We start from the raw sequence: 144,179 nt of genomic DNA on the forward strand, positions 1-144,179 counted from the left end.
CTGATTTCCTTAAGAATGGATAGGTTTGATATTCTTGCAGTCCATGGAACTCTCAAGAGTCTCCTCCAGCACCACAATTCAAAAGCATCAATTCTTTAGCAATCAGCCTTCTTTATGGTCCAGCTCTCACTTCCATACATCACTACTGGGAAAACCATAGCTTTAACTATATGGACCTTTGTCGGCAAGGTGATATCTCTGCTTTTTAAGATGCTGTCTAGGTTTGTCATTGCTTTTCTCCCAAGAAGCAGGTGTCTTTTATTTTCGTGACTGCTGTCACCATCGGCAGTGATCATGGAACCCATGATCATGATATCTCATGATCTGAGAAGGCCCCTCAGGAGTTACCTCATGATGTCTTCCCTTGGTTTTAATTGAAGCATGGGCACCTGAGAGGGCCACAGAACACCGACTACTTGCTGGATGGTTTGTAGAATTAAAGAAAGGACACCCCCAACTCACTCCCCCAGCTTCCACAAAGAAAATTAAGTACACACACAAAAAGCCCCACCCCATCCATAAAATGGAAGAACTGCTCTCAGTAGATGGGAAGGAACCACTATTCTGCCCTCCTGGTAGGTGAGTTGCTGCTGCTTACCAGGAGGGAGAGTGGTGGGGAGGTTGGTGTTGTGCAAAAGCACTGGCAGGAGTAATGAGTTCGTTCTGCTGGTGCATTTTCACCTTGCCAATGTTCCTGCGACCTTGCCTCTCCCCCTTCTGGTAAGCAAAGATAGGGAGGGAAGCAAGTGGAATGGCTCCACCCAATCCGGCAAGCCACTCCTGCTTGCTCTGCTTCAGAATCCTAAACTGTAGGAACCTTGCTCCTTTTGGAATATGATCACTCTAATTTTGCAACAGGCAGACTCACCATAGCACTATGAATAATTACTAGTTACAAGCTATCTCAGATGACAAACCAAGACACCCATTATAACCTTGGGGAGTAATTTAGCTCCAAGGTGACCTGACCTCAAGAAGGCTGCTATAGCAGATGGAAAAGCCCAGAGAAATACGGATATTTCCCTAACCTTTGTAAGATTGTTCTAATACTTAACCTATCATAAACTCTAACAAATGTAATATTTTAAAAATGTGAAACCTTTGCTAGGGAGCGAGAACTTCATGGAAGCAGAAAAGCATGCTCACGGATAGTACAGGAACATGAACAGTTTAGCCTGCAGCCTCCTTGAAGGAAAGAATATATTATGCTCCTCTGTGGAATGTTCAGGGGAGAAGATGTTACAAGGGTTTCCCCCCATTATACTATTTCCTGGGATCCTTCCCCCCCCCCCCACATGGGAAGTAGTTTATCAGAAACGCCAGCCAAGGTTCTTCAAGCTTTTGCAGAAATAAACAAAGAAGCAATGTTTTCCCCACAATAGGAGTAAAACTGTAATTGTCGGGCACTCACCAGACAAAAAGTCTTTCTTGAGGCACAAGCAGGAAAGGGAGGCAGAACAGGAAGCAGAATAGTATATCCAAGAACAACCTAGGTAAAGGAGGACAATGTCGGCAGCTCTTCAAGAACAAAAACAGCCCAGCAAAAGGATTGTCTATATGGAAAATCTGGAGCACTACAACAGTTCATACAGCAGTTAGTTTGCTTTCTGAGAGTACTTTGATTGTGAGAAGTAGCTGCTCAGGCAATGGAATTGCAGAAAAATAAGACCTCTTCTCCTGCCATCACACTTCCTGTGTAATGGGCTCCTTGGAGGAGGAAGGGTGGGATATAAATTTGATAAATAAAAAATGTGCATGCTTATTCCTAGTTGGAGGCCATCTCCCTGTAGGGAAATTGCTCAGAACTGGAAAAAAGAGAAAACACCAACAAAAGACAAATGGATTTTAAAGATAATGAACTATGCAGAGCTGGTTAAACTAACAGTAAAAATAAGAAACCAACATGACAGACTATTCATGGAAGAATGGAAGCCCTTTTTGAAATATCTGGAAAAATGTCATAATCAGATGAAATCACGAGCAGGATTTGAAATATGAGCAGCGGTGGAAAATTGATAATATATGAAATAGAATAATATGTCTTAGGTGAAACATTTATTAGAATGAAGTACGTAAATGGGATGGGATTAAGAACAGCATAGGGGGGAGAGATGGGAAGTCAAAGTTTAAAGAGAAATGTATAACAAATTTAGAATCTTGAATACTTTTATAATGTAATAAAAATTTGACAAAAAGGGAAACAGAAAATGCTCAAGTGAAGTACTAGGAAGGGCATTATATTGTGGCTGTGTGGTGTGCTGCAAACAGTTGTCTCTTGGCTGCTTTAGCAGAATGAGTGCTTACAGGTTGCTAGCCTTCATGGGTGGGCATCCTGACACTCATCTCATCAGGAGTGCCAACTGGGCCCCACAACCATGGGTGCCCAGGGTTGTGGGTGCCATGCACCCTGGCACCAAAATTTGTGGGTGCCCAGCCCTTCCATGGGGAATTTTGGGGATGCCCGGGCACCCAGAGCCCCAGGGAGTTGGCACCTATGTCTCAATGTGCGGGTTGTACTAACAGTATTGCCAGCATTTCCCAGAGTTTGTTTGTTTAAGTAAGAGAAAGTCAAAGACGGGAGCAGACTGAGAAAGGGGGGAAATAAAATTAAAATGAGACAAACATGCTGAAAAATTTACATGGTGGGGCCCATACCACAGGTTGGGTTTGAAGTGTGCCCTTGATTTGAAAAGGTTGATGATTATTGGCTAAGGGCACCGTTTCCGCTGTTCATTACCAGAAAGGCTCATTTTTCTTTTGCTCGAAGGGTATTACTAGGTCTTATTATCTTTTGCCTAACCGGTTTAAATTCACAACGAGAAGAAACTTGGAGGGCAGCCTGGATATGCACAGGAGACTTGCTGGGCATACAATGACGCTATGCAAACAGCAGCTTGAAACACAGGTTATTAGTGAGTGAGGACAGAGGACTTTGACCTGGAGTCAGGAGGGGGAAGCCAGTTCCAGAAAGCAGGGGAACGGTGGCCAAAAACAATCTCGGAGAGCAACAGTGGTATAGTCAGCACCTTAGGAGGTGAATCTTGGTCCAAAGGCAAGCACAGCAGGTGAGATGGAAGGAAATGCAGAAACTGGTAGTGTGTGTGTTTTTAGACAGCTTGACTTTGAAGGAAGCAGTAATTTATGTGCAATCATGAGGAAAGCAGTGAAAAGCCTCTGCTGGAAACAAGAAAATTGGGACATTTTCATTGCCAGTCAATCTGCTGCTTTAAAAAGCAGCACTTCGCATTCCTTTGGGAGCTGTGAAGTTCTGCTCCAAAAGAAACAAAAGCCCAAACAAGTTTTACAGACCAATATTTGCCTGATATCTCTCTTTTAAAAAAAACCCAAAAACACCAAGGCTTTCGTTTTCATTAAATTTATAACATTAAAAGCCTTTCAATTGAAACTTTTATATGGCAGTGAAGAAGATGGATATGGTTTGAATGAGTAGGATTGCACTGGAAAGCAATGTTTTGTACTGTACGCTACTAGCATGGCCAGAAGTGGTAGCTAGAACAAGGTTGATGAAACTGTGGCCATCCAGAGGTTGTTAGACCACAAATCCCATAATCCCTGACCACTGGTACTGGCTGTCGCTGATGGAGGTTGTGGTTCAACAACATCTGGAGAGCGAGAAGTTCTCCACTCCTCAATGTAGGATGGGCCTGGGTGATCTGGGGAGCCTTCTGCCTGGGGAGCCTTCTACCACCTTATCCCTCTAGCCAATTAATTTTTGACCTTGAACTGTAATAATATATCTTGTTGGCCTGTATAGGAGATGAAGAGATGGGTTGGTGGTTGTAGAGAAGCTGGAATGTATCCTATTATACAAAGGTAAGAGTCATAACCATTGTTCCCCCTACTCTTGCCTCTGGCCCTGCTCATCACTGGCATGTGGCCCCCAGAAGGTGAGGGAATATGTCATTCAGAGTTCCTGCCAGTTCTGGGCTCTGCACATATCAATTTGTTCAGATGTACGTAAACAAGCCATGTGCCATTGTGACCCTACTGCTCTTTCCCTCCTCCTCTCTTGCTGAACCACAATAAGCTAAGAAGGCTTCAATTAACCACAGTTTCCTGTTGTATCCAACCAGGAACAATGGTTACTGGCTTCGGAGCAGGTCAGGATTTTAATCAAAGCATGGATTAATATTTTGCTTTTTCTGAACTTGGTATCTATCATTTCCTGGTTTGGATGTAATAGAAAACAATATTATTCATTGTTTTTATTTTATTATAGTATTCTAATTGAAGATTTCTGGAATTCCTGGAATTCAAGGAAGGGAGGAAGGGTGCTTGCAGAACCAAGGGTAATTCATATACAGTGGTACCTCGGTTTATGAACACAATTGGTTCCGGAAGTCTGTTCATAAACTGAAGCGTTCATAAACTGAAGCGAACTTTCCCATTGAAAGTAATGGAAAGTGGATTAATCCGTTCCAGACGGGTCCGCGGAGTACTTAAACTGAAGCGTTCATAAACTGAAGCATGGGTGTAATTGGTTCCGGAAGTCTGTTCATAAACTGAAGCGTTCATAAACTGAAGCGAACTTTCCCATTGAAAGTAATGGAAAATGAATTAATCCGTTCCAGATGGGTCCACGGTGTTCATAAACCGAAAATTCATAAACCGAGGTGTTCATAAACCGAGGTTCCACTGTATTGGTTTAGTAAGACAAGTATTTTGAACTCAACCATCACTTTTAGTAATAATTACTCTTGTGTGGAATTATGAACAACTTATCTTATCAAGCCACATGCACTCAGGGTACGTCCTATTATAAGTTTTATGGAAAATAATGATTACCTTGATTTCTGCATGCCGTTTTCCTGTCCAAATGTGGCTCTGAACTGTTGAGTTTCTTATATTGTGAATATTCTAATTAATTATTTTATTGTTTGTCTCTTGAAATTCAGTACATATGTGATGCTGTTTTGCATTCATGGGAAAGATTGAGTAGTTGTAAAAAAAGAGACCTGCTTGTCTATCTGATGCTTGTCTCTGTAGTAATGTGTCACTAACTCTACTTTAGCTTCTTGCTTCCTCATTTGCAAAGGTGACTTCGTGTTCCTTGGAGGGTCCATTCAGTGTTGGCAAGGGCACAGCTAATAGACTCTCCGGTGTCCTGGGACGCCCTTGACCCATTCCGTCAACACCATTCTGTAGAGGATTATGGAAGACAACCAGGAGACAGATGTCACATTTTACCCTTTGTTCATGCAATTTCCTTTGCCCTCTTTTATCGTGAGTGCTGATGACAAGATGCGTTATTACGTGTTGAATAACCAGGGCTGTAGCTACTTGGTGAGATAATGCAAAATAAAACAAATAGCAGCTATAGAATTGCAAAGCCAAATTTTCCAAAATTGTTAGAAGCATTTTCTGCATGTAGTGGAGACCTACCAGGAGTCTCTCACAGAAGCCTCTGTTACATATATCTTCAGAAAGGGGGAATTCACAAACTTAAACTGTTCAGGTTTGATCTGGTAAAGAATCATCAGCTGTATTTATTTAAGTACTGAATTGCAACTCTATTTATTTTTAGGATATTCTCTTACTGAAAAGCATAGCTGGAGCATAGCTAAACAATTGCCGTCAACTGCAAGTGTGTTGTTTGGGTGATGTATTGCGAACCTCAGTGATGAATAATATTTATTTTTCAAAGCAAGTCACAACATTGCTTAGAAAAGCTAAGTTTTCATACACTACTTTAAAGGGGAATAATAATAATAATAATAATTTATTATTTATACCCCACCGATATGGCTGTGTTTCCCTAGCCACTCTGTGCGGCTTCCAGCAGAATATTAAAATAAAATGATTCATCAAATATTAAAAGCTTCCCTAAACAGGGCTGCCTTCAGATGTCTTCTAAAAGTAAGATAGTTGCTTATTCCTTTGACATCTGATGGGAGGGCGTTCCACAGGGTGGGCACCACTACCGAGAAGACCCTCTGCCTGGTTCCCTGTAATTTCACTTCTCACAGTGAGGGAACCACCAGAAGGCCCTTGGAGCTGGACCTCAATGTCCGGGCAGAACAATAGGGGTGGAGACGCTCCTTCAGGTATACTGGGCCGAGGCCATAGCTGTCAACCCTCCCTTTTTTGTGAGAAACTCCCTTATTCCAAGCCACAGCTATCAGCCTTCCCCCTTTTTTGCTGGAAATTCCCTTATTCCAGTGCCATTTCCCGCTGCTATCCTGGATTGTTAGATATACCGACTGTCCCCGGGACAGGTGAGGCTGCTGCTGATCCCTTATTTTGACAGCTATGGTCAAGGCCATTTAGGGATTTAAAGGTCAACAGCAAAACTTTGAATTGTGCCCGGAAATATACTGGGAGCCAATGTAAAAAAAAAAGTGATGGTTTGTGTTAACCTCTCCCTCATTTGCAGGCTGAGGTGCAGTAAGCCTGAGATCACCGGGGGGGGGCAGGGTGTGTGGAAAACAGCAACAAATGACACAACAAAAGCTTGGGACCAAAATGGACACAACTTTATTGATTACAGATAGCAGTAGGCTTTGGCATAGGCACTGGGTATGTATCCTGAATCAATCAACAATTGTTGGGTTAGGGATACCCCCGTGATGCAAATCAAATACTGGTGATCCCTCTGGAATGCCATTTGGGGAGTTCTGTGGCCCATTAGCCTATTTTATTCCTCCCTTCCACCTGGTTGTCAATTTTTGCCCTCTCAGTCTTTCAACATACCATACCATTGGATTATTATTATGCTGCTGCTGCTGCTGCTGTCTATAGTAGTACATGTTCTTTTACCTCAGGTTGTTTCCCTGCAGAATTTTATCTTCATTCCTTGTGGTTACCTCGAGTCTTCCAATACCACTTTCTTGTGCATAGGTGCTGTGGTTGTGGCTACATAAGCACAAGCCCAGGAAGGCTCTAATGGATCTCAATATATACATATGTTGCATATGACAGCCCCTTGTTGTCTGTGGGACTCAACTCTGTTGTTGAGTGAGCTGATTATCCCTTTCTAAGGATACCTTTCCCCACTGCAGCTCGACCGTCCCTCAAGCTATTTGCCTTGTTCTAAGAACACACCCTGGGAACATATCTTATTCCCCCAAGTCATGCTCTGTAACTAATGGGCTGTTTGAAATGTGCTGTGTCCTCCTGCCTGTCGAGTCCTGTTAATTGAAACAGAATGGGGAAAATTGAGGTTGTTTTTTTTAAAAAAAGTGGTTCAATTCAGCCAAGACGGCAAGAAACAGACTCTCCATTTGCCTCCCTCCCAAGTGATTTTAGACAGAACCTTTTCAACGGCGTGGTTCTACTTCAAATGATAGATCTCCTGACAGAAGAGGACCTCTCATATCAAACTCACGTGTAGAGTCAGTCCTCCTGATTCAGGACTCCTACTGAACAAGGGGCAGTAAGGAACACAAAGTCCTGGAGTGTCTTCATATATTCTCCTTCATTAGGATAACCTAGCAAGCCAGATAATGGCTATAAAAGTAAGCAAGCAAGCAAATATAAATATGGCATTGCCCTACACATAAGTAGCACAGGCTTCTGAAAGTTGGACTTTGGTGTGTTTAGTAACTCAGGGAACCCTAGCATACTTGTTTTCTGGGTTGTAAGCAGACACATTTATAAATATTTCCCATAGTCAGGATTTTAATTACTGAGTGACTTGGTGAAGCACAACCTTGACTGAAAATGATATGAAAGATAAGAACCCGCAAATAAAATACTGATCAGATGTAAGCGTGGTTGGCTCGCAAAACTTTTAGAGCTATTTTTTCATTTTATGGAACTTTTAATGTACGAAGTGCTACTACAGAGTTCAGAATTTGTCTTCCTGCCTGACCAGGTCTAGCTTGCTTGTAGAACAAGGGTAGCCAATATGGTTTCCTCCAGGTGTTGTTGGACTACTTCCTCCATTTATACTGTAAACTTCCCTGTGATCCTTAGAGGAAGGGCAGCATATAAATTTTATTTAAAACAAACAAACAAACAAACAAACAATGTCCCCCTGACTGTTGGCCATAATTACTCAGGTTGATGGGAGCTGAGGGTCCAACAACATCATAAGGATACCATGTTGGCTACCCCTGACGAAGAGAAATTGAGTCCAAAGTAAAACCTGGCTAGGAAATCTTGCCAGATGTTGGTATGCGAAAACTGCAGTAAACACGGGCCTTTTCTATGGTGGCTCCCTATCTGCCCAGCCCCACCTGGCTGCATCATTCCATGGCCTTAGGTCCCAGGTGAAAACATTCCTTTTTTACCCAAGCCTTCAGACATTAAATAATCTATGGAATGTTAAATGTGTTATGTGGGGACCTAATATTAGCATTATCTTAATATTATTATGCTCAGTATTTTTTTCAGGGGTACTCAAGAGTACGCAGTACCAACACCTCTTTTTTGTTAAAAAGTATGACATTTACTGTCACATCTTCATAGTGAGCACCTATTTTTCTAGGGGGTGGGGAGCACAGATTATGTTGCATAAATTATGTTCTTAGTGTTATACATCACCACTGGGTATTAGGATAAAGGCAGTATATAACCCAAATAAATAATAATACATCAGGGTGACCACTTTTATATAACCAAAAAAGCTGATGGAGGTTGACATAGTTTTGCATAGCATTTGCACCAGCTTATAGGTATAGATTGAAATGTAGAAACAATGACTGTATTTTGAAATGCATCTCACCATAGTGAGGAAGACTATGTTGACCCATGTGAGAGCTCAGTCTATAGTCCAAATGCTTATTGTTATTGATAAACTCCAAGGCCCCCTGCTGCTCTCCCTTCTTAGTGTTCTGGATCTTTAAGCCAGACCTGAACTTGACAGCCCTTCCAATGGAGGCTTCCTTCAAAGAGAGAACTGTCCCGTATCCTGCTCTCTCCACCCATGGCAGCCAATATGCACATAGATGCTCACACAGAGATGTGAGATGTGGACATGCTGTTCTTCAAAATGTACACATTTACTTTTCTACCCCAGTGCAATAAATTTGTGCTCCTTCACAGGTACAATTCCAAAAGCATTTCCCCAGGGAAAAAAAAAGAACCCTACATTCCAGTGGCACATAGATCCTCTTCATTCCTACACAGGCAACCTGCTTTCCCTTTCAGATATTCCAGAAATAATGGGAGTGGGGTAAGTGGAAGAAAATAATAGGCATCTAATAAAACATAGAGGAGGGGGAGGAAACCATAGGGCTTGAATGAGTGAATTTAATGTGTGCATGGGGTCCTATTTGTCCAGTTTCTCAGGGGCCCTGTAGGTGTAGCCACAGCCATGATGGAAATCATCTGTGTCTAGTTTTACATGGTTTCCATCTGAAACCAGGCCAAACTCCCTCCTTTCAGCTGAGCTTCATGGAGCGTTCTGGGCTTTGTTCAAACATGGAATTCAAACAAAACGCAGAGGAGGAACGTGGCATTTTATTTTATTTTATTTTATTTAAAAACACAGTGGTTTTCATAAGACCTTTGCAAATGGAACCCATTAAGCTTTGCGCAGGGTAACCGGCTCGCTAGTGTTGATATTCTTAATGTAGCATAGAAAGTGCGAGTGGGAGGCTACCAGCACATGAGAGAATGAGACGGGCGATGACACTTGCTTCTCCCCACTCCCTGACCTGCTTATTCTTCCAGCTAGGATGAGCACAAGCAACAGTCTCCATCTCCCTTCTTTCAAAAACTACTCCAGAACTTGTCTTCCCCTCAGTGTTTCCACCCCCTTCTCTTTCACACATATGGCTCTGCTTTCCACACCGACCAGAATGTCCTTCCGCATCAAAGGGACCCCTCTTGAGAATACACAATTACAGGGACTGGTGTGTGCACGTGCGCCTATATATAATGGAACACTTCTTGACAAAGCAACCTTTCCTTAAAGCGCACAGAGGTTTTGTTTATCATTCTGCACCACCACCGTGAGTAAGATAAATACTAGAAATCAGCAAAATATTACAGGAGGGATAACAGACACTGACAAATGACAAAAGTCTCATTCAATTACAAATGGGTGAAACAAACTTCTGAAACAGAGCCTCAACAACAACAACAACAACAACAACAACAACAACAACAACAACAACAGTGTGTGCATGCATGCGGGTGAGAGTCTTCCTTTTGCTCAAGCAAAGGCTCCTTTCGGCATCAAAATGAGTGCAGTGGCAGACAGGTTATACATAAACGCCTCTGGCAGTGGAGATGACACCGGCATAAGCAACATTTGGGAAGGAAAACAAATGGCATCATCAACAGGAATGAGGAGAAATTTCAATTTGCAATATGCTTGGTGCGTGTTTGTGTGAATAAGTAATAATTTCCCAATGTGGGATCATTGACGTATTGGGGCGGGGGGTGCACCAGTCTTTTTGTGTGTGATTTATCACATTTTATGCTCTTTCTCACCAATGCGTTGGGCTCACCCACTGTGTAAACAAAAAGAGAGAAAGAATGAGGAAATGATCCCGTATGCTAGTCCTGCAGCTGAGACTCACAGAATGGTGAGATGACTAGCCTCTCAGCTACTGTCCCTCATGGTTTGCTAGATTTAGGAAAGAAAATATCCTACAGTTGCCCACAAGAATTTCTAACTGTAGAAGTAAAAGCTTTGCTGAAGTCATTTCTGGTTCCAGTCACAGCCTTCAGCTTATAGGGCGGGAGCTCAGAGCGTAGACAGAAGCTGCAAAATCTGCAGGAAGACGTTGCCATCAACATCGGAAAAGCAGCACAGATGGGTCCTGCATGAGGTGGGCTATTGGATAATGGACTACAGCTGGTAGTCCTCTTATTGGCCTAGATACCAGGTCCTGTACTGGCATCCACCGAGGCTATGGAGGCTTATGGCTCAAAACACCATTAAGGCAGTTATTGGTGCAAGGTGTTGTGCTTTACTGGATGCTAGTCCATGAAACAGCATTCAAGCAGTTAACCACAGTATCTGCGTTGTAATACTTCATTGTGAAAGAACCAGGAACTGTGTCAGGAGATGCCGGTTCTGCAAGATTAGGTGCTATATTGCGGCAGAAAGGTTGACCTCTGGTGTATGCTTCCAAAGCACTGTTAGCTACCCTACAGGGCTATGCTGAGATTGGGACAGAATAAAGGGAAGCTGATGTACTGTTAGGGCTGAATGCACACATTTCTGCCAATTCATTTATAGAAAAATGGTGAAACAAGCCACAGGACATTGGAGACTTTAAAAAGTGGGGGGATGAAATTCTTTATATAAAGCACCTCCATTACAGTAGCAAAGGATGGCTTCAGTGTGTAGAGAAATATCACAAGTGTCACTTAGACCCCAACAAGTGTTGCTCCTGTACGCATGATCCTAGACTCATATGGATGAGGACACGAACATGAAAAGAAACACAACAACAACCTGTTAAACCACAAAATGGCTGCCAGGGAGACCTCAGAGAAGGTTTTGCCAGTGACCAAGAGGCAGAAAATCTATTAAGAAAAGAAATCTATTAAGAAAAGATAAGAAAATATATTAGATACAATCTTTTAGATATCTATTAGATAAGAATCTTTTCTGTAAGAGGAAGTATTTAATGACAATTTAGAAACCACAGTGATCCATGAGTGGAAGGAGACAATTCTGGGGAATGTTGTGAGGCCCAACTGGCTCAGGGCTGGGTTGGCAGTTGATGTCAGATGAGCAGGAGAATGGGGGATACCTTCAGTGACAAGCGGTCCAAGAGGGAGGATAGCAGTCTTCCCTTTGTCTTTAGAGGCCAGGGAAGGGCCCCCCCCTGCTGGTTCCCTGTCCTGCCCCATCCATGGAGTGGATCCATCTCCTAGCATTGGCAGAAAGCCTCACCCAGCCAGATGAGGAGGCTGGACAGCTAGATGAGGAAAAGCAAGCAGGGCTGACCTGTACCCCATCATCGATAACTCAGCCCTGCCTCCACTGTTGGCAACAGACCCACACCCCTCAGAGAAGCACGTGCTTCCAGTTGCATCAGTCTCATTGGGAGAGTCTCACCAAGTAATGCCTTGACCAGTTGCCAAGACATCTGTGCAGCTTTCATCTGGTCTCAGATCCCTGGCACTTGAACTTTCTAGGTGTGCCTTTGGCCATCAGTACCTGTAGCCTGACTTGAACTATTGCAAGTCTCCAATAACGTTTTATTTCTTACGCTCTGGGATGGGAGCCAGGACAGGGAACAGAAGCGTAGAGCTGAAACCTGAGGCAGCAGCCATTTTGAGATTGGGGACTCAGCTATGCAGCTGCAAATAGAACGTTTTAAGTGGGTTGTAAAGCGCAATATACAAATGTGACACTGGGTGGCAATGGTGAGCTATGGCAAATTCAATATATATTTCAAAACGTTTATTTAAAAAGCATTTTTAAATATATGTATGTAGATTCCACCTGGCTATACTGTGAGTTGCACAGCGTCAGGTACAGTTTATTTTCCCACACTTCATTCTCTTGTGGCATCATTTTACAAAACTTGCAGTTGAAAATATGTAGTTTCCAGATTGTGGCGTTGGAATCACTAGAGGAACACAGAGGGAGATGTGAGCTCCTTGCTTACCACTTCTGAAAGCACGTCCGGATTGGTCAGCAAGCAGATTTCTAACTCGCCCATCTTTCAGGCCGGCATGTTCAACACATGCTTAACATTGTTTCATATTTCTATATTTCTCAGAGGAGCTGTGCAGTGTAATGTAAGAGATCCGATTCACCTCACTGTAAATGAGCAAGAGGGAAAACCACAGAAGGCCCAGGTTGGCCTTAAATATTTTGCCATGATGATCACTGCTTAAAGCTTTTCTGTGATGATACATTCACCAAATGTGATTGGTTACTTATTTCCAATAAAATCTCTATGGGGAAACAACGTAACCACGTTTTCTCACCCTGTTATGATATATGGCGTTGAAGATAACATGTCAACACTTCTGAGGGCTCGGGGAAAATGTGGAGGATGAAGCTGAAAATAGCTGGAGGGGGGGGGAGTTACAAAGTGTTGCACAGTACCCAGTCGTATATGAATGCACGATTACCGTTGACGTGTTTGGAAAAGGTGATGACATTTGGACTTGGAATGGAAACCAGAGATATCCCTCCCTGCACACACCAATTTCCAGTCTGGTAAAGGAATGAGGAAAGGCACAAGTACCAGCTACTGTGTGAAAACCACAATTTAGGCAGCACATAAATCTAAACTCTTCCACTTTTCCACCCTGCTTTGCACTCCTTGGACTGATAAGAAAGCAAAACAACTGTTTGTTGTTCTAGAGGTGCTCTCTCCAGCTGGCATGTTCAGGTGGGCAGTGTGCAGCAGCATTATTCCGTCCACCTTCCAGGGATGAAAAATAAATAAATCTCTCCCCCCCCCTTTTTTTGCAGCCTGAGGTTTGAAGGATAGGCACACATACGTAAATCAGCAGATGTTAAAAAGGAAGCATCAGAAGCCTGGAATTAGCAGGTGTTAAAACAGAAATTGTTAATCATTTTTAAAGTCCTGCTGGCTTAGCTTCCAGTTGCCACTTGAAAAAGCAAAAAACATTTAGGCTAAAACTGCAGTCCTAAACACACTTACTAGGGAGTAAGCCCAGCTGAACATAGTGAAACTTACCTCTGCTTAAAATAATTGTATATGATGGTGCTGTAAAACTTTTGGGGTTGGCTCTAGACTGGCAAAGGCAAGCTATACATGTATGTTCCAAAGCTGGTTTGACATCCAGGATTTCAGCCAGGCAGAATAATTCTAACCCTGGTTGAGCAACTGTGGGGCATGACAAAGTGGTGTAGCCCCCACGCCCCACCCACCACAGCCCTGCTGGTCATGTTGGCTGAGGTTGAAGGAAAGGAGTGGGCGAAACCTGCTCAGTGAAGCTGAAACAGCTTTTCGGCTGGGATGGAACCCAGAGCCATCAAGTGATGGAAGTGGGATCAGCTTAGGATCCAGTCATTCCCAGTCTGGCTCAGCCCCATCTCGCTCGCAGAAAGCTCTGTTACTTCTGCTTTCCCACGCTTTCAACGGGAACAGACAGCTCCACCCTGGGAGAGTGAAGCTTGTGCCACACTGCAAATGGAGTGCACTGCAGTGGCAGAGGCGGCTCTCGGGGAGCGTGACTGGTGCAGTCACACTGGGTGGAGAACAGGCTCCACCAAAATTACTCCAATGGAAGGTGAGAGGCAGGGGAAAGGATTTTGGCCTTGCAGAGGGCGCCACTGAAATTTGAGGCACCAATGTCTGCCACGGGCAGTTGTTTGGGCTGGTTGGAGTTGGATTGATGACCCATCCACCCCACCCCCCGTGAAGCAGTTGCATTCCTGTTACTTGCACTTAAACCCCACTGAAATCAATAGCCATAACTAACTTGTCCCATTCATATCACGAGGACACAAGTGCAAATGATTTAGGTGGCAATCCTAAAACCCACTTTCTAGGGAGCATGTCCCATTGAATTTAATAGGCCTAGCCTCTCAGTAGACATAGTTAGGATTTCACTGTTAGCCTGGATCCAACCCTTTGACCTCACTTTGTGAATTGCAAATAAATACAGGTTCGATTCATATATATTTTTAATCATCAGTGCAATCCTATTATACAGTAATCCACACTGAGTTCAGTATATATTATTGTCACCCTCGTAGCACCTGAAGTCTTATCATTGACTTCAACATCGTATGGTTTGTAGCCAATGTACCAGTAACAGACATGGCAGAATTTGCAGGAAGGTGCAGTTTGCGTGAACAGATAGGGTTCTCCACCCCCCCATTTAACCCCCCCTCCATAATTCTTCATAGTTTTAACAACCTGCTGCTCTCATTGTAATGGTGCTGGTTGCTTCCTCATGAGTAATCCGCTGCAAACTCTGTGGCTGGTTTTTACAGAGTTTTATACATATGTTCAAGACAGAGCAACAAAAAGCATGACCGTTCTATCCTGAATCAGAATCCGGAAGCACCGCCCTTCATGACTTCCGCCAACAGAACACGCTGGGCATTCGGAATCTCCTCCTCTCTGCATGCCTCTTTTCACCCCTCCGCTTTTGGGATGATGGGGCTGGTGGAGAACCCTCCCCACTAGAACTGCCCAGCTGGGGAGCTGGTGCTGTCTCTTTTGGCACCTCCCCCTCCTGAGCGCTCTGGTCTGACCCTCCAACGCTTCCCTCTGGGAACCTTCCCCTCTCAGCATCTTCAAGGTTCTGCACCGCTTCCTGAGGGTCAGCACCACCTCCTGCGGACTGATCTGAAGCACCGCCATCCTGGGCTCCTACTGCATCAGAGAGCCCCTGTCCCCACGTCCTGGACTCTCCACTGACCCCTGGTGGTCCCCTGACACTCATATTATTTTACTTTGGTAAAGCAGGAGTTAGATGCCGCCATGAGTGAAGGAGTTAACTCCTCTCTTAAAAAAAAAAAGTGGTGGCTGTTATTGCTGAGACCTCATACAGTATGAGTCCCTTCCATCCCTTTAGATTTGCTTGCCAGAAATCTTCGCAAAGAATTCCAGAAAGTTAGTGAGCTGTGAACCCCCCTCCCCACTCTCCATTGCCCACCCTAACCCCCATACTGTCAATCCTTAATCAAGCTGTGCTTCTTCAACTGTTTACCCACTTGATATTCTAGGACTTTCTCCATACCGTCTATCCAGCTAACGGGTCTCTGGTTTCCTGTTATGTCTCCAGGCTCTTTTTAAATAACTTTGTTATGTTCACCACTTTCCAGTCCCCAAGGGTCTCTTCTAAGTTAAATGAACTTGTGAATATCTGCTAATTTCTTGCTTGCTGTCCTCCTCTTCCTTTAACATGTTTGGATATTTGTATGCCCTTGATTTTTAAGAGTCTGTAACCATTTTAATAGCTTTTCGAATTACACTTTACCTTCTTTAGAAATGTGGCCGTTATTTAAGCAAACGTTCTCTTTGGGATAAAGGAAACACAAAACAAAGGTTGCATTGTCCTTTTGTTTGCACCTCCTTTTTGCTGTTGCTTTCTTTCTTATATAATTTCTTATATAATTGTGCAAAGCAGAGTAGTCAAAGTTGTTGTTGTTTAGTCGTGTCCAAGTCTTCGTGACCCCATGGACCAGAGCACGCCAGGCACTCCTGTCTTGCACTGCCTCCCGCAGTTTGGTCAGACTCATGTTCGTAGCTTCAAGAACACTGTCCAACCATCTCGTCCTCTGTCGTCCCCTTCTCCCAGTGCCCTCCATCTTTCCCAACATCAGGGTCTTTTCCAGGGAGTCTTCTCTTCTCATGAGGTGGCCAAAGTATTGGAGCCTCAGCTTCAGGATCTGTCCTTCCAGTGAGCACTCAGGGCTGATTTCCTTCAGAATGGATAGGTTTGATCTTCTTGCAGTCCATGAGACTCTCAAGAGTCTCCTCCAGTACCATAATTCAAAAACATCAATTCTTCGGCGATCAGCCTTCTTTATGGTCCAGCTCTCACTTCCATACATCACTACTGGGAAAACCATAGCTTTAACTTTACAGACTTTTGTTGGCAAGGTAATGTCTCTGCTTTTTAAAATGCTGTCTAGGTTTGTCATCGCTTTTCTCCCAAGAAGCAGGTGTCTTTTAATTTCGTGACTACTGTCACCATCTGCAGTGATCATGGAACCCAAGAAAGAAAAATCTCTCACTACCTCCAGTTGCTACCAAATTTCACCTAAAGAGAAACTGGAGGTGGATCAGTCTGAAATGAAATAATACTTTTAAGGGTGGAGGATTTTCTCAGAGTAGTCAAAATACTACTCTCTGAATGTTGGTCTACAACTCCCATCATCCTTGAACATTGGTCATGCTGTCTGGAGCTGGTGATGGAAGTTGTAGCCTAACATTGCTGCTATCTTTGGTGTGAAGTCATGGTGTAGCCCACAGGAAGCCATGGATTTGTCTTATATCAGCCATGGATTCATTGGGAGTCCATGGCTAAGAAAATCAACAAAGATATGTGATACCTCTGAGAAAATCCTCCACCCTTAAAAGTATTATTTCATTTCAGACTGATCCACCTCCAGTTTCTCTTTAGGTGAAATTTGGTGGCAACTGGAAGAATAATTATGCTGCTAATCTTATCACGGTTCTGAAGTTCCTTTAAAGACCTTCATCTTATAAAAATTGTGACAATCATGATTATTATTATTGATTATTGATTATTATTATTGATTAGATTAATATACCAACTTTCATCATAAGATCTCAGGGCAGTTCACAGAATAAAATACAGGATAAAAACAAGTATATAATTAAAAACAAAACAGCAAAAACATACCCCCCCCCTTCCCACAGACACATTGAAAAGGCTGTAGAATATAACTCAGCCAAAGGCCTGGTTGAAGAGGAATGTTTTCACCTGGTGCCTAAAAGTTATATAATGAAGGTGCCAGGTGAACCTGAGGAGAGTATTCCACAAATGGGGAGCCACCACAGAGAAGGCCCATTCTCGTGTTGCTACCCTCCGGACCTCTCATGGAGGAGGCACACGAAGATGATCTCAGGGTCTGGGATGGTTTATAAGGGGAGAGATGATCCTTCAGGTTTTGCAGTCCTGAGCCATCTTGAGAGAGAGAACACATTAAAGGTGATATATAGATTAACAACAACAAGAACAACAACAATTCCATAGTTAGATATTATCTACAGCATTGGTGGCTATCACATGGCCCTCTAGGTGTTGCTGGGCTCTTTTCAGTTCCAGCCAGCACACAGCAAATAGTTAGGGATTAGTAGTCTAGCAGCATGTGGAGGACTATGGTTTGGACTGTGGTTTATATCCCCACTTCTGAAGCACTTGATGGTCTTTTATTTTTATGTTCTATTTTATACTCGTTGAAGTTGCATTTCTGTTTTTTAAGAAAATCTAATCCTCTAGTTCTCACTCCTCTTTTTAAAACCCCATTCAACCATTTGTTCTATTTTCTGAATGGAAGTTTTGTTTCCACTTGGGCCTTATTTTAATGTTTGCTGTGAGTTGTCTGTTGTTTTTTAACACAAAGTATTTTGTTTTACTTTCTTGGTTCCCCCACAGGGCCAGACAGAGCACATTTTGTCCGAAGTTATGCCTCCCCTGCTCTGCAAAAAGTACCATTCAACAATATCAGTTAAGAACAAAGAAGTTGGCAGGGTGCGAGCAACATAGGAAAAAAGTTGGGGAGAAATTGCCTGTCGTCAATGGAGGCACAAAGTGGTATAGTGCGTTGCCTTTCTCCTCAGTCCCAATACAAAGGAAGAATATAATATTTGCTGTTGTTAAGGCTCCAGAAATCTTAACAATCATTGATTGCTCAAGAAAGCTGTTTCTCACATCCATTAGAAATAACCTCAGATTATCTTCGGTGACTTTGCAGCCTTCAGTGTTTCCCCACCAACAGTACCTTCACATTGACTTTCACTTTGCTCTTTAGAGGCTGAAAAGAAGCAGTTCTGCTGTGACTGTTATTTTCTATAACATCATTAATGGTGTGTGACGGTATGTAAGTGTGTATGAGAGAGAGTCGGAAGGGGAGCAAGAAAGAAACTGTGAAAGAGGATATTGCACAGCCGTTCAGCACCCGAGTTTCAGCAAGCACTGTTCTTCCTCAAACTTGGCATAAACAATTTCCCGTTTCCCCTCTGAATCCAGTTGTACAGAGGAGCAAGCTAGTTCCTCTCAAAAGTTTCACCACTCTGGCACTCTCTATTAATAGCTGTGCGAAGCCCCAACCCACAGTGCTTATGGGGATGTGAGGAGAATTGAAACAGGGACACCAACCATGTTGCTAAAGTGTAGGGCCTTCTAAAAATTGACCAGTCCACATTTAATATCTTTATTATAATTATTATAATTTAAAGAAATAACAACAGTGGACTGGTCAAATTTTAGAATGTCGTTATACATTCTCTGGGAAGCTCAGATTTCTCTCCCCTTAAGTAGCAACACTTTAAGCCAATTTGTAATGTACCAAAAGAATATTTTCATTAAGGTGAAGGATGGGGCCAGAATGACTCCAGTCACTGGAACCAGTGAAATAGTCAGTCAAAAGAGTTTCAGATTATGTTCACTTTTCAGTTGCCACACCAGAGGTAAATTACTGTTTCAGGAATGGATTCGAAGCCCATTATAATCTCCCAAAAGCCCTGTCAATGCTCGTGTCTTGTGTCTTAATTTCTGTAGTACAGGGCACCAGCTAATTAGACAGTTATTGATTTTGTTTATAGATGGTGCATTTGGTTGGCCTCAATCCCCAACCCTGATCTTTTAAGCTAATGATTCCAGTGCACATGCATGTGGGATTGATTGATGGTTTGTGTACAAAACTCTAGATGTTTATTCCTTCCAGTTTCATTAATCTTGGTTCAGATCCTAGGACTAACTCCGGAATGGTCTATAAGCCTATTGGTTGTGTCACAGTCTTAGGAGAAAACAGCTCTTGGCTATGTCTGGCAAAGTGCATGTCCCCCTCCTTAATCCTCTAATTGTTGTCCCAACATGCAGCTAAAAGGATTTTTTCTAAAGCTCTTTGAGAAAATCACCTTGCCATTTTTTACATACTTTCTATCTTGCGAACTTTTGGGCGACTTTTTTCTTGATCTCTATCTTTCCAGAGAGTGGGGTTGTCAGTGTGGTGAATGTTGCCCTTCTCTTTAAAAGATATGCCTAGTCTGTAATAGAAACACCCTTCCCTGAGTGCAGGGCTATGCTGAGTTATGCTGAGCTGTTGATCTGCTGTTCACAAACAAATACAGCTGTTTCCCCGACTCCTCCCACTTGCTGGTATTAGGCCCATTTCAAGGTTTCCACACACAATCAGTACCCTTCCCAGACCAATGGGATCATACATTTGACTCACTGGGCTTTGTGGTCCCTACAGTCTTACTGCAGGCATACAACCCCATCACCCTATGTGCTCCCCTTACCCCAGAAAACTTTCTTTCCCACACAGCAGCTGCACTAACTGTGAAAATTCAGATTCCCAACCGCATGATTACAATTTCTAACTGAATGTTAGAGAGTATTCACAGGCATCAGCCTATTTAAGCCATTTGCTAAACATCTCCATGCAAAACTCAGCTGAGGTTCTCTTTATCGAAATGGGGAACAACCATGTGCAGGATTATATATACGCAGTCAAGGACAGGTGGAAAAATTTGAACTGCAGAGCAAGACAATGGTGTGTTTTGTGTGTGGGGCACGCACACGCACATGCGAATGAATAAGCTAGATAAAGATCACGAGCTGTAGGAGGATAGCTTATGAACAACAGAAAGGTGAAAATTCTTGAATAAGATGAATTATTCAGGCTAAGCATACACTGTCTGATTAGAGTTTGCGATTCTATTTGAAATCCTCATGGATTTTTCTATGGGAAAATTTGATGGATTTTTTTTTTGTCCCTTGGTTTCTTCTTTGTAAAGGAGAGAAGTGGATATAAACTCCTGTCTGTTGCACGTATATTCCCTGCTTTAGTGATCTCCCCAGATCTGTCGGGTACATGTTTTCGTGGACCTGTTCCATTTTAAAATCATGGTGTAATGTGGTTCCTAAAGAGGAGCTTGTGATAACCATTAGGGTGAGCTAGACTCTTGGTCGGTCCCCATGTCCATTCTCCTCCTTCGTTTGTACACACAGCCACAATCACCGGGATGTTCAGTTCAGAGCTTTTATTGGGGATTAAGTGTAAATGCACTCTCTCCAAGTTACCCCAGTAATGCCAGAGATACATCTCCCTGGGCATTACAGCAAATTTCCCATGTTAGGGTTTTCGACAATCCTCCTGCCGCCAATAGTCAGTCCGTGGTTCCACTCAAGAGCACTTTGGTATCCAGTAAATACAGCCCAGCGTACCTACGGGACCGCCTCTCCCTGTATGCCCTGCAGAGGACATTAAGGTCCACAAATAATAACATACTGGAGATCCCGAGTCACAAGGTGGTTAGACTGGCCTCGACCAGGACCAGGGCCTTCTCAGTACTAGCCCCGACCTAGTGGAACGCTCTCTCTCAGGAGACTAGGTCCCAGTGGGAGTTGTCATCTTTTCGTAGGGCCTGCAAGACGGAGCTGTTCTGCTTGGCCTTTGGACTGACTCAGTCTGACCCCGGTGTTACCCTCCCCTAAGGCTTTATCCTACAGATATTTAAATGAGGTTGCACTTGTAGATTCCTAATTTTAAAATTGAATTTTAACATTGTATTTAATCTGCATTTTAATTGGATTGTTTCTTTTATGCTTGCTTTGATATTCTTGTTGTTAGCCGCCCTGAGCCCGGACTTGACTGGGAAGGGCGGGGTATAAATAAAGTTGTTGTTGTTGTTGTTGTTGTTGTTGTTGTTGTTGTTGTTGTTATTTGTCTGCCAACTTTACTTTTGACTTTCCTGGTGCCAGCATGCAAAAGGAAAAGAACTTACTACTCTTCCCTTCCAGCACTGTCGTACCTCTGGAAGCGGGGTGTTGAAGCAAAAGAACCTCCTGAATAGTGCTTTCCCCCTTCTGGGACATATTTAGGCATGACCTGCAACTTACAAGTCCCCCTCTCCCGATTCCTACAGCCTCTTTCCATTCATCTTCTCTCCTGTATGCTCTCCTCAGAATTAAGTCACGTTGACTTCAATGAGTTTTATCCCCAGGTAAGTATGCATAGGGTTTCAGGCCTTCTGTGTTGAAAACACCTTGCATGAATCATCTCAGCACTCCTTTCAAGAGCAATATTTTCAGCAGCCCCTTCTTACAGTTGGGATGCTGGTAAACTGAGGTTGAGGGATAATGGCTTGGTGAAGGCCAATTCATAGCTGAGGTTAATCAACAACTGCAAAATTCACAGCCACTCCACTACTTCTGTTTATGCTTAAAAGCTTCTGAAGATACAAAAGAGATACATTTAGGGTCATCGGCTTGACCCTGAAACTCTTACTTCTTTTCATGGTTTCTTTTCTAATACTGAACAAATTTCACTCAAACCAGAATACGCGTTTCAATATTTGCCTACAACCTGACCGTGTTTCTAAATTTATGATATGAGAAAATCAGGGCCACGTTTTGTAGTGCTTAACTAGACGGGCTTTGTGAAAGGGATTGTGTCGCCTGAGGCGGGCGGAAAGGACTGAGGGGTCCATCTTCATATCCGGACATTCTGGGCAAGATGGCCAGAAGAACCCCATTCTGTCCCTATGGTGGCTAGAAAGGCTTCTAAACCTTGAATTGCTTTTGGAACTTTAAAATGTTTTCTAGCTTCAAAAAGCCTTATCTGGTTCCACAGCAAACCACAGCAGTGGCACCGGCATTCTCTTGGTCACCTTACTCGGAATTCCAAGCTCTGAAGAAGGACCCTCTCTGTCTTTTCTCAGAGCAAAGCAAAGTAAGGCAGGGAGAAGCTAGAGGCAATGGCAGAGGGTCTCGCCTCGGCAGGAGAACAATAATGAGGTTGGTGGAGGGTGTGGAGAGGTGCCAATTTTTAAAAAAATATTTCTAACCTGCCTTATCATTTAGGCACAGGGTAGCTGCCAATATGCAAATATGTTCCTCTAAAATGTGCGTATATATATATATATATATATATATATATATATATATATATATATTGTGCTAAATACCTAGACCCATATTTATCTAATAACTGCCTTGTGAATATATATAAAACAGACCCGAAAACAGATTCAGGGGTAAATTGGGAAAGGGAGATTCATTTCACCACTACAGTCGTACCTTGGTTTTTGAACAGCTTAGTTCTCAAACGTTTTGGCTCCCGAACACCGCAAACCTGGAAGTGATTGTTGCAGTTTGCGAACTATTTTTGGAAGCCGATCGTCTGACAGTGCTTCCGTGGCTTCTGATTGGCTTCAGGAGCTTCCTGCAGCCAATCAGAAGCCACGTTTTGGTTTCCGAACATTTTGGAAGTCAAATGGACTTCTGGAACAGATTCCATTCCATTTCCAAGGTATGACTTTATAAAGCATGGGTTGGCAAACTAAGGCCTGCGGACTTGATCAGGTCCAATTGCCCTCTGGATCTGGCCGGTGGATGGCCGTGGAATCGCCGCTTGGATCAGCGTGGTCATTCGGGCTGCACCAATTTTTTTGCATTTTGGGGGGCGCCGTTCCCCCCCTCCCTCTCACACACCACAGCGGAGGCGCCTCCTCCCACCCTCCTCCTGGCTTCTCCCCGTCCTGTGGAGGAAGGGAGCTGGGCTTTGATTTGTGCCAGCCAATCCGAAGCCTCACTGCCCACGTGCTGAGACACGGTCCAGACTCGCTGCCTGCTCACTGCTCTCTCCATCCATGGCCGCACTGTGGGCATCATGACAGGCATATTGTGGGGCTTCAGCTGGAGTTTGGCGTGCTTGCTGGACCCGTGCCTGGTGACTGGGAAAGCTGGCCCAGAAAGGAAAGCCGCCAGTGGCGCCAGCGGCTCCCAACCGCAGGCAGAGCGGCAGAGAAGGTAAGAAAGCAGGGGGAGGGACTGGTGGAGAGAGAGAAGCCCCCCTCTGCCACGTGTGTGCGTGCATGTGCGCAGTCCGGTCCGCCACAAGGTCTGTGGGGCAGTGAACCGGCCCCCTCCTTTAAAAGTTGGCTGACCCCTGGTATAAAGTTTGGAACCCCCCCCCCAATGTTAGTGCTCTCCAGTAAACACCTTTTGAAAAATGTAAATGTTACATTCACACTGTTCAGGAAGGCTTGCCAGTTTTATCCCTGCTTCCAAAGTATTTCAAAGTAATATTTTATCCCTGCTTCCAAAGTATTTCATCAGGTATTTCAATAATTGAAGCGGTTGTGTGCACTAAAACAAACAATTGATAGTTTCCCCCAACTATTTCCCTACATACTGTGAAATCATTTATCGAATAGTGGAGTTTGATTATCAAACTTACTTTGCACTCTTTTGTTGTAGTCAACAAGAATGCAGACCAGAGAGGTGGGAGACATATTATTCTGGGTTTGTTCAAGTGTAAATGAAATCAGCTAAAAGCAAGTGAATGATAGCCCTGCACTATTTAACCTCCTGGAAAGAGCTCAATAAAAGCAAAGCACCAATACTATACTTAAAGTAATTTTTTAAAAAATAATAATGAGTTCAAATAACCGCTTCTAATGTGAACTCCAGTCCATTGTTAATATAGAAAGCAAGTAGCACAAAAGACATTTTTAAGAGCTTGAACTATTATATTGAAACTGACACGTATCCAGAGTCATGTTGTAATTTAGAGCCCCTGCATTATTTTCAAAGTGCATTCAGAGCACCTGTGCTTGTGGAAGGTTTGGTACATGTGGATAGTATCATGAAAAGGATATTGGCCCATTTCTATGACCCTTTTTTCAATTTTATTTTATTAAGTTTCAACATTTTTAACATATACAATCAAAACAAAGTTTCATCTTTTCTCTTATTTTTGTCAAGTTCCTGCCCCTTATTTGCAAATGGAGGACTTATGAAGCTAAAGTAGGGAGATAACCATAAAGAATCAAGGCCATCAAAGAATGAATATTTGTTCAGACACTGACAAAAAAAACCTCAATACTTTTTGAGCCACAGATGACCTATCCTCTGGTGTCCTGCGTACATCTAGTATGCAGCCTAAACTCAAAGTAATAAAAGACGCAGCTTTCTGTGTGTATAGTTGGGTGTTGTTGTTGTTGTTTTGCTTTTTTACTGTAGTACAGTGGTACCTCAGTTTACGAACTTAATCCATTCCGGAAGTACGTTCTTAAACTGAAACCATTTTTAAACCGAGGTGCGCTTTCCCTAATGAGGCCTCCCGCCACCGGTGCCCTTCCACCTTTCGGATTCCATTCTTAGACCGAGGTAAAGTTCGCAAACCGGGACACTACTTCCGGTTTTGCAGAGTTCGTATACCGAATCGTTCGTAAACAGGACTGTTTTTAAACCGAGGTACCACTGTGTTTTAATATCTGAATGCCTTCAAGAACAAACTCATCCATTTATTCACCATTCCTTGTTTCCAGTTGAGCCATCATTCTAAGTCCCATTCTCTTCTTTGTACTTCAGAGTGAATATGCAATAGTTCTCCAAAACCAGTGGCACATGTGGTAGGATTTTGCACTGTGAGGAAAGCCAACACAGAGTGTGGGTTCATTGGCCTTGCACTTTATGCCCCTACACAGAAGAGAGAGCTGCATAGTGGGGAAAGTTACATAACTTAGACCCTCATATGAAAGAGCATTCTCGAGCATAATTCTCAGAAGAAACCAGTATGTTTTCGCCAATTAATTTATAAGGTGGCACCATGAGAACACCTGCTGTTGGGCTCTTATTTTCACAAAGCAACAAATTCCTGCCCTGTAAAGGATTGGAAAAAAATCCTTAACAGCATCCCCAAACCCTTGCCATTTTATAAATAGACATGCCAATGCCAGCACTAGTTATGGTAATGTTAATATACCAATATTTATGAGTACCCCCCCTCAAAAACAACAACAACCCTTTGCATGGCATGCCCTGGCAGCGATCCTAGATTGCTGAGATGTCTGTGAGGTTTTTACACTACCAATATATTATTTTTTGAATGAAAAAAACCTCATATTCTGAGAAATCTGCTGCCTTAAAAGTCCTAGAATTTGATTTAAGTCTATTGAACTATTTTCAAGTGCTGTAAATCATTTGTGTGTGTGTTTGTATGCTCATTTACCTTTGCATTCTCTTTTGAGCCACTGGCAGTGAAGCTGACGAATGAGAATCAAATGGAGTGTGCTAAGTGGTCGTGCCGTAGGCTTTCATCTGCCCACCTTCTGCCTTGTGATTTATCTCGGCAATACATCACCCGCCTTATTTTTGCCTTTGCTTATTTTATTTAGTGTTGTCACAAATAATATCAATTGACCATCCACCATGAGTACTAAGCAGTAGTAAATTAGCGAAATAAACTGAATCTACAGAACTCATCTGTCCCCAAATTTGATTAGAGCCACTTGTACTGCACCAAGTCATTTACTACAGATGAACCTCATTTATTACACAAGCAGCTTCATGGGTTCGCTGCAGTGTACGGTAAATTGTTATGCATAGTATTTGCTGAGATTTTAATGAAACACTTAAAAGTGACTCTTTTATATCTCAATCACTAGGGGTATTTTATGCTTCTGAAATGGTTATTTCCAGTTACCCTGTCACTTTGGTCTGAATCATTACATTGAGCCTAGCCATCCATTTCAGAAGGATCACTCGGTTTCTGAAAAATGAGGGAATGGCGAAAAATCTTAAGCGCTTATGGGCTTGAAAACCATCATCCTTCATGGTCGCGAAGATGCATTTCATCCTTCCTTATCATCCTTCCTTGCCATCATTAGGAGATCTATTTTTGTACCATAAAGGTTGTCTCGAGATACTAGCATTTAATTCATTCTCTAATCAAAACATTTCAATCTGTGGGCCACCAAACCTAAGGAACATCTTCCCCTCAATCGGGCTTACCATACCCTTGTTTGGGGCTTGAAGAACCATCCATCTTTTTCTGGTAGAAAGGCAGAGAGAAACATAAAGAAATAAACCACCTATGAAAAGTAATTTATAAAACTATTCGTTTCAGCTGGCGAAAGCTAATGTGGTAATAATACTGCTTTTTAATGGCACATAGAACAACTGATGTGGATTGAGACTTATGTCCTTGCCAGTGAAATTGAAACAGAGGTTAAAAATGGCTCAAAGGAACTTTTTTGCGACGTGTTTGCTGTGTGTGTGTGTGTGTGTGTGTGTGTGTGTAAACCATCAAGATTCATGGGGGGGGGGGAGTAGTGAGCATGGCCAGAATACACAATGATAAATTCATTAACAAAGGAACCAGTGGACAGAGGCGTAGCAAGCCCAGGTGGTGCCCGGTGTGGATAGTTTTTTTGTTACCCCCTCCCCATGTGGCTCTGGCTCTGGTGAAAAGTGATAAACATGAATTGCAAAAAAAAAACCCTAGAGCTTACAGAACAAAACTGACTTCAGATATGAAATCAGCATTGAAAGAACATATAAGAACAGTTGAAAAATCTCATGCAACAGGGGGGGAAAAGTTCCTCAGTGGGGGGCGCCGAGTGTCACCCCCCCTCCAGGGTGGCACCCGGGGCGACCCACCCCCATCGCCCCCCTTGCTACGCCACTGCCAGTGGAGTAGTACAGGACAAATAAGAAAGTTGGAATGATAAAGGCTATGCCATGGAAATATTTCATTTATTTAGTTAATTTATATACCAGGAATCCCCAAACCCAACAAAAAGGCATTGATACATCAAAATTCACATTCAGAACCAAATGACACTACTATTGACGATGCATTCTGGGTTGATGAAACATGATGAGCACGCTACAGTACTTTGGACTGCCTCCTTTTATACCAGCTAGCACATAAACTTATATCTGAATTGTTCTTAAAAGCAAAGCCAGAGCTTTCAGACACCACTTGTTTCCCCCCTTATGAGAAGCGACTTGAGACCCACAATGCCTTCTGTTAAAGTAAAATCACTCATTGTATTTTAAGGAACTGGAATGCTACCACTAAACAGATGTTGAGTCAAACAGGAATGGCTTTAGCAGATCCCATTGTCTTAATTTTGTGGTAAGAAATGGCAGCATTTCCCACTCTGCTTCTCCCTGTTGTGCGCCATCACCTTTTGTTTTGTTTTGTTTTTTGTTTTGGCACATCTGCATTTAATAGTAGAGTTTCGACTAATGAAAAAATAAGCGATTTCCATTTTAGGGTTTGTAATATACATTAGGGGTAAGGGGGAATTAGCTGTATGTCCAACGGTGTGGGCTAACGTGCAAGGAGGAAATCTGTTTTAGCTCACAAAGTGGTGCAAAGAGCATCAGCAAATGGATCACAAAGCTGCCTGGGTCAAGCTATGCTATGCTGCCTGCCTGCTTGCCTGGAGAGCCCTGCCTAACATCAAGTACCTTACCATGAGTGGTTAAGGAATAATAATGCACACCTAGGGTGCTACATTAAAAGCACAGTTTTCTTTACTATGGTAAGCCTTGCTGCCATTAGCATAACACCCCGGAGGCAACCCTGATTCAGCCTTTGGATCACAACAAGATGGAGGTCAAGGAAGTGCCATTTAACTTTAAATCCTGACTTAAACCTGTAGTATTTTACACACACACACACACACACACACACACACACACACACACAATCAGATGTTTTTTCCATGAGTCGCATAAAATGATTTTACTTTAAATGATTTTGCGATAGGGAAAACCAACAAGAACAGTGCATTGTAGGCCACTATAATGGTCCTAGCAGAGCCTGAAGCAGCTCCCTCGCATCATTGGGGAAACCACATAGTACTGAAACGATGCTCTCTATGTTTTCTTTCTTTCATGCAGGCAAAAATGGGGGGTAGGTATAAAGTGTCCGGGTCTGCTAGAGCTTATAGGGTAGACCCTTTTTTTGTGGGGGAGGTTTGTGAGGTGATATACCCACAAGCTGCAGTAGAAAATACAGTGGTACCTCTGCTTACGAATTTGATGCGTTCCGAATGCACATGCGTAAGTCGAATCCCATGGGAATGCATTGGGAGAAAAAATTCGTAAGTCGAAGCAACCCTATCTAAAAATTTGTAAGTAGAAAAAAATCCTATCTAAACCGCATCCAAGAGGGTGGACGGAGCTCCGCTCGTAAGTAGAAGCATTCGTAAGTAGAAACATCCATAAGTAGAGTTATTCGTAAGTAGAGGTACCACTGAATTGGGTTTGGAAGTGAATGTGGGTGGCTGAGCAGGAATGCAAATTTTGGTCTCCCATTTCCAAACCCAAGACTGTGCCCACGACAAGACATATCAGGGGCATGGTGGGAAGTTTAAAGGAAAGGGTGGTGGCACTCCAACTCTGAAATAGGCTTATCTGACTCCCAGTTTTACAACATTTCATAATCAGGCAAATACTTTTTATGGTTCCAGTGTTTTAGTGTGGTTTGTGCCTTATGTGTGCTGTTATCAACTTGATTCTTTTAGTCACCTGCTGTTGTTTTTTAAGTTTGTTTTAATTCTCTTGCAACACATAGCAAGGCACTATGAGACACTGGACAGGGAGCTCAAGAGACTTGGGGCACAGGTATTATTTCCATCGCTCCTTCCTGCTGCTGAAGGTCATGGCCCAACACACCTGGAGTCCTGTGTCCAGTTCTGAACACCACAATTTAAGAAGGATGTTGACAAGCTGAAACGTGTGCAGAGGAGGGCAGCTAAGATGATCAAGGGTCTGGAAATTATGCCTTATGAGGTGCGCTTGAGCGGCAGGGTATGTTTAGCCTGGAAAAGAGGAGACTGAGAGGAGGATAGCCATCTTCAAATATCTCAAAGGCTGTCACATGGAAGAGGGAGCAGGCTTGTTTACTCCTGCTCTGGAGGGTAGGACTCGAACCAATAGCTTCAAGTTGCAAGAAAGGAGATTCCGACTAAACATTCAGAAAAACTTTCTGACAGTAAAAGCAGTTCAAAAGTGGAACTGTCTCCCACGAGAGGTGGTTTTTAAACAGAGGTTGGATGGCCATCTGTCATGGATGTTTTACCTGAGATTCCGGCATTGCAGAGGGTTGGACTAGATGATTTGGGGTCCCTTCCAACTCTAAGATTCTATGATTCTACACAGGGATGCCTCAAGCATGTTGGTGCGGAGATTGCTCCGGCGCCCCCTGCTGGCCTGGCGCCCCGCGCCACCCAGCCTACCCCTAGAGCCGGCCCTGGTTCTACAGGCTTTTTTGTACACTGATGACTTGATTGAATGGTGGTGTGTATGTGTTCTCAATCATTAATTACCACATAGAATGACTTGTTCATTTTTCTGCAGAACAATTAAAAAAGACTACCGTAAAGTGCAAATCATTGGTGGTTACATATATATAAACTGAAAGTTATCTTTCAAGAAACTAGCTCCATAGAATATGCTACAACTATCAACACCATTCTTTTGTGATGTAATTGGACCACATGCACACAAGCATAGGCCATACAAGTTACTGTAATTACTTGGGAAAGTTACAAAGAAAACCTGGCTTAAAGAATGAGTCCAAAGGCTTGAAAATCCTTCAGAAAGTTTTCAGAAGCCGTGATTTACTTGGGGCTGTGGGGCTTGTTTCAAATATATTAGAAGACATATCAGGTCAGGTTGCCTTGATCATGTCATGAGTGATGACTGAGGCTGTGATATAACCTGACATTATTATAAATTTTCAGAAACACGTCTCACTGATCTGTGCCTGTCTTTTGGGTGATTTATAATAGTGTAGTCTCCTCTAGTTTGGGTTAAAGTTTAATTGATGGAAATTTTGACAGACATGCCTTTATTTAAAGAGTTTGCTTTTAAACTCTTCATTTGACTATAGAATCCCTCTTCACTCAAAATTTCGGATAGGAGCTTCAGGATCTAAAACAGTGGAATTTCAAAGTCTCCCAGTTCTGATTTCATATTTCTCCAAACGTGCATAGAGTGGATTTCCTTCATTTATCACAAAAGGATGGTTCCAGTACCATGTGCGCGTTTGATTTTCATTCATTTATTTATTTAGGCTTTTCGTGGATGGGAAACAGACCCACATTCAGCTCATATTGTGAAATTAAAAGCCTGTGAAGCATGTGAGATGGGGGGCGGGCAGAGAAAACACCACATACCATGCCACGATACACACCCTCCCCCTTGAGTTGCATTCTTTCTGCTTGTCCTTTTCAACACATGTGGTAATGGTCACTTATCTGACTACCTGTGGATATGGAAATGCATTTGAAATTATGAAAAACCCTCTATTCCATGATAATGGCAACAAAACCTTGACATTTCTGACCTTAGCAGCGGGTTACAAACTATTTGTGTTCTCTTCCATTAACAATTTTACCCCTTCTGACACATCTATTTAGTTCTGTTTGAGAGAAAAATCACATTAGGGTGGCCAAAAACCATAAATGAAGACTATCTTCTCCCAAGCAATCTGAATATGTTTACGTATTTATGAGTCACCTGCTGGGTATCTGAGGTGACTATCAATTTAGAAATGGCCCAGTAATAATATTGAGATTCCCTATATGAACATCAAAACATTGTACCAAAGAGAGCTATGAGCTGGAAGGATATTTCAGCCCTGCTTTGGAGACTTTTTTAAGAAAGGGTGACTCTCTGGGTCTTTGGTGCTGATTGTGGATGAGAAATATGTGTGGTTCAGTATGCCGTTAATCACTTTACCCCCTCCACGTTGCAACAATGTAGACCATTTTAATTCAGAGACGCCAGTCATTTACAACACAATAAGTGCCAAAATTAAAAACATTCTTTATACATAATCTGTACACATTTTTGAAGAAAAGGGAAATTGTTGTTTCAGTGACTACCAGATGGTTTATGTAACCCCCCCCCCCCCGGGGTAAGCTCTGCCAGGGACACCTGCAGAGTAATTTAGTTTGGTGGGAAGAAAAAACTGCTCAATGCAATTATTAATATAGTCGGTAAAATACGTATGTATTTTCACCAAACATTAATTATATTAGCAATATACAGAACAATACGAATGAAAACATGCAAACAAACAAACAAGCAAGAATTGAAGGCTCCTTCTTGTCAAAGAATTCCAAAAGGCTTCAACCAGATTTAATGCTTGAGAATGTTTATGCTCAGAGTATTTGCGTGGACAGGCAGAGTCCCCCCAGCCCCAGGCGACCCCTGAGCGGAATAATGACTCAAGACAACGTGCTATGGGATTAAATTTGGCCACAGCTTTATTAAGTTTCAGATGTAGGGAGACCTTGGCTCAGGCATTGGGTGTTTAACCTTCCCAGTCCCCAGCTGGGGATCTGGGAGACATCAGGGTTATCCAGAATGTGTGGGGATTGGGCTAGCTCTGGAGAACTTATGTTCAAGCAGAGAGCCCGCCTCCCATTTCACCGCCATTGGAGGGGAGAGCAATGACAACCTCTCGGCATATGGCCAATGCCTTCCCCAAGACCCCTTTAACGGGGAACCCTGGTATCACTGCCGCAAAGGGGGCGTGAGTCACCGCTTCACACACACACACCATTTAGGAAGATAGGTATGCAGGCGCTGCTATGTCAGGACCGCTGTTGAAGGGCCGGAAAGGAACTTTCCTGCATTGGCAGATTTTGCCTTTCCCGTAGCAATACGTCACAACTTTGGCTGTTACAGGCTTTTGGCAGAAACCCTCCCCATTTTATCTTGTGAGGTATCTTAGTGTTAGAGACCATGTCTGACCCAAAAAGCATCCCACTGTGTTTCAAGGCTGAGTGGGGATTCGAACCCTGGCCATCCTGATCCTAGTCTAGTTTGACCAGAGCACCACACAGGTCTGCCCAGCACATTAATCACTACACCACCCCCATCGTTCTGCCCGGACGCTGAGGTCCAGCGCCGAGGGCCTTCTGGTGGTTCCCTCATTGCGAGAAGCGAAGTTTCAGGGAACCAGGCAGAGGGCCTTCTCGGTAGTGGCGCCTACCCTGTGGAATACCCTCCCACCAGATGTCAAAGAAATAAACAACTATCTGACTTTTAGAAGACATCTGTTTAGGGAAGTTTTTAATGTTTGAAGTTTTGTTCTGTTTTTAATGCTCTGTTGAAAGCCACCCAGAGTGGCTGGGGAAATTATAAATGATAAATTATTATTATTATTAGTCAATCAGACTCCCTATGTGCTAATCATAGTTGTGTTGCTGATTCCCCCCCCCTTTCTTTTTGGTACATTATTCATACTCTTCCCCCCCCCAATCTATACCACAAGAGTGGAAGGTAAACTTTAAAAGGCACCCTTGACAATAAAGGCAGCTTTTAGTACTGCTGTATTTAGTAGTTTTGCAGTGTAGACGGCAATCTAGGGTGAAATTACTCCTGATGCTGGTTTAGTAAATTCAAAGCTTTCCAAAAGGAACACAATTTCTATCTTGCTTTGTTTGTTTAATCTATTGGACACAAATTAATACCGTGTTTCTCCTAAAATAAGACACGTCTTATATTTATTTTTCTTGCAAAAAAACACACCACGGCTTATTTTCAGGGGATGTCTTATATTTTTTATATTTTTTATTAAGCTCTGTCGGGGCTCGGCACAGCGCGCTACTGCTTTTGCCGGCTCCCGCTCAGTTCAGTCGGCAGGGCTCGGCAGTTCAGGGGTCGGCAGGGTGCACGCGCCGCTGGCTTTGCCGGCTCCCGCTCTGTCCGGGGCTTGGCAGGGTGCGCGCGCTACTGCTTTTGCCGGCTCCCGCTCAGTTCAGTCGGCAGGGCTCGGCAGTTCAGGGGTCCGCAGGGCGCGCGCGCCGCTGGCTTTGCAGGCTCCCGCTCTGTCGGGGCTTGGCAGGGCGCACGCGCTACTGCTTTTGCCGGCTCAGGGGTTGGCAGGACGCGCACGCCGCTGGCTTTGCCGGCTCCCGCTCTGTCGGGGCTTGGCAGGGCGCACGCGCTACTGCTTTTGCCTGCTCCCGCTCAGTTCAGTCGGCAGGGCTCGGCAGTTCAGGGGTCCGCAGGGCGCGCACGCCGCTGGCTTTGCAGGCTCCCGCTCTGTCGGGGCTTGGCAGGGCGCGCGCGCTACTGCTTTTGCCGGCTCAGGGGTTGGCAGGACGCGCACGTCGCTGGCTTTGCCGGCTCCCGCTCTGTCGGGGCTTGGCAGGGCGCGTGCGCTACTGCTTTTGCCTGCTCCCGCTCAGTTCAGTCGGCAGGGCTCGGCAGTTCAGGGGTCCGCAGGGCGCGCGCGCCGCTGGCTTTGCCGGCTCCCGCTCTGTCGGGGCTTGGCAGGGCGCGCGCGCTACTGCTTTTGCCGGCTGCCGCTCAGTTCAGTCGGCAGGGCTCGGCAGTTCAGGGCTCGGCAGGGCGCGCGCGCTGCTGCCTTTGCCGGCTGCCGCTCAGTTCAGTCGGCAGGGTTCGGCAGTTCAGGGCTCGGCAGGGCGCGCGCGCTGCTGCCTTTGCCGGCTCCCGCTGGGTCAGGGCTCAGCAAAGTGCGCACTGCTGCCCTTGCCGGTCCCGCTGGGTCAGGGCTTGGCGCGGCGCGAGCTGCGGATCGCGCAGGGTCCTGCTGGGTCGAGGCTCTGTGCGGCGCATGCTGCAGCTTCTCCCGGCTCCCGGTCCGTCTGTGCTCCATGTGGCGCACGTTGCACATCCGCTTCCTGACAGGAAAGGCATCTCCCTTTCCCTGTTCCTTACAGAAGCGCCATCCAGACCTGCTCCAGCACGGTAGGGTACCGGTACCCCAACACGTCTTATTTTGGGGGGATGTCTTATATTTTTTTGCCTTTAAAAATCGTGCCATGTCTTATTTTTTAGGCCCGTCTTATTTTGGGAGAAACACGGTAACTGTTCTAATCTACAAGCATATCTGAAACAATGTAGTAAATGTATAAGCATTATACAACTAAACTATCCAGACATTGTATACTCAAATAAATATACTGGAAGTTCTCCTGTTTGTTTCTAGCCACTAAAGAAGACTGCGTTCACCAAGCATATAAGATGGGGGTGGGGGGTGGGAGAGGTTTTAGGATGTTTTCATCCCAGAAAGTCTATAAACCTTTTTGTTTCCAATCAGACATGGATGGTGGTGACCAAAAGTCCTCTCCCAATGTACAATAGACGTTATATTTACATTATTATGTATCCAATTTCTCCTTCTTCAACATAATTGTAAACCTGATTTCTTTTACTGTGTAATTAGCCATAAACAACCCAGAGACAGTGAATCCTGTCTGAAGCCATTTTTGCAATGGTTTGGGTTTTCCTTCTTCTCATTCCCAGAATCTAATGTTTTGTTTATAAAGCAGGATCATGCAAAGGTTTTTTTGTTTTTGTTTTTTTAAGGGTTTGCAAAAGGTGTTTTTTGATCCTGCCCTTTGCTACATCTTTGTAGCTTAAGTGATTTGCTTCTGTCAAACTACATCTGGTCTGGATTCTGGCGGTTCCCTCACTGCGAGAAGTGAGGTTACAGGGAACCAGGCAGGGGCCCTTATTAGTAATCACACCCTCCCAGTGGAATGCTAGTGGAATGCCCCCTCGTCAGAAGTCAAGGAAATAAACAACTATCTGACTTTTAGGGCAGCCCTGTTTAGGGAAGTTTTATTCTTTTTTTAATGTTCTGTTGAAAGCCGTCCAGTGTGGCTGAGGAAACCCAGCCATATGGGCAGGGTTTAAATTATTATTATTATTAATAATAATTATTATTATCATGGTCACACCCACAGCATACATATAAAACAGAAGGCTTGCCCCAAAGATTCCCGAGAACCAGAATTTGCTTAGGGAGACAACAAACTACGAGATCCAAACCTTGGACAATCTACATGTTGTAGACTGGCCAAATCTTCATCTTTGCAACTATACTCCACCCAGAAAAGGTTCCTCAAGTTGAGCTCACTCTTTGTTCACTAACTATCCTGAATATGGAAAGGGAAATCTGTGCTGATATGTTACATCTGCTCTTGAGGTTGGGGAAAAGCAGCAAGCACCCCAAGGGCCCTGAGCAGGGCTCTCAACACTCCAAGCCAAAACAAGCCATGAGAAAGGAGAAATATAAAATCCAGGTGTCAGGAAGCAAGAAAAACCTGGCAAAGGATGGAGAGGTGACAAAGCCAATCAGGGAGTGAAAGGGTGGTTAATTAATAATAATATTATTAATAATAAATATGCAATCTGAGAATTATAGCTACTCCTGCTGTCAACCTAGAAAGGACAACAAGCAGTCAGAGAGTGTGCACCATGTTCAGAAAGCAATGCAAAGATTCGGGAAGACCGTAAGCGTGCCCACCTGCAAATCTTCTAAGCAGCCTGCTGGGTTGTTTCCTTCAGGCTTGCAAAGCTGTCCTTTTGGGGTTTTCTCCACCACCCCTTGCCCAAACCTTTTGTACTTTGATTAATACTTGCTTATTTCTGGTAAAGTACTAAGGATCATGATGCAATAAAGATGGCATTTACTGCCATCTGCCTTGACAGTCTTTGAATAGAAAATGTGAGAGGTGAAAGGTTTACTGGTGGGGCTTATTGCCTCGAGCATACAGATGGAAGAAGAGGAATTAACCGTGGTACACACACTACAACTGAGTGGGAAGAAGGGAACTCCCCCCCCCTCCTTCCTCTCTTCTTCCTAGTCAGACTTCCTGCCAAAACAGGTTTGTTTGAAAAGCAAAACAGAGCAAATTTCAGGCAGCTACTTTCCATGCTGACTCTTTTTGCAAAGCCACTTCACCAAATTAGCAGCGACATTGCAGTAGCAGAATCAAATGCCACCTCTCACTCTTGGGCTACTATAATGCATGGTACAAGAAAAGCAGAGGCAGTAGAATAATAGAATCGTAGAGTTGAAAGGGGCCCTGAGGGTCATCTAGTCCAAGCCCCTGTAATGCAGGAATCTTCACTAAAGCATCTGTGACAGACGTCAATTCAATCTCTGCTTAAAATCCTCAGTGAATCTTCATTCTGCCTGAGTATAGAACCTCACATTTGTTCCTATGGAAATTCATGTTGTTAAGTTTGGGCCCAGTTTTCCAATCTGTTAAGGTCGTCTTGAATCCCAAATCTATCTTCTGCAGCATTCGCTACATCTCTCAGTTTGGTGTCATCTACAAATTCAATCAAACTCATTTATAAAGTCATTGAACAACAGCAAGCTCAGATCAGAAGTCTCCATCACCCCACTTGTCACTTTTTTCCAGTATGATGAGAAACCATGAACTCTTTGGGTTCGGTCAGTCAACCAGCTACAAATACTTGACATTCAGTCCACATTTTACCACCTTCTCTGCAAGAATATCATGGGGAGCTTTGTCAAAAGCCTTGTTGAAATCAATAGCCACTAAGCCCATAGCATTCCCTTGATCCACCAAGTTGGTTACTCTATCAAAAAAAGAAATGAGATTCATCTGGCATGACTTGATTTTGAGAAATTTTGAGAAACCCATGCTGGGTCTTAGTAATAACAGCATCCTTCCTAAGGGCTCACAGACCTTTACAACAGGATGTGAGCAGAGCAGGATTAGGGGTGAGCATAATACACAGGTTTGGTTTTGCCAATACTTCCAATTCTGAAAAACAGGAAGTAGAATGGTTTATGAATGTTTTCAGCACTCTCTTGGTTACAATTTTAAAAGGCAAGGTCCAAATGGAATCATTTTTTTTAAGATTTTGTTTTCTAAATCCATAATTTCCCCCTCACTTTTCAACGTTATGTAACCAATCTGATGGATTGAATCATTTCAATTGCACTGCAGAAATGCATCCTAAAATTGAAAACTGAAATTCTCATTCACACCCATCCATCTGTTAAATTTCTTTCTTTCTTCATTTCAGTATACAATGGTCCAAAATTCAAGATAAAAAGTCTAGACAACTTCCAGAGAATTTGCACTCCAAAGGATCTGAATGCCTTACAGCACAAATGTATCTGAGTCCGTTTTTGTATACACAATTGCTCAGTTGGTCTGATACAAAATAAATAAATAAATAAATAAATAGGCAAGTAAGACTTCTCAAAGTTCATATGAAGGCTGGCTATATGTTCTATATGTACTAGGGTGATGACTTTTTTACAACCTCATTTCCCTGTATCATAATTTGATGAGCTTTCATTAAATATTAGATAAAATCTTACTTTCAAAGAGATCTGATAAAAAAACCTCACGCACAAAATTATTTAAAAAAATTTATTTATCAGGTTTTTGACCATTTTTGAAGTCATTGTAAGCAGATATAAAATTGAACCCAAGCTTTAGAGTCACATATATACAACATTATATAGGGTCATCAAACACACAAGGAAGCTTTTTTTAGCTGCAGTAACAGTATAGACACCGCTAGAGGTCGATGTTTTGCTACCTCTCCAGTAGGTTCTTTTCCCAGCATGTCCGGCAGGGTCTGCTGGCTGAGTTTTGAGGTCCCAAAAAGGGGCTTTTACCTTGTGCCGGTGTGACATTTGTATACCCTATGTTGCTAAGAACACTCCCCATTGTGGAATGTGGTGTTGTGTCCAAATTCGATACAAAATATACATAGACTTGTTAATACAATTTTATGAAATGGTAAAACGGCATAAAAATAAAAACGGTTTGTGCGTAACCTTTTTAATATTTCAATGGAATATACCTCATTTTAGTCATTAATAGGCAAAAGTTCATCCATTTGTGCTACAGGAAATAATTTTTGAGAGAAAAAATGAAAAGTCATCACCCTAATATTATGTACCCAATTCTGTTTGGAGCATCAGCATTGCATTGGCAGCATCCTTCTACGTTAAGATAATATTGTCTGCATAGAGGTTGATGAAGTGTTCTGCACTCCCTCAATGGAATCCTCATATATGGGGTTTTACTCTTAAAGTTTCCACTAGAGGTTCCAGGAAGAGGGAGAGAGAAAAGGGAAAGGGACATAGGGGGAACCCTTGATTGGTGCCCTGTTCAGTAATAATGGGCAAAGTATCCATATTGTTTGTTCATACGAATGCATCCTTTTTAAAATATAATTTTGAGACCACCATGTTGAGATATCTCGTTGACTACCCCGACTCTCGCTACAGATACGTTTGATTGCAGAATTCCACGTATGGTTTCTGACCTTCACAGATGCAACTTTCAAACAGCAATTTCTGCACATACTTCAGCCACTGCGGACAAAGCAATCTATTGTGGGTAGCTGCTCCCATAACTGGGTCACTTGTCACATTATCCAAGCCAATGAGTCCCCACCGAAAAATTGTGGCTCATTATATAGAGATGGTTCTTGAATGTCTCAGCTACCTTCATAAGAAAACTATGGGGCAAAACACTCACTAGTCACCACCAGAGTGAATAAGGAGTATATCTTGCCAACGTCTAGGAGGGTTTTCGGTTTCTCCAGTCTTTTGTACACTTCCTTCTTCAAAGGGTGGGAAACAGCAGGCAAGAGAGTGACCTGCTGCTTTAAGAAGTCTGCAATCCACTGGATCATACTGTGAAGATAAAATAGCCTGTTGGAAGGAAGACACTGCAATGTTCAGCCAGACTCTCTTGCCGTTCAAGTTGTTGACAAAATGCCTACTTTCTAACCTCTAACCCAAGCCCTCGTAAGCAGGTAGCAAAGACAGTTATTAAGTTACCTTGCAAGGAGCAATAGTTTGGAAGCTAGGCCTGCAAGAAGAACTGATAAATGTAGAGTAGAGTAGCCAATTGCCCAGTGTCCAGGATCTGAAATTGGTTTCTCCAAGACATTAGAGGACTAGAATACATGTACCATGAGATGAGAGGTGTGTGAGTAAGCCAGAAAGTGGGTATTCTGCTGCTGCTGCTGCTGCTGCTGCTGTTGTTGAGAAAACTCTATAAAATATTGTATTGCATCTGTAGTATCAGTGGCTCAGGGGAGGAAGGAAACTTCTGGTTCTATAAAGGGAGAAGCCTGTTTGTCTGTTGACACCCTCACTCTTGTTCCAACCCTCCACACCACATACCTCTCCTTTTTGGAGAATTTTCCAATGCTCAGGAGCAGATTTCCCAGGGGTAGTGGCGCAGGCTGCTGTGGAAGGAGTTGAGAAAATGAAGCCAAAACTAAGAAATAATCAAGGAAGGACCCCTCAAAAAGTGAATTAGAACTAACGCAGTTCAGTTTGTGGACTATGGCAGTTCCACTGCTATATGGACACAGAGTTTAATGAAACAGGACAAAAGAAATTTAGGCACATTGATCTTCATGACACAATAGTAAAAGACAGAATACAATATGTATTTCCCAATGCAGAGATTGCACTGCATAAATTTCTAACACTGGTGATTATTCACTGCTGCATGGAACGTGCTTTCTCCCAGCTGAAAATAACAGCTCAGAGAACAACCATGTGCCAAGACGGACTTGATTCACTTTCCATACTGTGCACAGAAGCGAGCGTGCGTCATCGAGTCAATGAACTTATTCGGAATTTTGCACTCAGAAAATCTCGAAAGTGGCTATTTCGATTTCAGCATACATGTAAGTTTTGTGACATTTAAAAAAAATGAAATTTTGTTTTCCGGTTTTGTATTGCTTTTATTTTGAATAACACGATGGAGGATAACCCTATAATCTTTTCAGTGCTTAGGGCCTCTAAGGGTCTTAATTCATCCCTGAGTTCAGATGCATAGAGTAGGCAGGTCTTGTATGTTCTGCATCCACTGTCAGAGACAGTATGCGCCTGAATATGAGTTACTGGGAATCCCAAGTGGGGAAAGTGTTGCTGTGCTCAGGTCCTGCATTCAGGTTTCCCATAGGCAACTGGGTAGCACGGTGAGATCAAGATGATGGACTACAGGAGCCATTGGTCTGATGCAGCAGGCTCATCTCACATTCTACAAACAGCTGCAAAAAACACAGTTAAAGCAGAATTTCAGGGTTTTTGCTATTTGTTCAGTTGCTCAGGGTTGAGGGCTCCCCCGTTTTTCACTGTTTCAAGTAAGGGGGCTGTCATTCTGCATGTGCCCCTAATTTTATTCATTTTCACTAAATATTTTGTATTGACCCATCACAATTTGGGAGGAGTATTGGCAGCCTGGAGCACGTGCAGAGGAGGGCGACTAAGATGGTACGAAGTATGAAGGGCAAGCCTTATGAGGAACGGTTTAGGGAGTTGGGCATGATAAGCCTGGGGAAGAGGAGACTGTGAAGAGATATGACAGCCATCTTCAGCTTTCTGAAGGGCTGCAAAATGGAGGATGGAGCAAGCTTGTTTTCTCCTGCTCTGGATGGAAGGACTCAAACCAATGGCTTCAAGTTACAAGAAAGGAGATTCCGGCTAAACATCAGGAAGAACTTTCTGACACTAAGAGCTGCTTGACAGTGGAACGGTCTCCCTCAGGAGGTTGTGGACTCTCCTTCCTTGGGGGTTTCTAAGCAGAGATTGGATGACCATCTCTCATGCATGAGCTAGTTGTGATTCTTCCATTGCAGAGGGTTGGAATAGATAACCCTCGGGATCCCTTCCAACTCTACAATTCTTTGATTCTACTATCTGTTTAAATCATCTCAAGGTCTTCCTTGAAGTGCCTCCTTACCCCTTGCACACCTCTTTGAAATGTCAAAGGTTGTCCAGTTCTTTCAAACACATGAACGGTTTTCACAAGGAAAGGTATATTCCTATCAAATTAATTTCCTCCATTAAAGGGGACATCTTATTTCTGCATTTTGTTCCTTCAGCAAAAAAATAATCCTCTGCAACCATATAAGTTACAGCATCTTTCCAGCCCCATTGAATGGATGTCATCAAGTGGTCTCTGGCCATTTCCCCCCTTGATTCCAGTTTTCTATTATTGGTTATACTTTTGGAGCAGCTTGAAAATCATATTGACTCACTCTCAAGTGTTTTCCTTATTGCCCCAATGGGTATATATTGATTTCCCCAATCCATCCTGCACAAGCAAAAACCAATTATGCCTTGTCTTGTTTATCATCCCTGATGTTTCATCTGTGATGCTATCAGTAATGTCAACATGATCTAGGGATCAGCTTTATGTTTTGGAGGCAAATATAAAAGGCAATGTGGGAGCAGTTGGGAAGAGTTCAAGGCTAAAAAAGTATTAGAAATCCAGGGGAAAACCCCACAAAAATGTACACTGCAACATTTCAATGTGTCACCTTCTAATCCTCATGGGTAGCTGATAAAACTTTTTTGGAAGAACCCTTTTGCTAAACCAAATCTGTCTGTCTGTCTGTCTGTCTATCTATCTATCTATCTATCTAGCTAGCTAGCTAGCTAGCTAGCTAGCTAGCTAGCTATTTATCTCTCATCTCTCATCTATCTATCTATCTATCTATCTATCTATCTATCTAATCATTCATCTATCTCTCTATCTCTCTATATATCTATTTCATCTATCTATTATCTATCTATCTCTATCATCTTCTATTTATTATTGCATGTGTATTCCTTCTTTTAGCCAACTAACTCAAGGTAGCAGATCTGGTGCCCAGAGGACTCCATTTTGGATTTTTGTAGGGTTTACTGCTTACCCTTTTCTTCTCCCAAAGATGTTCCACAAAGCAGTGGAGGTTTAGGATCAGAGTTTTCTTTCTCCTGGATGCTGTACTTTCCCCAGGTTTTCCCTTCTAAATGGACTACGTTCCCAGGTTGACGAGCCCCATCTCCCCCTCACTTCCCTCTACAGCATGTGCAGAAACCACCCCCTTGACTGTTGGACCTACTATTAGTCTCATCCACTCAAACTGCTAGAGCCTGTTTTTGCAGGCAGTGGAAGTCCCTAACTCACTGAGGGTCTGAGACTCATTGGCTACCCTCATCTGGTTTAGCTAGCCATTCAAAGCCATTTCACAGAGTGTGCCCAGTGTTGCATGCTAACAGCTTCTAGGAGCCACAGGTAAGAGCTGTGCAGGGTGGGGACCGAAGGTGGACAAACTACCCCAGAAGAAGCGCAATGTGTCTCCCACCAGAGGTACCACACCTCCCCTTCACCCTATACACCCCCATAAAATGATAAAAAAATACTGCTATTATTAATAATAGATACAGATGCTGTATTGCTATTTTCTTGATATGGCTTTTATTACTGTATTTTGCTTTATGATGCTTTTGTTTCATAAACTGCCATGATATCTCTTTGAATTGAAAAACACCATCCAATTAATTTAGGTAAACAAACAAGATGTGTTGAAAGCAGCAGGACGAGTTTATATTTCATGCAACTTGCCCCAGTGTTTTCCACAGGAATTTATCCCCAGCCAATGTTAGTTGGATCGGGGCCACCAGCTCTTATGTCTAGCCTACTTCAAAGCTTTCCAGAGGTAGGGATATGCCATTTTCCCCTTCCTGTCCCCTGTGATTCTCTCTGGACCAAAAAAACCCACCCCTGTCCTATATAATCCTCCTCCAGACTGTTCTACTTCTCAGCTTGGTCTCAAAGGGAGCCTAAAAATTGGTTTTGATCTATCTCTGGGACTCCCTGCTGCCCTAATGTCTCTAACAGTCATAGAGCAGAAAGCCCCTTTGCACTTCCTTTACTGCTGCCTAAATATTTTTATTCAGGCCTGTATGCTATATGTGCACTTTCCTCTGGAATGCAAAGGTATATTTAGATATTAATGATATCGCTGAGTATCATCAAATGCTGGAAACCTTCTATCCTGCCTAAGTGTGTTTTGGAACGATGAACCGTAGTGTATTTCAGTTTGCAAACAGCATGAATATGTTAGCCTTTGCTGCTTCATCGTCCGCCAAAATGCAGATCTGATAGCATCTGTTTCTACTACCCACGCTATCCAAATCATTAAAAACTCAAAGGAGTTGGAGAGGAAATTCTGAAAGCATTCACGTCTGAATTTGGGGGCTGGGGCTGGGGGGAGAAGGGTTAGTTTTTTCATATTAAAAAAACGGTTTTCGTATCTGTATATTCAGCTTCAAGTATCAGTAATTTTTTGGACTTTGGTTCCTTTTGCTCTTTGTCTGAGATAATAGTGATGTCACTGTGGGGAAAACCAGGTTAGAGCAGAACAATTATCTAAGAGTTTAATGTATAATGTAGCAGTCATTTAAATATTTTAACCTGAATAGTAAGTGCAGATTTAAGATTTACCCACCTCCACCTCTTGGAACAAATGGAACAAATAAACAAAAACACAACAATACAATACAAGAAAAGAAAAGATTGCAGGGAAGAAGAAAAAAACCCTTGCTTAGGATGTGATCTGCTTCCACTTATAGTTTCCACTTAAAAATGTTTAATTCCAGGGAAATCAGCTTGGCTGCTCAAAGACTTTGCAGAAGTGGGGCTTATGTGTTTAGACAATAGCCCACATCTCTTTGTGAATGTGTGTTTTCTTTGGGCTAAAGAGGAATGAGTGAGTAAAGTTAAGTGCGTAAATATTGGCAAGAAAGAACCTCAATTGGCTAGCTTTTCCAAGTTGCCAAGCAGCTGCTCTATTCATTGCCAAATATGTCTCGGCTGTGGAAATTTTCTGCATTTTCTGCATGACCAGCTTGAGAGTACTTAAACGGAACTCTAAAGCAGCGCACAGACTTCCATTGACGAAAGAAAATATTTTTGTTCCTGGAGGCGATGTATTGCTGCCCTTTCTTTTCCTGGAGAATTTGTACCATAAGAATGTGCTCTGCGCAAGAACAAAGGACTGTGTAGGCCAGAGCTGAGGACAGGGGCAAAGCATGAAGCTATTCTGGATTGAACTTCCATACCCTCCAACATTTCTCTGACATCCTAAATCATCATCATCATCATTTTGTTATTTACCCCGCCCATTTGACTGGGTTGCCCCAGCCACTCTAGGAAGCTTCCAACAAATTTAAAAATATAATAAATCATTAAACATTAAAAAGCTTCTCTATACAGGGCTGCCTTCAGGTGTCTTCTAAAGGTTGTATAATTACTTATCTCCTTGGCTCAGGGAATGCATATGGTAGGGACGTCCTACCATACCCTCCAACATTTATCCAATAAAAATAGGGACCAAGGAAAATCAGGACATTCCAAGATCAAATCAGAAACTGGAACACCTTCTGTAGATCCAGGACCATCCCTGGAAAATAGGGACACTCGGAGGGTCCAGACTTTGCTTACATCGAATTGTCTCTTGCATGGAGCATTTGCTTATGTTTGAGCTGCTCATGCATTGTTGCTTTTAAATTCCACTAATCATATGCAAAATTATAAAGAAAAATGCCTGCCTTATATTATGTTTATAATACGCATTAAAAAGTCAAGCCCAATGCTGTACTTTTTTCTCAAGCATAGTTTTATATTAATTGTTGTTGTTGTTTAGTCGTTTAGTCGTGTCCGACTCTTCGTGACCCCATGGACCATAGCACGCCAGGCACTCCTGTCTTGCACTGCCTCCCGCAATTTGGTCAAACTCATTTATATTAATACATATGTATTATTACGTAGTTCCTAGGAGCTGCCTCCTCTGCTTGCTCCACTCTCTAACCCAATGTATCCACCTACCTCCTTGCCAACTGCCCCTTCCCCACACCTGGCCAACCCTCCTCCCTTTTCACCTTGCCCACCCCAAGCTCCTCACCACATGCCTGCCCCAGTCCCTTTTCAAGGAGCATGGGAAGCAATTAGCTAAACAGCTCCTCTGAGCTGCCTGCCACCAGTACTGCTTTCTCACTCTCTTGCCTGCTGTTCATCATGCTGGTTTTGGCATGGCAGGCAAACTGTGGAGCATGACAACAGCCTTAGGTTTTTATGTATATAGGAAGATATTCATTCAGAAGAAGCGGTGGGTGTGAATGCAGAGGAATTTCCTCTTTTCCTGGTTTTTCCTTAAAGTGCTCTTTAAGGACGTGCTCCTTTAAGTGCTCTTTGTTGTTAATTCTGGAGATTTCATTGTTGCATTTCTGTGTTTTATTGTAAGCTGCCTTGAAGGATCTCCCCCAGATCTAAATATTTTAAATAAATAAATACATTGGTATTATGCATATAATAAATGTGAATTGCTTATAATTTTAGCAGAACCGGGGAGTGCGAGTCCTAGCTTCTTATCAAGATTAAGGAGCAAGTTGGGATTAAAAAAAAACAAAACAATGTGGATAAGCCTGACACCAATAATTTCTTTTAGAAAACTCCACCCCTAGTTGGGAAACATCTAGTCCAGAAAATGAAGGCAGCATTCCAGGCCCCTCTATCCAGTCCTGGGGAGCTTCTCCAAGATACACCACTCCCAGGCCTGCTCATCTTGATTATGACAATATCTCTTACATGGCTCAATGGAGGATGAAGAGATGTGTGATTTAGGGGTGGGTAATGGTGTGTGTGTGTTTGTTATTTTATAGAAACATCAGGCTTTTGTGTGGCTTGAACATAGCCTACTATACAAAGCCACTTATGTTGCTCAGCCTACCTTTGCCTCTTTCACCTCCTACCACTAGTATATGGTTCCTGGAAGGTTGCCCCTCCCCAAGCCAGAGTTTGCAAAAACATCAGATGATGTTGCCCACTGTGGACTGCATTAAAAATGGAGGGACTCCTCAATCACCTGACGAACCGCAGTAAGTGGCTGGTTTGACGGGTCACATACTGGACAGGGCCAAATGCAGTGCAAAGACAGGACACAATGGGTGGTTCCATATCTACAAATTGCTCTACTGCCCCTTCTGTCCCCACTATTGTACTCCCCTATCCTGGGATGCGGGTGGCGCTGTGGTCTAAACCACTGAATCTCTTGGGCTTACTGATTGGAAGATCAGCAGTTCAAACCTGCGCAATGGAGTGAGCTCCCATTGTTCTGTCTCAGCTTCTGCCAACCTAGCAGTTTGAAAGCATACCAGTCCGAGTACATAAATAGGTACCGCTGCAGCGGGAAGGTAAACGGCGTTTCTATGCATTCTGGCTTGCATCATGGTGTTCCGTTGGGCCAGAAGCGGTTTAGTCATGATGACCACATGACCCAGAAAACTGTCTATGGACAAACGGCGGCTCCCTCAGCCTGAAGCGAGATGAGCGCCGTCGCCTTTGACTGGACTTAACCCTCATTTACCTTTTGCCTTTTACTCCCCTGTCCACACCTCCAAGTTTACCATGTGACATAAGGAGCCTATGTTTTGTAGGGCCTGGAGGCATTCTGGGGGGGAATGCAGGTGCCAAGCAACCTCTGCTAGGGCTTCAACTTTTACTCCAGGGCCCCGTATTTATTTTCTTGTCCTCACAACACAACGTAACCAAAAGTGGTACTGACTCCTGCCGCAGTGTTGGCGTTGTCTGACATTTCGAAGGAACATATTTGCTACATTGCCTTTCTTGGCGTTCAGAAAATTTCTCAAAGCCAAAAGATATGCGGACCGGGGGCGGGAGCGGCAGGAAATGAGCTGATAATGACTTGTTGTGGCGATGTGCAGGACTTTCCTAGAGTAGTAGGAAACTCTATACACAAAGAAAGGATCAGATACTGAAGACTGTCAATACGACTACTTTATGGTATAAACAGGAACAAGGTTTCAGGGCTCAGCCATCATAAAAAAAGTGGGAGTCTATGGCTTCCAGTGTCTGCCTTGGGACTGAGCTCATTTCCTTCTGATGTGAGAAACTCATATTTTATCTGTGCCAAGTTAATGAGTAAGAGGAAAATGCTGTAAAATGTTTGCCTGGTTCTTCATTGAGAGTCTGATGATATAAGCTGCAGGGTAGCCTGAGGGGTTTAGTGAATGCCTGGTTGATTAAAAAGCCTATTTACCACTGTTCCTTCCACTCCAGCCACAAAGTGGGGCAGCCCTAATACGTGTGTGTGCGCGCACATGCACGTGTGTGCGTGTGTGTATCGAATGGGGATAAATCCATTTGCCACTTGTTTATTTATTTGGGAAATTTATATGTCACTTTTTCATGGCAAAGCCCTCTCAAGGCAACTTAAAATAACGTAAAACTTTCTTCAGAAAAATACATACGAAACAATCCAACTACAAAACTGGAAAAAAAAACAGAAGCTGCTTAAAAGTCCAGCACTACAACAAGTAGAATTTGACCACTGAGGTCAGATTAGCTTTGGAGCAAATTGTATATCCCATACTGCTTGCACTGGCATGCTTTCGAACTGCTAGGTTGGCAGAAGCTGAGACAGAGCAATGTGTTGATTGGGACCCTAGTAAATAAAGCTTGCAACATGCAAGCAAAATAAGTGTGCCATTCTTTTCACACAAAAACAATCAAACGTATTTTGGTATTTTTGTTGGGCAAAATATGCACCAACCGAGTGGCAACAGCGGCAGGGTCGACGAAATAACAAAGTCATCTTCATTATCTTTGCTTGCCTTTATTTACAATTATATACAACACACTCCTCTACTCCTTTCCTCTCATTTCACACTACATCACAACCACCACCCATTAACCATTTGGGTAGCTTAAATACAGAATTCAAAATAGTCAATTACCCAATCACATTACAGTGAGCAAACTCTACCTTCAATTATTCAAATTAGCAAAAGCTCACAGGTGTGTTAACATTCAGAACAAGGTTACAAACACACATCTCTGTGTAGCACCATTGACCACATCAGTCTTAAAGGAAAAACCTAACAACTTTAGTGTTCTAAGTTCCAGTAGCATGTATTGTTTATTTGCCTACAATCTGAATTAGACGCATAAATGATATGTTGTAAGTTCCACTCTTTATTTTTTTTACTAGACCTGCCACAAACATAGTTGGTGTTCTTGCAACATTAACAGCCCATTGTCTAAACTCTTAACTTGTGGTGCATGTGTTTTGAAACTGAGGCAGCAGCAAAGCTCTTGATTGTTTCCCATTCATTTTGCTTCCACAAATTGGCTCAGTTACCCACAAATCAGGGGTTGTGGGCAAACTCTTTTCTGCTGTTCTGGTTATCCCTCCTGCTTTGATATAATGAGCTTACTAGTTAATCTAACCCTCCTATCTTCTCCCACATTGTGAACATTGCTCAGGAATAATGTATTTTATTTCAAAACTGGAGGCTGAGCGGATTGGATTTTCCTCTAGCAGGTTGGAGCCAAAGAAGGTTATAATGTCTTGCAAACAGTGGCGAATGGTGCCGCTTGGCTGCCTGGGGCGGCACACATGCAGTCCGTCTGTGGCAGCACGCGAGGGTGGCAGCCAGCACGCTCGGCTGGAGGAGGCGAGGGCCAGGCCAGGGGCCGGCGGCGTTGCCCCCGCACGCTGCCCCCATCCTTCCCCTGCCAGACTGGAGCTGGGGGTGGCCCGCAAACATGCTAGAGACTTAAGTAGGGCACAAATCCATTCACCCCTTATTGGGTGGGCGGCTTTGTGGGCAGCCCTGGGGCTCCCTGGTAAGCCACCCTATCACAGGCCGGATCATCTCCCTGCTGCCAAATGGGCCAATGGTGGCAGAGATTAGTAGGCATTCCCTTGGCTGCGGGACCAACTACGGTAGCCAATTGTGCCTGGGCGAAGTTTAAATGCCCGACCTGCGGAAATGCGAGGAACTGAATTTAAGATTGGAAGAAATTGAGAGATTTGCCCATGCCTACTTAAGGATGTCATTTGCAGTACAGTGGTACCTTGGGTTACAGAGGCTTCAGCTACCAGATTTTTAGAAGACATCTGAAGGCAGCCCTGTTTAGGGAGGCTTTTAATGTTTAATTATTTTATTTCATTTTTCTGTTGTAAGCCGCCCAGAGTGGCTGCGGAAACCCAGCCAGATGGGCGGTGTATAAATAATAAATTATTATTATTATTATTATTATTATTATTATTATTATTATTATTATTCAGGTTACAGACGCTTCAGGTTACAGACTCCACTAACCCAGAAATAGTACCTTGGGTTAAGAACTTTGCTTCAGGATGAGAACAGAAACCGTGCAGTAGTGGTGTGGTGGCAGCGGGAGGCCCCATTATCTAAAGTGGTACCTCAGGCTAAGAACAGTTTCAGGTTAAGAACGGACCTCCAGAACGAATAAAGTTCTTAACCCAAGGTACCACTGTACTGCATAAATAAGCAAATACATGCAATTTAAAACACTTAAAATACCCAAAACCTTTTAAATAGCTGGTGCATTTAAAAACAAAACAAAAAAACAGGCAACTTTTAGAGTACTTCAAGTGAATAACACTGACAGGCAAATTATTTCCTGCCCTTCCCATCCCTATAACATGTGTGTTTCTTGTGATGCAGCAAACAGAAAAGGAACTAAAGCAGCAAAGTGAAACTTTCTTTTGTGGCATTTTACCACGGGGGGCTGGGATTTCTCCAACTGGAATCTTACCATAATTTCACTGGAAGTGCATTAATGATATGTATCGGAAAGAACAGGGCTTCTCTAGCAGAGCACTAATCTGCCGCCCTGACGGGCCTTTTCCATCTCTAATTACTATGATTTTCATACTAATCAGGTCTCTGGAGGGGTGACAAATGTGGCACCAAATGTTCTGACACGATGCAGGACATGACTGCAGAGATGATGCAGGCCCCCTTCTTTTTGGCAGAACAACAAGAAAGCACTTAAGTCACACACATTTCCCTTTCTATCTTCATGCATTAATGGGAAGTAGGAGCGGGGGAATGATGCATGTGTAACAATGCTGTGCGTTAAGCTCTATAGCAGATAGATAAATAACGGGGACTCTGTTCTTCTCCATTGGCTTGTGTTGACTGACATTCCTGTGACTTATTGGTGCGAGTCTGCATTTTGTGCGTCTACTATGATGATGTAGTAGTCTCAGGCAGCAGGCAGTGTGGCAGTTACTATGGCAACAAGATGGTTTTTTTCCACCGAAGAATGGTTAAAAATGGAGGGATATAAATAACATCTGTATAGTACGTTGTCTCTCAGGGAGCAAAGGTGTGCAACCCTTAACCAGTGAATAATTGAAAGGACACAATGTCCTCTCCCCCACCCTGTCCATTATATCCTTGAGTAGATCTGATGATGTGGATCTAACATCATGGTTACCAACCTGTTCTAATTTCTACTTTTTTATTTGTGTTGCACAGGTAAGGGTTCTGTGATGTCAGGAAATGTGGTGGATGTGGTTAAGCAAAATGACAATTGATAACTGGAAGCAAAAAAAAAAAAAGTCCACTGAAATCATCAACCCTCACAGCTGATTCTTAAATCCAAACTGAGGTTTTAAGATGAATGAAAGACTTGCTCTGGAATCTAACAAAGCCAGGATTTTACTGTGAGCCAGAGGTGGAATCCTGGAGAGTGCTGAACAGCTTGTTACGACATTTCAAAGACCTCACTTAGTTGCTTTCCAGCTGTCATGACCAGGGCCATCTTAAGCATATCTGGCGCCGTGGTGCGAAGATCCCTCCAGCGCACCCCCCCCGTTTCCCAACGCGGCTGTCTGGCGGGCGCAGCGCGGCACCCCATAGCGGCCCGGCACCCTGGCGCATTGTGCCACCCACCCTTGCCTTAGGGCCGGCCCTGGTCATGACTTGGATACTTCATAGATTAGTGGTGTGATTGGATCCTGTGGGCTATGCTGGTGTCAGCCTAACAGCCTAACAGCTGGTGAAGTCAGAAGGGTAGAATCAAGCGGAATGGGCAGATCATAAGAACGTCAGAAGAACCTGCTGGATCAGACCAGTGGCCCATCTGTTCTCACAGTGGCCCACCAGTTGCAATGCTTCCCATATGGGTGGAAGCTCATAAGCAGAACTCTAATGCAAAAGCAAGTTTCCCTTCCTGTGATTTCCAGCAACTGATATTCAAAAGCATGCTCCCTCCAACAGTGGAAGTAGAGAATAGCCATCCTGGCTAGTAGCCGTTGATATGGTAGAGCCGCTCCACTTCCTGGTGGGGTGGGGTTGCGGTGGACCACGTGACCACCCATTCCCCTCCGGGGGCAGGGACATACTTCCGCACCACCCGGGGGATCTCGGCCATGTCATCCATCGGCCAGGCAATCGGGGCGAGTTTAAGCAGAAGCGCAAGCCAGGAGACTTCCCTTTTGGTTCGCGTTCTCCGTCCTGGCTAGTAGCCATTGATATGGTAGCCTTTACCTCCAATAATTTGTCTCATCCTCTTTTAAAGCCATCCAAGTTGGTGGATATCACTGCTTCCTAAAGAAGCAAATTCCTATAGTTTTGCTAGACACTGTCATGAATTTCTAGTGGAGAGAGAGAGAGAGAGAGAGAGAGAGAGATTTCTACATGCCATGAATAATTTTATAGTCTTTTATGTTGCCACTTTACTCACCTTTTCTGTAAACTAGAAAGCTCCAAAATGCTGCAACCTTTCCTCATATGGTAGTTTATCCACCCTATTTTGGTTTCCCTTTTGTGAACCTTCTCTAACTCTGCAATATCATTTTTGAGGTGAAGAGGCCAGAACTGTACACAGAATTCCAACCATGTCCCTCCCTTTGTTGTTGTTGTTGTTGTTGATGATGATATATAAATGATGACCTCGCATAGAAACACTACAATATAGAAACCTCTCTCTTCTCTTATTCCTCAGAGCCACTTCAGACTTTCCAGCCAAACAGGAAATACAAGCAAGTCCTGCTTCCTTTGTTCGTGCTTCCACTGCAAAGGACAAGATGTGGGAGTTGTCTCAACCTCTTGACATGTGTGACTCCCGTTATAGGAAAAGGTGAAATGAGGAAATGGGAATCACTTATTGTAATGTGTCACAGCCTTCCATGTCTGACTTGTAAGATTCCAAATATAGACAAAACACTGGAAACTGGTCAGACCTCTAAGATTTATGCAGTACTACAAATGGCACCCTTAAGTAGGAATGGGCAAATCTATAACTTTTTGTTTCCTCTCAATTTCTCATTTCTTCTAAGTTCAGTTCCTCACATTTCCACGTCAGATTGTGATTTTTTAAAAAGAAAAAAAGAAAAGAAATGGTGGTCATGAAAATTTACCATCATTTTAGTGCAAATTGATTGGAATACATACATTTATGTATTAAATTTTGTGTGATATATATCTTTTCTTTAAAAAATAGCCTAATATAATGCATATTTATGTTATTTTCACTAATAAACGCATTATTATGTAAAATGTACCCTAGTACGTGCATTTTTAATGCATTACTTGGCTGGAGAACTGGATTGCAAAATTTGGAGAAGCGCAAATTTTGAAGGATGGCTGTTCACATCTTGTTTGGGAAAATGTGAATTTTCAGCTTTAAATGTGAACCAAATCAAATTTCTTCCCTATCTCAATCCTCAAACAATGGAGTTGTTTCTGCATGGGACCATAACTTGTAATGCTGCTTCCCACATGCATTATGGCATCTCACAGAACGTTGCTATGTCAACACCACACATTTTTGCAGTGTCTGTGGAGAGTAAACAAGGTTCTGAATTCAGATTGCTACGAGGATGCTGTTTGGGGGCACCCTCCACACTGTCATCTCAACATGTAAATCTGCTTCAACATGTGCGTACCATTCTGAGCATAGGCTAAAGGGCTGGTCCTACCATTAGGCACAATGAAACAGCTGCCTCAGGTGGTGGATGTCAGGGGTCAGCAGCTGTTCCCTGTACAATTCTTCTTGAATCCCCTCATAGTGTGCTCTACACTTCCTTTGCTTGCCTCCTGCCCTAAGCTATGGTGGAGAATGCTTGTTTTATCACAAGTGTTGAAGATAAGATTCATCTGCAGGTTCAGTCAGATTCTATATGTGGAATGGGAGCTCCATCTTGTCCTTTGCCTCAGGCAGAAAACATCTTGGAGCCCATATAAAACATCTTATCTATGGAGTTTCTCACCAGACTTTAGCTTGCTTATCTTTACAACTTGACTGTTCCAGAACAGTACTGAAAGAGGAAAGGGGAAAAACTTAATCTAAATACAGTACCTGTACCGTGTTTCTCCAAAAATAAGACACCATCTAATATTTATTTTTCCTCAACCCCCCCCCCCCAAAAAAAACCCACGGTGGCTTATTTTCAGGGGTATGGCTTATTTTTTATGTCTTTTTAAAAAAATTAAGTATGCCTATCACTATGGCTTATTTTGGGGGTATGGCTTATTTTCGGGGTATGGCATATACACGGTAAGTTACTTAAGGTACTCTGTTGTTGTTGTTGTTTAGTCGTTTAGTTCTGTCCGACTCTTCGTGACCCCATGGACCATAGCACGCCAGGCACTCCTGTCTTCCACTACCTCCCGCGGTTTGGTCAAACTCATGTTGGTAGCTTCGAGAACACTGTCCAACCATCTCATCCTCTGTCATCCCCTTCTCCTAGTGCCCTCCATCTTTCCCAACATCAGGGTCTTTTCCAGGGAGTCTTCTCTTCTCATGAGGTGGCCAAAGTATTGGAGCCTCAACTTCAGAATCTGTCCTTCCAGTGAGCACTCAGGGCTGATTTCCTTCAGAATGGATAGGTTTGATCTTCTTGCAGTCCATGGGACTCTCAAGAGTCTCCTCCAGCACCATAATTCAAAAACATCAATTCTTCAGCAATCTGCCTTCTTTATGGTCCAGCTCTCACTTCCATACATCACTACTGGGAAAACCATAGCTTTAACTATACGGACCTCTGTACTATAAGGTACTCTGTAATACTGGCTAAAAATGGATCCATCATTACATTCTCCATGAAAGGAAAGTACTGTAGTGGATGTTGAATTTCCAAATAAGGCATTGTCTTTTTTTGTAGGCAGGTGTGATTCTCTTTGTAATTAAACACTAATATCACTTCATTGATGTGGCTTAGAGGAGGAGCTGGTTTGTTCTCATGTTGCGGATGCTAACACAAGCATTTCTGAAAAAGTAGGCCCGTCTAACAAGGAGAAATGGGATTAGCAATGGAGGGGAAAGTGATTCTATATAAGAAGGGAGGAAAGGCAGTTTCAAGGCATCTTGTCATCGGGCAGGGAAAGGAGCACAATTAGAATGTTAAATGGGCTACTGGTGGTCCTATAACAGGTCTTCAGATGCATAAAATGTCAAGACCTGCGAGGTTACTCCAAAGTATTAAGGGGTGGTAGGTGGGTGATGTATGCGACCATGGAATCATTTAAACCCTAGACGTAATCTGCTCTGCTCTCTTCCCGAGACTTATGAGAGAAGTTTATCTGTGTGCAAAGTTTGTGGTTTTTGCTTCCTGGGAAATGATATGCACTTTCTACAAATTGGGAGAGCTGAACTTCATTTTCTTTATTGCTCTTCTGCCAGCCAAAATGGTATTCCTGTAGTACCCTGCTTTTTTTAAAAAATAAAAATGTTAAAAACGGGACATTTTGCTTCTCTTTAAGAACACATTGTAATATAAAACAGTAGGCAGTGATCCATGCAGACCTTCATTTATAACATGAATACAAGGCTCTATCCTAATCCATCTCATTAATATTAAAGTAAGAATTGTAAGGCCAGTGAGCACTTAATTACTTGGCAATTAGCACTTCACTGCTAATTCTATGGAGGCCTCTTCTGCAGATGAAAAGAAGTGTGAGGATGAGTAGTAGGATCGGAAGGAAGGATTAGAAATATTCTCGTCTTTTTTGCTTTACTACAGAGGATAAAAATGGTGAAAACTTTGTAATTAGAACAATTCAAGTGGTAGAGTGTAAAAGATAGCTGCTTTCACCAACAGGAGAGCAAATGACTACATGAACTTAGAGCTAGTAGTTTGCCTATAGGTGGACAATAGTTTCTAAGGGTTTAATGTGGCTTCAAAGAAGTGTCATTTCCCATAGAGTAAACACACATTTCTTTAGTTTCAACAAAAGAAGACTCGATCTCTGATCAAAGAGGCCGTGGAAGTTTTTGAAGTAATGCAAATCCCTTGCAAAACTTGTTTACCTCAGGCAAAAGTATATACCATGGGTAGCAATGCCTTTATTAAATTCCCTTTAATTTTCTGAGAAAATGGTTGGTTCCCCTTGCTTTGGTTATAATAAACTTCCTTTGGAAGAAAGGGGGGATTCAAAACTATTGGTGAACCAAGACTAGATTTTGCACAATGTGAAAATTACCATACAATCTCACAGAGCCTGGTTGGGGGTAACATAAGACCAGAGAGTGACAGGTTTGAATCCCTTTTCAGCTGTGAACCTCATCTTGAGCCAGGCACTTTCTCGCAACCTAACCTACCTCACAGTGCTGTTGTGAGCATAAAATGGCGTCTATATTGCAGCATGATGAGGGAATGATGGATAAAAATGCAACAAAGGCTGCCCTGTTTAGGGAAGTTTTTAAATCTGTGATATTTTAATGTATTTTGGTATTTGTTGGAAGCCGCCCAGAGTGGCGGGGGAAACCCAACCAGATTGGCGGGGTATAACTAAATAAATAATAATAATAATAATAATAATAATAATAATAATAATAATAATATCACCCAAACATTCAGCAGGTCACTGACCTGCATTTTCTGCCATCCTAAGGGCAGTGTACCGATGGAATGGGCCTATCTTATCCAATCTTAACAAAACAGAATACCGCGTTTCCCCTTTTTTAATACATAGTCAAAAAGTAAGCCAGGGCAGCAATTTTAAGCATTTGAGAAATATAAGACATACCCCGAAAATAAGACATACCCCCATGCCTGCCAACTGGGGGCCTGGAACCAGCTGCTGCAGCGTGGAACGCTCAGCAGCGGCAGGCAAAGCAAGGAAGCAGAGCGCGGAGATACAGATAAGCTGTAGCGGGGAAATCAGCTGTTCCTGGTTCAGTTGTAGCGCACAACTAGCGAAGTCAGCCCTGAGGAGGTAAAATGGTGTTTAAAAACGCCGTTTGAAGTGATTTCAGCTTGCCTCCCCGCCGCCTGGAACCGGCTGCTGCAGCGCGCAGCAGCGCCGGGCGGAGCGCCCAGCAACACGGACGGAGCGCTCAGCAGCACCAGGAGGAGCGTCCCACCGTGCCAGGCGAGGGGTGGCAGGCCTCCTTGGCATGGCGAGGAAGAGACAAGGCCGCTGGCTCGGGTGCTCCTGAGTCCTGACCCCAGCCGCTTCTACGCGGCAGCAGCAAAAGAGCCGTGCGGCCACATGGAGAGGCGAGCGCCCGAGCGGGAGACGCGATCTCTGCAAAGCTCTGCACTCACTTCATCCGCCCGACGGGAAAGCGAAGTGGGGAAGAGAAAAAGAGCCGCTTCGGTTTTTTCTCTTTTTCTCTTCCCCACTTCGCTTTCCCGTCGGGCGGATGAAGTGAGTGCAGAGCTTTGCAGAGATCGCATCTCCCGCTCAGGCGCTCGCCTCTCCATGTGGCCGCATGGCTCTTTTGCTGCTGCCGCGTAGAAGCGGCTGGGGTCAGGACTCAGGAGCGCCCGAGCCAGCGGCCTTGTCTCTTCCTCGCCATGCCAAGGAGGCCTGCCACCCCGCCGCCTGGCATGGTGGGACGCTCCTCCTGGTGCTGCTGAGCGCTCCGTCCGTGTTGCTGGGCGCTCCACCCGGGCGCTGCTGGGCGCTCCGCGCTGCAGCAGCCGGTTCCGGGCGGCGGGGAGACAGGCTAAAATCACTTCAAACGGCATTTTTAAATGCCATTTTCCCTTCTCAGGGCTGACTTCGCTAGGCGCGCGCTACAGCTGAGCCAGGAACAGCTGATTTCTGCGCTACAGATGATCTGTATCTCCATCTGCATGTGCCAGAAAGTGTCATGTGTGATTGCACAGAGCACCAAGCCTTAAGACATCCCCTGAAAATAAGACACCGTGTGTTTTTTTGAGGAAAAAAAGTTATAAGATGGTGTCTTAAAAAGGGGGAAACACGGGTAGTAGTCCTTAGTTGGCAATATTTATATTTAAAGACAAGTTTCCCTGAACACAATACAGATCCCTTCATTAAAGTTCCCATGTGTGTGTGTGTGGGGGGGGGTAAGTGACACACAGATAATGCCCCCTGGCTTTGATGATACATCTTGTTAATTCAGATGCATGACCTTTGAAGCTCAAAAACTGAATTTGAAACTTCAGTGCGAGATTCCAGAATTCAAATTACAGCACAACCCAGTTAGAATGTCTTTACTTAATGGGAACACCTGCTGAGCTGGGCCCAGCACACACAAAACTGGTTTGCCATTGTTGTTTGCATACAATTAAAAGCCCTGTGCTTATAGCTGTTTAATGGGCCTGTCTATTTGGTTCCCTTTCAGCTCAGCATATCACTTAATAGCAGGCAACACGCACCTTTCTAGCAGAAGAATTCCTCGCCAGCAGAGCAAATAACTGAAGAGTTTGAGCTCTCAAACCCTACTACATTTTTTCTGGGATTTTTTTTTTTTAGTTACTTGAAAGCTCCTCAGTAGAGGATGGCATGGTGGTGGTGAGGCTGTGTTCACCTGATCTCCTGCCAGTTGCGTGTGCAGACCCAGAGACCTCCCCCCTAAATAAAGACACATTTGACTCAAATTTTAGTTTTGGTTTTTGGCAGAATTTAGGCCACAACTTTATTGATTACAGAAAAGTGAGTGGTTGCATAGGCTCTGGTTCGACAAGCTCCCTACACCCTTGCAGGTAGCGCTGACCCAGAGCTCTATCATAGGTCAGCCAAGGGTGAACACCTGAGGAAGGTGAAAAGCCTGGGAATAGACTCTGTTCACTCCCCAGATGCTCCCCTGGACTCAGGCATGGGCACAACCCCCTTTTTTTGGGGTGGTGGTGACCAAACCAAGTTGAGTCCCTGGATTCCTTTAACAGAATATCCTTCACATAGGGATGGCGAGACCGTTCTCCCATCCCTATCACCTAAACCAGTGCCTATCCTCAACCTTACAAGTTGTGACTAATTGCTACATGGCAGGCGAAACCCAAATGGCAACAGCCAACCAGCCAAGTGGGTAAAATTCCTGCCGTGCCCCTGTCCCAATGACAGATGACACACAACGGCATAGCAAGGTCAATCACAAAATGCCCTAAAATTTGGGAGAGGTGGGCAGGTGTACCAATGCACTAGCCAAAAGAGGAAGCTCTGGGACACGTGCAAGGGTTTATATAGGTCCCTCGATCCATTTAGACTGCACCCCATTGGCCAGATTGAACCCAACAATGTGGGACCTACCAATCGGGTGTTGTGGCTATCCAATAGACCCAACCACAACCAGGAGGTCAGTCACCAGGTCTCATCACAACACATGCCCTCTTTTAGGGAGGACACAATTTGCATAGCTGCTGCCTACCAGGAGGTAGATGGGGAATGGACAGGCCCTAAGGTCAACATGGGGCAAATGAACCAGCAGAAACAAGCCGGTGCTCCTGTCAGTGCCCCTACTTCACATTCCCCTCTAACATCCCAGTAAGCAGCAGTGAGTGACACAGTTGCTTGGAGGTCATGCTATTGCTGCTTCCTGGAACTTAGTTACATTGCAACATAGCAGCAGTAAACATTTGTTTACTATGCCCGTTGCTATCTCTGCCATTGGACAGATTAAGGTTGCTGTCTACGGTTGCTGATATCAGGGTGTGTGGCACTCCCCCTGGCAATTCCTCTTGACCCCTCCAGCTATTTCCCTCTGTTGGGGGGACTGAGTCGTGCGGCTGTCGCATAACCTACCCTGTGCCCCTTATGTTGGCAGTGCAAAGGAGCCGAGCCGAGAGGGGGTTCACAAAGTCCTTCACAATTATATCCCCCTTTTCCTTTGCACTTCCCATGTTGGAGGCACAAAGGAGAAGCGGGAGGATCACAGAGGGCTTTCAAAGCCTCTCTGAGCAGCTCCTTCCCTCCTTCTTTGTTAAAGGTGGAGAAGAGCCATGTGGCAGCGTTGGGAGGGAGAAGCAGTTTCTGCTTGAACAAACTCTGCTGCCAAGACCTCACCTCGTGCCGCTGCCACTGCCACTGCAATCAAGCGGGATGAAGAGTTTGACCTGAAAGGCGGAGGAGCGTGGGAAGGAGGCCAGAAGTGGCAAACATCCAGGGGAACTTCTTCTGCTGCCTTATGCAGGCCAACTCTGTATTGAAATCAGCAACAAATTACCAGGCTGGTCAGCTGCCATTTTTTTCTTTCCTGTAGGAAGGTGCAGAGTGACCAATGGTTGAGGGATACTGTATAATGAAGCATTATCTCCCCTTTCTACACCGCCTTTGTCCACTGCAACGCAAACGACTGTCAGCAGAACGCTTTTGCCTTTCATTTAGTTATGTTTTCACCACAGGGTTAACATCTGTTTGTAAAATAAGAGGAAACACATGGGGCTTAGGATTTCTTTTTCATCTTTCAGTCGACCCCTCAAGGTTTTTTCTATGGTAAAAAAATTTGGCAGCACCTACAGGTATGTCTCAAGATTTTTGTGTGTGCAAAAAAGGAAAAGGAAAGGAAAAGGAAAAGACTTGTCTGTCTTGATTCGCAATGTGCCTTGTAGAAATGCTGAAAGGTAAACTTTTAGCGAATATTCCAACCATTAGTGACCTCCAGGCCCATGGATCCTTGTGTACTGTAAAGGAAAGGAAAATCAGAACTGCTGTCCTTTAGCTGAATTCTTTCCTTCTTTGGCAGCCATCTACATTCGTCTAAGATCAGTTTCAGTAGATGCAAACTGACTTGCGCTTCTGTGATTGGGCGATTGAGGCACTTTGAGCAAATTCTACGAATGGTTTCCATATGGTTATGTCATTAGCTATCTCCTGTTTCTGTTATCTTGGGAGCACCTGATGGGTCAGTTGCTCCATTATTAACATATATCTGGATGGTGCAGCATGAGAGTGCCTTAGATTATTTCCAGAGTTTTGCAATTGTCATTTGGCAGTGGCCAATAGGCTGGTTATTGCATTGCAATGAAGACCTCACATGGAAGTGGCTTTTAGACAGATTAGTAACAGGACACTGAAACTGTTTGGTAACTCACAGCTCATTATGTGCCTTATATTATTGTTACCCCCACTGCCTCCAAGGCCAGAATTCAGGGAACTAAGTCACTCCATGAGATAGCAGACTAACTCATACACATAAATGGAATTGCTATACAAGGAAGAAGAAGGCAGAATTCCAGGGCGCCTATCCTTAAGAGAAAAGCTAAGCTAGACAGAGTAGAGACCCTACCCCTCCGGGAGCAGTGCACACCAGATAATCTGAGGCCTGTTCAATAAGAGTCATATTTTGCCTTTTGGGGAAGGGTGGGAACTTTGGCCTACGGTAATAGTAAGTGAAGTCAGTCATTGAATTAGCCTAAATGTGATTTATATTATGTGTAAGGGGGAGCACTGACCCAAAAATGGTAAATCACTAAAAAAGGAAAGACATCATCAGAAAAAGAGGGGGAATTGATAAGACAAATTTGCATAAAATTTGATTGTGCTAATTTGTATATATTGCTGCACACTTTAAATTCTTCCTTCCTACCTACCTACCTACCTACCTACCTACTATATATTTTGGAAAGTGGTGTGTCTGTCCATCTGTTCTCGAAGGGTTTGAAGACTTCTTGAGATATTGTCACCCACTTGGGTGTGATAGTTCCCTAGGTGGAGAAACCGGTTCTTAAATATGTTTGCATGCCATTGGGCACCATTTTGAATCAAGATGGCAGACTGAAGCATACAAAACTGTGGCAATTTGGATGCCTCTGAAGATACCGCTGCCCAATTTGGTGCGATAGTTCCTGAGACTGAGTAGCGGGCTTTGGCTTAAATTTGGATGCCATTTTGAATCAAGATGGGAGACCAATGTATTCCAAAGTGCATTGATTTAGACACATCTGAGGATATCTTTGCCCAGTTTGGCACAACAGTTCCTGAAATAGAGGAATGGGTTTTGGTCTGTATGTGGATACCCTAATTAAACATTAGCCCCAGCCTGAAATTGATTTGAAGCTAGATCCAGGTCAGGTGCTCCCTGGGTCAGATTGGGGCCCTTGTTTCAGGAGTGGGGGCACTGTGCATAGCCCTAAAACCAACAAATTACATTATCCATTTTAAAATATTTTTGTTTGTTTGTTTGTTTGTTTGTTTGTTTGTTTGTTTCTTAGAATCCCTGTGTGATTCTGGGCACCTTCAGCTAGTAATTACTATGATTTACATAGACAGTATAAACTCAAAGTAATTAAATAATAATAATAAAATTACACAGTGTTTATGTTGTTGTCTACCATGGGCTCCTTTAGGAGGAAACGTGGGATAAAAAATTAATTCACTATAAATTTTGGAAAGTTGATTGTCCATTCACTATGCATTTGGACACCTCTTAAGACATCATAGCCAAATTATGCATGATAGGTTACTGAGGTCAATGAGCAGGGTTTTATTTATGTTTGAGTACAGCTGGCACCGTTTTGGATCACAGTGGTGAACTGACTCCTTCAAAACTGCACCGATTTTTGTTTGTTTGTTTGTTTCTTAGAATTCCTGACAATGATGGTAAATGGCTGCTGGCAACTACATAAATGTTGTGACCAGACAACTTGTTTGCCTACTCAGTCCTTAGCCCAGATAGTAGCTGTTGATGGGCAACTTCAGGGCCTCTGCTCATCCTTCTTATGGTTCTTTATCTTAGACTTGAACCCAACACCTCTTCAATCAAATGACTGTCAAGTAGGACACATGGCCACCCAGAGGAATGTGCTCCAATACCACACAAACAAGTTCTGGTGGTTCTTCATCTGAGAATACCCGAGCCATTTTGTTTCTGGTTACCACGGTTGCAGGTAGATCATTCTTCTGATGCTGCACTCTCCTCCTGGAAATAAAATACCTGGGGCTGGAGTGGGGGCAGCTGTTGGCTCTTCCTTTTTAAAAATTGATTAACAATTGCACAATAAAGAAAACCGCAACAGTAAAACCACAAGGCCATTATCAAAGAAGAAGGATGCATTCATCTGCACCCATTTGAGCACTTTTTCCTGGGGCCTTTTAGAAATTATCCTATTTGGATGCGTTCGAAGCCAGCGGTGGATGATCAAATGTCTCTTTCTGATGCTGTGGACGCCAAGTTCTGATACTGCTTTCACACAGAAGCTAGGTGGCTTCTCCCTCTCTAAACACCGACTAGTTCAGCAAGCAATCTTGCATATCCTCTTCACTACAGGACTGTTCCAACTGGGTGTTTCTCATCTGAGTTGTGCAGCATAATCTTCCAAAAAGCTTTCCAAATAAAAACTTCATCGATGCAATCATTCTCCATTGCCTGTGACCTCATCAGTCAAGGGAGGACATTTGCCTCTCAATGCTTTCACTTCTTTGATGTCTTGAGGCTTTCCCTAAAATAATGTTCTTTAAGTTGGGCCCTTTTCTTTCTTGTTGTGGATTGTGCGGTTGTTTTTTTTTAAAATGGAAATTAAGCTCATTGCAGACAATATGAGCTTGGGGAAAGACTGGAAATAAGAAAAAAATGGATTTTGAAGGACTTTATCCTGCAAATGTCTGGATCCTTTAATTAATTAATTATTATTATTTTTTAAAAAAAAAACCTGGAAGAGATGCCAGAATCTGCAAGATTTGAATCCCAAACACGTTTTACGCTCTGTTCGTTTGCTATGATGAGTATTTCTTCTTGGCATTTGCTGCTGCTAAGTTGGAGAGCCTTGGATGTGCAGATGTCTTGCAGTTTGTGGCTTCTCATTGTTCTCAGGCTTTCCCTCCTCTCAGTGAAATTTATACTTATTGATCATTGTGGGACTGACATTGAATCCAGATTTTATTTATTTTTCGGGAAAAAGGAGTGTGTGCCATACCCACACGATTCTTTCATTATTTCTTTGTGTAAGCAAAGCCTTAACACACCAAGACATGGGAAAGTTTTGTTCAGTTATTTTGGCTGCGCTTCCATGAGCAACATATAATTTCTAAGGGCTTTCAGCCTTCTTAACAGCCACCTCCCTCCCCACAAAACCCACAAAAGGACACCCACGATATAGCAGAAGCTCGAGAGCATGGAACTTGCAAGATACAAATTCAGCTGGCAAAAAACAATTGTGCATAACACTTGCTGAAATAAATGCAACAATATAGCTGCAACTCAGATTCCCACAAACAGCAGTACCATCAGCAGAAATGAGCAGGGTACTTGAGCAAGGAGCATTCATGGGACATACGGGGTTCTCTCCCATGAAGTGGGTGAAAAAACAGCAATGTGAAATTTTCCATTTCATAGATGGAAAGAGGAAATTGTTGCCTACATATGCTGCTCTAACCTTTAATGCAGGCTTCTTCAACCTTGGCCCTCCAGATGTTTTGAGACTATAATTCCTATCATCCCTGACCACTGGTCCTGCTAGCTAGGGATCATGGGAGTTGTAGGCCAAAAACATCTGGCGGGCCTAGGTCGAGGAAGCCTGTTTTAATGGCTCTGCAGCCTTGAAGGGTTTTCTATCCCACTTTCTGCCCTTGCCTTACTGCCTCCTCTCATCACCTGTCACAGAATCAGAGCATAACATGAGCAGAAACTAAAGTGGCCTTGAAATGTTTTCTTAAGCCTTGCACATACAACCAAACATACAGAGGAAAACTCCTTCAGAACTACATAGCCAATCAGAGCATGTGCTACCTCGCTGAAGTGCCTGGTTGCTAAGCAACACCTCCACCCATCCCCCTTCCTTGCTACTTGACTTTAACACCAATAGAATTAACCCTTAAATTGCATAATGAACAATCTCTACCAAACCATGGCTTAGCATGAATGTATGAGCATGGGGGCTCTTGGAGAAGAGACTGCAGCTGCCTTGATTCTCCCCAGTCATTCTGTTGCTGCATGGAGCAAAGCAATGGTTGGGCTTAGTATGTTGTCTGAACCCAGGTTTATGGTTTAGGTCAGAGGTCGATAAGGTTTACCTTACCTGGGTTGGTTCACTCCAGTGGAGATCCCACTGTGGACCTGCAATTTCTGGTGCCTGTGCCTGTGCAGATGTGATTTCCGTCATCTGTGCATGCGCAGGTGCAAATTTCAGTACCGTGGAAGCGAGTCCCATGCTGCGCTGTACCAGTTTAGTGCAGCACAGAGCAACTCGCCGGGCAGGTGGCTTGGTTTAGGGGTGGCTCGTGGGCCGGTTAAACAACCCCCGTGGGCCTTAGGTTGCTAACCCCTGGTTTAGGATTTCTGGACAAACCATGAGCTGTAAACCACAAGACTAGCTTGGGTTACAGCTCATGGCTAGTCTAGAGAGAGCTGAACCATAACCTGAACTTGGGCGACCCACTAGTCCATGGCTTAACAGTGCAACAGCGGAACCACTGGGGAGAAACAAACTAGCCACAACTTCCTCTCCCAGAGCCTGCCTACTCACAAATTTTCACTTAGCTTAGCATGTCAAGTGAACCAGGCCTGTGCATAGTGATGTTGCAGAGTCAAGTGGATATAAATTAGTTTTCTTTGTATGTGGAGACACTCTGTAAGTCCCACTGAAGCTACTGCAACAGGATTGTTATTGGACTCCTGCTTCCCAGACGTTCCCCAGCTTGCAAGAAACAGTAGATTACTCACAGTAGTGCAGTGATTCACTGACTGTCACAATGAGTGGGCTCTCAACTGATTGGCCTGTTTGTTCCTCTTGGGTTTCTTCCTAGCAAAGATTGCAAAAGCGGTATTTTTGGCCATAACTTCAACATATTTATGGTGTTGCTTAGTGCAATGTACACATTCTGGCCAGCAAGCTGAGTTGTGAAATTACCTCCAGCAGACCTTGGAGGATGCTTTTAGAATTGTTTTGTGTGTGTGTGAGAGAGAGAAATGGCCTTCTTTTTTCAATATGGAAAACTGATTCCGAAACTTTGAAACAATTTGTAATCTGGCATTGTGGGGTGTGTGTGTGTCTGCTTTTCAAATTGAGCAGGGTAAAAATCTATAAAAAATATCACACAAGACCCATATGTCAATCTAAGCAGCTCTTTGGATCCCTGCCCCTCTCTGGATTTGTTTTTGTACTTTGGCCAAATCCAAATTAGGGACCCAAATTCTCCTTTCTGCAGAAATATGCGGGGTTTTCTTTTGGTTCTTTGCTTGTTGAGCTGCTGCGCTTTCCCTCGTTCCCCCTCGAAGGGTGCATTGTCTTAAGAAAAAAGAAGATAAAAAACACTTAGGCAAACCATGATTTATTATTCAGTAATCAACCCTTGTTGGATACATTATGGCATAATCAGTTGTATGTTAAAAAGCATTTAATTTCATGCCTAATTAACATATTATAAATTGAAGAGGCAAAATTAAATTATTATGGACAGTTTGCAAATGCAGAACTACAGTGTTCTTCAGTAACAACATGAATATTGGATGCAATATAATGTGTTTCTTCAACTCTCTCCTGTGCTTAGTGTTTGGTGATAGAGCGGAATCAATGGGCTCTTGGGGACATGTTTTGTACTGCTTTTGATTGGCATCAGCTCGTAAGTAGGAACCCTGTGCGTGAACAAAGGGCAGTGTGTGTTTAAACACAGATATATTTAACTACGATGTGTGCAAATTAAATCAGAATGCATCTGGGTTTGGGGAAAATTCCTACCTTTAGAGAAGCAATTTCCTGTCACTTGATTATTTTGCCAAAGACTGCCTAGTTTTTCAGCCTAATTCTCTTGCTTATTGTCTAGTCAATGGGGAAAGCCTTCTGTGGAACTGGATTCGATATCCACATCTGTGCATAAGCGCTGCACTTATGCATCCCTGAAACTTTTAGAGGAAGTTCCTGAGACTCCAAAATTTGGAAAACAGCTCTCTTGGAATACAGGGTGCATCAGCACCAGGACTTTTATGATCTGTTAAAATACAAGGTTTTCATGCGAACAGGCACATGTGATTATTACTGTTTCATAATGGTGCTGTGAATGTTTCAGCGCATGCAAAGGGCAACCACATAAAATACGTGGCTAAAAGGTCTTTCCTGCCATCAGGGCCATGTTGAGTGTTCTGGGCCCCACTTTCAATACTCAGATCCCTCAAAATCTGATACGTCAAGAATAAACACTAAAAACTTTAATATGAAAGAGCACCAAGAAAAAGGTGGGGTATTTTTGGTGGGGAGTAGTGCTGGCCATGGGTTAAACCACTGAGCCTAGGCACCTCAAAGTGCAAGTAGATAAATAGGTACCAATACAGAGGGAAGGTAAACGGTGTTTCCATGCGCTGCTCTGGTTCACCAGAAGCGGCTTTGTCATGCTGGCCACATGATCTGGAAGCTGTACGCTAGCTCCTTCGGCCAATAACACGAGATGAGTGCCGCAACCCCAGAGTCGGTCACGACTGGACCTAATGGTTAGGGGTCCCTTTACCTTTACCTTTAGTGCTAGCCATAGCTCTTGGGGGTGGGGACAGAAAGGGCTTTTGATGTGTGAGGTCAATGTCCTTTTTGGAAAGAAGGTACTGGTCTAGGTTGACCATATATCCATCAAAGCTGTCTGTGGACAAACACCGGCTCCCTCGGCCTGAAAGTGAGATGAGTGCCACACCCTTTGACAGGATTTAACCATCCAGGGATCCTTTACCCTTTTTACCTTTTAAGTCCATTCAAACCTGACAGTAATATTTTCTAACAGACAACTTGCATTCTTCCTTACTAACTGTAATTGATAATAAATGCATAATTAGTTTGATCGGATGCTTAAATCAAGCACTAGTTTAGTTGATGGGGGACACTTTTTAAATAGTGAGATTATCTTTTCATGGATGGGGCTGGGAATTATGGACATAATTGTTTTGTGAAGCTATTTTTGCCCTAGTATCTTACTGTAGTAGGGAACATTACAGTACTTTTTTCAAGACATGAGAGGTATATTTTGGTTAGTGAACTGTACAATCCCATACTTCTGCACTTTCTTTAAAAAACATTCTACTGACGTTTTCATAGTAAAAATGTTTCTTTGAATGCCATCTGTCTCTCAAGTAATTGATGAAAAGCAAATTATTACTCAAGTACAGATTATTTAATGAGTTGGTAGTCATATTCTTTTTATTGATTTAACATAGAAAGTGGTGGTAGAGTTTGACTTCTTCAGCCCTTCAGCAATTGAACTCTGTTCTACAAGTGAAATACGACATGCAGCCGAAAATCCATAAGTAATTCTTGTTTTAAGGCAAACACTAACAATTTGTAATGCTGGATTCTAGTGAAATATAAATTATTGAATAATTGGGATTCTATGAACGTTCAGAGAAAGGGGTGGGAAACCAAAAATATCAAAAGGGACTGGCACCTTTCGGTTGATAACCGGACAGTTTTGTAAACCACTTAAGGCTGTGATAAAATCCTTCTTGACTGGCCCACAAGCAGATGTGACAAGCTGAATTTATTTCCTCTCTTACCGGGAAGCTTTGCAGGAAACTCTTAACATATGGTGCTTTTCACTTCCATCTAGAGCTATAAATGTTATTGGAAAAGGATGTTCCCAGGAGCAGTGAGTTTCTGACATTTTTGCCAAATGGACTCCAAATGATCCTTCTGTGGTTCTGAATTCCCAACGTTCTTAGGAGCTGGCAGCCAAGGAACTCTGATCTAAACACAGTTCACTAATTTAATTATTTTATTATGGATTGGTGGAAGGCTCTCGCAAGACTTAGCATCTGCATTGTATCTAAGTGCACAGGAAGCACACGACTTAGAGGAGGGTAAATATTTTGTTTCTTGACTGCTTTGTCTTTGAAAATGTGGAAGCCATTTCCCATAGAAACCAGCAGGCACTGCAAGGTAGAAGCCAAGAATCAAGAAAAAGACAATCTATATCAGTCAGCATTAGCATTTATATTTTGATGAACCTATAGCTTTTTTTGTGATGGTGGTGGGAGTGAATATTTCATTGCTGTCTGGTAACTATAACAAAATGAAGTTGTAGGAAACCTCTTACTTTCCAGTTCACTGTTCACATTTCTGGGAGAGAGTGGCTCATGGCAGCCTTGCAGTGCAGTTCATACTGAATATTGCAATGTAGGTTCTGAATAGTTTACAACAGGCCTGAAGTGTTGTCCAACAGTATTAGACCTCTTCTGTACACTGGAATCTGTGGGCTGAAAGAATACAATATCCTGCAATGTCACCCATAGCTTCTACCCTCACATCACATCTTGAATATTCATGCGGTAGTGGTCTTTTGCTCCCCCACCTGAAAACGTTTTTTTCATCTTCATATAATTGGAAGGAATATATTATTTAAAATTTAAAAAAACAAAGAAAAGTTTTCACTGTTGTTGTTTGGCCCACATATAGTTGTAACTGATGCTCCGTACGTGCAGATCTACTAGAGCAGCGGAACCTCAGTTTCCTTACCTCCTCCTGCCTGCTCCAAAAACGTCTCGAGGGAGGTGCGGTCCCCAACCTTGTGGAGCTGATTTTGAGGCTCTTCCAGGATGGGAGTGGTGGAGGGGAAGAGAGAGGGTGCTCCATTGTATGTTCAAAACTCCCCAAAGCCAGCAGAGCTGCAGCCCATGACGCTTAATATTGTGAATATGGAGAAGGGCAACAGTGGCTGATTTGTCAGGGTTCAGAAGATGGGATGGGTGAGGTACTCATTGTCTCTTTCTTCTCACCTCTATAGGGAAAAAGTGCCAGGCAATTCTCACTGCTGCTCTACTTCCTGCTAGAGAATTGGGGGGGGGAGGTTTTGGAGCTACAGTGTATACAGGGTTTCACTTTTTCCTTCATAAGGATATGGGATAAGAAATTTCTTTCTATACCAACTGCTGTTTCCTTCTTTTGCTTCTCTAAGCTACTGATTCAATAGCCCTTGGGCCTATTGCTGTTGTTTTTTCATTACCGACTATAGTTAGTTTGCTGACTACAAAATGCATACATAAGACAAATACATAGTACATACTTTCTAGCACAATAGAGCATAATTGGCTCAATTCGAGTGTTCCTTCAGCAGTGTGATTTCTGCCAACAAATACTTCCTTGCAGTTGAATTTTGACACAGCTATGAGGCTGTTTGAATCCTCTCCAAACCTGGGTCTTCGTGGGAAGTTCCCTTGCTGGCACCACACACCCCCTGGGATCCAGCAGACCTGCATGGGAAGCCGATTTGGACATTTCTGCAGAATCCCCAAATCCCAAATGTTTGCCTGTGAAGGGACATTGCATCAGCCCAGAGCTGCTTATGACAATGAGAAGCAGGATGAGCTCATGTGCATTGTACTATTATATTCCTATTCATTTGCTTGCATATGCTTTCAATTTATGCACTGAAAGTGGTCCTTGGCTGAAGTATTCCCCTCTGACTTTTGTGGGGAGGGAATCGAAAGGCTCAAAATATGCCCAATGATTGGATTCCTCTCTTGATTTCCACCCAGTAAGCATGCCCTGCCTTGTTTACAATAACTACCCTCCTTGCACTTTTCCTGAAAGATCCAAGTTCATCCCTTTTAATAGCAGCAAGATCACCTTAGTGAAATAAGATGAGACTCACCAGAGCAGGTTTGTGACATTGATTCAGCCCTGTGAAACTTGGCTAGTATGACTCAAGATGGCCTGTGAAAACTCATAAGCTATGCATATTGTTTCACAGTCATACTAATGTCTTTGTGAAAGTCCCTTTTCAAATTTGTTGTGATAATTCCCTTCCCACCCCCCTTATAATTGGATGCATGTTACCGTACCAATGTCTCCCACCCAGACTGTTCCACACACACGTCCGAACTTGCATGCATTCCAACGAATAACACTTGCCATCATCTTGGCAGACGACTTACAATGCTCAGCAAGTTCAAAGCCGGTGCAACTCCATCATCTGGACTGGCTGTCGTAATGGACAGAACCTGTGTAACTGTGGAGGGGACTTTTCATGTACAGCTGCACAGACCAAATGATATATATTAAGATTCTCTGAGCTGGCTTGGCAGTTGGTGATACATTAGGTTGAATTGCCGCTTTTAACGCTATTAGCTTATGCTCTGGTCAAAGATTTGTAACGTCAGATCTTTGTACTCAGGTGCCAATAATCTTTAGCACCTCTGTGAATTAGAGCATATTATGGCAGTTAATAAATGATGTTAGACATTTACTGGTATGTTTTTACAGCTTTGCAATATACCGCATGATCAATAATTTACCTTAACACTTTAAGTAACCCAAACACACTTAGCGAAGCCTTTGATTTACTCATTGAGCTGTTGAGCAATTATGTGTTACACAAACACCAGATAAGTAGTAAAAGTCCATTTATTCAATCAGCCTCTGTCATTGGGTTACATCCTTACAACTCTACTGAATAGTTTCCCCCATCTTCTCTTCTCTTTACCCTCTCCCTCCTCTTCCCCTGGTTTACATACTGTAGTGGCTGAATCTCCAGCAAAAATGTTTTAATAATCAATTGGTCTTTAATTAGCATTGAGAGGGCACCCTAATAAATCTAAATTTAAACCTTGTTTAATCTACTTAATTAAGAGTGTGAATTAATGAGCTCTATCAATAAGTACTGCCTTTGCCACTGAACTGAATAAAAAGAAATCAATTTCAAAATTGCATTATATTCAATACAAAATGTATCAGCCTATAGCACTCTTAACTTGGGTTTAAGCTATTGTTTGACTTCTTTGACTCCTTATCTAATGCACTCATTCACTTCATAGAATGTCTCTTAATATCTTAATGGAACAGGTTAAATTTGACACTATTGTTGTTATTATTTATTATTATTATTACTATTGTATCAGTCATACGCTGCAGAGTGGGATTCAGTCTTTCTATGAGCCACAGATCATTGCCTTGTTTCCGTCCTCTTGTAACATTCAGTGACATGGATTTTTCCCCACATTTCCTGTCATAGCCTTCCAATATATCATGGAGAAAACACTACAGCAGCCAAAATACCTTGCTGTACATTGGCTCTTGGGCATCCTTTAAGGGAATTCTAAGTTATCAAAGGGAATTCATGAAATGTCCTTAACTGCAAACCATTATCTAACTCGTCAGTCAATAATTATTACCTGTTGCTAGATAAGAGCACGTTAGAAACACTAGATGTCATACTATTATTACATTCCCAAATAGTAGCTGCCATTTTTCAGACAAGAGGAAACTGCCGTTGTGGATATATCTATGTCTATTTTAACTCAAGGTTTTGTCACCACAATTTTGAACACTCCCAGAGCTATTGAAGCCACAGAGGCTCTTGGAAAGGGATAGTATTTATTTTAAAGGTGGAATCATCCCAGGTGGAAGTTCATTACAGTAACATCATTTTTAAAGCATTTTTTTAATTTCCTAAGGCCACCCTTAAGAAGGATAGCTAGTTTGCAGAAGCACCCCCTGTTAATATATGCTTTCCAAAGGGCTTCAATTATCTGAGGGTGGAGAACATTATAAATCAAATGCTATGACAATCCTGAATCCACATAATTATTTGCTAGGGTATACAGGTGAAACTCGGAAAATTAGAATATCGTCGAAAAGTGCATTTATTTCAGTAATGCAACTTATTTATTTATTTATTTTATTTTTACAAATGCTTTCTTTTGGAAATTCCACAGTAATAAAACAAATAGTCACAATAATACAAAAATAAACATCGCTATTACATTTCATTAACTACATTCCATTTATAATTGACCCGCCTAATGACAAATAATTACAATTACAACAAATAAAGTCTTGACATATCTTGCTTTCCATGTCATGCATCTATCTCATATATTGGTTCCACCTTTTAAGTTGCTGAAACAAACAAACAAAAATCCTTCCAGAGACCAACTAAGTCTGTCATTGGTATGAGCTTTCGTGTGTATGCACACTTCTTCAAATACCTGAAGAAGAAGTATCTGAAGAAGTGTGCATGCACAGGAAAGTTCATACCAATGACAAACTTAGTTGGTCTCTAAGGTGCTGCTGGAAGGATTTTTTTAAAAAAAATTTTGTTTCAACTACGTCAGACCAATACGGCTACCTACGTGTAACTACGTGTTACTGAAATAAATGCACTTTTTGACAATATTCTAATTTTCCGAGTTTCACCTGTATAATATGTCCATATATTGCATTGGACCTATAAGAATTAGTCGCCTTTTCAAAAACAGGACCACAAAATAAGATACAATGTGTTTATTCACCAGTTTGTTGTTGCCATCCATCTTTCTTGAGATACAATGCAGTGCACCTCCAGTGATGAAGTCAAACTGCTTCCTGACCCCTCCAGGAGGTGCTCATCTGCCCAGATGACAAGACACCCCCATGGTCCCATTGATGTGATCCAAAGTATATCCAAGCAATACATCTAGCACCAACTTGGCTTCAGGAATTGCTCAAAGGAGGTGTACAAGACCCTATCCAACTGTTTTAGGGAGTCTAAGTCCCTAACTCACCAAAGGTATGAGACCCATTGGCTACCCTCACGTTATGTAGTCAGCCAGTCGAAGCCATTCCTGGGGTGTGACTACTGTCACATGTTGAAATCTTCCAGGAGCCTCAGGTGAGAGTTGAATGACAGAACATGACGTATTCCCCATCAGATGTATCACCCCTCTCCCAACACGCCATGCAACCCAGACTAGATCAGTTTAAAAGCTTGTGAAAAAGACAATACAAATGCGTGCATTTATTCGTTAGGTGCCCTGTAATTTGCAATCTTTGAGCAACATACAATTACACAAAGTATGTTCTGTTATTTTGAAAGAATGAATTAAAAAATATATCAAAAGAATAGGTTATGCAGATTAATCGGGTTTGCATATATTTCTTGTAGTGGATAATAAACGTGTGGAAAGTTTCAGGACACGGAAGACGAGAAAAGTGGAAAATAAATGTTTTAAATAAATAGAGAAGAGTGGCAATACTCTTGAACTAAAACTGTGACAAGTGATCAGTGAATCTCTCTTTCCCTCCTACCTCTTCCTGTAATACACAAATAACTCTCAAAAGAAGCAACTTGCCAAGAATTACTTTTCAGCCTTATCTTTTAGTCTTTTTCCAAACTTTATCTGCCCTGAACCTTCTCCAGCTTCTTGGTTTTCCTGTTCTCTGTCCTAAAAGTTCCTGCTGTGGATCTTGACCACGCTTACACCCTTATCCCAGGCTAAATATAGTGTTACTTTCTCTGGTAGGTTCCTGCCTTTTGGGCTGTATTTGGCTAGGTTAGATTACAGTTGGTATTCTGCACCAAAAAAGTCTCAGTGGCAATGTGCCACCCCCTGCCTAGGGCCATTGAGCTCCACAGCCACCCGTAATGCTTTAATTCTGTCTGAGGAGAGAGCATAAAGGAGGGGCTTGCATAGAGAAAGTGGTAATTTTTCATACTTTCAAACACAGCTGCTTCACCAACCTTCATCCAGAGAGGATAAATCTACATTTAAAAGCAAGGACACCATAGATGTTACCTTTAAAATAACATGCAACATGGCAGAGAGAAATGAATGGATATTACTATTACTTTTTTCTAAAGTCTAAATTAGCCTCAGGAGATAAGGATAGCAAAATAAAAGCACAATTTAATTCTCCTTTTCATTACCACTGGCAGAAACTTTGAGGATATGGAAATGCTCATTTGTGTAATTCATGTTTACAAAGTCATTATACAAACTATTTGTATAACTATGTTCCTCCCTTCTTTTTTATTTATTTATTTTTTTAAAAAATACACCCTTGTAGGTGACAACTTTTCTTCCCTCATGAATTAGGCATTAACATTTCAGGAAACTTCTTATTAGCATGTAACACATTTCACCTGCAGAAATGGGGGGGGGGAGAGAGAGAGAGAGAGAGAGACTTGGTACGTTAAAAAGAAAAGTAATTTGCACAAAATAGATTCTTGTAAAGTTTGGTCTTTAACCCTTTCTTTCTCATTATCGAAACACCACTTTTCTTTCTACGCTTTGAAACTCAAGTTCAATATTATCAGCTCTGCTGCCAATGCTTTCTTGAATAAAAGAACATCAATATGTTTTGGGTAATGACTTATTTTTACAGTACCTATTGCCATCTTAGCTATTATAAGTTGAAAGGAGGGGAGTCCACCTCGAAAGCACAAAATTAAAAATAAATGCATGTTTTTTCCTTGCTTTTTCCTGTCCTTATGAAAGCTGGCGTTACCAATTGGAAGTCAGATTATAGTGTTTGCCCCCTACTGATCTAGGAATTGTCTAAATATGCCTGTGATTTGGATGATACGTTTACAAATGTAGTAGTGGTGTGTGTGTGTGTGTGTGTGTGTGTGTTGTTATTGTTTTTGTCACTGAGCATTTAGGAAAACCATAGTATCATGGAAAGGCTGAATACAAGCAGCAGGTAACAGGATCAGTTACAGAAAGCAACTGGTTTAGTTACAGAATGCTGTGTGTGTGTGTGTGTGTGTGTGTGTGTGTGTGTGTGTGTGTGCTGCTGACTCACTGAGCAAACCTCAATGGAACCCCAGAAGGACAAACTAGGGTTGCCAAATAAAGAAACCTAACCTTGGCACATGATGACAAACACAGCAAAGGTTCCCTGAAGATATAGGAGCAGCCACTGACCCTGGGGCGTTAAGTTAAATAGACATGTGCAGGAAAATGCTATGGTTCCCATGGAAACTCTGAAGTTATACGTCCCAGGGGCCTGGCTGTCATTGGCCTACTGTGAAATACCGGTGGACGACAAAAGACATTTAAAGATGCTCTCAAGGCAAATCTTTAAAAATGTAGTATCACTGATAATTGGGAAACACTAGCCTGTGAGCGCTGCAGTTGGAGAATAGCTTCTACCAAAGGTGTCATGGACTTTGAAGATGCTCGAACTCAGGACGAAAGGGAGAAATTAGCTAAGAGGAAGGTGCTTTTGGCAAATCCTCATCGTGATCGACTCCCGCCCAGAAACCTGCGTCCCCACTGTGGAAGGACGTGTGGATCCAGAATTGGCCTCCACAGTCACTTATGGACACACCGTTAAGACCGTGTTCATAGAAGAGATTCTTACTTGGCTATGAGTGATAGAAGAAGAAGAAGAAGAAGAAGAAGAAGAAGAAGAAGAAGAAGAAGAAGAAGAAGAAGAAGAAGAAGAAGAAGAAGACTGCATTACTACCGATACAAACTTAAGTCAGCCTGCTGTACATGATGCATATGGGACGCACTCCAGGGAGCAGAGAAATGACTCAGACCAAACCAGTGTGTGACTTAAATTACGCCACAGCTTTATTGGTTACATGCAACAGGGAACAGGCTGGCAACCTGAGGTGAGTGACATGAGGCCTGCCCGCTTCTGCCACCAAGCTAGGACCTGCCACAGACATCATATGTTGATCACTACCACCCTTAAGCTGGCGATCATGCCCAATGACATTTTCTGTAAAAAGTTGCAACTAATAATTTAGCAACGCCTGACAGCAAACAATGGCACAAAGAGATAGCTGGAAACGTCACAACCACGCACCAACTGAAGTTGGGAGTAAAATTCCTCTCCAGCTTTGTCAACCAGCAACAGCCAAAGTCCCCTCTAAGAATGCCTTGGGTGGGTAAGATTCCGCAAAGAAGGCTGAACTTCGTAGCGGGCCTGCTGCTTTTAGGGCAGCACATCTCTCAGAAGTCTCTCTGAGAAGACCTGGAGGCCCCATGAACATTTTCTGCTGCCTCCTGGCTGTGCTGGTCATACAAGACGGTCTCACTGCAGGACTGGCAGTGGTGAACTGTTGAGTTCTCCATGCAGCAGTCATAAATCCTTGAAATGGGACATCATCTTCTGTGGGTCATCTGCATCCCCACCATTGTTCCTAGCGTGACTTAGTGATGGCAGAGGTCTATCCACGGCAGTGTTGGGCATCAATTGCCCTACTCATTGCAGCTGTAAGCAGGTTCCCTGTAGAGGCTGTTTCAAATAGCATTCATGTTGAGATTGTAACGTGAACAGCAACAAAGTAAGGACATCGAACAGGTCCTTGGTTCTAAGCACAAAACTCAATTACAATCTTTGCCGTTTGGGAGGGGGTGGCTCTTTTAAAAAAACAATACCCTGAAAGATGCTGAGGTTTGAAAACTATTCATAGACATTAATACCTTTACTACAGGATGAGTCTTTTAAAAGAGGCCCCGTGGAACATGTGTACTCTGTATCCACAGGGCCTCTTTTAAAGGACTCACCCTGTACTATTAGCTCTTAAGACCTCTTAGGTATTCAGCTAAACAACCAGAAATATGTGTAACAAAAATAAGGAAGGAGGAAAATCAAGGAGTGTTTTGTCAGAGAGAACAATGAGCATGTGCCCTTGCTTCACACTTGGATTTTGGCAAAACGTGACATCTGTTAAGTAAGGTGACGGGAACCCAGGATATTTTAAATAGTTGCTCACTGAATACTACCATAAAACTCCAATAGGGCATAGTATCTGTGTGAAGTCTCTCCAACTGAAATGTTAGACCCTTGTCAGTTAATATCATGGCTTTTTAGATCTTGATATTGCCAAAGAAAAGTTTAAATAGCTGTAACAAGTCCAAGATGTATTAACGTCACTTTGAAAAGATGCTGGGGAAAAAATGTTATAAGGTTCAGATCTGGTACAAGGTTTTATAGTGAAATAAAGGCGAAACTGCTATATAGGGTGGTTTTTTGTGTGGTAATTATAACAATGTGCTCCATGCAGTATGTATTTTTATACCCTGTCAAAAGTTTAGTTTCATTTGGCTTCTTTAGGTATCATCTTCGCTGGAGGCTTTCAACAGTTCTGAGATTTTGTTAAGCTCTGACACACTATTTTTTTCTAATTGATCTTTCATTCTAAAAAATGTTGTGTCATAAAAATAGAAATTAAAATGTAATTAAAAATATATTTGGGGGGAGGGAATCCAAAAATGAAGCGTTAATGTTGACCTCACGGACACTAAGTTGCCATATACAGTGGTACCTCGGTTTAAGTACACAATTGGTTCTGGAAGTCTGTATTTAACCTGAAGCGAACTTTCCCATTGAAAGTAATGGAAAGTGGATTAATCCGTTCCAGACGGTCCGCGGAGTACTCAACCTGAAGTGTACTTAACCTGAGGTATGAGAGTAATTGGTTCTGGAAGTCCATACTTAACCTGAAGCGTACATAACCTGAAGCGAATTTCCCCATGGAAAGTAATGGAAAGTGGATTAATCCATTCCAGACGGGTCCGCAGAGTACTTAAACTGAAAGTACTCAAACCGAAACGTACTTAAACCGAGGTATGACTGTAAAAAGAATACAACAGATGCTTCTAGAAAGGAGCTGCCCAGAGTGGCCAAGGAAACCCATCCAGATGGGCAGGGTATAAATATTACAATCGTTATTTATATTTATATTTTTATAGAAGCTGGGTTACATAATCTAAGATCTTTTCCAATTATTATTTTTCGGTAATGCTTTCCCTAATGTCTCTCAACATTTGCTTTTTGAGGTGCAGCAATCAGAGCTGTGCACAGTATTCCAAATGCTGTCACATACCATAGATTTTGGTACCAGCATTATGCCTTTGGCAATTTTATTTTCAGTCCCCTTTCCTAGCGATCCCTGATGTGTAACTTGCCTTTGTCCACAGCTCCCACACGCTGAATCAACATTGGCACTGACTTGTCCAGCCCCACCTCAAGATCTCTTTTCTCGTCAGTCACTACCAGTTCAGACTCTATTAGCTTTTGCCCTGTGTGCATTACTTTATGCTTGCATACATTGAACCACAAATGTCTATTTTAATGTCCATTCACCCAGTCCGGAACGCTTGCTAATGCTGCTGAGATTCTTCAGGAAAGAAAGTGTCCCTCCAGCTTAAGCACTGCTGGCGGTTTCTCTAGTTACTATTAGGCTGGTGTCTTAGTACAGTTGGGTTTGTGGCGCTGCAAGATCAGCCCCTGAACTTTTGTGCTGCCCCTGAGCTTTTTGTGCACTGATTGGGATTCATACATTGCTCGGCCAAACTCACTCTTCTAATGTTGCTGACATCATCGGATCAGTTTGCTGACAACACTGCACTCTCTGGACATCTTCGGTATTGAAGGATACCAAAGGAAGTGGCTTGCACCACTGTATCCTTGGTACAAAAGCTTTGCACTATAACTATATCAGAATTAGCTCTAGCTGCCTCAAAACAAGGTGACAATCTAGAGATTTTCGAAAAGGACTTCCTGGCCTGCTTGTGCCAGGACAGTCTGCCTGTTCCGTTAGTCAAGCCTTGTCCTGTGCAGATCTGGGAAAGATCTAGGTTTTCACTTGAAGAAGTGGGAAGATCTGAAGGGCTGTCAATAGTATTTTCCCTTTCCCTGATTACATAGTGTGGTTAACCCTTAAACTGACCTGTGTCACTGCGTACAGCCCTTTCTGTTTGTGTTAGTCCCTTTCTGCTTTAGCTGCAATATTGCAACTGTTGATATTTGCAGCAATGTCCTAGCCTGCTTTAACTAACTACTGTTGGTTCTGTTCAGGGATATTGTGTATTTTTTAATGATTATTATGATTTTTTTTTGCTGCAAAAAGGTATCTTGAGCAGAGGGAGACATATGATTTTATTTTTTAAAAAATATCTGTATTAGCAAAATGCGCACATCCCCAAACACTGTTTTAAATGCTGCTATATTCTTTAACTCATCCCCAGATTCTTAACAGGCCAACTTACCCATTGGCACCTAACATGCAAGAGAACAAAAAGCCACTCGGTGTTATTTTTTAAAAAACAACAACAACAATGATAATCCTTTAATTTTGTCTGCATCATAATGAGGTTAGGCACCATGAGCTGATACAGAATCTTCAGTGCTTCTCTCCCCCCCCTCTTTTTCTTGTCTGAAGATGCAGGAAATTCAAGGGGGGGTAGGGGGTGTTAAACTACATTAGCAGAATGCATACACCCCCCTTCCAATCCCAGTGGGTTTCCTCTGGCTTGTTAGGCTATTACTTTTCTTCAGTTGCAAGTGATAATGATGCAGGGAGGATATTCCGTTTGAGAAAATATTTAAATAAAGCTTCTTCATCTGCAAATGAGATGCAGCATATTTACATTTTTATTTGATGAAGCCTCTTCCTGCTATCTTTGTTCTTAATTTGGTCTCAAAAGAATTAGTAGTAAGAGAGGGAGAAATAGTCTGTAAATATGTATGAAATCAAATTTAGAGGGTAAGCTAAAAGGTATTGACTGCCAGTGGTGCTAAACGGCAGGGGGCAAAATTTCCTCCATGGTTTTCTTCTTGGCTGGAGATACATTGCCTTCCATCTAGATTATTTAATCCTCAAAATGCACATCAAAGCCTCCCATCAGGTGGTGTATGTCTTTATAGGCAGTTGAATGTCAAAGATCTAGCTTAAAGATTTTTGAAAAATGTAAAACATAATAGATCCCAGATAATAACACAGCAGTGGAGCTGCTGAACTATTCCTTCCAGCAAAGAGCTGGCATTGCAGGTTCTGGCTAAATCTTTGTGGGGTGGGGTGGGGAAGGAGGGGGGTGGGGAAGGAAAGCACATTTCCTTACAAGAGCATGTGTGACATCCTTCCAGCTGATAGAAATAAAATGATGGTGTCGTGTTACCAGGCTAATATTAGCTTTCGAGCAATCTATTTCCCCCCCCCTCTGTGCCCATGGCTTGCATGAACAAAATAGGTTACGGATTATCTGACATCCTCTCCTCAATTAGACAGCAGGGGAGGGTATGCAAAGCCCCCCCTGGAGGCTCCCCCCTCCACTGTATACTCTTAGGAGATCCAGGATTATCCCAGCACAATCCGAACAGTGTTTATTCAGAAGTAAGTCCCGCTGAGTTTAGTAGGACTTACTCACTAGTAAACATGAGTTCAGGATTGCAGCTTAGATCCATCAATGGTCCCGTTGCTAAAACCCATGTGTGTGTGAGACCTGGGTTACTGATTCTGGAAGAGAGGGTGTTTACTCCTTCCTTCCCCCCCCCAGGTGTTTTCTAGTAAAATATACCCCTTATCCAGGGGTGTAACAAAAAACACCTGACTTTTTTTTTGCCTAGTGAAGCTAATGTCAGTACATAACACTTGACTGCTTTGATCTGCAGAATGGACACTGTTACAGGTGTCACAAAATACTGATTCTGCACTTGCAAGTAGTGAATACTTTAGGGTGGCAGCACCCACACTTTGGAACTTCCTGTCTATTGACATCAGGCGGGTGCCTTCACTGTATCATTTCAGCATCTACCAAAAAAATAAATATTATTTTTATTTAGGTAAGCCTATTCAGGCATGTAGAACATTGGTGTGTGTTCTAATCTGGCTTTTAGCTTATTGGTTTTTTATTTTCTTTAAATTTTAAATATTTGCAATTACTGGTGATTTTACTTTTGTTGTTTTTTTGTAGTGGCAGAGGTGTGCGGCGGCACATGGTTGTGGTGGTGCACAGCGGAGGTAGCAATGGCAGCCAGGTGGCAGTAGCAGTGGCACAGGGGCAACGGCGGGTGCAGCGGTGGAGCAAGCCGATTGGGCGCCTGGAGCCCAGGGCCAACCACCTGCAGGGGCGGGGCCAGCCGCCTACAGGGCAGGACGCTCCGTGGGGCCTCTGAGTAGTCTGCCTGCCTCCTCCCACTCAGCCACCCTACAGCTAAGGAGGTGGCAGTGGGTGGACCGTTTGGGCAGCGCAGAGCCTGCACGCCCAAGCCACCGCCTCTCTCCCAGGAGAGACGTGTGGCTCGGGTGTGCTGCAGGCCCCGCAGTGAGTGCCACCTGGCATTTTGTCACCCCCATCAGTGGTGACACCCGGGGTGGTCCGCCCCCACCACACTCTACTTCTTCCGCCCCTGAGCGGGTGGGGGTGATAGGATTCTTTCTCCGTGTTTGCAGTCATGGGATTGTTGTCTATCACATGACGGTGTATGTTTTCATTCCACAGTATGGGAAGTGACGAAGATAGGAAGTTTTGTGTTACTGTGTTCGGATCCCTAAGCATGCTAATGCCTTTTGGTATCAGTTGCTATGATGTTCGGGCTGAAGAAAGCTTTTGAAGCTCCCGAACAATCGACCAGGAGGGAAAGAACATGCCAGTCAGGCATGTGTCTCTGCCAGGGTCCTACACAAGAGTAGGACAATCCTTAACAGGTGGTAGTGGCAGAACGTGCAGGTGGTGAGTGGTAGTGGTGGTAAGGTGTGGAGACCCAGCACACAAAAAATTGTGGGTGCCTGGATCCCTAGGACCCCCTGCAGTTAGCGCTACTGGATTGGTTACATTAGTTCTCTCGAGTAGATAGATACGGTAGCTCATTTCAGAAGATACTGTGGATTCTACATTACCACATGATCCACCATTCTGAGTGCAATATCTAGTCCATGTTCTAGATTGTGGGCATGTGAGGGTACTTGATTGTGATGTATCTTGAGGTGCTTCAGAGAATCCTTACTTCAACCCCCAAATGCATCACCACAGGGGGGGTGCTAGCCCATTTAAACAGGTTTTGGATTTCCCCAGCTTTACAACTGGGACTAAACCTACTCCAAAGCATCCAGCAAAAATACAACTGCTAGATTAACAGATTACCTTGAGGGTTTGGATGACAGTTACCATTCTGCCAATCTCTGCCCACCCATCTAAGCAATTTAGGGCAACAGTTTGGAGTGAGATATAACATCTCAGAACCTATTCATGGTTCAGGCTTCGACCCCAATCAAGAAACACTAGATGCACATTATAATGAACTTGATGTACATGTGTAAATATGCCTGTTGTTTTTGTCCATGGAGTTTCCTTGGCAGGGATACTGGAGTGGCTTGCTGGTTCCTGCTCCAGGTGGATCACGTTTAGTCCAAACTCTCTACTATGACCTGTCCATCTTGGGTAGCCCTGCACAGCATAGCTCATAGCTTCTCTGAGTTCACAACAAGACCGAACAAGACAGTGATCCATGAAGGAGTTGGTGCTGGAGGAGACTCTTGAGAGCCCCATGGACTGCAAGAAGATCAAACCTATCCATTCTAAAGGAAATCAGCCCCGAGTGCTCACTGGAAGGACAGATCATGAAGCTGAGGCTCCAATACTTTGGCCACCTCATGAGAAAAGAAGACTCCCTGGAAAAGACCCCGATGCTGGAAAAGATTGAGGGCACAAGGAGTAGGGGACGACAAAGGACGAGATGGCTGGACAGTGTTCTTGAAGCTACCAACATGAGTCTGACCAAACTGCGGGAGGCAGTGGAAGACAGGAGTGCCTGGCGTGCATAAGTATGAAGGCAGCTGACATTGATTAAGAGAAGCTTCACTTGATCTCCTTTAAACCTTGTTTAGCCCTGCAGTGCCATCTCCTCCTAGCACAATCTTCTGTTGTCTCTAGGCCTCTTTATCCATTTATGCATCACTTAAAACCTCCTCACAATCTAGAATTGTTGGCTCTAAGGAAGTCATGTCAGTCCTTATTAAATGAAGCAGCTGTTGTCAATTATCCCACCTCTATCACCTGCCACACACCAAGGAATTTCTTTCAATTTGTATATTGCCACACCGGGCCATCCACCCTTTAAATACATGTTGCAGATAGACAGAGCCTACATCAAGAGAAATCATGAAGCACTTGGAACAAATTATGCACTGCAAGCTTATTCGGATTGTATTGAGGCATACAAGCACTCCTCATAGCATTCTGTTTCTTTCTTTTTTTTTCTCAAAGAGCAACCTCAAAACTCCTAGAACTTTGCAGTGCTCTTGGCTTATACATTTATATTCAAATTCCCATTGGCTTCCTTCTTTGCATGTTATATACAGCCAGCATAACTTTCCTGCATAACAGCTTCCTTTTTGGGGATACTGTGATCTTATGCCAGCAGACAAACTTGGAAGTAACGGTGCATTTGGCTGCCCGTGTGGGACCATCATGTGATCAGTCATTTGCATGCTCAGTCATTTGCATTTTCCAGCTCCACTTGCTGAGCATTGTTAACACATCTGCAGCATTGCAGTAAGATGAGTCCGTCCTGTTCACCAAGGTAAAGCGTACTTGTCTTATCAGGGTGCAGAAATTTAGATCCAGCACTGAGGCAGCTTGTAATTCGCTGGGTATAGACTATCATACATTCTAGGAAGGAGCAGCTTTGCCCCACTTCCTTGGTAAGGAGGGCCAAGGCTGAGAGAGAAAGGGGAGCTGTGGAATGGCGTCTGCATGCTTAGCATTGGGATGGATTAGAAGAGGACCTGTTAAAGTCAGTGCAGTACAAAATGGCAGCCCATGGTACAGCAGTGTGGGAGTAGTCATTGCCTTTCATAGGTGCTATGAAAGGCATCTGTGATTTGCTGCCTGGACCCTGCCAAATTGGCCAAGGCAAGATGTCGTCCGTCCCCCCGTCGCCTACTTCACAGTGTTAGGCATTAAGTGAGCTTGTGGGTAAATAGGTTGTTTCTCTGGTCACTACTGGCAAGTATAGGTCAGCTATTGTAAATAACAACAACAACAACAACTTTAACTTTGGTTGTGTTTGGATGTTCTTCTGAACTGCCATCGGTGGTTGCTTTTCATCTGTTCCACTTAAGGTAAAAGGTAAAGGACCCCTGGACAGTTAAGTCCAGTCAAAGGCGACTATGGGGTTGTGGTGCTCATCTCGCTTTCAGGCCACAGGAGCTGGCATTTGTCCACAGACAGCTTTTTGGGTCATGTGGCCAGCATGACTAAACTGCTTCTGGCGCAATGTGACACCATGACAGAAACCAGAAATGGACAGAAATGCCTTTTACCTTCCCACCTCAGTGGCATGCTTTCGAACTGCTAGGTTGGCAGGATTTGGGACAGAGGAATGGGAGCTCACCCTGTCGTGGGGATTCGAACTGCTGACCTTCTGATCAGCAAGCCCAAGAGGCTGGGTGGTTTAGACCACAGTGTAGGCTACCCTTTTTGCTTCAAACTTGAATGTATCCCTCATCAGCATTTGTTTGGAACTGTTAAACTGATGTAATACATTCCAAAGGAGGTAAGTCTTGAATACAGAGTTTGGCTGGTGACGCAAAACATAGCAATAATTGTGTTTACATAGCAGCAGCCATCTAAACTATGCCTTGAATTTCTATTCCCTTAAACAGAGGTTGCCAATGTGGTAGCTGTGAGTGCCAGTGTGCCCTCGGGTACCACAAAAGGTAAACATCCCTGCAAATATCCACAAGATGTGAGAGATCGCTTCTCTACCTGTTCAGTTCCTGTTTCTACTGGCTCAGTTTCTCCTACACGGAACAAGTCCCTATGAACAATCCCTAAGCAGCTGGGGACCCAAGCTCCTAAAATAATGCCTTCCTCAGTATCAACTGTTATGTACTGAGCTGAATCCTAGAACAATAGGATTCAGAATCAGCGGGAGCTACCCAATCCAACTCCAGGTGGAATTGAATCCGCAACCTGATTGGCCTGCTGGAGCAGCCAATCAGGCGGCTGGCAGAAGTGAATCTGCTACCTGATTGGCCTGTAGGAGCAGCCAATCAGGCTGCAGGCAAAAGTCAATCCACAATATAATTGGCCCACAGGTGTAGCCCTGAAGTAGCCAATCACGCAAGGCCCATTGTGTAAATAATGTATATAAGCAGATGGTTTTGGGAAAAGAGCCATTCGTCTTCTCTTCTCCTCCTTGATGACTATGAGCTGAATAAAGAGCATGAAATTCACTCTTGACTCCGAGTATATTTCACTGGCGACGAAGGTGGGATTTTGAATGGGAAAATGATAAGGAAAGGGACTGAGCAGCTCTTCTGTGTTATTTCTCCACTTGCAACCTTATAGGAATGTTTAGGGGGTGAAATATACTCGGAAGAGCTGCTCAGTCCCTTTCCTTATCATTTTCCCATGCGCCCCGAGGCTGGAAGGACACCGGAACCAGAGCTACAACCTAGTGGTTCAGTGGCGCCAGACCAGACAGCCCCGGCACAGCCAGCAGCCTCGGAACACGAGCCAGAACCAGAACCCCTGACCAAGGAACACCCCAGGCCACAACGCACACGGAGGCGGCCAGCAGACCTTGGGGACTACGAATGCAACTTCCCGGGCAGGACTGGAACTTAGAGGGGAGGGGTGTTATGTACTGAGCTGAATCCTAGAACAATAGGATTCAGAATCAGCGGGAGCTACCCAATCCAACTCCAGGTGGAATTGAATCCGCAACCTGATTGGCCTGCTGGAGCAGCCAATCAGGCGGCTGGCAGAAGTGAATCTGCTACCTGATTGGCCTGTAGGAGCAGCCAATCAGGCTGCAGGCAAAAGTCAATCCACAATATAATTGGCCCACAGGTGTAGCCCTGAAGTAGCCAATCACGCAAGGCCCATTGTGTAAATAATGTATATAAGCAGATGGTTTTGGGAAAAGAGCCATTCGTCTTCTCTTCTCCTCCTTGATGACTATGAGCTGAATAAAGAGCATGAAATTCACTCTTGACTCCGAGTATATTTCATCAACCATCTTGGGCTCTATGATCAGCAAGGGAAGCCCTGTTGGTGGAGCCACCACCGAGGGCTGACCATTTAGTGGTGACTCACAACAGGGTCTTCTTGGTGGCAGCTCCCCATTTGTGGACTGCCCTCTCTAGGTGACTTTCAGGATAAATTTTAAAACACCCCTGTTTACCCAGACATCTGATGGCTGAAAGATCTGTCCTAGGCAAGCCTGGAATTATTAGTTTTAGAGTTGGCCATAGGGATTTTAGACTGTTTATTGAAGTTTTAGTTGTATTGTTTTCATACTGACATGTTTGCCACCCTGTTCTGCTTTGTAGGAAGGGTGGGACAGAAATGTAATAAATGAATAAATAATAATAATGTCTTTCAAATGATGGTGGAAACCCATTGTGGGTTTGGGGTTTTTTTTTTGTTATCTTAAAGTGCACACCATTCTTATGTAAGACAATTCGACTTTTTAAAAACGGTGGCCTTCCTGCAATTATTTCCATCTCGATCCCAATATTTTGAGTTTTCTTCCTCTTTTCTCCTCCAGTTATTAGGTTTTTAAACAGTAAACTGTCATGGTGGCCTCAAAGCACCTCCCCACTTTGAAGATCTTGATATATTTTGATCATCCACATTCTGGCGACGGCACTGACTGCACGCTGTCGAGTTGGCAGAAGGCAGTTGTTGCGGCTGTTGCTTTTTTCCGAGCGCCCCCTTGACTCGCCCGTGAGGTTTGCCACAGAGAATTCCATCATTGCAGACGGCTTTACAGATAAGACTGTTAAAATACACAGACAACAGTGTGAAGAATTGAAATGACAAGGCTGCAGAGGTGGTTTAGACTTCAGTGTGTGCAGAGAGTCATCTGCTGAGGTAACTCTCGGTGCTCAATAGAACAGAAAGCTAACTGGATGCATACCAAAATGGCTTTTTTAAATATAAAGTAAACCCTTCTCATATTTCCCAGATACATCACTTTCATATCATTTCTTTTTTTACCCCTATCATACACTCTAGGGTTGGGATTACTTTCCTGTGCCGTCTTCTCATAATAAATGGAAATCACTGCTGTTAATTATAATAAGGAGCAGCCTAATGCTCTGTGTTACTATACACTGTTGTGCTTTTCTTGCTTGTGGGCCCATAGGAATCTGGCAGGTGCTATGAGAACAGGATGCTGGACTCGATGGGCCTTTGCTCAAGATATTTTGCCGCCTGAGGCAAAGGACAGGATGCCGCCTCCTGGTATTCCATGTACAAAGGGCAACTAAGATAGCATTAATGCAGCAGTATGCTCCACTGCACCTCAACCAGCCCAGCTTACAGTGTATAGGGAACACATTAGACATGCAGAGGTTTGTCTACCCCACACACCCTGAGGTAACGGCCTCACTCTGCCTAATGATAGGACTGGCCCTGCTTGTTCTGATGCAACAGGGCTCTTCATGTGCGCTTATGTTTCTAATGCCATTACACCAAAATAGAAGTTGATATAGCATAGTGCACTAAACAGTCATGCTCACTGGGAATACAGTTACATTGCAGTAAACAGCTTAGATGTTGTTGGGTTGTTGTTTAAATTATATTGTGAATCCAGGGCTTCTTAAATTGTTTGTGCGGGATGGGTGAAGCGGTATTGTTTTCATTTGCTACTATGTTTTGGGGTTTGTATATTGTAAACCACCCTGTGATCATTGGAAGGGTAGTATAGGAATTTAATGAATTTAATAAGATGATGATGATGACGACGATGAGCTGAACCTTCAGGAGAAAGTTATTCCACAAATGGAATAAGCTGAAAAAGTACTCTTGCACACTAATAGCAGTAAATGACTGAACTATCAAGATAAGTTTTCCAGCACATTTTAGCTCCCAGGCAGGACAAGACAGGGATAAGTGTTTCTTCAGGGAACTGAGTACTAAGGTGTTAAGGGCTTGATGTGTCAAGACCAAGACCTTGAATTGGGCTCAGTATCAAATGGGCCACTCTTGCAGTTCTCCAGGAACTGGTGTTATATGGCGAGTTGTCAACCCCATCAATCTTTTCCATTGTACACTGGTTGCAAGCTCCAAACCGTTTTCAAGAGCAGCCCTACCCTGAGCTTTTTGAAATAGTTTAACAACAGAGGCTGTCTAAGTATGTTCTGTGGTGTGTTAAAGTAAGAAAAGTAACTGCCCTATGTAAAAAGTCTTTGGGCACAATGAAATCATTCCTTTAAGTCTATTTGGAGTTTAGATAGTATATGGTTTGTTTCCCCTCTACTGTAAGAACTCCTGTTTCTGAGACAGGTTATTCTTTTGAAAGTGCTTATTTCATCAAGGCCTCCAGGACCTTAATTTTCTACTCATTGCATTGCCTTGACAACAAGGTGTTCTCTGTGAAATGGCCTGACAATGCTGGGTAATAATAATAATAATAAACCTCTTTCTGCCATGTTTAGGATTGGCGGCAGAGGCTTTGGAAGAGCCCCAAAAAAGTTACAGTCGAAGAATCGGAGTTGCTAGAAGCTTCTGCGTCCTTACTTGAGTCAATGGGAATGTCATATTGGTATTCCTTAAATTTCAGAATGTAAAGGCTGAAGAACGTAGGCAAGCCAAATTCTGTCCCACCTCAAATCAGAATCCTGCAAGCACTATATATAAAGGTAAAGGGACCCCTGACCATTAGGTCCAGTCGTGATCAACTCTGGGGTTGCATGCTCATCTCGCATTATTGGCCAAGGGAACCGGCGTATAGCTTCCGGGTCATGTGGCCAGCATGACAAAGCCGCTTCTGGCAAACCAGAGCAGCACATGGAAACGCCGTTTACCTTCCCGCTGTAGCGGTTCCTATTTATCTACTTGCATTTTGACGTGCTTTCGAACTGCTAGGTTGGCAGGAACTATATATAATGTAAGTTAATTTTAGCTTGCAGATTTCCAAAGTTTGCTTTGTTCTAAGTGGGTAACAAGGATACTGAGGCCAAGACACTAGTGACCTGCCTTACTGTACCAAGTCATGGTAGATTGGAACTGATCCTAGCTCACCGTCCTGTATCAGCTTTAGAAGTTACCTCAGCCACAGACTTTGGATTGAAAATGAGGGCAGAGAGGCTGAGGAGAGAGTTGGAAGAGTTGTGGTGTTATTTCAAATAGACTGGGGGATTACAGTACTTCATTGCCCATCACACCTCATGAGAGACAGCATCGGCTGTCTCTTAATTGTTAACTCCACATCTCAGAAGTCTTTGTCATACAACTGGCAGGCTGTTTGGCTCAAAGGGCATTCTAAGCTCATGAGCTTACATAGTTTGTAATGAGCACAGAGACTTAATTACTTTCTTCCATCAACTGAAGCAGACCCTCTAGGTCAGGCTTAAAGCATATTGATGAAAAGTACAGGAAACCACACAGACAAGCAGCCCTGCAGTATACATTTCTTTGTAGTTACCCAGAAGAATTCTCTCTGTCTCTCTCTAGTTCATAATTTCAAACATAGCGGAAGAAAAGACATTCATTATGTACAAGGCAGCTACGTGCACACAAGCCATTTTTTGATGGCTCCTCAGAAAGTATACATGCTCTGGCTACCGCTGGTATTAGTTTAAAGCTGCTGCTACCTATTTTTACCTGAACTGAAATCGGAGGCACAGATGTGCATTTGTTTTGGAACAAGTGAATGGAAAATTGAATGGAATGACAGTCCTATGGTTAAGATTTGTTTCGTTTTGAAATGGAGAGGAATGAATGAGGGACCTACCTGGGACTCCCACTCACAAATGAATATGAGTGTGATACAAGGATGGGAGGCTTACCTGGCTATAGTCACAACAGAAACCCTCTTGGAGATTGTCCTCCAGGGGTCAGCATCATTCCAAAGTGCCAAGTAGATAAAATAGCTGCCACCACAAAAAAATGGTCTGAGGGCCACTGAGGGAGGACAGTTGCCATTTGCTTCACGGTGTCTCAGAACTGCATAATGTCTGTGGCATTGAAGGTAAATAAAAGATGGCCTTCAGGAGACAGCTGAGAGATGCTCTACTGCAGCCCTCATTATAGACAGTGGCAAAAGAGGAGAAAAGAAGAAAAGAAGAAATAGAAGAAAACATATGTACTGTTCTGAGCTGGGGGTGATGAAAGTCTAGGCTCCCTTCTATACGGCCTTGGCCCAGTATACCTGAAGGAACGTCTTCAGCCCCATCGTTCTGCCTGGATACTGAGGACCAGTGCTGAGGGCCTTCTGGCAGTTCCCTCTCTGTGAGAAGTGAGGTTACATGGAACCAGGCAGAGGGCCTTCTCGGTAGTGGCGCCTGCCCTGTGGAAACGGCCTCCCATCAGATGTCAAGGAAATAAACAACTATCTGACTTTTAGAAGACATCTGAAGGTAGCCCTGTTTAGGGAAGTTTTTAATGTTTGATGCTTTATTGTGCTTTTAATATTCTGTTGGGAGCTGCTCAGAGTGGCTGGGGAAACCCAGCCATACAGGTGGGGTATAAATGAACTATTATTATTATTATTATTATTATTATTGCCAAGCTAGCTTCCTGGTGAGGTGATGGGCCATTAAAAGGAACAAAGGCAGTGTCTCTGTGTAATACGACAAATGGGTGGGTCACCCTTCCTCGACTCATGGGTAGTTAGAAGGATAGGATAAAAGCAGAGTTGAGAGCAGAGAGATGACTGATGTGAGCTAAAGGGTAGAAGCAAGAGACTGGAACCTAGAGGGAGCCAAAGTGATGTTTGATATCTGTTTGAATCCAAGACCATGACTATGAGAGAAGCAAAGCCCTGTTGATGTGTTAATGCTGTGAACCCCTCCATTGTAGGCTCAGGTTGTATATACGTGTAAATAAACCATATATCCTAAATACAGCATAATCTCACCATCCTTCATTCTGAAGGAAACACAAACCTCTGGGTAAGTGCCTGGAATCTCGCACCCCTTGGTGTGCCATGCAACTGTCCATTGGACAAATGCATATGAAATGAATGGGATTCTCATGAATGAGTAGCAAAAATGATGTGGTATTTAATGATGAGTGAACAAAATGGGTGAAAATCTCATACACTTCTGGTAATGTCTCAGGGTGGCATGGATGAGGCTGCATCCCAATCTCTTGTCTTCCCAATGCCACATGTCACTGTTGCTTACCAAGGTGGGATGGGCAAAGCAATGGGGAGCTCAGCACCATGCAGGCACTGCAGCAGAATCGGTCTGATGTTCCTGGTGCTGAGCCCTGCACCGTAACAGCATTGATGCCCAGCACTGGAAAGACAGGAGAGAAATTTAGTCCCAACTACCCCACCTGCTGCTGTTGACCAAACTGACTAAAGACTGTGGCGCCATTAGAGTGAATGGGGCACTGCCCCACCAATCTCAGTCTGCAACCTTGCTTACAATGAGTTCAAGGCCGTATTCTCAGGTTGCCCTTGTAGAACTCAGCTGGCGGGAGATGGGGACAAACCTAGAATTATTCGGCTTTGTCCCTCATTGGCTCTGGATCCAGCTACGGTTGATCTCCCTGTTGATCCACCCTACCAGCTACAATGGGCACCTGCTGCTACTGATTGGGCTGATTAGAGTACCAATGTAGTTCAGAGACCAGGATTCAAACCCCCACTCTGCTATGAAGCTCATTGAGAGAAGAGACTTAGCCAGTCACCAACTTTCAGCTTAACCTACCTCACAAATCTGTGGGGATAAAATGGAGAGAGGGAAAAATCATAGACACCACCTTGAGCTTCATTTTGGAAATGAGGAGGTAAATGTAGAAATACACACACACACACACACACACACACACACACACACACACATGCAATGAAATTATAAGTATAATGAGCACTCACACTGTGTGTGCCCTTTGCGGGATCACGCGCAGCGCGTCAGACCCCAGGGAACTTACCGGTTGTATGGGCTGGCCTGCCTCTCAGTGTTATTCTTTGGAGGTTCACACCCAGCCCCAGTTAGTCAATTTACAATGCTGGGAGGTGGGGCCAGTCACATAAATAGGGGGTGCAGCCGGCAGCAGCCAGGCTGCTGACTAGCCCAGGAGCTTCACCCACCCAACCCTCCCTTTGTTTAATGTTTCTTGTTTGAAAGTTAACCTTTTATCTTCTCCCGTTTAGCAGACACTGCTACGGTCTTTGACTGGTTGCTGTTGAAGGACCAGGAAGAATTTTTCCTGCATTGGCAGGTTTTGTCTTCCCTGTAGCAATTTGTCACAACTTTGGCGGTTTAAGGCCTTGGGTGGAATCCTTTAGTCTTTTCTTCCCTAAAATGGGGGGGGGGGTTGAAGTGGTGACTCACCCCCCCATGCGACAGTGATTCCAGGGTCCCCTCTTAAAGGGGTTGTAATATGGGAGTCACTGTACATACACTGAAAGGTTGTCAATGAACTACCCTGTGTGTGGGGATATGGGGTGGACTGCCTGCATATACATGCATTTAGCAGGGCACCCCCATATCCCATTTACCCTGATGAACCCCATATCCCATTTACCCTGATGGTCCTCCTACATTCGAAAGTTTAATAAAGTTGTGGCCAAATTTTAATTCCATAACAGGGAACCAGACAGAGGGCCTTCTCGGTAGTGGCACCCGCCCTGTGGAACGCCATCCAAGCAGATGTCAAGGCAATAAGCAACTATTTTACTTTCAGAAGACAACTGAAGGTGGCCCTGTTTAGGGAACTTTTTAATGTTTGATGCTGTACTGTTTTTAATATTCGGTTGGAATATTAAATATTCCCCAGAGTGGCTGGGGAAACCCAGCCAGAAGGGTGGGGTATAAATAAAAAATTATGTTGTTGTTGTTGTTGTTGTTGTTGTTGTTGTCATCACAAGTCATTATTCCTTTCTGGTGGTCCCTGGGGGCTGCGGTGGTTGCCGCCTGGTCACGCAAATGTAGAAATAATTAAATAAAATACAAATGGTTTTTACTTTTTTTACAGTTATTGAAATAGCACAGTCCTATTTATATATAAATGGAACTGTGTTAATTCAATAACTGTAAAAATCAAATCGGGGAACTAATTTTCACTAGAAAATGCTGGTTTTACAATGCCCAGTTATCATTCAATCCTATTCTACTCTCCCTCATTTTATATAAAGTTGTATAAGCATGACAGTCCCAAATCATGAAATGCTTTGTTTATGAAGAGGTTCTTTTGCCTCTTAATCAGTGTAGAACACAATCAGAGCTTGCAGAACTGTAGTGGTAATTTCATTAAAATAATTACACATGCAAGAGATTAAAGGGAAAAGGTGGATAGCAGAGGAGATGGAAAATCAACACCTGCGTGATCACAAGCCAGCATTGATTTCACTGAAGGAAATGAAAGCTTGTGTTGATTGTCTTGAGGACTTGTATCCAGCGTTATTAGCTTTTTATAGATTCAGACACATATTCTCAGATCAGAAATGGGCCGTTAGGATCTTTTTCATCTTTGGTCAGCTGTGTCATTTGTCAGGAGAATTGCAAACTGTAAAAGTGCCAATATCTCATCCAAATGCATTTGTTTTGGGTGAGAAAAATTAAAATACAAATGAAGATCAGCGTCTTCTCTCCCTTCCGCTTGGTACTGTGGCCCCAGATTGATCACCCGATATTGGCTGAAGCCGCAGGTGCAAAACACATGTATTGATCTTTTTCGAAATCTTGCAGTTTGAAACACATGGTGGAACAACTTTGCCTCCCCCCCCTTTTCTTTTTGCTGCCATGTGTGAAACAGAATGAAAGGCTTTCACTAATGAAAAACACATGATGCACTCAGGCTTGAACAGAAGCTCGGCTGCATAAGAGAAGACAATATCAAAAGTAAAACAAAACAAAATTGCTAACAGCATATGGCGGTCGGCAGAGCAAACTTCATAAGCACCGAAATGACGGGGCAGGGCTAAATCCCTGAGAATGGGCAAGCACCATCCAGAAACCTGCAAGATCGTATCCATACTTATAAACAAACAATCTTGTTGCTTAAGGGTTATAGAAATTTAAATGCAAATTGCACTTTGTAACGATGCCCTGGAGACAAACGCTATAATCATTTTCTTGAGGATGCAGCATTTACAAACTTAGTTTTCTCAAACTTGTTTCCTTAGAAACTAGAACATTGTTTTATTCAATCCTTAACAACAACAGCAACAACAATAATAATATCCTGTTCTGATGACTAAAGATCCGGAATTCAAAAGTCATTAATTCCGCACAAAGCACGAGATGATTGTTTGTTTCCTCTCCCTCTCGTTCTGGAAATATCTTCCAAGACGAAACCTTAACTGACTTGCAATGCCTTCTGATCTTTGCATCTCTAAGAACAAAATTACAGTTACTGAAAGAAAGAAACACAAAGTGCCTGGCAAAGTTTGTGTTGGTTCTCAAAACCACATGCGTACAGCTACTGTTCATGCTATAATGGGGTCTGGTTTCAGAGTTTGCTACTCATCATTACTGGAACTTTGAGACAAAGGTTTAATTACGCTTTCCAGCGGAAACAGGATTCAGGGAGGGGATCCCTTTCTGGACAAAGCCTGGGTTGTGCCAAGAAGTGCTATGATGAGGACATTTCCCCTCCCTTGGATGGGACTCTGCATGCAGCAAATAGAAAACTGTACATCAACCTAGTCTGTGCCGGCCACCAGTTGGCAGCAGGGTTTTTTGGATTCACATCTCTCTGTCCAGCCTCCCATCATAAGAATCTGACTCCCGCTCCTCCCACAGCTACTGCTTAGCGTAGTGAACCTGTTTATCTGTTTCCACACCCTACTAAAAAGTACCTGGAGTTTTTCATTGCACGTTCCCATTGCTCCTAATGTGTACTAAATTTGCATCCATTGTAAAAAAAAACACCCACATCCTTGAAAAGTATTGCTTGTAGACCATTTTTTTTAAAGGACCAAATTAAGTCAGGAAAACCATTCCTGAATTTCCATGGGATTCTCCCCACCCCCCCACCCCCGACACACGTAAAAAAATGTAAAAACAGGTGCTGGTGGGAATGAGAGCCATGATTTCGTGGTGGATTTAGCCCATTTCCTTGGTACTGTTTTCCCAGGATGAAAGACATCCTTCCCAAAGTTGCTACTAGTCCTGGTTGAGGAACACACACACACACACACACACACACACACACACAGGAATTTAGCAATTTCTATAATTCAGATTAATCCCTAGTGCTGTGACTCCAATTCAGTCTCCCCAACAGCTGCTTTTACATGGGGGGGGGGGAGATATGTTCATGGGTCTTCGGGCATGACATTTCATTTACCTCTCCCACCAACAACTTAATAAAATGTTACAGGTAGGTAGCCGTGTTGGTCTGACGTAGTCAAAACAAAATAATAATAATAATTAAATAAATAAAAATTCAAAATAAAATCTGAAGAAGTGTGCATGCACACGGAAGCTCATACCTATGACAAACTTTCAGGGGACATTTCCAAGAAACCTGGCAGAGAGTATAGTGAAGGTTCTCACAAAAAAATGTGCTATATTTTGTTAGTCTGTGCCTCTAGCCAGGCACGTCCAACAGGTAGATCGTGATCTACCGGTAGATCACTGGACGTCTGTGGTAGATCACTGGTAGATCACTGGTTCCCCACAAAGAAGCTCATCAACTTTGCCCCCCCTTAAGAAGCTCAACATTTTAGCCCTGCACCCCCCCCAAAAGGGGCTTTCCTCCTCCCTAATAAAGCTCAACAACTTTGACCTGAACCCTCAAAAAGGGGGGTAGATCACTGCCAGTTTTTAACTCTGTGAGTAGATCGCAGTCTCTTGGGAGTTGACCACCCCTATAGAATAGTAAACCTGTTCGATTAGAATAGTAAAACTGTTCAATTAGCCACAGCACTCCCAGCATGTTCTGAACTGAGTTTGGAACAGAAATATCAATAGGTAGCCCAGTGCCACACATAGAGCTCCTATATGTGAGGGGTGATCCTGGTTGGTCCAAGATTTCCACTCTCACAGAGAAGCTCTCTGTGTGTCATTTGCTACAAATATGGGACCTTCTCATGGTCCTCAAGTGCCAGCTTTGAAGAGGAGCATAGGAACTGCCTTATATCAATGCAGACCATAGATCCATATAGTGCACTATTGTCAATGCTAACCGACAACAGCTCTGCAATATCTTTTCACAGTCTTGCATCAAGATACTGAGGGCTGATTCTGATACTTCCTTCATGCATAGGAAATGCTGTGGTCCAAGGCAAGGCACAACCCTGGGGGTCTATGGCTCCTTCATGCATGCTTTCAATGCATGAGAAGGGTCATAGTAACTCCCTTTTCCAGAAAAAAATGTAATCTAAGGGACTCTTGATTCTAGTGAATTTTTACCAATTTCTACCTTGCCCTTTTGGTTTCAGATCTGCTTCCACCACAACGTGGGGCAGGAAGCACTGACTTAACAATGACTTGGTGAATCCCACACCTTTCAACATCTGGGTGATCCAAATGGAGCTGCTTCTTTTCTTGGTCCCGAGCTCTCCAAGAGCCAGCTGACTCATGCCAGAACGTCGGGCCAAAAAATGGGACATTCTGGAAATCAAATCAGAAGCTGGGATGGTTTTTGTAATTCTGGGATGTCCCACTTAAACCAGTATGGTTGAGTAGTATGGAATCCCTGTCACGGCTAAAAATTGGACACCGTTTCTTTAATGCTAAAAAAAAAAAACCTAAATCAGCATGAGTCAGCGCCCTACAATGACTCATGCAACCTTTCACCTAATTGTACCTGTATATATTGAGTGGTGAATGTTAGTGCTGGGTGGTTGGCTTGGTTGGTTGAAGGGTAGAAAGCTGGTTGCATTTGATGTGTAAAGCTGTTGGTTGTGGTTGCAGAAGTTTTTGTAATAAAAGCAGCATTCTGCAAAGTACTCTTTTTCAGGGACTCTTTGTGCTGACTAGGGTCCAAGGGCCAGGCAAAGGAGGCAAAGGAGGCCAGAACCTTTTTATTTTTTTCATAACACTGACAATCCCCATCCGCTTGTGACAATGGCATGGGAAGCAACCACATCAGTGTCTTGTGGTGCCATATGCACTGCAGACTCCACTGATGCAATTAGGGGATAAGATCAAATGATGGTAGCTCCTTCCCTGTCAGGACAGCATAAGAACTGGTCTTCAGTGAACAGGATGGGAGTGACCAAGGAAATCATCACTCCAAGCAAAGCCTGAAGGCAAGACATCCCCACTCTTCACAAAGGCTGCAACAGCCCTGTAAACCTCCCAATCTGGTTACAGGTAGGTAGCCGTGTTGGTCTGAGTCGAAACAAAATAAAAAATTCATTCAGTAGCACCTTAAAGACCAACTAAATTTTTATTTTGGTATGAGCTTTCGTGTGCATGCACACTTCTTCAGATACACTGGAAACAGAAGTGTCAGACCCTTATATATATACAGAGGGTATAAGACAGAGAAACCAGTAGGAGAAACCAGTAGGAGAACACTTCAATCTCCCAGGACATTCTATACAAGATCTCAAAGCAGCTGTTTTGTTACAGAGAAATTTCAGGAACAGACTGGAAAGAGAAGTTGCTGAATTGGAACTCATTACCAAGCTTAAAACCATGGAGCCACCTGGGATGAATAGAGACATCAGATTCTTATCTCATTATGCATGATCAAGCTTTCTTTAGCGCCTCAGCCCTTGCTTCCCCCCCCCCAGGACTAATTGCAGCCATCAGCAGCCGTTAACAGCCATCCACAGGTTTACCACTCCCATCAGCCCATCACCCATTCCCACCCACCCCCACCACCCTCTGTACATATATATATAAGGGTCTGACACTTCTGTTTCAAGTGTATCTGAAGAAGTGTGCATGCACACGAAAGCTCATAGTTGGTCTTTAAGGTGCTACTGAAGGAATTTTTTTATTTTTCTCCCAATCTGGTAATCCATCTCCTTCCTTTGGGAAAATCCACAGCAAATGTCCCTGGCTAAAAATCACTAGCCCAGGTGTGCCCTGTACACCCAATTTAGTGGATCATCACCTTAAGTTGCAACTTCCACTACTGCCACTGATATTCCTTGCTCCAAGGAAGAGCACAAGAGTCCTCAGTCAATCCCGAATCTTTTATTGTTTTCTGGATGCCCCCCCCCTCTAGCCATGAAAGTGTTTTGTTGAGGACTTCTGTTTTACACAAATGTTTTCATGAGTGCTAGCCCAAGTTTCTGCTTTGTTTTCCTCCTTAGATGGCTGGTTCTGTTAAAAGGTGAACAGTTTTCTTACAAGCCTTTTGTACATTATCAAAATACGTGGAGCATTTCTTCTGCTTTGTTTTCCTTCTGTTCATAAAGCAGACATGACTATTACCGTTTGTTGTACAAATGAGATTTTCTGTGCCTCGCATAAATTCTTTATCTAATGTGTTTTTGTAGGAAATCAATATCAACAATGATGACAAAATATCACAAAATTAATATGAGATATGCTTTGCCATGCACTTTGCAAATGAAGCTTCATGGGGGCGATTTCACAAATATCTTTCAATATATTGTAGCTTTATCATTTCTTTATGCAAATATGATTCTGTGGCAATTTGCGGCTCTACACTCTACAACATGTCATGTTTCCCCGAATAATGGCCCTTTGACTCTCACTTGAATGCTCCCTGTACCTGTCCAACCATTTTTCCCTCCAATGAATGCCACAAAAGGAACAGCACATATATACAGCATTATATATTCAGATCCTGTTCGAGCATTAATGCTATGGCAAAGAGAAGTTAGAGCATTCATGAATTTAAATATTTTTCATATAAACTATGTAAATATAATGATTAACAATCAGCTGCATTCACTATTCAAGACAAGCAATGTAGCTTTTTCCTAATTACACTCACCACTGTTGGGAGGATGTGGCTGCAGAGGAAAATTAAACTATTTGTATTTATTCAGTGTTACTTTATGGCATTAAGTAGAAAACAGTTATCGGCACTGAGTGTAAGATGCTGCAATAATCTAAGGGTGGGGTATGTGTGTGAGAGAGAGACTACAGTTTTCAGAGCTTTTGAGGTGGCAAAAGAGTCAATTTTATGTCACCTGCCATTCCACATAGGAATCTTGTGCTGAGGAATCTTGTGCTGAGTCAAACCATAGGTCCATCTAGCTCAGCATTGTCCCCATTGAATGACAGTGACTCTCCAGGGTTTAAGGCAGGGTACATTTCAATGCAGATGTTGGGAACTGATCCTGAGACCTTATTCATGCACAACAGATGCTCTACCACTCAGCTATGGGTGAATTTTTCCTCTCATAATCTCACTGTCAATGGGAATATGTAAACACTGATGGACATTATGACTACCGGGTATTTAATGTAAGGTCTCCCTATACTCCAGCCTCACTCGGTAAGGATAGAAAGCTATATGCTCACCAGGAACCCCTCCAAGGCAAGCAAGAATTCCATCCTGCTATGTTGTCTGCTAATAGCAATCTCACACTATAACAAGTTACTGCTGGACATCAGGAATGAAGTGGAGGAACCCACCAATAGAAGGTGCATTTAGGTGGCCCTATGTTCAAATCCTGGCACTTCCAGTTAAAAAGATCAGGCAGCAGCAGGGAATGGAAAAGACCTCCATCCTTGCTATATTCTCTCTTTTACACTGGCCCTTCTCAAACATTCCCCCCTGCCTCCATGAACTATCGAGCTTCAGCTCTCCAAATTAGGCTGCAGCATTGTGTGATCTGGCTTTCATGAAAGTTCATTACCGATCAGAGCAATCAGCTGTGTGCTTCATTTACTTAATTGTGCAATAATGGTTTGAAATTTGCTTTACCTATATACTATACTGCAAACTATCCTCAGGGGATAATTGCAGATTAATTAATAAATGGAGCCATTCATGGGTTCAGCTGGGTGACTTCCACCGGGGTTCCGAACATGGGTCCATTGATGATGGGGAAAAAAGAACGCAAGCCTTATTTTGCAAAGTATGTTCTCTCACCGGGAGAACATTCAGACCAACATTCAGATAAATGCCACTGAGATATTAAACACATTTACTGGCAAGTGAGTCCCATTCCATTGAACTCCGAGGAAATTACTTCTGAGTAAGCATACTTCTGAATGTCCTGTGTATCTATCAGAATTAGATGTGACACTAGCCCTCTTGAGGGGTCACTTCCTGAAGAGCGAACACAAATAGGGTAGGGCTGCATGGTGACACATTAATTAGCCCTGCCATCAGAGCCACATGACTCATTTGTCCCCTGAGCATGTTTACAGCAAACCTCTGCAGTTGGAAGCCTTCTGTACACCTGTGCAGTAACCACTGGAACCACCAGCCACTGGCAGAAGCACCAGCTAAAGCAGTGCTTTAGAGACATGCAGTTGCCAAGACCACATACCATCACATTCTTTTAGCTGAAGTGCAGCTGCTTCACTTTAAAGCAAAAAGAAAACCAGCAATGGTAGCTACACAGTTGGGTACTTCATCTGTGATACAGTGTGTGATGCAGCAGCAAAAAAAGCTAATGCTATTCCAGCCTGCATCATCAGAAGTACAGAGTCCCAATCAAGGGAAGTCACAGTTCTGCTCTGTTCTGTGTTGGTCACACCACACCTGGAGTAATGTGTCCAGTTCTGGGCGCCACAATTTAAGAAGGATGTTGACAAGCTGAAACGTGTGCAGAGGAAGGTGACCAAAATGGTCAAGGGTCTGGGAACCAAGCCTTATGAGGAATGCTTGAAGATGCTGGGTATGTTTAGCCTGGAGAAGAGAAGACTGAGGGGCAATATGATAGCCGTCTTCAGATATTTGAAGGGCTGGTTTTGTTTTTGGTACTATGTTATGTATTTTTTGTGTTTTTATACAGGCCAGGTTTACAGGCCAGGCCACTCTTCTTTTTCTTGCTAGCCCATTGGAAACTGTACAGAAATTGGGGCTGGAATGTATGCAAGGTCAGGATCCGAGTGGAATTGGGAGCACAGAGGTTGGTGACTGAGTGTCTATCAAGGGACAGTGTGATTGTCATAGAATGATGCTGGCTGAGTGTCTAAAAGCCCAAAGGCAGGCAATCAGGTTGAAGCCAGAAACATTATGGCTGCATCACAAATATAATGATTCTCATTATATAATGATTCATCATCCTCAGTGGTGGTATTGCAAATTCCGGACAAGACAGAATGGCAAGAAAAATGATTTGGCTTTAAATTTCAAAAGGAGACTGATGGTGGTACTGCAAATCCATCAATTGTTTCTTTAAATGAATATATAACATGCTGCCATTAAAAGAATCCCATGACAGCATTTGTCATCCTTTGTGATTATGGGCAGGATTTTATGCTTGGACAAGATGCTACATTGATTTCTGTGAGTGCAAAAGATCTAATTGCATTCTAAGCAACATCCTTCTATTGCAGCGAGCTCTACGGGAGCTATTTAAAAAAGAAGAAGATAAAGGACGTCTGCATTAGGCTGTACCCATGTATCACAGAAGTTGCACATGTGAGGCACTCCAAAATTTGTTGGACAGCAATCCCCATCATCCTGTACTATGGGCTATGATGGCTAGAACCATTCTTTTGTGAAGACTGCTACCTGCATTCGGTCGGAGGCTTTGAGACTTTAGATGTGTGGGTCTCCCATCTCTTGAGTACACTGGGATACTTTTCTCTTTCAGTGTCTGTTTCTGTGGGACCCACTAACTGCTTTATTGCTTGGCTTCTTGATGGATTTTTGCTTTTCCCTGAACCAGCCTGCCAAATTGTACAAAGCTTATTTTGGTTAATAAGGCCTTCATTCAGCCCTCTTTTTCAACATCATCATATCCATGTATTACAAGCCAGTTATGCATCTTCCAGATCAGGCACATCCAAAAGGTAGATCGTGATCTACCGGTAAATCACTGGATGTCTGTGGTAGATCACTGGCTCCTCCCACAGAAGCTCAACAAGTTTGGCTCCCCTAAAAAAAAAGCTCAGCAACTTCGAGCTGAACCTCCCCAAAACGGGGGTAGATCACTGCCAGATTTTAATTCAGAAAGTAGATTGCAGCCTCTTGGGAGTTGGCCACCCCTGTTCTAGATCAAGGGTGGGGACAACCAGAGACGAGGGAAGCCAGAAACAAAAAGCTTTATATTTTGCCTTAGTGCAGCAGGCAACTTTCTGCACAGATACACACACTTCTCTCTATCCTTCATCATTATAAAGAAGATGCACTTCCAGAGTTCAAGGACACATTCCAGCCAGGTGAAAATACTCAGACTGCAAAGCAGAGCCAGTGTGAGGTATGACCCAAGGAGATGGGGTCTGACCAGGGAAAAGTTGAGAGTTGCTACAGATGGGCTTGGGCTACTTTAGGGATGGGAGTCTGTGTTGGTGTCCTTCTTAAAGTGGTATTCCAGGCCTCCAGTCACTAACATCCCCCACAATGTTGCTTAGAAAGTATTATTACTACTTCTACTATTTTTGCTTATGATATGAGAAATGACCTATATTCCCATATTGATGGGACAGGGGGAGACACGGTCTTAATCATTTAATTATGGTACTATGTAAATAATAAAGAAAGGGCTGTGATTATGGGAATTCCCATGCTCCAGAGAGCTCCACAAAGTCACCACTTTGGGAATTCAGATTTCCCTGTTTCTCCAATTCAAAACAGCAGTAGTGATCTGAGAGCCTTTACTATTTTTTTAATTAGTTAATTTTCATTTATGGATGATTTCCTTTGAAACATCATGAAACAGTTGACAATAAGAATATTCGGCCAAAAGGCCTAGATGGTGCCTAGAAGGCTGGGCGCATTTGCAGACTGTTGGACAAAGAAATATATAGCAGGAAAATCCTTGATACCGATTAGCGCATTCCCAAGGTGGTCTGAGGAGGGGAGCGGAGCTTGATCCCTATTTAAGGGACAAGCTGACTTCCCTCCAGCCTTTCTGTTTGCAGCAGCACCCACCCTCCTTCCCTGTCTCCCAGTGTGCTTCAGGGTCACCACTAGGGGGCCATGTAGGAGTTCCCCCCCCAAATTCCCTCATCCACCTGGGGTTCTGTGGTCCTGAGGGTGGTGACAGGGGCAGCGGCGTAGCTAGCCGCCTGGCTGCCTGGGGCGGCAAACCCGAAAGCACCCCGCCGTGCGCATGCATCGCACGTCACGATGCACGCCTCATGACGCACAATGCACATGCCACGATGCATGATGCATGCGCTCACAGGAGGCATGCGGACCGGTGCCACGGCAAACCCTGAGAGCAAGCTGCGGAGAGAGGCAGTCTCGCTTGCATCAGGGCTTCTCCTCGATGGCGGTGGCCGCGTCGCGCGGCAGTGGTGGCGGCGGCCGTTGGACGTGGTCAGCCCTGTCCAGCCTGCTGCCCGGGGCGGCACCCCCACCCCCATTACTATGCCACTGTACAGGGTAAGGCTTCCCTTCTCACCTAGGAAGCCGTGCCCTAATTCCTTAGGCAAAGGCAGGTCACTCAATGGCTATAGTTCTACAGTGAAGTTACAGGTAGGTAGCCGTGTTGGTCTGAGTCGAAGCAAAATAGAAAAAAAATCCTTCAGTAGCACAGAGAAACCAGTAGGAGAACACTTCAATCTCCCAGGACATTCTATACAAGATCTCAAAGCAGCTGTTTTATTACAGAGAGATTTCAGGAACAGACTGGAAAGAGAAGTTGCTGAATTGCAACTCATTACCAAGCTTAAAACTATGGAGCCACCTGGGATGAATAAAGACATCGGATTCTTATCTCATTATGCATGATCAAGCTTTCTTTAGCTCCTCAGCCCTTGCTTCCCCCCCCCCCGGACTAATTGCAGTCATCAGCAGTCATTAACAGCCATCTATAGGTTTACCACTCCCATCAGCACATCACCCATTCCCACCCACCCCCACCACCCTCTGTATATATATAAGGGTCTGACACTTCTGTTTCAAGTGTATCTGCACACGAAAGCTCATACCAAAATAAAAACTTAGTTGGTCTTTAAGGTGCTACTGAAGGAATTTTTTTCTATTTTGCTTCTACAGTGAAGTTAGTTCCTGCCCCATAGTTAGGCCCCTCTGCTGATTTTAATTTGAGGTTGAAATAAAAGTGGCCCAGTTTAACCGGAGCTTATGTGCCTGCCTCTTTATTTGCCTATCGGGATGCAAAACCATCAGCATTAAAAACATATAAATATGAATTTCAGTTCTGATACAAACTGAGGGGGGGGGATGCCCTATTCTTTATCATGGTTTCTTCAGATTTCAACCACTGTTCTTCTATCTGTTTGGTGGGGCAGGCAGAATCAAGGTTTAGCTCTCAGCCTGACCTTAAGATAACTTTGCCCTATAAGGGGCTTGCATTTAAAAAAACAGAAAAACAAATCATATCTAACAGAGTGAAATTATGTGACAACAGAAGCTAACTAACCTCTTGCTGAACTTCTTTTATCACCGAGTGAGTCACAGTCTGACTGAGCAAATGTCCTATGTCTTAAGTACAATTCAGCAGGGACTAGTGTAACAGCTTGCCAGAAGGAAAGGTGGAACCAAGAGGAACTGTCATGTTATTTTTAATCCAGCTTGGAAAAGAGGAGATTGAAGAGATAAGATAGGCATCTTCAAATATCTAAAGGGCTGTCACATGGAAGATGAAGCAAGCTTGTTTTCTCCTGCTCCGGAGGCTGGGACCCAAACCAATGGATTCAAGTTACAAGGAAGGAGATTCTGATTGAACATCAGAAAGAACTTTCTGACAGTAAGAGCTGTTTGACAGTGGAGCAGACTCCCTCGGGAGGTTGCGGACTGTCCTTCCTTGGAGGTTTTTAAGCAGAGGTTGGATGGCCATCTGTCATGGATGCTTCAGCTGAGATTCCTGCATTGCAGGGGGTTGGACTAGATGACCCTCAGGATCCCTTCCAATTCTACAATTCTATGGTTCTATTATATAATTCCTAATATTCTTACACAAACCTAGCAATGTCAGATATTCTTTAAATGCATCGTGGAGTATACATCTTAACTGATCAACTTAACTCAAAGTCAAATTGTCATCTTCACTGGAGTGAAAAATTCTCAGTTTTCCTCACTGGGGATGCTGGGGAGTTGTTTCCACTTCCTGATCTTTACAGTTATCCCTAATAACATTTTAACTATACTAGAACTGGACGTTGGCCAGTGAGATTATTATTATTACATTGGCATTCATGAGCAGCATCAGATGGGGGATGTTCATGCTCCACACTGTTCAAACTAAAATTTAAAATTATTTCCACACACACACACACACACACACAAACAATTTCCCCTCTCCAAAAAGAAAAGGAAAAGAGGATGCCTTCTGAAAGAGCGCACACACACACAAATTAGCAAAATTGATTTTTGCCTGAGTGGCAGATCACCGCTATACTTCCCAGGTCTAGCCTTTGACCGCAAAGAGGCAGTAGGATCTGATGGAAAGTGTGTTGCATTTTTATTTGGAGGTTTGGATTCTTGCTTGATCACAGGGTGCTTTGCTAGTCCCGAAAAAACAACAACTTTCTCTCGGCTCAACTAACCTCCGAGTGGCAAGGACACCAATATGTCAAGTAAGATTGCCCTCAAAATAACAGTATTTTTGGTCTTCAAAATGGACATTTCAGAGGCTCTTTTTGCTAGAGGCATGGCTGTCCTCACAGGGAAGCAACTCATACAAATACTGCAAGTCCCCTTCAGGGCCTTAGAGACTTTAGCTGCGTCGCTAGAGTTTTCATGGATGACTCCAGGGTCCAGAAGTTGTGTTCTCTCTCCCCCCCCCTTGCTTTAAGCGGGTGATCAACACAAACTAAAGTTGCATACTGAGCCTGAGAACTCAGCCCGGGAGTTGAAGGAGAAAAGACCATTGTACAGGCATTGTTCTCCCATCGTCAGCTCTACTCTCCACTTAAAGTCTTCCTAGCTATGTGTCTGGATTAAACTCTTCAAGCCCTGTTTAGGAACATAAGGGAATTCCACCACCTTCATGCCTCACACCATCTCCACATCTGCACCAGAGGGTTGGGGGGGCACCCTAGAACAGATTTAGGGTGCACTTGCATGAAGGAAGTGGGAGAATGTATCATCTTGCAAGGAAAACCCTTCTGCTAATGGAACGTTCACCTCCAAAGCCCCAAGAAGCTGCCTTTTATACCTGTTGTCCATGTAGCTCCTGAGTTTCAGACCGGTGTCTCTTTCAACTCTACTGAGAGATGCCTGGGATTGAACCTGGGATCGTGTGCAGGCAAAGGATCTGTTCGAGCTGCTGAGCTTTTGGCCTCCCCACCCCACCCCACCCCACCTGGCATAAAGAGCAGATTGAAAGACTCATGTGGTTGCGGTTGTGGTAGGGTTCCTTTTTTTAATGTATTTTTTATATCAGCATTTGGAATCTGAGGCACGCTCTTCCTGAGATTATGAAATTTTAAAGGGAGGTCAGTTTGTAGGTCCCTGTCAACCTGGGATCAAATAAAGGAGTCAGAATGAACAGAGAGCACGCTTTCATGTTGAAAATTCGTAAGCCATTGTTAAACGTAATGTCAGTCATCTGCCCAATTGAGAACTGAACTAGAAGTATCCTTTCCCTAAAATCGTGTCTTAAGGTTTCTGCGTGCGTCTCCGAAGTCTGATGAGAGGGATTATATGACTGATAGCCGTCTGGTTTTTACTGATATGATATACAGCGTGTTCCAAAGGCTGTTAAATCTGATGCAGTCTTGCCAATAGAATATCCCAGTGTTTTTCTGTCTCCATTTCCTGCAATGTTGTGTGCCAGGAGATAATTTCCTATTAGCAATCATGCAGATTAAGCTTCCAGGAAACAGCATTGCTTCTGTTTGTAATGTATTTTATAACAGTTTTGAATCCTCAGCACAACAGCTGAATTTAGTTTGCTTGATTCAATTTTGCTTCAAAATTAAGGCAAACCCAAAGGTTCTAGTCGCTTGAAGGGTGGTATATAAATTTAATAATATGGCAATAATAATAATAATAATAATAATAATAATAATAATAATAATAATACAGTCATACCTTGGTTTACAACCACCTTGGTTTACAACCGCCTCGGTTTACAAACACCGTGGACCCATCTGGAACGAATTAATTCACTTTCCATTACTTTCAATGGGAAAGTTCGCTTCAGGTTAAGTATGCTTCAGTTTAAGTACAGACTTCCAGAACCAATTACACTCATACTTCGGGTTAAGTACGCTTCAGGTTGAGTATTCCACGGACTGTCTGGAACGGATTAATCCACTTTCCATTACTTTCAATGGGAAAGTTCGCTTCAGGTTAAGTACGCTTCAGTTTAAGTACAGACTTCTGGAACCAATTGTGGTTGTAAACCGAGGTACCACTGTAATAAATGGTCCAGAGTATAACTCTGTTGAATACAAACCTATATTTATAAAGCTGCTCCTATATAGCTTTGAATTTTTTTAACTCTGGCAATGAAACTATCAGCCCAAGTTGCACAACAGCTGTTTCACACAAATAGCTTGCCAATGCAGAATTATTTATTACTAGCACCCTCATGCCCAGCATTGTTCGGGAATTCTAATAAACAAAAAAATCAGCGGAGTTTTGAAAAATGTAGTCCGCCAACTTGATACAAAATGGCATCCAATTTATCAAAACATAGTTGAAAACTTGCTTCTTGGACTTGAACCAATGGTTTCAAGTTACAAGGAAGAACATTCTGACTACACATCAGGCAAAACCTTCTAACAGCAAGAGCTGTTTGGCAGTGGAATAGTCTCCCTCAGGAGGTTGTGGACTGTCCTTGCTTGGAGGTTTTTAAGCAGCGGTCGGATGGCCATGAAGGTTTTTAAGCAGATGGTCGGATGGTCATCTGTCATGGATGCTTTAGCTGAGATTCCTGTGTTGCAGGAGGTTGGAGTAGATGACCCTTGGGGTCCCTTCCAACTCTACGATTCTATGATCGCAGGAACCATCATGAACAATTTGGCTACAATATCTTACAAGGTGTCCAAAGGCATCGTGGACAAATAAACAACTTCCCAAAATGTGTAATAGATACATCATTAAGAATTAACATAATTTGTCTACTAGCATTCTTTGGGCAGTGAATGACAGGAAAGGACTGAAGTCTGGAGTCCTATATCCAGCAATCTAGGAGTAAGCCAGACATGTCTAGGATGACACAGCTAGTGTTTTCTTTCTCAATGGAAACCAGAATGTCAATATCTTGAGCTAAGTCGCTTTTGAACTTACAAACAAGCAAGGTGTTTTTTTTAAAAAAATATCTGTGGCAATGTCTCATTACATTGAATCTTCTTCAGAATTTTGTTTTTAAAGTGTGCTGTATATTGTTTGCCATGTTAACATATAGCAATTCCATTGTTCCATGTTTCAGATGCCTATTTATTACTTGCAGGTCTCCTATCAAGGCGGATGGATTGATAGACAGATAGCTATAACCTGGCCTGTCTGTGGTCTTGTTCTTACAATAAACAAGTGGGAAATGGAGATGATTAGATTTGTTTCTTGATCTGTCTGAGAATATGTGCAGTTGGGGATAATAGAGTGGCAGTAATAGCTGCTGAAAGCCGAACGTTGTCAACCAGAGGAAGTGTTAATTGTGAAAGTTCCTCAGCATGATGTCAGTCCCAGGTGGTGGTGGTGGGAGATGTTTATTAAAGGATAAAATTGATTGCGGTTCACACAATTGCTGCTCTGATGAAGGTAGGCTGAAGTAGAGAATAACCACATTCTGATTTCCTAAGAGTTACAAGTCTCGGAAAATACTAAAAGGCCTCCCACCCCCTCCCATTATTAACAGATAGCATATTTCATCATTACAATCCTGCAAGGTAACATTTGCTCTGAATTAATATTTAAATGGTGGGATTTAAAAGATCTGACAGATATTTCATCTGTATTTGCTTGTAATTTCAAATGTAATCCCATAATACATAGCAGAAACAAAGTATTGTTTTTTAAAACAAAATTGCTTTAAGCTAAGGGCTGGCAGGAGATGGCTGGCTTGATTACTTTATACCAATCTCACACAAATCATTGCTCGGTGTAGAAGCTCAGTGGTAGCACATCTGCTTGGCATGCAGAAGGTGCAAGGTTCAATCCCCAGCGTCTCTAGGTAAAGGCATCCTGCCTGAAACCCTGGAGGGCCACTGCCAGTCAGCATAGACAATGCTGCCTAGTGGTCTCACTCATCATATCAGCTTCCTATGTCCCCATCTTGCTTGGGAAGGCACAGCAGAGACCCTTTTACCTTCCCTGCCCTCTCTGGCTCCCCGCAAACCCTGGGAGAAAGCAAAATGGCCCCTTGTTCCTGTTTTGATTTCCTTGGCTTTGGCTCAGACCAGTCTTCTACCCTGATTCTTCATGTTTTTGCCCTTGGTTTTTCCTCCATCCATTTATGCTGCCCACATCCCAGTCTTCTGGACCAATATTTATTTGCTGGACCAATTAGCCGGACCAATATTTTTGGTCGATTGCAAAATCCCAGCAATGTAGAAGGTACGTGTCAAAATACCGGAGCACAAACACAGGGAACTGTCATATCCCAGGACAGACCATTGACCAATTTATTGTCCAGTCTGATTGCCAGGACCAGCCTGATGCAATTGAGAAGGCTCCTGCATGGGTAACTGTTCACCAGCCTCACTCAATGGTTGGAGAGGAAGTAGGGCCCTCTCCAAAGATTCCAGTGTCCTGGTTGGCATATGCTGATAAAACTGCTCCATCAAGAGTTTGGGCTCCAAGTAAAGGATGGAGGAGAAATTCAATTTGGTATGCATTTAAAACTGAATCTATCAAATTGATCCTTCATGAAAAAAACATGTGAACCAAAACACAGCTCCCGTTCAGAATTTGCACTTCTCTGAAATTTGCGGTCTAATTCGCAGAACAATGTCGGGGAAAGTGTGCATAAAAATGAAAATTACATACAAAATGCATTATATTAGAAAAAATTGCTTGCAAAAAATGTGTGCATTAGTCAAAACTGCATATAAACTTATGTTTACTAGAATAAATTTGCACTAAAATGCTGGTGAATTTTCCAGAGGGGTTTTAAAAAAAATTGCTGCAAAATGTGGATAACTGAATTTAAGATGGGATAAAATGAAAAACTGAGAAAATTGAAATGGACACATTCTTCCATCCCTATCTCCAAGACATTTAAGGCTTTACAAATTGGGTCCAGGAATAGGCAGCTAGTGCAGCTCATGGAGAATAAGTGCACAATAGCTATGGCTTTCAATAACCATGTGACAGCCTTCTGCACCAGCTGCAGTTTCCAGACCAGTTTCAGTGATAGTGGTGGCCCATGTAGAACACATTACATTAATCTAGATGTGGGGTTACTAGGCTATCCCACTTTAGGAACAGCTGTAGCTGATAAACCAGTAGCTGATAAACCACAGGGGCATCTAGTGTCAAAACTAGATCCAGGACTTCCCACAGACTATGCACCTACCAACTTTCCAAGCACAGGAACCACCCACTAACAGTGCTTTAGTCTTTCCAGGATTCAGCTTTAGTTCATAACAAGACAGATGCAACATTATCAACACATCCATCTCATTCTTTTTCTTTTTTTTGGCTGCATTTTTTCCTACATGTGCAACTCTTTTTCAAGAACAGCAAGTTATTTCCGCCCGAGATCTGATCCTACAAGGCATTTGAAATTTCTATCCATGCAAAACTTTTGATAGATATATCGTCTGACACTGCTACTATGCCGTGGAACCAGGGTTGAGGTCAATCCCCATTGTACTCCACCACAATTCTACATTCTACAAGGGCTGGCTTGCCTCCCAGCCTTGGTGAAGCCTGTGTTTTGGGGGGCAAAGAACTAAAGAAACAACTTTCCGTCTTGAGAAGGTACAGCACATTCCCTTCATGCTTAGCTGAAACCCCGCCACTAAAATAGTTGGCAACTACTGGCTTATTTAAGTTGCGAACTGCGCTAGCATCAAAGTCCCTTGCTGTGTTTGATGGGGCGGTGGGGGTTGGGAGTAGGCAGCACTATATAAAATATGGATAAGCTGTCAATCAAAACCAGTTTTATGGTGTACGCTATGGTAATGTGAATCATATTGCTTTTTTATTTTTAAACACAACTACATCTGGTAGCTTGGCAGCAGAGGTTTTTACAAAGACAGTGCCTTCAAACTCTCTTCATAGCAAGACTTGGAAATCCTGCCAGGTTAAAAAAAAAACTGTTATTGAAAACCTTTCTCCCCTCATAGGCCCATTTTGACAGGAAATCTTTGAGAGGCAGCAGCAATGAAGTGCCCAGAGATTTCATCTGTCTTCTTTTGCTTCAGGAAATGCTGAGCACAAGCTCTCCTATTAGGCAAAATACACAAAGTACCAAATCCCCTTAACAATAATCTTCGTCTGCTCTTCGTCTGACAGGTCCCTACATCCTAGTCTGTCAAACAGGGCCTGTAACCGAGACTCGTGTTACTGGGACCAGTGTGAAAGTTTCTGACAGGACTTTTGGGGGAAAGCGTTGTCAAGTGTTTATAAGTTATATTTCTGGAGCCGTCCATTTTACACGGGCTAATCGGAATAAAATTTAAGATGTGAGGAGATGTTACTTTGAGCATGTGTTTCCCCTTTGGTCCTGCTGACGTTAACTTCCACTCCGGAAGCACTGCCTGTCATTCTGTGTGACTAGTTGAAACTTGGCGGTTATTAGCCATTGTATGATAATATATCCACCGCTATGAATTCCCCTCCCCCCTTTTTTTTCTGTTTTGTTTTGTGCTGCGTTTTGTTTTCTGACAGGTGCCAAATCTAAAATTTAAATATATATTTTTTCCTCCCCAGAATGAAAATGACAGCTTGCAGTAATTCTGCAGGTGTCGAAGCAGATGTACTTCCCAAAATAATTAGACAAAATATGTACAGATTGCAGGAAATAAGAAAAATTGACATTGAAATTTCATGAGTCAACATTCTTTATGGCTCCCTATTCAGGATTGTTTAATTGTTTCTTTGAGCATGAGGAGGCTGCCATTTTAATGCTATTTTATATGAAACATTCTGTGTGTGTGTGTGTGTGTGTGTGTGTGTGTTTCATATAAAATGGCATTAAAATGGCAGCCTCCTACTGCTCAAAGAAACAATTAAACAATCCTGAATAGGGAATCCAGGTTTGATAAGATTTCTGCAGATGAAGGTAAGTAGCTATTTTTTAAAAGGTAAAGGGACAGCTTTTTTACAGTAAGAAAGATTAAACAAGATTAAGAGTGCAAGGCTATATACCATCTACGCAAAGTAAGTTCCATGGACTAGTGTGCATAGGAATCAGGGATGGGGAAAAGGTTGTTTGGCTCTAATTTTAAAATAAATCTATGTAACTTTAACTTTCTGAACCAATTGGTTTGTTGAAACACAGTCTTTTTTTCAAGAGTCACATTTCTCTGAATTTTGAGATGCAGTTTTTCACTACCACCACCCCAAAACAGGGATAACAGTTCCCAAACTAAAGTGGGAATGTGGTGAAAGGAATTTAAGATTAAAGAAGCATATAAATTAAACATCTGCAATTAAACTACAAACAATGAAAAAGCCTCACACTGCTGCCATGGGCATGAGGCTATCTCTTCCCAGAATGCATTGGGAGCTACACCGCATTCATGGCACATAAGGTTGCATTGCTTTCAAAGAGTTACAGAAAGTGCAGTTGGTGGACATTTCTGGAGAGAGCCCTATGAGCAGAGTTAGGCTTTTCAAAAAAAATGGTGGGGGGAATGAAAGACCCTTGGCCATATCTTAAGGTTAAGGAAAGTAAGCAACATTGACACCTGAACATTTCAGAGAAATTAATCGCCCAAGAAAACATCAGAAATCCCCATTTTTGCAGAGTAGAGGGAGAGGAAACAGGGACATCCCAGCTTAGCCTCAAAATAAAAATACAAATTAGCATCAGCATATTCATGTTGACCTCGGCTGCATACGAACATTGTTTTTCAAACATTGATAGAACCATTAATCCTTGCTATAGGCATTTTCTTTGTCCCATTATTGCCTGTTTAACTCTGCTTGTCCAGACTATAATGTGAGAGAAAAATATGAACATGTCTACATGGGACAATAATGGCTATATCATATCACTCTTAGTGCCTAAAAATGGTTGTATTTGAAGTTTATCTACTTTCAAGTAGGAAAACAACCAATCAGAAAAATAAATAAATCTTGACGGAACCTTAAGGCTTTTATATCAAAGCTACAGTTGGCATTTAATCTTCACAGGGCATTAAAATAAAATGATGAATCTGCAATAAATATCTCTCTATCACCAATAAAAACACAGTCTATTGTTCTGTGGCTCTTTGCCTTTGGTACAGAGCCTGTGACAAAAGACTAGAAATCTTGATTCTAAGGCACTGAGATCTGCAGGGCTAACTCAAAATCATTTTAATCCTGCATATATACAGAACAAAAATTCCAGCAGGACATGGAAGAAGAGATGTTCCTTGGCTGCTCAGTTTTCCTTTTGGGGTGATCTTGGACATTTTGTGCATTGTATTTTTGCTGTTATTGTCTGGATGGTTTGTTATTTTTATATTTGTTGCAACTGGTGGTCTTGTTTCATCGTTTGGTGACATTTTGTCAATACTATATTGTATTATAAATATTACCAGGGTTCCTTGAAGTTTCTTAATTTGTTTTTAATCTATATTTCGATATGTTACAGGATTACAATGAGATTACTTTGTATATTTTGCTGCCCCATGGTTTGGGAGCCACCTTGAGAACAGTAATGTGGAAAAGTGAAATGCAAATTAAAAATGAAATGAAAGATAACTAGAATTACCTGTTACAGGTAGGTAGCTGTGTTGGTCTGATGTAGTCAAAACAAAAATTTAAAAAAATCCTTCCAGTAGCACCTTAGAGACCAACTAAGTTTGTCATAGGTATGAGCTTTCGTGTACATGCACACGAAGTGTATCTGAAGAAGTGTGCATGCACACGAAAGCTCATACCTATGACAAACTTAGTTGGTCTCTAAGGTGCTACTGGAAGGATTTTTTTATTTTTGTTTAGAATTACCTGGTTCACAATCACCTAGGGCTGGCATATGTATTCATTCTGACAGGAAAGCACTCTGTACATGCCCAGATCATCTATTTTAAACCATTCTGCATATTCCAGATATATACCCTGAATTCAAAACAAATCTCATCACTGAAACTTGATTAGTGTGCAACTAATCGCTGCATGTATATTCAGAAGTATTACATCGGGCTCACTCCCTAGTAAGTAAGTTTGGGATTGCAGCCAAAGCCCTGCACATTCTTCTTAAATGGAATGGCTACTGTAATTTATTATGTTTTTTTTAAGTAATTGGAAGTGCTCTTTTGCGTGTGTATTTGTGTGTGTGTATGGAGAGAGAGAGAAAGAAAGAGAGAGAGAGTAACAGCCAAATCAATAAAGATAAGTTTGTACAGAAATATCATGGAACTTTAACTAGAGACCATCAAACCCTTTTTCAACAAAACACACTTCACTGTCACCCAAACGACTATGATTTAGACCTGGCACCCCCAAACTGCGGCTCTCCAGATTTTTGGCCTACAACTCCCATGATCCTTAGCTAACAGGACCAGTGGTCAGGGAAGATGGGAACTATAGTCCAAAACATCTGGAGGGCTGAAGTTGGGGGTGCCTGATTTAGACTAAAGGTGTCAGCTGTTGATGTTTTCTTGCTACCTTTGTTGTGGTTTTGAAGATGGGGGGCGGGGAGATACTTGGTCCTTTAAGAGTCTTTTCTAGGGCCTTCCTTCCACCCAGATGCTTTGATTCTGTCCTGTTTTCCTCTGAAAGTCTAAGATCCATTCAATTCCTTTTTGTACTGTGCTTTTTGCATCTGCTCCCTTTCCCTTCCTTTTCTTCTTCTTTAATTAAAAAATCACTGCTTAATGCCTTACAAGAGCAGCATTATTCCATTAGCAAGAGTACACCTGTGTTTTAATTTAGAAACCTTGTATCCACAATACAATACTTTTATCAATGGAAGGGAAGAAGAAAAATCTAATTCTGGCTCCAAATTTTGCATACAGTGCATAAGCATTTTCCAAACTGCGAAATACTCGCCCAGAAAGTACCTTCAAATCGAAAATGTCAGGTAGGGATTATACAGTCAGTTTTAAGGGCTGATCAGATCCCTGAAGCACAGGAGAAAAAGTGACAGGCTTTCTTCTCAGAGGCCCCAGCTTTCAGGTGAGTCCCATCACCTACAAAGCAGGGGAGCGAAAAGACCTACATCATGCAAGAATTGCTCATTATCAGCACATCACTCTGGAATAGACGTTGCTTGGGGCACAACTAAAAGCAATATGGAAGGGTGCTTTTTCCATTCCCGCATTTAAGACCATTCTTCAGTTCTTGATGTCTGTTAATCTGCTGCCACATGACAAGTGAAACATGTAACCCATGCAAAAAACAAACTGCCGACTCTGAATCTGTCTGCATAATAGACATTTTATTGGGTCTGAAATAGCTGAGCTTCTCAGGAAATTGCCTGAAGCAAAGTTCCGGCATCTTCCAACCGCTCTTTAAAAGTTCGGAGCATTTTTCACCGTTTGCAAATTTGTGGGTTTTTTGGGGGTGGGGAATGTCCAGTTCTTTGGAGAATGCAGGGTGATGTGTGTCGGAAACAGAGGTTTTCAAAATTCCTGGGTAACTGAAAGGTGCGCAGAAGCAGAAAGGAGGAAAGGACGGGGGGTGGGGGAGGAATATTTGCTGGGAAATCTTAGCAAGATGACTTTGAAAACTCATCTAGATTCATGAATTCCATCCCCCCCCTCCTGTCATTAATCCTAGTGTGCAATAGATAATCTGCAGTATATACACTGTATACCATGTGCTCAGCTACATTAAAGGAATTCAAAATCAAATGAATCATGTTGGCCTTGGTTCCATAAGGACAACATGATATAGTTTTGCAGTTTTAGAAGAATGCAAAATCATCTGAAGCTGTTCCTGGTTTTGTTCTACTGTATCTTGCCTTGCCTTTCCCCTTTCCTCTGAAGTTCATCACTGTGTTTCTGACCAAGGTATCATAATAAAGTTATTGCTCCTTTTTAGAATGTCATTATCTTGCAATACTGTATGATCTTGATTTCTAATATAGTAGATAGATCGCTAGGGTTTGGGTCCCAAATTTACAAACCCCCAAATCTGGGATCCCCTCGAAACTGGTGTCAAAGATTTGCAGTTGTTTTGCAGCATTTTGCAGCAAAAAAGCCCGCATTTTGCAGTGCCCCACAAATGGAGTAATTCATACAGAAAACCTGAGTTCATAGTTAGTAGCCAGAAATGCAACGTTATCCGATTCACTCCAAATCAATGCCAAACTTTGGCAAGAGTTTAGCAGCATTTCACAGCAAAAATCCTGCATTTTGCAGCACCCCAGAAACAGAGCAATAGCCACTTAAACCCAGGGGTCAAAGGGTAACCAAAAACCCAACACTGTCTGATTCAATCCAAACCGATGCCAAACTTTGGCAAAAGTCTTACAGTGTTCTCCACCGCCTCCGCCACATCTCCTGATGCTCCCAAGGAGGAGGAAAACTGATCAAATGTAGGTGAGGGAGGGAGGCAAACAGGCGGCTTAGGGATGGGGTGGTGGTGGGGTGATCCTAATTGCCCTCCCAAAATGTTGGAGGGTATGAAAAGATGCAGAACTTTATCATTAGAGGTTGGCATTTGACTTAATGAGCAAACGATAAAACAAATCTACATAGAATAGAAAAAGTTTGGTTTATTTGCTCTTCTTTCTAGACTGCCCTTCATCCGTCAGAATCACAGGGTGGTTTACAATACCCATATTAAAACAGGAATAAAGACCATCATAAATTAATAATTAAACCAATTAATTTGACCAGACAATGAGAACGACTTCTATTTCTGCAGCAAATGGAACATTTCAATTTCAGCACGTTTCACCCCCCCCAAAAAAGGTCCTCTCTTCCCCGCCCCCTGTACCCAGGTGGAAAGGTAGGCTTAAGGCAAGGAGAGAATTCAGTTAATGAAGAATGCCCTTCCTAGTAAAGAGACCATTGGAAGCCTGCCTGTCTAATTAGCTTTAGTCTACCCCCTAATGAAAGCAAACTGCAATCTGAGACAGACATGTGCCAAGTCTATTAAGAGGGGTATGATGTTTAGTAATAGCAAACATGTAATAACAGCAATGCATATTTCTGAACAGGGAGGCTGTCAGTTTGTGGGACAAATGCCTTAACTAGGAAAGGCAGAAGCCTCTGTCTCTGTGCTGTTTTACAGCTTGAGAAATGGACTCTTCGGCCCTTCCCTGCATTCTGCCTTAGCATTCAATACCACTTTTTAACGTAGGTGCTTGACTTCAAATGAAATCTGTCTTAGCTTGTTTTTTTTGCTCTCCTCCTGCGACCCCTGCATCCCTTGTAGTTGTGCATTAAACATGGGCAGAGTTCTATATAGGCATAATGTGCATTTTTCAGCATGATATTTACGGGCAAAGTGCATAGATATAGTTGCAGATCTGTTATTTATTCATTTTATGTATATATTACATTCCTATACCACCCTTCATCCAAGGATTACAGGGCAGTTTACAATACATGCCACACCCCAAATACAAAAACAATATACCACAAGTTTAGAAGGCCATACCCAACCAACATTTTCCCAATGAAAATAGGGACATCCTAAGGAAAACCGGGACACTCTGGCATCAAATCGGAAACTGGAATGGCTTCTGTAAATCTGGTACTGTTCCTAGAAAAAAGGGACACTTGGAGGGTCTGAAAGGCCATTAGCCGCTTAATTAGCCAAAGGCCTAGGAGAAGACATATGTTTTTGCCTGGCGCCTAAAGATATGAAAATATATGCAATGAAGGCACCAGGCAAGCCTCCCCAGGGAGAACTAATATATTCATTTTCTGTATGTTTTATCCTGCCATGTACATTTACGTACACATTACTTGGGTAGAGAACTTCCTTGCAAAATTCACAGAGTGCGAACTTTGAAGAATAGGTATGCTTCAGTTCTGATCTTTTGTATTGTTCTCAAAAGTGCAAATTAGGTAGATTTGCCTTTAAATGAAATCAGAATCCAAAATGTTCGCCATCCCCAAACCCAGCTGGGAAACAAAAGCAATGTTCTTGCAAGTTATAACGCTCCCATTGAGGTAGTATTGTTATTTTTATTTTTCAAGGAAGGAGTGTTGGACTGAAGAGGCAAGCAGAGAACATGTTCTTTGGATTTTTTTTAGCTCTAATATAGGCATGATATTATAAATATATATATATAATATTGACATATCACATTTAAAAATAAATGGAAGGGGGTGTATTGCTAGGCTGTTTGCAAATGGGTATAGAAAAATAATTTAATGAGCAGGTGGAAGAACCCTCTCAGAGAAACTGAAACTTGTGTGTCACTCAGGAGACAGGTAAAGACTAATATTGTTTTATTGTTAAACATATTCTGAATATGGCACTGAATGACAAATTGAAATTCAAGGGTCGCTGCACACAAGATGATTTTCTGCACAGGTATCACTTCCAGAGTGAGAAAAAAAATATGTGTGTGTATACTGCAAGGTGTGACAAACATACAGAGATAGCTGTTAGTGGGCTGGCTTAAATGTGCAGGCTGTGAGCCAAGAAATTTCTAGTTCAAGTTTCAGTTCACCCAGGAATTCATTGGGTAGCATTAGACGAGCCTCAGCAACACAGCCTCAATCTCTCTCCCTCCTCCTCCCTCTCTCTCTGCAACATGAGCGAAAGAATAGGGCTGCGCATCCACCTTGGAATGTGTCTGAGGTAGGAATGGCAAAGAAAATTGATTCAGCTCTCATTTGAAGGCAAAGTTATCTAATTCACACTTTCCATATCAATATGCAAACTGGAACATAACCATATTTCAAAATTCAGACTTTTCTGAACTTTGCAATACAGTTATCCAGTTAAGTAACGTGGTACAAACGTGGATATACTAGGGCAAAGTGTCAGTACAAATGTATTGCTGGAGGAAATTGATTTGCAAAAAAAAAAAAAATGTGTATATTAGGGGGGAAATCACACCAAACTGTTGATGAATTTTCATGTGGACTATGTTTTTTAAAAAAAAAAATAAAAAAAATAACTGACTAAATCACCAACTGATGCAAATGCAGAGAACCAAACTTAAAATTGGAAAAACGATAAATGGAGAGAAATGCAAATTTGCATGTTTCCCATCCCTAGTCCCGGGTCAGGATCCTCCACCACAGAGATGACTGGGCTGACTCACCCAAGTAAAAGCAGAGACAGTCTAAAATAAAACAAACTGGCCCTAAGTATTGGGAAGCTTTCTAAGGGTGTAGTTCTGAGACTGTATATTTCTTCCCATTATGCCCCCCAAAAGGGAGTTATAAGCATTTGTTGATTTTGCCCTTGTGCTCCATAAGGAAGCCACCCAAGGCTTCAGACAATGAGGTAAAGCAACCCTCTGCTTTGAATCCATGGCAAACCATTCAAAGGTAAAGATAAAGGACCCCTGGAAGTCCAGTCAAAGGTGACTATGGGGTTGCAGCACTCATCTCGCTTTCAGGCCGAGGGAACTGGCGTTTGTCCACAGACTGCTTTCTGGGTCATGTGGCCAGCATGACTAAACCGCTTCTGCCGCAACAGTACACTGTGACGGAAACCAGAGTGCACAGAAACGCCATTTACCTTCCTGTCACAGTGGTATCTATTTATCTACTTGCACTGGCGTGCTTTCGAACTGCTAGGTTGGCAGGAGCTGGGACAGAGCAACAGGAGCTCACCCCGTTGTGGGGATTCGAACTGGCAACCTTCTGATCAGCAAGCCCAAGAGGCTCAGTGGTTTAGACCACAACGCCACCCGTGCCTATACCATTTAGCTAAAGCAACCCAATGAACCCATGAGTCATGTTCCAAGGCAAATATATTTTTTCCCATATGCAGCCCTATTAAATGGTACTGATCTACCTTACAGGCATTCCTGAGATAGGATAGTGTCCCATGGCCAAAACGTACATATTGGAGGTGCCTTTCCTTCCAGGTTGCTTGTGTGGATTGCTGAGACGGTGTTTATCAGTTGCCTTGAATGTTCTAAAGTGCCATCAATTATAACTTTTATTACCTATTTTGCCACATGAACACATGGCTGGAAGCTGCCATTAGAGCGGGGCTCCTACCGCGTGTTCGCACAGCAGAACAGGCATTTCCCCTTTGTCAAATGTTACAGTGCGCATGTAGCTCTCCTAGAAGAGAAACGGAATCTGTCAGGGAAAAAATTGTATTGTGTCAAAATGGCCCTGAGTGTACATATAAATCCATGTGAAGGAGACATAATTCCCCAACTTTCATAAATTTTCTCAGTGTGCCTGTGTTGCAAATGCCTAGTTTGGGCACACATGTGGCGTGCACACACATTAATAAATTAGATATGTAAATCACTTGCTAAGTTAATGTTTCATGCAGTGTGAATCTCACTCATCAGCTTAGCACAGTGGCGCTTGCTTTCACAATGAGCAGAATGTGCCAAATAAGAGGTCTGTGCAGCTGCAAGGAGCCCTCTCCCATGGGCACGAGGAGTTCATCTCTCTCTCCCTAGGACTCTGCAGGCATTGTATTGGCAGAGAACAACAGCATGAGCGAAAGCAGTGGGAAACTCAGGATAAATCTGACTGAGAAGAGGTCAGCATCCACTGCAGCAGTGAAGACAACAGCAACAAAAGGCCATACAGCTCTCTTGCCATTGCATCCAGGTGTTGATGTCCAACAGAGGTTTTTTCCTCTGTACGGTTAAATGGCCTTAATTATAAGCAAGCTGAGCCTACGAAGGCACGCTGTGACATGTTTGTTGAGCACTAGGTGCATAAAATTGTTTGCAACCGGTCCAAGTTTGAAGTCATGCCTTCTCAGGGAATCCCACCAGGCTAATAATCTCCTCGCTATCTAGCAACCAGTGAAGATATTTCTGTTCCAGCAAGCTTTAGGAGAGTTATCATTTTGACCAGGTGGGTAATTCTTGTTGATGCTTCTTTGCACTCTGAAATGTTTAATTAATTGCCATATTAATATAGCATTTGCCTACATTCACTCTTGTTTTTGGACCATTTTACTCATTGTCTGCAATCCAAGCCTTATGAGGAATGGTTGAGTTGGGTATGTTTAAGCCTGGTAAAGAGGAGACTGAGAGGAGATATGATAGTCATCTTCAAATATTTAAAGGGCTGTCACGTGGAGCATCAAGCAAGCTTGTTTTCTCCTCTCTTCGGGAGGGTAGGACACGAGCCAATGGCTTCAAGCTGTAAGAGAGGAGTTTCCAACTAAACATCAGCAATAGCTCTCTGACAGTAAGAGCTGTTCAACAGACTCCTTCAAGGAGTGGTGGACTCTCCTTCCTTGGAGGATTTTAAGCAGAGGTTGGATAACCACCTGCCATGGATGCTTTCGTTAAGTTTCCTGCATTGCAGGACCAGATGACCCTTGGGATTCCTTCCAGCTCTGCAATTCTGTGAAGCTCTCTTTATTCCCTTAGGCCTGTGGTTTTAGGACATTAGCTGCCTTGATGTGAGCTTAGGACATTAAGTGCCTTGAATGACCTTTTTGATCCCCTTAGCCATGTTTATCAGTTTTGATTTTATGATGCTCAGTGGTGGTTCCCAGTTGCTTTATCCACAATAGTTTTGTTGTGTTTGGGGTTTTTTCCCCCTTATCGATGGCTTTCAGCAGTATTTTACTTCCTTAAGTTTTCAATTCACAGAAGAGATTGTTGGTCAGAATGATCAATAAGTAAATGTCATAAATAAATAAGTATGTACAAGACATTCCCCATTGGTCTGCCCTGCTTGCTGGTCCTGTCTAACTGGCTCTGCCTATTTCCCGCTTCTCAGCCACCCATTGTGGCATTGAAGGCAAACATAGCTCAAAGTCCCATCAGTTGCAAAGCAGACAATGTATTGCTTTCTCCAACCGAGAATACCCACCCCCTGCTAAAAACCCAGTCTTTTTTTTTTTTGTATTGAAGGACCCTATCTGGTAATTGGTATACAAACTGACTTGGATAGAGTCAGGTTTTCTCTTAAGACATAGATTCACAGTTTGGGGTTAATCCATGATTTGTTGTGTTGCTCAGGTGACAGAAGAGACTTTTAGTGCCTTTTACCAGCTGAGGATATTTAGGATTCATGGAAGAACAGCTTTCTTGCTCTGCTGATCAGTTCAGATATCCAGGCTCATTTTGCCATACAATGATGATATTTGATCGTTTGACAGGTAATGGGATAAACTTAATGCAACATGCCTCTACTGAGCATACAAGAATGTATACCACCTTTTGAAAATCGGTGGCTGGCTTGCTCTTTTATTCTTTCATACTGATAGTGCCAGAACAGTATACATTAACACAGAAACTGCAAATGTTATATGGCAAAGAGAGCTGGGTGCTAGTGTGTTATCTGCAGGGCTGTGTTATCTGCAGCCCCCACCCATCCATGAAACCCCACCCACGAAAGACTGAAAGTATATACCTTTCACCACAAGGGGGGAAAAAAAGTTGAGCTACTATTTTGTGCAAGCAGAGTTGACAAACTAGTGGCATGGCCCTGGGCCATTAACCAGAAATCAGAAGCAAACATAGTGTTTGAGCCATCAACGGCCCATCTGGTTCAGAGGACATTTCCCTCTATTCTACAAAAACAGTGGCATCCATGTTTAGAAGGGGAAGAAATAACAGCATCCATGCCCAGACTCAAGAAGCTGACACGGCCCAGAGACCAGTTAAAGTAGCCCCTGGGAGCACTTTTCAGAATCCAAGGTAGCAGCAATGAGGTGAGAAGTGCACCACCATCTGGCTGAAGCAAGGGGGCAGCACCACCCCCATTGAGAATCCTATTGACAGAATGGATTTTGACAGGTTGGAAAAGTTACCCCTGCTGTTCAAGGAAGCCCCAAAGCTGCCTGTCATTACAGTGATGTGGGCAAGAGGCACAGCAGGAGTCCTTTGCATCTGCCTGAGGTTGGAAACAGCAGGGCAATTTAAGAATGCTGAAGCTGGTGACTTGGGAGGGGGGAGAGGAGGTTGGAAGGAGGGGAAAACAAAGAAGGATTCAGAAGATGTGCAGTGAGGTCAACATGGTTTGGAAAGAGTGGGATTGCTCCTGCTGAGGATCCCAGAATCCCAAGGAGGAATTGAAAAGAAAGTTGTATTGTGTTACACTTTTGAAGAAGTTAGGGTGACACAGGGCATAGATTAGTACCTCAGTTAGGGATGGGTGAATCTGTCAATTTCGGTTTCTCTCAGGTTTTTTCATTTTTTTTCCAATCTTAAGTTCAGTTTTCCATATTTCCGCATCAGTGTGTGTGTGTGTAAGTCCTCATGAAAATTCATCAACATTTTAGTGCAAATTTCTTTTTGTATGCAGTTTCCCCTAATTTACAGATTTTTGAAAAGCAATTTTCCCCAATAGATTGCATGCTATTTTCTGTAACATATACATACTTTACCCTAGTATGTGCATTTTTGTGCACTTTGTGGCAGGAGAGCTACACTGTAAAATTTGGAAAAGTGCAGATTTTGAAAGATAGTTGTGGTTCAGTTAATGTATTTGTCTCAGAAAGTGAGAATTAGGTGGGCTCACCTCTGAATACAAACTGAATCAGATTTCTCCCCCACCCCTAGCCTCAGTTCACTGTTATGAGGCTTCATAAAACTCTTCCTTCAGTCCTGTGGCCAGGGTTCAGCAGTGGCTTCTGCAGCTGAAAGTTGGGTTTCTAAGAGGACAAGGCTCCCAGGTGAGAAGCAACAGATACCCAGGCAGTTCTCTGCAATTAAATCTCCAGCTTCTTCAAAGAAAATGATCAGGTAAGTAGGTAATGGGAAAGATCTCTTCCTGAGGAACTGCAGAGCAGAGGACCAGTAGAGCAGAGACACAACAGACAAATACTATGCTAAATGGACAACTAATATGACCTGAAGTTGGATGAGTGCCTTGATGGAAAGTGCCATCACTTGACCCCAGACATTTGAGAAGGCTGATCGCCGAAGAATGGATGCTTTTGAATTATGGTGCTGGAGGAGACTCTTGAGAGTCCCATGGACTGCAAGAAGATCAAACCTATCCATTCTGAAGGAAATCAGCCCTGAGTGCTCACTGAAAGACCAGATCCTGGAGCTGAGGCTCCTATACTTTGGCCACCTCATGAGAAGAGAAGACTCTCTGGAAAAGACCCTGATGTTGGGAAAGATTGAGGGCATGAGGAGAAGGGGACGACAGAGGACGAGATGGTTGGACACTGTTCTCGAAGCTATGAACATGAGTCTGACCAAACTGCGGGAGGCAGTGGAAGACAGGAGTGCCTGGCGTGCTCTGGTCCATGGGGTCACGAAGAGTCGGACACGACTAAACAACAACAACAGGGAAACCTTTTTCATTCTCCCACTCCTGTCTGCCTTTCGCAGCCCACTTTGAATGCATTAATACCACCTGCATGTGACATCACTCCAGGGTTTGTGTGTGTGCCTCTTGGAAAGCCATCCTTCCATGCAGGAGGATGAACAAGTTTTTCCTTAATTTAACTGCTGCTGGGCCTGGCAGGAGGTTTTGCAGAGTGACAAGGCCTGCAATATGTAATAGAAATAAGCATGGCAATGAAGTTGGAGGAGCGATCATCTGTCACCCAGCCATTACGCCATCAGCTTTTTACTGTATGTTTTGCCTGCCTGTTTGTTTTATATTGGCTAAATTGTGTTATTGAATTGGACTAATTTTTTAACAAGGAGGAGAGAAGGAGGGAAGAGGATAAAGACAGCTGTCTCATGACAACACTAAAAGTGGCAGCTGTCACAGAGTCTTGCTGTTGCCATTTGATTTACAGTTCTGTGTGGATGAGGTCTGGCTTTCTCTCGCTTTCTCTACTCCCTTTCCATCAGCACAAATGCTGCATCAATTTACGTGCTGCTGCTGCTGCTGCTGCACACCTGTGATTTAAGAAAGCTCTGGTTTCCTTTTTGAAACCTCCCTGATGGAATGTAGGCTTTCAGCACCTTTTTCCCACTGCAGAGTTGGGGGGACCTAAGAGGATGATCCACCAATGGAGGTCAATGGATCCAGTGGGTTTCCAGATGGTTCTGGAGGATTTTCCAGCTGATATGACTGGCACTTCTGTCAAAGCCCTAACCAACCACCGGAACATCTGGATGGCTCAGGCCGTTGACATGATCACCCCTGCTTTGTGTGGCTGAGGCACTGTTAGTGGGTGGTTCCCTAGATCAGATGGATGGGAGGTTCCTTGCTCTGACGCTCAGGTGGCCTCAATTGTGTGGAGTCGCCTAGAGTGACCTAACATATATACTTGGTGTCATCTGCCCATGAACTTACATGCACAGCTGAATTAAGAACCGAACACAAAAATTATCATTTTTGTGATTCCCATGTCAACTTTTATTGAAATAAGTAATTCTGCAGTTATTGTTGGGCACTTTCACACATTCCATTCACAAGTTCTATCCATTTCAGGCTGCATTTTTTTCTTGAAAGATATCAGATATGCCTTGCTAAGGATCAATCCCAGTTATTCATTCTTGTTTTCCAGTAAGCCAATCTAAATACCCCAAAGGTTATTGTGAGCCATCTTCTGTTGACTGTCCTCAGTACTCAGAGTAAAACCACTTCTGGTGATAGAGGTTCCATTGGCAAATACCCTCTGATAGACCTACTTTCTATGAGTTTGCCCAATCCCTTTCAAAGAAATCTAATCTACTGGTCATCACCATGTCAAAGTAGTAGAGAATTCCATAAGTAAATTACGAACATTTCATTTTGCCAAACCTGAATCAATTGCCGATTAGCTTCACTTGGCCCTGAGTGCTAGCATTACAGATTGGACATGAAGCAACACAATTTGCAGCCTGGAGTGCTCTAATTCAAGCCTCTAGCCTACTCTGCTATGCTCCCTGCCAGGACACTCCATTCCATCTCCTCCTCCCAGTTTTCTGGGTTTCCCCTCCAACAGTCATTCAGCAGGATATTGTTTATGGGGAATAGGTGACTTGACTCCACATTAGAGTGCTGGGCTCTACCCACCTCAACACATACTGCATAATACCACCACCAAAATCATTGTGCTCTTTGTGTGATATATATATATATATATATATATATATATATATATATATATATTGATTATTCAAACATTTTCAGAATAATCTTCATATCAAATAGTTACATTGTGTCATACATTGACTTCCCATGCCCAATTCCACAGTGTTTTTACTCAAATCTTTTCTACTGCATCTATCTTTATCTAGTACACAAAGTTTCTCTGTTACAATTATTTCAGGGTCTTTGTGAACCAGAAAAAATATATTATTTGGATAATCAAATTAGATTATCTTAATGTCTTAAAAGCTGTGGAGATAGAGTTCATTTTTCCTTTCCATGATTTTGAGTGTATGCTGGGATGTACAAGCACGGCCACCATTCTTGTTCCCTATCCAAAAAGATCTGTACATCTCCCAAGACATTGTTGCATGCTGCAGTCTATTGTGGTGGAAGGGGTGGGGGAGGAGAAGATATACAATTAAAACTTGTTAAAGATAATTAGATTGAAATGGAGAGGGAAAAAGCTGCTCCACTGCTTTGTTCATAATAATAACAGGTTCTGAACTATAATTAAATTCTTCCTTCCAATAATTGTATATATACAAAGGAATGTTCCAGATAGCAAAACAATACAGTGATTAAAAATGATTAAGGAGCTGTTTTTCAAAAGCAGAGATAAGCCAAAGAGGGTTGGAAGGGTTTTAGGTGTCTTGAAATAGAAAGTACCAGCTGGGAACCAGATGGTGTTTGGCTACCATAACCCAATGTCTGAAATACCAGTAGAAGCATCCAGAATGTGGCGTCTTTCCTTTAGCTAAAATATGCACCCACAGGAATAAACTGGCAACACAGAGGAAATTTTCCTGACACCAAGATCTATTAAATTGTGGGATAGTCTCCCAGAGGCAGCAGTGGATGCCAAATTGCTTGGCGCTTTTGAAACAAGACTGGACAAAGTGTTAGAACATGTAACTAAAGGGAATCCACCCTGTTTAGGATATGAATAAAACAAACAACGATTAAAAAAACCAAACATTTTCTCATATCTGTCTAACAAAGCTGGATGCATCCCCCCCTCCCTATATCAAAGAAAATTATATTAAGATTCTGAAATTCCAGACCTACAATTCCTAATGGTAAACTTAAAGTGGTTGATTGCCTATCAGTTTAGAAATAAAATGCCCCCCTTAAAAAAATAAAAAATCAGTGGTTTCTACCTAATTGGTAGACTCCTGGGATGTGCAGAAGTTTATGTTTGTAAATCAAAAGGGCTTTTTTTTCTTTTCATAGAAAAGGGAAATGGAAGAAGCACAATAGCACTGCGAGCTTCCAGGTTTTAGGAAACGTTGAGGGAACAGATAGAAATTGTTTTCATTCTGAAAGGTTTAAAATAACCCACTGACTGGAAAGGACATATCAGGCCAATGCCTTATCTAGTCCACCATCCTGTTCTCACAGTGTCCAAATAGATCCCTACTGGAAGTCCACAGCAGGACATGAATGAAGCAGTACTTCTGCCTTTGAGGTTAATGGGGGAGGCAGAGAGATAACATGGGAAGAATCCTACTAGATAACCAGTCTTGTCCATCATCTGCCACTGTCAACCAAATGTCTACGTGAAGCCCACAAACAGAACATGAAGTTAACAGTCCTTTCCTGATGTTCCCAACCAATGGGTATTCAGGGACATGCTGTCTCTGATCCTGGAGGTTGTATCCAGCGTAAGTGGTAGCCACCAATAGCATTATCTTCCATGAATTTGTCTAATCTCCTCATAGGAAGGGGCTTGCTGCTGCTACCCAATCAGGGTTATGCTGAAATTCTGGATTTCACCAGTGATTTCTGTGGGAAGGTCTAACTTCTAACCTGGTGGAGATGGGAAAGTAGTTCTAGAGGAACTAGAAGTTGAGAAAGGATGTGTGAGTGCCTTGGAATGTTGAAATTGTCTGTTTGGGGTGGGTTGGAGATGACTTTTGAAGGAGAGAGAGGAGGAGCTGGTCTGCTTGAGCCCCTAACACAGTATGATATCCTGCTCCAGGCTGGGTTGAGTTGTGTCTAGAATGACTCCTTTTAGGGGCTTCCACAATTTGTTGTGGATCCTCCACACTTAGCCTATTTATACAAAGCACACAATAATCCTGTGGCACCTTCAAGACACACACATTTATTGTAGTGTGGACATTTGTAGGAACAGTTCACCTCTCGCAATAAATGTACCACATGACTCATTGCTAAAAGAACAACAACAACCCATTCCTGCCTCTTCACCGCTAGTGACTGTTTAGGGAGGTGGGACACTGCTGGCCTTCTCGTTTAATATTATGTGTAGCATTTTGCAACCCCAAGCTGTTATACCACACACATATTCCAAAAGGTGAATTCAAGTACCCCTTATATCGTCTCAGACAAAGAAAGCTGCCATATGCTTACTCAGACCCATGTAGCTCAGTACTGTGTTCACCAAGGCTAGGTTATTGGACTACAACACCCATAATCCCAGATCACTGGCCGTTCTGGCTGGACCCAATTGGAGTTGGAGTCACAAGTTCCCCATCATTGGTCTACACCAGGCATGTCCAAACTTGGCCCTCCAGATGTTTCGGGACTACAACTCCCATCATCCCTAGCTAACAGGACCAGTGGTCAGGGACGATGGGAATTGTAGTCCCAAAACATCTGGAGGGCCAAGTTTGGACATGCCTGGTCTATACCAACTGCCAGCAGCAGCTCTCCAGTGTTTCAGACAGGAATCTTGCTCAGCCCAACGTGGAAATGCCAGGGGTGGAAAGATTCTGCAGGCAAAGTATATCCCCTAAAACTGAGCTCTAGTTGTTCCCACAAAAAGCTGGAAAGATGCAAGCACTCTGGTGGTGCATCTTCTAAATTTCAGTCTTCTTCCTTGGTATACAGCATATTTATCTAGATCTATATCCACACACAAATACGCACACACACACCAGTTGGTCTCAATACTGTGATTCTGTTGAAAATCATTGTTTGAGATTTTGTATGGCAGCCATGTTTCTACAGACCTGGTATCCATGCATTAACATGTGCTTTCCAGATTGTAGGGAAATGTGTTGCTTGATGAGATTGACATTTCAAAAAAAGAGAAATGCTTTGGAAGGGAATGCCACCAGATTCCCTGGGAAGCGCCTGATCCACTAGTTCAGCAAAAGGCGCTGTGAATCATTCATCTGACGTTAAACAAGTGTACCTGGTTTCATCTCTCAGATGCTGGAGGATATGCTCCTAAGGGGTAACTTTGGGAGAATGCTGCCGTGCATAATGAGCATTTGAAGTTGCACTTCCATTGTGCTTGTTTGCAGAGAAGGAAAAGAAGCAAAGGCTTAAAAATCAATAGCGGGAACGTAGCCAGAAAATCTAACCATAAGGATGGGCAACACTAGGGTAGATGCACACTTTGCATATGATGCTCAGTGTATCCAAATTCATATTTGGTGCTTCCAAGTCTTTGCACCCCGGCGTCGCATATGCTTAACTTAAAACACATAGGTTGCACTTCTGGCCATTCTGGCTAATGGCCTCTGATAAGCTTCCTACATTATACAATTTATCTCCTCTTTTTAAAAAGCCATTAATGCTAGTGGCCACTATTCATTAACCATGTTTATTAACTGTAGGTTAACCTGCTTCGAATTAAAGGGGGGGGGGAACAAAACAGAAAAGGAAGGGGGTGGGAGGTACCTGGCAATTTGCAGATGTAATTAGCTATAGAATTTCCTAAGCTACTTCCCCCCCACCTTCCAAGCCACAAAATCTATATCACGCCCCCCTACCTCTGTACTGCCAATTTTGTCAGAGCATCTTGAAGAAAATAGGAAACATTACCAATGTGTTATACCAGACATCATCAAGCTCTGCCGATAATGAAGAAACGCTTGTAATTTGTTCCTCTTATCTGTGATCAAAAGATAATTAAAAAGAAAGAAAAGATAATTAAAAAGAAATTAACTTTGCTTTACTTTTAACTCCCATTTCTGTGGGCTGTGTGAAAGGCTTCCCGAAGCATCCAACATTTTCCCCGGCAAGTGAGAAATCTTCTTTAAACTGTTACAAACAGAATGGCATTCGTTCCATCCAAACAAGAAAGACAGGTGATTTGTTTGTGAGAGGCCACGTTGTGCATGTTTAAAAAGGGAGGGATTTGGTTCTGTAACGGACTACTGTATAGGGATATGGTTGAACCCAGCTGGCCACCTGAGAACTGCCTCCAAAACTTCCATTCCAATCGTGTGTTGAAACTCCACCACTTCAGACTATGGCTCCCTGCCTCCCACTAGCAAGAACAGCAGCAGAGGAAAAGTCACAGGCGGAAGAACAGGCAAGGAAGTGTTATTTCCGACCATTTTGTTTGTTTTGATTTTCAGAGCTGAAAAATGGCATGCAGGGAAGTAGTTGAGGAGGGAAAGTGGCAAGGAAAAATATTTGCAGAAGAAAAGGTTGGCACAGTGGTACTGGAGTTCTCTTGCATGCCGCCTCTCCTCAGTGTATCAGCACCAAACACAGGGTTGGGAATTTCACATTTGGTGCCAAAGTAACAGCTATGTAAGGTTAGCACATGAGGGTAAAAGCTATTTTCCTCCTTTGCCCCCCTGGCTGAGGAGGGCTTGGAAGAGGAAAGCCTTCTCTGCCAATTGGGGCATTCTGGGAGAAGTTTCGGGGAGGGCCTGAGCTGGCCCTCCATCATGTGATGGCATGATGGCCCCCCAACCTGCAATTGCCAGCACCAGGCTGTGCAATGATTTGCCCTGCCCCCCCCTGACTTCAGCACCAGCCAACGTGAGGCAACAGAGCTGTGGGGTGGCAGTAGCCCCACTTAAACATTAAGCCCCATTGAACTTTGCCAGGGCTTTAGATTGCAGCGCTGGCTTTCCAAAGTCAGAGGTATACTTTGGTTTTTTTTTGTTGTTGTTGCTGAAATATACTCGGAGTCCTGCAGCTTGTAAAACAGTGATTGAATTCTCACACACACACACACACACACACACACACACACACACACACACACACACACCAAAAAACCACCTCAGGCTTTTATATATATTCTTTACACAATGAGTCCCATCTGATTGGCTGATTCTGCTTCCCTCCTGGAGCCTGATTGGGCTGCTACCACAAGCCAATCAGTTGCTGCATTTTACAATCCTACCAGCCTAATAGGCTGATTAGCTGCCTCCTGGAGCCTGATTGGGCTGCTACCGCAGGCCAATCGGTTGTTGCATTCTATGATCCTACCAGCATAAAAGGCTGATTAGCTGCCTCCTGGGGTCTGATTGGGCTGCTGCTGCAAGCCAATCAGTTGTTGCATTCTAGGATCCTACTTGCCTATTGTTCTAGGATTCAAGCTTAGTATATAACAGTTGTTGTTGTTTTGTTTTATTTTTTAAAAAAAACACATGTGGAGAAGAGTGTTCCGCATCTGTATTGGACTTGATTTTAATATGTCTTTATTGCTTTGGGAGGAAGAGCAGGATATAAATTGAACAAATAAATAAATATTCAAGCATGTGATCTGTTGCTTTGCAGACTGAAGGGCTACGGCCCCACGTTATTATTCTAAGACCATAGACTGGTTCAAAATGAAAGAGAAATGAAGATTCTGTCTCATGGACTGGAGTGTGGGTGGAGAAGGAATGAGTTCCATTTTGGGAGAAGTAGACAAAGCAGAATCCAGGGTCAGTCTTTCTTCTCTGTCACATGAGCCACAATCCCTCCAATATCCTGATAGAATATGTCCAAAGGAACCATAAGAGTTTTTTAAAAATTAAAGAAGATCTGCTTTGGGGTTATTTATTCAGATAAATGAATAAAATGCCCTAGGGATCGAAAATCTCTTGTGTTATCTGAAAGTAACATTCTCCATTGAAACACCAGCTACAGCTTCTTTTGTCTTTGAACTAAATACAGCTGGGGTTGAAGCTGCCTTTGGCAGAGTGGGGGGAAAGATAATAAAACTGTTAAAAGATTTTAATTCTGCAGACTTCCATGCTGCCACTATAAATTCACTTCTGCCTACAAGTGAATTAAAGTGCACTGTTTAAACCCACAGGTTTCTCTATTGAAAGTGGATTCTTTGGATCCTTCTTGGGGAAAAGGGATGCTGCAAACTCCTCTACTATTTCTTGTGCCTTTTGAAATCCTTGAAGAATCCCCACGGGAGCTCACTTCAGCAAAGGGAATTCCTAGGGTTCGAAAACTAGCCTCCAAATTAACCTTTGGCCCCCGTTTTCTCTTCAACAGATAAAAACACACACACACAAGTAAGTAGATTTAAGGACTGCAGTTTGATTTTACACTTTGGGCTTGAAACAAGGGTCAAAATGAGATGTGTGCAGCTTAACCTCAAAATATAAGACAAGATATTCAATGGCTGTAGCTCATAATAGGTGTACAACTGGAATGGCATGTACTAGAGAGAGGGCCTTTTCAGTGGTGGCCCCTAATTTATGGAATCCCTTTCTGAGTGGCATGCAATGTATGTGATGTGCCACCTATGCAGGCCTCCAAAAATATTTGGAAGATCCACCCCTTCCAGTTTAAAATTAAAGTTGATGCAGGTTTCTAGAATATTGTTTAACTGGTGTTTACTGAATTTTGGTCACTTTCATGTTGGGTGGAACATTGCTTTAAAACTTACTACCCATTGGCTTCTTGGCATTTGGCTGCTTCATTATTATTTTTCTGTGCTATATAATTTTGTTGCTAAAGTATTGTTTATATTATTGGAATGGTGGTGTTCATTGTTATACATTCATAAGCCACCTGGGAGACCAGGTCTGAAATCCTCATTCAGCCTTGGCCATTCACTTTCTCTCTCAGACTAACCTACCTCACAGGGTTGTTGTGAGTATACAGTGGAACGGGAAAGAGAACCACGTATACCACCTTGAACTCCTTGGAGAAAATGTGGGGTTTTTTTCCTGGGTGTATACACACACAAACAAACACACACAGAATGCATACAAATAAATGCCCAAATTGGAAGAAATGCAACATAACTTTTGTTCACACAGTCAAAATCCAGGAGTACAAGGATTTTGATTTGTTTATTTGAATCTAGTCATCAGACCATCACAAAGCAAGAATTTAACAAACAAATGGAGCTGCATATATAAAATTAACAAAAGTTAAAATAAATAAAATGCTCATAATTTACAGATTATGCAAAAGCATAAATAAACTTACAATTCCGAGTCTGTCTGGAAACACACGGAGAGTTTATGCTTCCATACATCCTCTGCAAACAGAGACGACATGTCTACAATTTAGGTGTGCCTTGGCTGTCTCCTTGGGATCACAGGACCAGATCAATCACACAACTAGTATGCAGATTGCCGCTGTCCACAAAGAATCCACAAACACTTAGACATCAGGGCCAAGTTAAGCAAGCGTGGGCAGAATCCCGCTAAGTGCACAAATGTTTATATCCAAACATATTAGCATACATCCTTAGGGACTTTGGGCTGGGAGATACAGCCTCCCAAAGTTCAGGAGGAAGAGGAGGCTGCAGTTATCTGGGGGGCAATTATTTTGATCAGGGTGAATGCATTGCTGGCTAACTATTTTACAAGGTGGTCTGAGGGCTGGTATGACTTCATTGTCTTTTAAAATGAAGCTGAGTCTCATCAGCAGAGCACTCAGCAGTACGCCTGTGAAGTATTTGGCTAGTGGGGCCCTAAAAACCCTGGGAATGTCTCTATATGGTGTCAGGAATGAGCCAGCTCCCAGTAAAGGTTTGCAGCCAACTGAAGAAAGCACCCAGGAACAGAGAGGGTTAACTTTCATGCAGAATGAATAGCAGAGAGAGCCAACTCCCCCGCTCCTTGGAATGCCGGTTGATAAGGGAATGACTGTGAGTGGGCTGGAACCCAGCCAAAGCTGACAGGAAGTTCAATCAGGTGGGAACAGAGAAGGAAATACTGTAGTCTGTCAGACTGGGAAGAGGTTGGAGCTAATCCAATCTCTCCTAAGAGTGGGCTAAGGGGTGGGCTGTTAGACTGGAAACAAAGCAAGAGACGCAAGGTTCAAAAACGAGGGAGCAGAACATGCCAGCAACCGGTATTCAGCAGGATGTGAAGTTAGAGCATAGCCATCATAGCTCATAGCCATCGATAGCCCTCTCCTCCATAAATTTGTCTAATGCTCTTCTAAAGCCATCCAAGTTGGTGGCCATCACTTCCTCCTAGGGAGCAAGTTCCACAGTTTTGACTTTGCACTGCATGAAGAAATACCTTCTTTAATCTGTCCTAAATCTTCCAACATTCAACTTCAGTTGAAGGATGCCACTGAAGAATTTACCCCTTCTTTCATTAGCTCATCCCTCAAGCTCACCAAGGTTCTTCATAGAACAGTGGTACCAAATCAGAACCAATGAGAGATGAGGCTAGTAGCAGAATATGCACTTCCCTGCCACAGTGCAAAGCAATCCATTGGTCTTGTAAGTGAGGAGTTCCTCACGACACTTCTTTCATGACCCATTTGTCACGTTCAGTGTGAAGAGGAGGCCTATATCGATACTTACTGCTTCAGTAAGTATGAAAATTACAGGGCAACCACGTTAGCTTCAGACTTTCAAAGTGCCAAAGACGTACCATTTTTGTTTCCATCTTCAAAGAACCTTCTGGGGATGGGCAATTTTACTCCCATTGTGCAGTGGGCAAACAGTGGTCAAGAGAGAATGGCTGGCCCCAAATCACACAATCTCAATCTTTGTAGAGTCCAGACTTGGATCCAGATTCTAAGCAAACATTTTCCCCCCTACTCAACAACCTGACCCCACTTGCCTTGCCTCTTCCATTCTGTTTGCAAGCCTATGACATGATGCATTGGGAATCATTTTGAACAGCAATAACGATTAAAAAAAATAAACATTTACCGATCTCACTGTGCAGCGTCTTTCTCTGTGGGCTTCCGCACGATGCCTATCCTTTCAGAAAGAGGTCCTAGGTTGCCCCAAGTGTCCCCAATTGCAGGGCGAATGTGACTATGAACAGACCTGTTATGCCTACAGAATGAAGTGCTCCTTGCTAATTTCTCTTCAAGACACCAGCTTAATTGCATTTTAAACAAATGGGCTGCTTTGCTGGCCAACTTTTAAATGAGATAACAGCAATGTTCACTCTCCAGCAGTGATGAGTGCCTTGCAGTAGATTCAAAACTCTGCTCAATAACAGGTTTAATCTCACACCAGCAGATTTACTGCAGAATAAACTGCCACTGAGCTCATAATTAGCAAAACAAAAAAAATCCAACCTACTAAATATTATTTCCAAAGCAGCAGGCTTTGTTTTTAGTGGGAAATTTCCACCGTGTTCTTCATGTGTTTTATTGATTTTATGTATGATATTGGGAATTCATGCTATGATTTAAGATAATGGCCTTTATCGATCACTTAAGCAGTTGTTTAGCTACCCAGTAACAAAATGATGTTCCATTCGTGGAATATGCAATGCAGACAGCAGGGAGACCTCAGTACTTCACATCTTAATGTTTATTTCTATTTCTCTCTCTCCTACCCCTCCCAAATCATATTCACGGCTGGAAAATGGCAACAGAAAACATTTGTGCTTCAGAAACAATCTTCTCATAATTTTCTTTGTTGTAGCTATTAGTAGCCAATTGTCATTCCCTGAAACCCAGCTCAACAGCTGTTCCAAAGTATATTCTGTTTAGCATGACAACAAATATTAATGAGGTAATTGAAACTATTGAGAAAAAGAAAATGGGAAGTGTTTGTTTCACAGAGTGGGAGGTCATGCCCTTTGCATATTTCCCCCCCTAGCAAAAATAAAACCTACAGCAAGTATCTGGTTGAATTGCAACCCATGAGAGTGTTTTCCCTGCATCTCTAGGTTGTTTGTGCAACATGCAAACATATTGGCTAGGTGGATTCTTTTGCAAACAACAACAACCCTGCAGATATTATTTCGAAAAATGGTCCTCAGAAAAGAGTGAACATCCTAAAATAAACTTCAGAAAGTGACAAGCAGATTTAACTTTTGCCAGCATTTCGCAAATGCTCTCTCCATTGAGGTGTCAATAGAAACAAAGGTAACTGTCATAAAAAGAGAGAGAGAAAGAAAACCTGCCATCCATTAGACCAGGCATCCCCAAACTTCGGCCCTCCAGATGTTTTGGACTACAATTCCCATCTTCCCCGACCACTGGTCCTGTTAGCTAGGGATCATGGGAGCTGTAAGCCAAAGCATCTGGAGGGCCACAGTTTGGGGATGCCTGCATTAGACCAATTAACAACATAACATATGGGGATGCTGATGTGTGGAAAACTTCAGTGCATGAATTATTGTGTCATCATAGAAAATACTCAGCTGCAGTGTATATGATTAGGGCAGCTCTCTTTAGCCCCCAGGAATGTTTTGTGTGTAGAAAAAGAAAATAAGCAGCTGGGAGAGAATTTTCCTCAAAACGTTCGCTTTCCCCTCTCTCCTTTGCTGCCCTTATTGCATATTCATGTGTTTGAAAGCATGTGGGAGGACTAAAGTTTGACGGGGAGCAGGTACATGAACACTGGCCCTATCTCAATGTCCCTGCATGCACCAGGCAAACCCTGAAAAATGCAGAATACAGTTGTACCTTGGTTTTCGAACAGCTTAGTTCTTAAATGTTTTGGCTCTCAAATGCTGCAAACCCAGAAGTGACTGTTCTGGTTTGCAAACTATTTTTGGAAGCCAAATGCCCAACGTTCCTGCAACGAATCTGAAGCTGCGCTTTGGTTTCCGAACGTTTTGGCAATCGAACGGACTTCCGGAACGGATTCCATTTGACTTCCAGGGTACGACTGTACCTAATAAGACTTGTATGTGTAGAGAAATTAAGTGGAAGCTTTTCTCCCTCTCCCACAGGGCCATCCAATGGAGTGGAATGCTGTCAGATTCTGGACAGACAAAATACTGTACTTTTTCCGCACAGTGCGTAGTTCACTGTCAAATTTGGTCCACCAGCCTAATGGCTTTAAAACAAGATTAGACAAATTCATGAAGGATGGTTACCAGCTATGATGGCTATGTTTTACCTCTCGTGTCAGAAACAGTATGTCTCTGAATAGCAAGATGCTGGGAATAACAAGTCAAGGGAGTGCTGCTGTATTCATAGGCATCTGGTTGGCCACTGTGAGAACTGGATGCTGAGTTAGATGGGCATTTGGCCTGCTTTGGAAGGGCTCTTTCTGTATTTTTACAGTATCTGGTTCCCTGTAGCTTTGCTTCTCGCAGTGAGGGAACCGCCAGAAGGCCCTCGGCACTGGATCTCAGTGTCCGGGCTGAACAATGGGGGTGGAGATGCTCCTTCAGGTATATAGGACCGAGGCCACTTAGGGCTTTAAAGGTCAGCACCAACACTTTGAATTGTGCTCGGAAACATACTGGGAGCCAATGTAGGTCTCTTAGGACCGGTGTTATGTGGTCTCGGCGGCCTCTCCCAGTCACCAGTCTAGCTGCCGCATTCTGGATTAATTGCAGTTTCTGGGTCACCTTCAAAGGTAGCCCCACGTAGAGCGCATTGCAGTAGTCCAAGCGGGAGATAACTAGAGCATGCACCACTCTGGTGATGATGATGTTGCAGTGTCACAAAATCAATCATAGTGGAGATAATGCCTCCATCTCTCACTTAGAGCATTCAAGGGAGGGGAGAGGATGGCCACCGGGATGAAAGGGAGAACAAATTAAGGCAGGCATATGCAAACTCAGCCCTCCAGATGTTTTGGGACTACAACTCCCATCATCCCTAGCTAACAGGACCAGTGGTCAAGGATGATGGGAGTTGTAGTCCCAAAACATCTGGAGGGCTGAGTTTGCCTATGCCTGAATTCCAGCTTCCGCATGGGGAAAGCGTTATTGCATGAAAAAGGATGCAAAGAATAGGTGCGGACCGTGAGGGTACTTTTTGATCCAGCGATGTCACTTGAGGCCCAAGTGACCTCAGGATCCAGGCTTGCCTATTTCCAGCTATGGCTCATTCTTTAGCTATGGGCCTTTCTGGATATAGTTTGGCTACAGTGATCCATCCTTTGCTATTCTCCAGATTGGATTGTGGTACTGCACTCTAAATGGGACTGCCCTTAAATATGGTTTGCAAGGAGCAGCTGATGCAGAATGTAGCAGCCAGGGTGCTCATGAGAGTCCCTGGCTAGACTCCTATCATGTCACTTCTAAAAGATCTGAACAGGTGGCCAGTTCTCTACCAAACTCAGTTCCAGGTGCTTACACTAATGTATAGAGCCTTAGCAACTTGATTCCCAGATAACTGTAGGAGCATCTTCTCTGATTGACGATAGGTCTATCTTTTTTGGGAATCTCTTTTCCGACTGGTCTACCTACCAGTATCTTAACACTTGATAGGACCAGTCAGAAAAGAGATTCCCAAAAAAGATGTTACTTTCTTTCTGTTTGCCACAATAGCAGCAGGAATATTGATAGGTAAGAATCGGAAAACACAGGAGATACCAACCGTGGAAGAATGGCAAATGAAAATGATGGACTATATGGAACTGGCTGAGCTGACCGGGAGAATCCGCGACCAGAATGAACAGTCGGTGAAAGAAGATTGGAAGAAATTTAAAGTTTATCTAAAGAAATATTGCATTAGTATGAATTTAGTTGGAAGTGGTTATAAGCTGTAGGTTTAGAATTTAATGTTCAAATTTAAGGACAATTAATGTAAATTGTTATAAAGGAAATATTAAGAGAAATTTGTTATAGAAGTAAGATAGTGTGAGTTAAAAATATGATTTAGAAATTGCTAAAGATAATGATAAGGATAATGAACCACAGATAGGGAGGACTTGAGGAAGTCACCCTAAAATGTCAAGGAAAGTTAATAGTTGGGGAAGATATATTTTCTTCTTTATGTCTGTTTTATATGTGTGCTTATTGTCTTGTATAAGCTATTTTTTGTATTCTATTATAAAATGAATTAAAAAATGGGGGGGGGGGAATAGAATGCACCTAGAAAAAAAAGGTAGACCAGGCCCTGTTAACAGTGCAGCCACCCTGTGAGCTTCAAGGGGCAGTGGAACATGAGACGGCCTTTCCTGCAGTGATGACCATGTTGGGGAATATCCACTCTGTGGTGTAACATCTGGCATTCTTGTTGAATGCATTTCATCACCACCATTAAGAAACACAACTTCGTCCAGGCTTTTTGGGATGGTGGACTGAGATGCTCTCCTTTCTGTTGCATCGTTTATGTTGTTGCTGTTACGGATGTGATGCTAATGTATTTTTTAATTGAAGTTCATTTACTGTTTTGAATTGTAATATTTCTACATAACCCACCGTGGGACCATTGGTAAAGGTCAGGCTATCAGTATACATGATAAATAAATAAAAATAAATAAACATGTCCAGGCTGTTTCCCTTCTTTTCTGGGAAATCTTTTAAAAAAACCAGTCTTGTGTTAATGCCATTTCTTTAGATACACTATATAAGGGCTGCAGAGGGACCCATTTGCTGGAGATTGACTGTTCCGGGCTGAGTTAATTGGTTGAAGAGATTAATAGTTACTCTAATATCCTGGCACAGTGCATGTGTTAACATGTAATGCAAAATACATTAAGTAAATGCTACAATGAATGTCTTAATTTTATGAGAAATTTGCATAATGCCTATGCTTAACCCCTACTGCATTTCCCACCATTGTAAACATATATAGCGAGTGTGAAATGTGCATAATTTTTATTCTAAACACATATTTTTAAAAGACATTTTAAGAAGTTGTCACTACATTTAGCACCTTTCTCTTGCAATGAGATTCCAGCACCCCAAGCGACTCAAGTTTGAGACTGCATACAGCAGGAAGAGAAAATAAAGAGGGGGAAAAATCCAGAGACATAGTTAAAGGACCGGCTCAATGCTCCAAGCTAAAGGAGATATTCTCATGACACAGCGAAAGGCATGTATGTCAAACAATCCAAGCTTCACATATTACATTGATGGGGTCTGAGCTGGCAGTGACTGACAAGGAAAGGGATCTTGGGGGCATGCGTCACACCAGTGAAAATGTTAACCCAGACTGCCGCAGATGTGGAAAAAGCAAAATCCATGTTAGGGGTCATGAGGAAAGGGATTGAAAGTAAAACCATAATGCTTTTTATACAAAACTGGGGTGCAGCCATACATGGAACAATGTGCTGTTGTGGTAGTTGCGTCCCAGAAAGGATACTGTTGAGCTGCAAATTGTGTAGGAAAATGGGAAGCATAATGATCAAGGACCTGGAGTTGTTCCCCAGTGAGGAATGGTCACAATGTTTGGCAACATGCTGGATGTTTATAAAACTATACATGGGGTGTAGAAAGTTTCTCCCTCTCTAGAACCTGGGGTCATCCAATGAAGCTGAACAGTGGGAGATTCAGGACTAGCAAAAGGAAGTCCTTCCTCACACAGCTCATGGGGTTAAATGATAGAATTTGCTTCCATAAATGGTGGTGGGCACCAACTTAAATGGCTTTAAAGGGGGATTTGATAAATTCATGGACCATTAAGTTATCAGTTGTCACCTTGAGGATCGTAGTCACCATGCTCTTGAATAACAGTTGCCAGAGAATAACAGTGAAACAGTAATTATTGTGCTCATGTCCTGTGTTGGTTTTCCCTATGTATCTGGTTAGCCACTAGATCAGGCATAGGGAACCTTCGCTCGCCAAATGTTATGGAACTACTAGATGGACATTTGATCTAGCAGGACTCCTCATATGTTCCTCTGTTAACTTTGCTTGAAAATAAAAAGTAGATCCACTGCATATCCACAGCTCCTACTTTGGGCTGGCAAAACCTGTTCAATATGCAATTTCCTCATGAAGTAAGGTGTGCAGGGGTGGTGCCTTCTGTTACAGTAAGCCCAACCAAAAGCGATCCCATTGCATGCATCTCTGCAAAACCTTTATCATATGATTTGCCAGGCTCTGGGGGAAAGGCTGTGATGATTGCAGATCAGCATAATTTTTCCTTTGTGTGTCTTGAGTAGCTGCCTGGCAATATGAGAGATACAAACCCAAGTTGAAGAAGTCAGCCGGAGTGGAAAGAGGAACAGGAAGACGCTGATAGGCAGATTAGCTAGTACTAGTTGTCTCAGCATCCGTTGTTGCCGCAAGATTAATGCTGTGAGCTGGCTAACACTTGTTCACAGTTGGGTTTTCGCTAGTCTTTTTCCACCGCTGGCGCTGCGTGTGTTGACAGTTGTTTATTTAGCTTTGGCTGGATTGTTTTGGCTCTGCAGGAGTTTTCGGCTGCTTTCTCTGCTTTTCAGCCATTCATCATGTATTTGGGTTATTTCCACGTGTTCTACTCATCCCCGGGCCTTCTTGGAAGAGTCAGAATTGGCTGGCAGTGTGGGAATTAACTAATTATGAAGACAACCAGTATTCTTTGTGGAGAAAACAACACGCTGGAGGCCACAGATTGCAATGTACTGTTTTCAGGAAGTTGTGACCCATGTTTTGCAAGAAAACCAGTGGAGGGGGTGGGTGGGGTTTCAGGAAAACAGCAACTAACTAAGGAGGAAAGAAGACTAACATGGGGAAAACATTCAGATTTACACTAAGTAGGTGAAAAGGTTACAGGATGGTTATGGGAACTAGCTGAAGGGGCTCATAATAGTAAACAAAAGTGATTCCACCTGTGGTTCACCAGTTGAAATTCTGCCCAAACTGATCAGGGCTGTGATTGTTTAGATTGAGAAGTTTCAGCTGGCCTTGTAAAATGTGTTGATGATCTAACTCTCATAATGATCTAAGCAAGTGTTAGAAACCTGCAAAACCACTATCATAGTTGGTGGTCTCAACATTAAATAAAGCTCAAGACCAATTGAATTGCACAGAACAGAATGAGAATCATATGTGAGCATCACAAGGGATAGAATGAAAGCGAAAAGTCCAAAACATTAAACAGAATGGACAATTCTTTTCTGCTTATCAGTGATCATCTTGCAATATAGCCTGCCTCATGAGTGCTAAAGAAGCATTCTGTAACAAAAGGATTTCTTGACATGTGGACATTGAGTTTTCAGTAGATATAACTGAAATATAAACTGGAACTTAAGGTGGCAAGAAGGGATGCAGGTGGCGCTGTGGGTTAAACCACAGAGCCTAGGGCTTGCCGATCAGAAGGTCGGTGGTTCGAATCCCCGCGACGGGGTGAGCTCCCATTGCTCGGTCCCAGCTCCTGCCAACCTAGCAGTTCGAAAGCATGTCAAAGTGCAAGTAGATAAATAGGTACCACTCCAGCAGGAAAGTAAACCGTGTTTCCATGCGCTGCTCTGGTTCACCAGAAGCGGCTTTGTCATGCTGGCTACATGACCTGGAAGCTGTACGCCGGCTCCCACAGCCAATAACGCGAGATGAGTGTCGCAACCCCAGAGTCGGTCACGACTGGACCTAATGGTCAGGGGTCCCTTTACCTTTAAGGTGGCAAGAAGAGTAGAAAGGGTTTAACAGAGGAAGAAGGAAAGAAACAAAGTAGGCTAGCAAATGGCAGCAGAGGAATAGCTGGAATGGCACACAATAAAGGTATTGAGGACACAAAAGGGGTCTTGGATGGGCAGCTGAGCCTGGGATGGATGGAATGAGTAGGAAATAGGAGTAGGAGGAAACGAAGGGTAAAAATTGCTTACTGATTGCTCCAAGAGCTCTCAGCTTGCATTAATACAAATACAATACTATTACAAATTAACATATTAAAAACAATACATAAAAAGTCTAACCCAACAATCTAAAAGAACAAAGACAGAGAATTTCTGCCCATGCAGTTGTAATCAAATGAAAGCCTGAAAGGGGCTCAGAAGATTCTTTCATGCTTTGAACCCTTCAAAGGCATGCCTCAGATATTAGGGATATACATAGGTCTGTTTGTACATCTTTCACATTACTGAGTCAGATAGAGCCATTAACATGGTGTGTCAAGGTGGATCAGGGAACTTCCAGGCTTCTGAGTATTGGAAGCTTTCTCCAGTTTTTCCATGATGGGCTTTCTCCATTCTTCTCTTTTCTGAGAAACAAAACCAAGTTGACTGGGAAAATATCCAGAGTTTTGAGAGGGAAAGGATTGTAAGGGCAGTGGCAGAAGGTTGGCAGAATCTTTCATTGTGATGGGCAGGTCTAGCTTTAAAATCACTGTGAATTATTTTTTAGTGAACTCCAATCACAGTGATTTTGGGTAAAGCTTAATCCCTTAAAGATATGGGTTGGTCATTCTTTGAGTTTAGGCTGTGAGAATGGGGCATTGACAGCAGAGTTAGAGCACTTGGGGCATCTGCTTCTTTCCCAAATTTCTCTCTCTGAGGGGGATTTTCTTCACAGATTGTACTTCCTGGAAAGAGGGGGAAACCTGTGACTTCTGCACTTTTTGATAATAAAGGCAAAATTGCACACCACCGTAGACTTTGGACCAACTTGCGTGCGTGCACACACACATGGGCATCATGGGAAAGGGGCTTGAAAGCCAACTCTCTTGTATTCTCTGAACTCAGTGTGCAATTTGTCCTCCCAACTGCTTGAGAGTTTGCTCAAGCAAGAGCTAATTTGTCCCTTGTCAGTGGCCTACATTGTGTGTATTAAACATAAATCAATTAATTACAAAGATGTAAAGGCCAAACATACTGAATTCTGAGGAATCCTACTACTGCAACCATCAAGGTTCAGCTTGTGTAAGTGTTTATACTGCGAATCGCTTGTTTTTAGGATTTACAGCTGGCTATAAAAAAATTCCTCAGGGGCGGAATTTGGCAGATGAGAGCTCAGCTAGAGGTGGCCTCCTTGCATCCAATGATTTCTCACCTTAGTTTTTCCTTTAAAAGAAAAACAATTTTAAAAAAATGTTAGGTGAAGGTGTGAAGCAATGCAAAATTTGGTTTTCCATTCTGCAAAATCTGAACATACCAGGGTCTAACTATACAGTGAATGTATAGTACACCTGCAGCATATGGGAGGCTTATTCCCTTACCAGCCAAGACTTGCCTGAAAACTCCCTGCCGCTACTCACATGACTATAGGGATTAGTTTGAAAACTTCCCATTGGAGAAGAAGCTGATATTCCAATGGACCACAACTGGGGAGGGGAAGAGATAAAGCTTCCGTCCTGCCTTTTTTGTGGACAAAATGGAGAGTTAGCTGCACTGTACACGTTAAGCACAAGATGAAGTTCAACACTTTCCCATAGTAGCCCCTACAGAGGGGATTAACCCTGCCAAATTCAGGAAGGGTAGCCCCAGGGATTTTCATGCTAGCCACCTTTGAAGTTTAAAATGCTTTAGAATTAAAATGGACACAACATCTCTATTTTTTTCCACAAAGGGACATGAACTTTGGATATGTGGTAACCCCTGTAATGCAGGTGGGGGGGGATTAATCTGGCCAAATTTCAGGTGGGTAGCCTCAGGGGATTTCATGAGAGCCACCTGTAAATCTTGCTATTCCTCAAAATGAGAATAAATATATATATTTTTAAAAAAGACTGAGTGCTCTGATATGCAAATTCCAATGCTCCTGTGCTTTGCAGTGTTCCTTCCAACAAGGTTTTGAAAACATCTGAGGGGTTTTAAAAATTACCGTAGGCTTCAGATACTAGTCATCAGCAGGCAGCAGCAGGCAGACACTGGTGGGCAGCAGCACGAAAAACATCTGTCGGGCAGTATATTAATAATACTCTCTGTTAGCAACTGGAAATATTACTGCCACTACTAATAATCATTTCAGAAGGCTGTGGCTGAATATGCCCACAAGGTTTGGCTGACTAATAAAAAAGA

At 42.9% G+C, this 144,179-nt stretch overlaps 1 long non-coding RNA gene across 1 annotated transcript; it reads left to right on the forward strand.

The window, feature by feature from the left end:
• Positions 1-2,956: 2,956 nt before the first annotated feature.
• Positions 2,957-5,713, forward strand: LOC118089273 (uncharacterized). The gene is made up of 4 exons (XR_015950905.1): positions 2,957-3,065; positions 3,776-3,834; positions 4,241-4,310; positions 5,057-5,713. It is a non-coding gene; the product is annotated as an uncharacterized LOC118089273 (long non-coding RNA).
• The last annotated feature ends 138,466 nt before the right edge of the window (positions 5,714-144,179 follow it).

Source organism: Zootoca vivipara, chromosome 7 (genome assembly GCF_965207765.1).
Source record: "Zootoca vivipara chromosome 7, rZooViv2.hap1.1, whole genome shotgun sequence".
Taxonomy (NCBI): Eukaryota; Metazoa; Chordata; class Lepidosauria; order Squamata; family Lacertidae; genus Zootoca; species Zootoca vivipara.